Source organism: Octopus bimaculoides, chromosome 7, assembly GCF_046866305.1.
Source record: "Octopus bimaculoides isolate indiv1 chromosome 7, ASM4686630v1, whole genome shotgun sequence".
In the NCBI taxonomy this organism is placed as follows: domain Eukaryota; kingdom Metazoa; phylum Mollusca; class Cephalopoda; order Octopoda; family Octopodidae; genus Octopus; species Octopus bimaculoides.
The window spans coordinates 24,779,479-24,897,280 of NC_142934.1; the positions used below are offsets into that span (position 1 = coordinate 24,779,479).

General features: G+C 36.4%; 11 protein-coding genes across 23 annotated transcripts; 4 read left to right on the forward strand and 7 right to left on the reverse strand.

The window, feature by feature from the left end:
- Nucleotides 1-6,705: 6,705 nt before the first annotated feature.
- On the reverse strand, nucleotides 6,706-8,209 carry LOC106872808 (uncharacterized). The gene has a single exon (XM_089355866.1). It carries the CDS (start codon nucleotides 8,207-8,209, stop codon nucleotides 7,097-7,099), a length of 1,113 nt encoding a protein of 370 aa, XP_089211992.1. The 3' UTR covers nucleotides 6,706-7,096.
- On the reverse strand, nucleotides 6,706-25,606 carry LOC106872815 (uncharacterized). 3 transcript variants are annotated; one of them, XR_016242732.1, is made up of 3 exons: nucleotides 23,911-25,596; nucleotides 19,373-22,916; nucleotides 6,706-8,745 (listed from the first exon to the last, which is right to left on the reverse strand). XR_016242732.1 is itself a non-coding variant. In XM_089355843.1 (2 exons), exon 2 carries the CDS (start codon nucleotides 22,402-22,404, stop codon nucleotides 20,800-20,802), a length of 1,605 nt encoding a protein of 534 aa, XP_089211969.1. In that variant the 5' UTR covers nucleotides 22,405-22,916; nucleotides 23,703-25,606; the 3' UTR covers nucleotides 16,665-20,799. The 3 variants fall into 3 exon arrangements, 2 of the variants coding, with proteins under 2 accessions (XP_089211969.1, XP_089211970.1); XM_089355843.1 differs by lacking the exon at nucleotides 6,706-8,745 and having other exon boundaries at nucleotides 16,665-22,916; nucleotides 23,703-25,606; XM_089355844.1 differs by lacking the exons at nucleotides 6,706-8,745; nucleotides 23,911-25,596 and adding an exon at nucleotides 23,339-23,627 and having other exon boundaries at nucleotides 16,665-22,916.
- A 62-nt stretch (nucleotides 25,607-25,668) lies between these two features.
- On the forward strand, nucleotides 25,669-34,619 carry LOC106872818 (uncharacterized). 2 transcript variants are annotated; one of them, XM_089355858.1, is made up of 3 exons: nucleotides 25,669-25,779; nucleotides 30,498-30,647; nucleotides 31,325-34,619. In XM_089355858.1, the coding sequence occupies exons 2-3, from the start codon at nucleotides 30,645-30,647 to the stop codon at nucleotides 32,525-32,527; spliced, it is 1,206 nt and encodes a 401-aa protein (XP_089211984.1). In that variant the 5' UTR covers nucleotides 25,669-25,779; nucleotides 30,498-30,644; the 3' UTR covers nucleotides 32,528-34,619. The 2 variants fall into 2 exon arrangements, with proteins under 2 accessions (XP_089211984.1, XP_014775423.2); XM_014919937.3 differs by having other exon boundaries at nucleotides 25,713-26,783.
- A 4,027-nt stretch (nucleotides 34,620-38,646) lies between these two features.
- LOC106872817 (uncharacterized) lies at nucleotides 38,647-44,159 on the reverse strand. 2 transcript variants are annotated; one of them, XM_014919936.3, is made up of 2 exons: nucleotides 43,923-44,159; nucleotides 38,647-41,369 (listed from the first exon to the last, which is right to left on the reverse strand). In XM_014919936.3, exon 2 carries the CDS (start codon nucleotides 41,025-41,027, stop codon nucleotides 39,462-39,464), a length of 1,566 nt encoding a protein of 521 aa, XP_014775422.2. In that variant the 5' UTR covers nucleotides 41,028-41,369; nucleotides 43,923-44,159; the 3' UTR covers nucleotides 38,647-39,461. The 2 variants fall into 2 exon arrangements, with proteins under 2 accessions (XP_014775422.2, XP_089211971.1); XM_089355845.1 differs by having other exon boundaries at nucleotides 43,344-44,159.
- A 24-nt stretch (nucleotides 44,160-44,183) lies between these two features.
- Nucleotides 44,184-51,728, forward strand: LOC106872809 (uncharacterized). Of its 3 annotated transcripts, none has more exons than XM_014919927.3 (2): nucleotides 44,184-46,363; nucleotides 48,068-51,728. In XM_014919927.3, exon 2 carries the CDS (start codon nucleotides 48,347-48,349, stop codon nucleotides 49,715-49,717), a length of 1,371 nt encoding a protein of 456 aa, XP_014775413.1. In that variant the 5' UTR covers nucleotides 44,184-46,363; nucleotides 48,068-48,346; the 3' UTR covers nucleotides 49,718-51,728. The 3 variants fall into 3 exon arrangements, with proteins under 3 accessions (XP_014775413.1, XP_052825350.1, XP_052825349.1); XM_052969390.2 differs by having other exon boundaries at nucleotides 44,310-46,367; XM_052969389.2 differs by lacking the exon at nucleotides 44,184-46,363 and adding an exon at nucleotides 46,418-47,082.
- A 6,938-nt stretch (nucleotides 51,729-58,666) lies between these two features.
- LOC106872820 (uncharacterized) lies at nucleotides 58,667-64,005 on the reverse strand. Of its 2 annotated transcripts, none has more exons than XM_014919943.3 (2): nucleotides 63,221-64,005; nucleotides 58,667-60,468 (listed from the first exon to the last, which is right to left on the reverse strand). In XM_014919943.3, the coding sequence occupies exon 2, from the start codon at nucleotides 60,109-60,111 to the stop codon at nucleotides 59,506-59,508; it is 606 nt and encodes a 201-aa protein (XP_014775429.1). In that variant the 5' UTR covers nucleotides 60,112-60,468; nucleotides 63,221-64,005; the 3' UTR covers nucleotides 58,667-59,505. The 2 variants fall into 2 exon arrangements, with proteins under 2 accessions (XP_014775429.1, XP_014775430.1); XM_014919944.3 differs by having other exon boundaries at nucleotides 63,571-63,824.
- A 3,909-nt stretch (nucleotides 64,006-67,914) lies between these two features.
- Nucleotides 67,915-78,508, forward strand: LOC106872810 (uncharacterized). Of its 3 annotated transcripts, XM_052969391.2 has the most exons (3): nucleotides 67,930-68,213; nucleotides 74,137-74,283; nucleotides 76,701-78,508. In XM_052969391.2, exon 3 carries the CDS (start codon nucleotides 77,055-77,057, stop codon nucleotides 78,069-78,071), a length of 1,017 nt encoding a protein of 338 aa, XP_052825351.2. In that variant the 5' UTR covers nucleotides 67,930-68,213; nucleotides 74,137-74,283; nucleotides 76,701-77,054; the 3' UTR covers nucleotides 78,072-78,508. The 3 variants fall into 3 exon arrangements, with proteins under 3 accessions (XP_089211136.1, XP_052825351.2, XP_089211137.1); XM_089355010.1 differs by lacking the exon at nucleotides 74,137-74,283 and having other exon boundaries at nucleotides 67,915-68,213; XM_089355011.1 differs by lacking the exons at nucleotides 67,930-68,213; nucleotides 74,137-74,283 and adding an exon at nucleotides 70,187-71,161 and having other exon boundaries at nucleotides 77,398-78,214.
- Nucleotides 78,509-80,271: 1,763 nt separating this feature from the next.
- Nucleotides 80,272-92,120, reverse strand: LOC106872819 (uncharacterized). 2 transcript variants are annotated; one of them, XM_014919941.3, is made up of 2 exons: nucleotides 91,762-92,120; nucleotides 80,272-85,401 (listed from the first exon to the last, which is right to left on the reverse strand). In XM_014919941.3, the coding sequence occupies exon 2, from the start codon at nucleotides 85,107-85,109 to the stop codon at nucleotides 84,342-84,344; it is 768 nt and encodes a 255-aa protein (XP_014775427.1). In that variant the 5' UTR covers nucleotides 85,110-85,401; nucleotides 91,762-92,120; the 3' UTR covers nucleotides 80,272-84,341. The 2 variants fall into 2 exon arrangements, with proteins under 2 accessions (XP_014775427.1, XP_089211139.1); XM_089355013.1 differs by having other exon boundaries at nucleotides 91,466-91,767.
- Nucleotides 91,070-95,437, forward strand: LOC149134626 (uncharacterized). Of its 2 annotated transcripts, none has more exons than XM_089355008.1 (2): nucleotides 91,070-91,090; nucleotides 92,974-95,437. In XM_089355008.1, the coding sequence occupies exons 1-2, from the start codon at nucleotides 91,085-91,087 to the stop codon at nucleotides 93,988-93,990; spliced, it is 1,023 nt and encodes a 340-aa protein (XP_089211134.1). In that variant the 5' UTR covers nucleotides 91,070-91,084; the 3' UTR covers nucleotides 93,991-95,437. The 2 variants fall into 2 exon arrangements, with proteins under 2 accessions (XP_089211134.1, XP_089211135.1); XM_089355009.1 differs by lacking the exon at nucleotides 91,070-91,090 and adding an exon at nucleotides 92,408-92,776.
- On the reverse strand, nucleotides 94,473-95,102 carry LOC128248346 (SCAN domain-containing protein 3-like). Its single transcript, XM_052969393.2, has one exon. It carries the CDS (start codon nucleotides 95,100-95,102, stop codon nucleotides 94,473-94,475), a length of 630 nt encoding a protein of 209 aa, XP_052825353.1.
- Nucleotides 95,438-100,246: 4,809 nt separating the features above from the next.
- LOC106872823 (protein FAM32A-like) lies at nucleotides 100,247-112,309 on the reverse strand. Of its 2 annotated transcripts, none has more exons than XM_089355015.1 (4): nucleotides 112,106-112,309; nucleotides 108,543-108,690; nucleotides 104,466-104,519; nucleotides 100,247-100,381 (listed from the first exon to the last, which is right to left on the reverse strand). In XM_089355015.1, exons 1-4 carry the CDS (start codon nucleotides 112,168-112,170, stop codon nucleotides 100,313-100,315), a joined length of 336 nt encoding a protein of 111 aa, XP_089211141.1. In that variant the 5' UTR covers nucleotides 112,171-112,309; the 3' UTR covers nucleotides 100,247-100,312. The 2 variants fall into 2 exon arrangements, with proteins under 2 accessions (XP_089211141.1, XP_089211140.1); XM_089355014.1 differs by lacking the exon at nucleotides 112,106-112,309 and adding an exon at nucleotides 110,260-111,429.
- Nucleotides 112,310-117,802: the final 5,493 nt, after the last annotated feature.

The following is a 117,802-nucleotide window of genomic DNA, read 5'->3' on the forward strand; positions in this document are numbered from 1 at the left end:
TAGTAGAAGACACTTGCCCAAGGTGCCACGCAGTGGGAATGAATCCGGGACCATGTGGCTGGTAAGCAAGCTACTTACCACACAGCCACTCCTGCGCCTATTTGTGTAAATATTTTTTACTAAAAATTCATTCATTCTAACAGTAGCACACCAAATGCAATTTCTTGTCGGTATAATTTGCCGAATCCTTTTTTAAAATTCTTTTTTATTCAACTCTACATCCACTTACCTGTATTATATACGAGATCATCATTATTAGATGTGTCAGTGACAGGTATTTATAACAGTCCAAACAGTGAACAGAAAGTAACGGTGGTAAAAAAAAAAAAACACATCGGAATTTTGGTTTTGAAACAAAAATTACAGGATAAAAAGTATTCCGTTTATTTAAACACCGGCGAGCTTTCGTATTATGTACATATAGTAGCGGACAACAAAGTGAAAAAAATACACGCGCAAAAACTTTATACGATAAACTTATTTTCCTTTCACAGATTCCAACCAACGAACACAGAAAAATTATAGTTTCACGCTCTGTTAATTTTGATCCTTTCACCCGCAAGACTTTCACTAAAAAAAAAAAAAAAAAAAAACCTCGGATTTTTTGCGTGGAATCAAATACTCTGACATCCTAATATGTTGCAAACTCCTTATTTTTCGAGAAAAAAAAAAGGGTACCGACCCTCCCCTATCCCTACTTGATTCCATACAAAAAATCCGAGTTTTTTTTGTCTTAGTGAAAATCCTGTGGGTGAAACAATTAATGGGGTGGGGATGAAATTTCCAAGGTTTCCACCTCATCCCACCCCATTTTCCGGACCCCAAAAAGGGTTTTGTAGCAGAATTCATTCAACGAAAGAAAATTTCCAATGATTCCAGGATATGGGGTGGGGTCTGGTCCTCACCTTTTTTTTTCCGAACAAAAATAAGGAGTTTGCAGCATATTAGGAGGTCAGAGTACTTGATTCTACACAAAAAAATCCGAGTTTTGTTTCTTAGTGAAAATCGTGCGGGTGAAGGAATCAAATGATACCCTTCGCTTAAATGCCATAACAGTAATTAAACAATGTCGTTATCTATACATTTTGTGTACAATGACAACCGTTATACAGTGAATTGATTGGCCACTTTCTTTTTCCTATTTCCTTCCTCTGATATTTAACATAGCGGTAGAACAGAAAAGACTACCAGCTGCCAATGCTCCTTATGCAATTGAAATCATTTCATGTAGCCGGGTAGTTTGTCAGGGATCTCTCAGTGCCTCTGAGTTTTTCAGACCCAATACAGAGATGAAATTAACAAATGAAGGGACGGCAACTGCTACTAGCCTCAGAAGCCACCTTGTGAAATAATGCAATGACTATGATATATACAGGAATGCATTACCCCAGTTTGTGTGTCTACTGTACATTCATTGTCACAGGACGTGATGAAAGAATTGATGACTTTTGTGTCCCAAATAAATAGTCCGTAACAAAACCCCATGCATTGAAAAAATTAAAACAATTTGTTTAAAATTTCCAATAATTTTCTATTTTACTTTAAGAGTAGATCTCTTGTTTTGTTGAATCTATGTGTGTAAGAGAGAGATATCAGTTTTTATCCATCTTTATTGTTGCTGCCTATAATTTCTGCCTTCTATTTCATCAGTTGGGACGTCATCCTCCATACAGTAAGAGAAAATGCCCCACATCTTTCCATGACAATTCACTTCGGGTATCTTTGTGACAGTTGCTAAAATGGAAAAAGAAAGCTAATGGGTTGTGTGTGCATGCTTGTTCTTGTTCTTGTTCTTTAGCAACGGTGTAACTCCTGCATCGCTAGAAATGTTGATCCTTTCTATACACACATTTACTCCAACATCATGAACAAATCACAGCAGTGGGCAGGACACCGTGGTTCCGAAAGAATTCAATAGCTTTTCTGTCATCCCCCAAAAATTCACGGATGCAAGTATATTTAAATATGCAGCCTGCACAAGACATTACTTCATAGTGACAGCTCTGCAAATGCTGCTTTCTTATTTTTATGATTCTCATCTCTCTCTCTCTCGCACACACACATAGTATTGTGGAAGAGAAAACAAATTTGTTTTTCTTAAACACACAAGATATAGTCTGCAAATTAAGGATGTTTTTAAAAGATGCAATAATTTATCATGAGAATATATATATTTTCTCACACAACAATTAAGATATATTTTAAATCGCTTCTTTGTAGAGAGAAAACTTTTATTCTCTCTATCTCTCCCCATACACACAAAAATGAAACCCAATTAGAGTTTCAGCAGGAAATATGCAAAGCAAAAGTGATTTTTTATTCTAAAACACTGCCACACAGCCTGAAATGTATAGTCGAACAAATATTTATATTGATAAAATTTAGAAAAAAGTTTGTATTTTGTTGGGATTAATCCAATGATTTGACAGCAAGGTATGGGAATTAACTTGGTTTCTGTGTTGTCAGCAAATCCAACTATCCTGCAGCAACCCTGTTGCACAAATGCTACATATAAGCACTAAATATATTCTATCACTAAAGAAAGCTAAAGATTTAAAGTTGATATAGAGATGGAAGAACTGCCATGAATAAACATATAACAGAGATGTATAAGCAAAAATATATAAGATACAGATAAAAAGACAAGGTAGTCACAGGGAGTATATTTGATCATGTTTGTTGTATTCAGGTAGACCAAGGGCTAAACAAGAATGGAATCAATCTATCTACTCAGCATCTATAGAATACAGATGCCCAATTAACATAAAGTGTATACAATGAACATCCACAGGCTCTATACAGGGCTAAATTTGACAGTTTGCATAAAAAGGAAAGACAACATCCCATCTAAAAATATCAACTACATTATGGCTGGGAGATAACAGTTTACTCAAAGTAGCTGCTTTTAGTTTCACCATGGCTTCAAGACAGCTCTGGAACCTGATATATGCATTACTCACTGTATCCCTGGGAAGATCTCCAAACACCTCATTGATCTTGGTCTTACAAGCAGGGCATATGGTGTCTTTCTCAGTGGTACATCACATGTAGTAAACCATGGGATTACAATTCAGAGAATTAGGAGGCCAGAAATTGGGGCTGGTGAAGTTTTGGAAATTCTCTTCCGACTCTTTCTGGAGATATGACAAGGAGCTGAATACTGCTGCCACACGTATGGCCTTCCAGCAGCAACTGTCTCCAGCCAGGGTTTGATCACAGTCTCAAGCAGCTTCATATAGCCCTCTGAATTGAGGTTAAGGCTCTTTTCCAAGATGTGGAGTGACATGACATCACCCTCATTGGAGACACCCAAAAACCATCACAGTTTGGGGAAACTTGGTTTCCATGATGTCCATGCCGTATTTTACAACATTTACAGTGTTCAGAGCAGTCATGATGTTGGCATGAATCATCATTATACAGGTAACACTTTTCCAATATTCAAATGGCTTCCATTCCTCCATGTCAGTAAAATTCTAAACTACAACTTTAATCTTTTATGTTCTCAATGCCAGTGACTGTTCATTAATACATTAAGTTGTTCTTGCAAAAAGAAGGCATAAACAATTGTCAAAATTAGCCCAAATAGTGTATGTCCTGCCAACATATATGCCCAGTCAACAGCTAGACTGTGTGTGTGTGTGTGTGTGTATATATATATATATATATATATATATATATACGGAGGTGAAAGATTTGAGGTTGATGAGAAGGTGAAAGAAGTGCCACAAATAAACATATTACAGAGAGATTTATAAACAAAAAGATGAGGTAGTCAGAGAATGTACTAGACCATAAATCTGCTGTATTAAGGTAGTCCAGGGAATAAACAAGAACAAACTTAATCTATCCAGCCAGCATCTATAGCATAAACACACTCTATTAACATCAAGTGTATATAATGAACATCTACAATTAATGTCTGTTGTTCATGCTGTGAAGTTGCACCAGACTCCAGTCTGATTTGCCATGGCTTCTATGGCTGGATGCCCTTCCAAATGCCAACCACTTTATGGAGTGTGCTGGGTGCTTTTATGGGACACTGCACAGGCACTTTTACATGGCACCACATGGGTGCTTTTACGTGGCACTGCCATGAGTTCTTTTCATCACCAGTCTTAACACTTCTGGAGTAAGGTCTTCTTGAGTACAAGATTCAGTGTCCTGAGGTTGTTCTTCAGTACTTTATCCCATGTCTTCCTGGGTTTCCCACATCAAAGTGTTCTATCTACTTTAAGAGATCAGCACTTCTTTATGGAGCTGTTGTCATTCATCTGCATCACATGACCAAACCAGTGCAGTCTTTTCTCTTGCACACAGCAACTAATCCCTTTTATGCCTAACTTCTCTCTCAAAACACTAGCACTGTCAAACATATATACTTACATTACACATCTAGCAGAGCATACTAGCCCCATTCTTTTTTAACCTTAACATGTCCTTTGCATCCAGGACCCACATCCCGCTACCATGTAGAATTGTTGTCTGTATACATGCAGCATCATACAATCTTCCTTTCACTCGGAGAGAGAAACCTTTATACACACACACACACATATGTTTATAAAGGTTTCTCTCTCCGAGTAAAAAGAAGATTGTATGATGCTGCATATATATATGGTTAAAAAAAAAAAGGACAGAGACAAGTGAGGGAACAATAAACAAGGTGTATTAGTTTGATGTTCATGAAAAATGGAAGAGTCTTTAACGTTTTGAGCCTACATTCTTCTGTGGAAAGGAACAGAAGGAGAAAACAGACGGAGAGAGGAAAAAGAAATGGAGAAAAAATTTGACAGGATTAATGGTTGCATATGCTAAATTTGAATATATCTTGCCAATATATGTCCAGTCAAATTCTACAGACTATATATGTATATATATATCCATCCAGTCAACATCTACAAACTGTATATGTCCATTCAACATCTAAAGACTATATATATCCTGTCAATATCTACAGACTATATATCCTGTTGACATCTACAAACTGTATATATCCAGTCAATATCTACAGATCTGTAGATGTTTGGTCAACATCTAACATATCTATTTATGCAGACTGTGTATTAGAAATGTGTCGGCTGGTCAGGAAATTTCAGTTCCAATTTTACTTTTTGTTGATCTAAATTTAAAGTCAAATACATTTCATTAATATAAGCTATCCCAACATTATTTTTAAATGATTTGTTCAAATGCTTCAGCTGTTTTGTTGTCAGGCTCCAGAACATAGTGAAAAATACTGGATATAGGTGAGAGCTATAGAATAGATTTTGTATTGTAAAATTAGTAAAAGCTATTCTTTAACCATGATATTTTTTTAGGAGCATGTGTGCATGATATCATTTATGTATGCAACTGTTGGTATATTTTGTGGGATTGTAAGGAAGGTTATGTAGATGTAACTGAGTAAATGGCTGGATCTATGTGGTGCTTCCAGAAAATTTTAAGTTCTAAAAGTGATATGATCAGACAAGTTGTTTACTGCTCAGCATTTTATGTTGTTTTTTAAGGTGGTATTGTGTATTTTCGCAGATAGCAGAAAATTAAGTCAAAAGCTTTGATGAAATTTGTGGCAATTAGAATGGGTTTCATTGTTGGCTTCATTGTTGTGGTGGACATAAATTTTCTGTATTAGATTTATGTGTAGTGGTCTGAATCTGAATTGTGAATTGGAGGAGTTGTGTGGATTAGCTTTTCTGAGATAAGGATTAGCTTTTCTGAGATTTTTATAAATGTATATGCATCTACTAACAGCACTTGAAGACCAACAAAGTGTTAAACTTGATATTGTCAGCAATAGAAATAAGAACAGTTAAAAAGCTTCCACATAAAATCAGTCTATGGAATTTCATATAATTGGGAAGTATAGTTCTTAATCACACAGCCACATTGCAGTGCTATATATCATCATCAATGATCACTTTTCCATGCTTGCATGGGTCAGATAGAATTTGTTGAAGCAGAATTTCTAAAGCTTGATGCCCTCCTGCTGCCATCTCTTGCCTGTTTCCAAGCAAAATATTTCCTCATTGCCATTTTCATGGAGGATTGGTAATGAACAACATTGCTTGTTTGTTGGTGCTGTTACAAACACACACAGGTCTCTTTCAGTTTCCATCTATCAAATCCATACACAAGGCTTTTGTTGGCCTGAGGCTATAGTAAAAGACACTTGCATAAAGTATCATGTAGTGGAATGAACCTAAGACTGTATGGTTGGGAAGTAAGCTTTCCAACCACACAGCTATATATATATATATATATATATATATATATCACAATTAAGATGGTGTGGTATGGTTTGAAATAGAAATGACTGCTATTTCCATCAGATCGTGTGATCCACGAGTAAGTTTGACAGTAGTCCAGTTATGATTGATATTTACCACAAATATCACAATGGCATTGACTCACACCACTGAGACTGCATTTGTGAGCAGTAAAAATAGGTTTATGAGATAATGTTTTAGCCTAGACACTACAGTAGCTTGGTTTTTTACTTGTGTAACTATGTATATTTCTGAATTGCCAAGTCAATATCACAAGCGAAGGTTTTATCACAGATATTAGTGGTATGATTTCTAACTGATATGAGCATGCATATAATGAATTAAGTGAAAATTCTGACAGAGAATATTTTACTAGTTATCACAGTGGTATAGTTTCTCACCAGCATGAGTACATATGTGACAGATTGAGTGAGAATTCTGAGAAAGTATTTTATTACAAATATCACAGTGGTACAGCTCTTCACCTGTGTGAGTATGTGACGAATTAATTAAAAGCTCTGAGAGAATATTTTACCACAGATATTATAGTGTTATGATTTTTTTCATTTGTGTGAGCATATTTGTGAACAGTCAAGTTATCATTACATGTGAAACCTTTACCACATATATTTGTTTAACATCTATGTGAGTATGTATGGGAGGATTTAGACAAAAATTTTGAGAAAATGGTCAACCACAAACATCACAGTGGTAAGGTTTTTCATTTGTATGAGTATGTATATGAAGAGTTAAGTGAGAATTCTTAGAAAATGATTTACCACAGATATCACACTGGTTAATTCTTAGAAAATGATTTACCACAGATATCACACTGGTTTAGCATCTGTGTGAGTACGTATGTGACGAGTTAAACAAAAATTCTGAGAAAATGATTTACCACAAATGCCGCAGTGGTAAGGTTTTTCATTTGTATGAGTACGCATATGAAGTGTCAAGCGAGAGTTCTGAGAAAATGATTTACCACAGATATCACAGTGGAATAGACTCTTACTAGTATGAGTACATTTGTGAACAGTCAAGTCATCATTACACAAAAATGCTTCACCACAAATATCACACTGGTACTGTTTGTCAACAGTGTGAGTACGTATGTGATAATTTAAAAGTGAACTCTGTGAAAATGTTTCACCACAGACTTTACAGCGATATGGTTTTTCACCTGTGTGAGTACGCATGTGACTAATTAAGTGAGAATTCTGAGTAAATGTTTTATCACAGACATCACAGTGGTATGGTTTTTCACCTGTGTGGATACGAATGTGTCGAGTCAAATGTTCTTTCCGGGAAAATGTTTCTGCACAGATGTCACAATGGTACGGTTTTTCACCTGAATGAGTACGCTTATGACGTTGTAAGTAGTAATTTTCAGAAAATATTTTATCACAAATATCACAGTGGTGTGGTTTCTCACCTGTGTGAGTACGTATGTGACGAGTTAGGTGATAATTCTTAGAAAATGTTTTACCACAGGTGTCACATTGGTATGATTTTTCACCTGTGTGTGTACAATTGTGAACAGTCAAGTCATCTTTACAAGAGAATGTTACACCACAGTTATAACACTGGTATTGCTTCTCACCTTTGTGAGTACATATATGAAGAGTTAAATGAGAATTCTGAGAAAATGTTTTGCCACAGACATCACAGCAATATGGTTTTATAACTTTGTGAGTAAGTTTGTGAGATGAAAAGGAACTGTCTGTTGTGAAAACTTTGTCACAAATTTCACAATGATAAACATTTGAAATTGTGTGGAGTGATTTGTGTTCTCCAATATCTTTATATTTTGTCACTGTCTTCCCTTTGATATCACAGTGGTATGATTTCTTCCCTACATCTTCCTTACTTTGGTGAAGAAACTTGTTATTTTCACATTGAGTTTCATCATAGTCCTGATTCTCACATAGTCTCTCCTCCATAATGTCATTTGTTGCTCACAAGATATGATTTTGTCTTTTATCTCAGTTTTAAGTTAAGTTGTGTGTTTTATATACTAGGCTACTGAGCACAAGGTAATAAGATCAAAACTTACTGATGGTGAAACAGTATATTTTATCTAACAATAGAAATCAAAGTTTGAAAATTTCTGTGGTTATGCAGTGGATATAAATAAATATCTTTCAAACTTTTTAAAGGATACATTAGTTCTCCAAAATTTGAATTATTCTAAATACAACTAACCATCCCTCACATGATAGTATTCAATCTAGTTTTCAAAATATATTCATATCCATAAGGTATCACACACAAGGCTAGTAAAGTTTTCTACTTAAGTTCAACCATTAAACAAAATCATCCATGAAATGTATTTCAAATCAACTTCAAAAAATTTCTGTCAAGTTAGATAACCTCTTCACATGATATTTTCAGGGAGTAATTCTTCTGTGTTTCATATTTTTCCTCAATCCGTTGATGCCTTCTGTGAGAATTTGTCAAATCAATGTAACCAGATAACCTGAAATACAGAGATAGTATCATACATGAGACAATTTAATGTCAACAGAAAGGGTGGTAGAGATATATTTCACCAGAAATACTGAAAGATAGAATGAGAGAGAGAGAAAATTTCTACAAAGATCCATAGTAAGAAAAAAATCAAATGGAAGTTGAGTTGCTGCCAGGCATGAAGAAACAGGGCTTACACTTTGAATGTTTTCTCTCTCTCAATAACTAGTTGTACAACATCTTTAAAGCTAGTTTTGTTAGACAACCAATTTTGTTGGATATAGTGGCAAATTATGGGGATCTAGTTTATTTCTGTAATGTATGCTGAGGATCAATGATGGAAAGTAGAAACGTGAATGCTTCACATTTACTGTGGACAATATATCTAATTTAATAACTTCAATTTATAATATCAAGTAAAAAAAAAAAAACCAGCTGATATATGAGATATATGGTCATATTGTGGTATTTGAAAGAAAGCCCACCAGCTTTAAAAAAGGAAATATTTTTCCAATTTTCATTGAAAAATAAAGCACAAGATATGACCAGAGGGTTAAGAAAAGAACGTGTATAATATATTACTGAATTTTCGCTTCAGCCAAATGAGTTCAAGCTGTCTGCTACTCCATTTGATGTCGGATAGTGCCTTATAAAATTATCAAATGGAATTGATTATGCGGCAGTATTTCAACATACTGAGATTTTAATTTCACTCTGAAGATTTGTTAGTGCTTGACTTCTTTCCATAGAAAATTTATCTATCCAAGTGGAAAGTATCCTTAATTATTCGTACAAAAAAGCTAATATCGTTTGGCGGCACTTATAAGCAAATATTTCTAAAAATATACCACTTTAAGAACCATTTGAGAACCAATCGATGCCTATTTGAATAACGTCTTACTATTTGCAATACCCCGTCCGTTTACCTCAAATATCTTGGCTAATGTCTCCTTCCACTTTTTAGACTTAAGTAGGTCCTTATCGAACAAACATGATTAAAAGCATTCTAATGGGTTTTTTTCCCCCAGGCATAAGGACATTTATCATGAAAAGATCACGTAGAAGTTTCGTTTGCTCAGGCATAATAAAGATTGGATTGGAGTGTCGAAAAACGAAACTAAATACGTACTTTCGAAAATGTCTTATTTACTTTCTTCTATCTAAACACATAAATGCAAACAGATGTACGTAGACCGACACTTATATACAATATTATATTAATAATACTTACATATTAATAAAGCCCCAACGAGGGACATGTAATGTACACGCAAGAAATAAACACAGAGGAGGCATGGATAGCTTCAAGTGAACTTCAAGCTTTTACAGCGAACGTTAATTTTCATTTTAAGGTTCACATAATAACGAGTGCCGTCTGTATTTCATACAGAGTTCATTACCAATTAACTATAATGATCTCGGTCGTCAAAATATAAGTTATTAAGTGGAACTGAAAGTAATAATGATGTGAATCAAACAATAGCAGGAAGTGAAGTAAATTATGGAAGCAATCAGGGGACGTAACTCTATTATTAACATTACTAAATATAAATACTTGAAATGAAATAAAATTATTTTGCTGGGAGATCTATATATTCACCTCAGTTAGTAAAACCCTAAATGGCTAATGTTTTACAAGTACACCAGCACGAAAAAAATCAACTTTTGTATTTTTGAAATTTTTTCAGCGGATTCCTATGTTTTCGATTAAGGAGAGGCAAGACTTCCTTTTGTACCCCACCCCTTTATTATTATTTTTTTTATATATAAACTCCCGTTTCCCCGTTTTCGGCTACGGAGAATATGAATCTGCAAAAAAATTGGCAAAAATCGGTATTTAGAAATTTTCCGGAATCTCCGTATCCGAAAACGGGGGTTTTTGGCAACAAAAAAAAAAGAGGCGGGGATGGAGGGGGGAGACGGGAGGAAGTCTTTCCGAAGGAAATTCTGAATATGTCAAAAACCGTGTTTTCAAAATTTCCAATTCCCCCTCCTCACCCCAAATTTTAACTATTTTTTTTCACTATTCACATACACAAAGCATTGCATAAAAACGATCCAAACTTGAGTTGAAAAAAAAAAACCCTATGACTCAATGTTGCGAGAGAATATCTAGCACTAATTCACACTGCTAGCTTTTGGACATTGAATTTCCTCCTCTATTGTACCATTTCAGTCTTCCATGAAAATCTGTCTGGCCATGGGGAAAAAAATTATTTGGAAGCAGACGAGTGTCAGCAACAAGAAAGGCATCTGGCCATTGAGTATCTGCATCAATGGATTTCGTTTGATTCCAGCAATCATGAAAAAATGGATGTTCAAACGCTTATGATAACCATTATCATATACATGATGCACTTCTGCACAGTTTCTTTTTACTGAATTCCACTCATAAAGCATCGATCATGCTGAGGTTATAGTAGAAGACACACACTAAAGGTGCTGTGTAATGGGAATGAACCAGGGAATACATAGTTGCAATGCAAACTACTTAACCATACATCTATGCCAAGTATGACTATTAATTTTGGAATAAGGACATTAATTCCATTTTTATGGAAACTCAAATGAGTTTTAATAATTTTAAAATAAAAAATCTGGATGTTTATTTTAATCAAATCACAATAGTTCTCATGTATACCCTCCTCCATCCTCATCAATTGAACTAACCTTGTTTTTTATTTATCCCAATATACATGTCAATATCCACCAGCTCCTTCTTCTGCATTCCCTCACCTTGTATTTGTGTTCACCAGTTCAACTGATATAGATCCTGTGACTCATGTTAAATAGAACTTCTTCCCATGCCTTTACTTTTCTCATTTATATCCAAACTATTAAGTCATCAACTTTTTAGTGTTGCAGACCCACACTACATTGATTGGAATTAGCTGTGACCATTCCATTTCTTTCAGGTATAGTCTATTCATGACTACACTACACCTTTTAATATAATGTCTCATCACATATATCACTTGGTATGGTTTTTCCCCACCAGTGAGTACATTTGTGGAATTCAAACACAATTATGAATTTTCTCATAATTGTGTTTGAGTTTTTACTACAAATATCACAGTAGTATGGTTTCTTGGCTGTGAGAGTATTTATGTGATTGTCAAAAGTTTCAGTCTGAGATAAGAATTTACAAAATTTTATGTTTATGAACAGTTTAAAAAAGCTAACAAGAGAATTACAGATATCACAATTGTGTGGTCTCTTATCTGTGTCAGTACAATTGTGAAGAGACAGAATATGATTAGAAGACAAAGTTTCATCACAGATGTGGAAGGTGCACAGGTACAATAAATGCTGAAAATGCACAAAAAATAAACTCTATCAACTGCCAGGGGTGCAAGCTAGAGGTAGTAGATAGCTTCCATTATCTAGGTGACCAAGTTAGTAGTGGAGGTGAATGCTCTGAGAGTGTAGCTGTGAGAATAAGATTAGGCTGGGCAACAAAGGGCCTCTCTCTCAGAGTGAAAGACCAATTGTCTGATGCCTGTGTGCAAACAGCTATGCTGCATGGCAGTGAAACATGGGCTATGATAGCCAAAGACGTGCGTAGGCTTGAAAGAAATGAAGCCAGTATGCTTCCCTGGATGTGCAATGTCAGTGTGCATGTTTGACAGAGTGTAAGCATCTTGAGAGAAAAGTTAGGCATAAGAGAAATCAGATGTGGTGTGAAAGAGTGACGACTGCACTACTATGGTCATATGATGCAGATGGACGAGGACAGCTGTGTAAAGAAGTGCCAGTCTCTAACTGTGGAGGGAACATGTAGAGGTAGACCCAGGAATACATGGGACGAGGTGGTGAAGTATGATCTTTGAACTTTGAGCCTCACAGATGCAATGACTGGTGACCGAGACCTTTGGTGATGTGCTGTGCTTGAGAAGACCTGTCAAGCCAAGAGCACCCATGCTTTTGGCACATAAAGAGCATCTTCTGACGTTGGGCCTCATGGAGACAAAGTGGCTGAGCTCCTTTTGAGTGTTGGGCCTCACAGAGGCAATGACCATTATGTCATGTTTGAGAAGACCCATCAAGCCAAGTAAAATTGCAGTCATATTGTCTCTTATCTATGTGGATATGGATGTGACAAGTGAGTTTTCTGAGAAAATGTCTTACCACAGATACGACAGTAGTAAGGTTTCCCGCCCATGTGAACATGTATGTGACAAATTAATTCAGAATTCCTAGAAAAAATTTACCACAGATTTCACAGTTGTTTTCTTTTGTCAGTTTGTGACTGCGTCTGTGAAGTATCAATTAACCATTATGAGAGAATGTTTTATCACCAAAATCATAATGGTAAACTTTTGAATTTGTGTTTACTGAGGTCTTTACATTTCCTGAATGTCATCGTATGTCTCAGTTTGGTAAGGAAATTCATTATTTTTACATTGTGTTTCCTCAAACTTGATTCTCACACTGTCTGTCCTCCATAATGTTATTTGTTGCTCAGAAAATACAAATGTAATTCCTTATATACATTTTTTTTAAAAATCTAGAAGTGTTTCTGGCCGATCAACTGAGGTTAACATGCTAAACTACTAAGAGGCCATGAGATCAAAACTTTCTGGGAATGATACATTTTTTTTTAACTGACGATTGAAATTAAGATCTGAAATTTTTGTAGTAAGGTCTTGGATATGAATAAAATTTTTCAAATACTTTTTGGACACATTCATTTTCACATACAGGGGTTGGACAAAATAATAGAAACACCTAGCATCATAGCGTCATAATTTTGAAATATCTATAAAACCATCAAAAGCTTGTTTATTTTTATGTTTTTTGATTTATTAGTGTTGCTTAATATGTTTTGCTAAAATTGCTGTTTCTTTTCAGATATCATCAGAAAAAAGTAATTAAAATTCACTAAAATGACAGATCTATCGGACTTCCAAAGAGGTCAAATTGTTAGTGCTTGTATGGCAGGTGCTAGCATAACGAAAACAGCCGAAATATTTGGTGTATCAAGAAGTACTGTCTCGAAAGTAATGACAGCCTTTGAGAAAGAGGGAAAAACCTCCTCATCAAAACAAAACTCTGGAAGAAAACCAAAACTTTCAGATAGTGAACATCGAACTCTTACAAGAATTGTTAGAAAGGATCACTATGCCATATGCCCACGGGCATATGGCGTAGTGGTTAAGAGCGCGGATTACTAACCCCAAGATTCTGAGTTCGATTCCAGGCAGGGACCTGAATAATAATAATAATAACAACAACAACATCGAAAAATACCTTAGGAATGAGAACCCAAGTTCAAAATTTCCCCAAGACACCTGATGAAGGCTGGAGGGTATATCACCCAAAACGTTGTGTTAGCAACAAACAAGATGAGAACAAATGTAAATAATGTAAATAAGAGAGATGTTATTGTTTCACTTTTGACATGTAATACTGAAAAAGTGTAAGAGATTGCTCTGGGCTCACATTAGGCAAGAAGTTGAAAATTGTTTTGGCTCATGACACTCCATGGGCCCTAAGTAATGGATGTGTAAAATTTGAATGAAATCAGTTGGGGAGTTCTTGACTTTTAGTGATGCACACATACACAGACAGACAGACACTCTCATGGAATGTAACCAAACGAAGTTTATTTTTCAACATAGTCCCTCTTGTGGTTCACACACTTCTTCCATCAGTGTTGCAATGCTTGTATCCCATTGTTGAAGAAGCTGTAGGAAGCATGTTCTCTCTTTACCTTTATGTACCCACATTTTGGCTCATCACGTGATGGTTGAGTGTTAGCTATACATGGGCTGTCCAACACATCATGTGACAGCCTAGCCAAGCGCAACACTATCAGCTATGTAGGGGAAGCTTTTCCCACTAACTCCTCAGTGAAATGGTTCGTCACGATGGAGTTCAGATCTTCGGCATGAGAACAGTTTTATTCTACTATGCATTCGCAATGAAGAGAGATTCTTGTGGTTTTCCCACGTATATTTTCATCTTCAAGAAGTACGAGGAACACATGTATTTTAATTAACAGAATTATTCATGTATACCAGTTTGCTGTATTTTCTTTTACCAGGAAAATAGATGTGACACTCAACTTTAACTGGTCTTCGTATTTCTTGATGTTCTTTATCATGACTCTTATAAAGCCAGAAGATTATGTTACCAGAGCCTTGGCCACATGCATCTTTTCCACCTTGCTAAAAAGCTCTCATCATGCCGGTAAAAAAGTAATCAACAGCAGATATGACGTCGTCATCACTGCGATACTGGTTCACAGCCAAGTGTTTTTTTGTGTTGTTGCATATCGCTTTGATTAGCACAAGACAAACTTAACCATAAAACGAGCGTTGGATATTTCCTCGGTTCTGGTGTCGGTTGGGTTGTCCAGTAACGACAGAAAGAGGCCCACCCATTGCTCTTTGGGTCTTTTGGCAGCTGCTGTGTATAAAATAGTTTCGTACATTTTTATCAATATACACAATGGCAACAGTTGCAGAGTAATGCGAGAGCAGGTATACATACATTTATTTATATAGTAACTATGTAACTGTATCCTCTTAACACCGGCTCTCTCTCTGTCCACTTACTGCATTTCCCCCGCCCTTTTGTAAGCACATGAACTTATTTACCCACCCTCTCCGGTCCCCTGTCCACTTCACTATATACACCTCCCTTTAACTTGGGGGGGGGGGGTATGTCCCCCCCACCTCCCTCATTGTCACATCTTTACCATTCTCTCTTTCTCCACCTGAGGCAGCCATGATTCTTCTCTGCTGCAAGACACCTTTTTCTGTTCCTCAATACTACTCTCACTTCAGGGGAAGGTTCATGTCTTGCAAGTTACAAGGTGACCTCACTACTGCTGGCACCATGTAAAAAGCACCCAGTACATTTTATAAAGTGGTTGGTGTTAAGATATCCAGCTATAGAAACCATTCCAAAGCAAACAGGAGAGCTTGTTGCAGTCTTCTGACTTGCCAGCTTCTGTTGAAGCATCCAACCCATGCCAGCTTGGAAACAAGACATTAAATATGTTATTGATATATGAGAATGTTTCTCAGTTATTCACATAAAATATCAATCTAAAACAACATTACCATTTCTGTTGTAACATAGATTATGAGAATTTTAAATGAGTTTTTTTAATTAAAAATACCACTGTATTTCTTGATGGTTTTTTCCAGTCATTGATTTTGAAAGTCTTTCCACAATGGTGAGATTGTGATGTTCAGTTTGGAGATTAATGGGGGAAGAAACAGGAAGAGAGGTAACGCGAGAGGAAAGATGTTCTGAAGACAAAGGATTGGGTGAAATGTCTGGTATGTTCTTAAAGAGGAGAGATGGGTAAGCTTGACTGGAAAGGATTTTCAGATATTTCAGGAGAGATACCACTGTAGTAACAACATAAGTCGAAGAGAGAACAAAATGTGTCTCCATGAGATAGTGGTTGAAGCTTTGGTATTATTTGATACTTTACCCTGCACAATTTTCATTAAGAAAAAAAAAACACTTGGATTTTTTTGTGTGGAATCAAGTAGCCTGACCTTCTAATATACTGCAAACTCTTTATTTTTGTTCAGAAAAAAAGTGTGTATATATATATATATATATATATATACACTTTAGAATACACACAACATCTGTAACAGGATGTGTACAACTAGAGTGGGGTATATAGGGAAAAGAACCAAGGTTTAATTTAATTTTAATAAATTGATTTTAATCGAGTTTTTACCTGTAATTTTTGATTTTTATCCCTAATATTATTATTATTATATATATATATATATATATATATATATATATATAAATATATATATATATATATATATATATATATATAAATATATATATATATATATATAAATAATCATATGTAGTTTTAAGCTCCAAGGACCTAGGTGTAGGAAGTTAGTAGTAAGCTTTGAGCAGTCCATGGTAGGTATAAAAAACAACTTTCAGGAACAATAATAGTTTATTAGCATAGAAGGTTGTAGGTTTTTCCCATATCGAAGTTCGATAAGCTGAAAAAAGTTTTTTTATCGTTCATGGTTAGCAACTAAGATTGCTATGAATGCAAATAAAAATCCAAATTGAAGGAGTGGAGCTGGTAAAATCCAGGCTACATGTTTCCTAGCCAGCAGAACCTCAGAAGTAATAATTACTCAACGAGAGGTACTCCATTAACCACTCATCAGGTTGAAGATACCTCAGTTAAATGAAGGTTACATTGTCATTAAGGAATCCCAAGTTGTAATTTAAAATGAGTGGTGATGCCAGAACAGAGTGTAAAAATAAAATAATAAAACATATGTAGGAAGAAATAAAATGGTCAGTAATAGAAAAGGAGGTCAAAAATATGGGAGCGGGTAATTGTCTAAAGTTGTTAAGAATAAAGAAAAAGAGAGGGGGAATTTAGGTTAGATTGAAGTGGACTGAAGGGAAGGTTGTTGAGACAACTCCAGTTGTCTCAACATAAAATGCTGTTTATTGTCATCCAATCAAGGGATACGATTTTATCATGTGATGCCTTTCACGCCAACATTGTTTATTATTTAAACTTATGTCAATTTATCTGAGAGAATACTTTATTGACTATCAGGTGATGTTAGATATGCATTGACTCATTGTTGTAGATTTACTCTTTACGCCTTAGCACACTTGCTGTGGTACAGATGGTTCATTTGGCATTGTGGACAATTGAAGTTACAGTTCTCCACTTTGCACTTCGGTTTGGAATTATTGTTGTTTCCTTTGTTCATTAATAAAGTTATTATCAGAGCACAATATCATTATTCGTCTTACGTTATAACAGTTGTTGTGAATATTAAGCTGGAGTCATTTTACTATATCAACTATCGAACTGAAATTGTCAGGAATGAAAAGAAAAGGAAGACGTCAAATAGTTAAGAGTAAGAGTAAGGTGGGTTTATTAGAAGAGAAGAGGGAGAAGAAAGAGAGGAAGGTGAGAGATAAAGTTATTAGTCATTAGAGGAACATAATTGGAGGTAAATTGGTGGCTTACTACTTAACAGTAAAACTATATATTCAAATATCCTGCGTGCATGTTCTGTGTGCCTACAATATCCTATAGGTGTGCATACACCTGCATATTCTCATGTGCAGAGAGGAAGATATAGGGAGATCACAGAGTTAAGAAAATATAAAGGTAGCTAAAGAAGTTGTATTATAAATACATAGAAGAGCTTCAAGTTGGGGTGGGAATGCAGGAGGAATAGTTAGGGAATAATTGAGGTGGTTGCCATTATCTGTACCTTAAGAATGTGTTACATAACTTGTGTTTACAATTAAGAACTAGGTTGGTCCATTCATTCAGGCTATCGCTGCATTGCATAATAGATAAGACTTCTGTGATGCTGAGATCACGTTTGTTGTTATAGCTGTTATATGGTTTGGCAAGGGTAATGATGGACCATTTCAAATTGTATAGAACTGAGTTTTTTTTAAGCTATGAATGAGTCTAGATAAAGTTCTTGCTTGAGATTTAAAGCTAGAATAGTGGTTACCAACTCTGACCTTCAAGTTGGTGCTGCATGAGTCGATATATACATATTTGGTATCTTCTGTTGATACCATACATTTATATACAAAATTTTTTTGTGAGGCATCTAAGGGACAGGAAGTGGGACATCTACAGCTGCATAGGATTCTAGAAGGTACTAAAGTGGAGTTTGTGGGATTATGATTATCTGTGATTAACCTGGTGTTATAAGCATTATCTTCTGTGGTGTTAGGATTGGTATTAAGATTAGGGCTGGGGGTGCTAGCAGTGGTGTTGGTAAGGAGATTTAAGGATGTTCTAAGGTTACAGGCAGGGGGCTGGGAATTAGGGTGTGCTGTATTAGTGTGATTAAAGTTAACTAATTGCTGGTTACTAAGATTCTTATTGTTCAGACGTTGGATTATAACAGCAACGATAGTTGTGGGGGAGTAGGAAAGTTTAACTGATTGGGGGTTGAAGATTTTCAAAGAGAACTGGATTTAGGGAAATGTTTTTTAAGTAGAGCAAAGAAAAGTTTAGGCACTCTGGTCTGAACATTAAAGACAAAAGGAGTGGGTGTGGAACCAGATAACATTGTGTGTCCTGGTCCGTCTATTCCATTTTAGGGGGTTACCCGAGTATGGCTTGGGGTATGGAGGCGTGCGCTGGCATGGATTTCAATGGGCAGTGGTGGATTTGGGATCTAGAATCACAGGGTGAGAGAAGTACCTATTGGGTTTGCTACTACAGTAAAATTTGGAGGAATAGGGGGAGGGTAATATATGGGGGATAGCTTGGGTTCTATCTAAGGGGACAGATGTATCGGTGGTGTGAGGTTCAGTGGGGACAGGATCACTCCATATAGTGAGGTATCTAATTGAGTTTTTTTTATATCCAACATGGTGTAAGGTGCAGCAGTAATATTCAGCGTATTGCTCGAATATTGGCCCCATTAAAGTGTAGAAGTATTTAGAAGTATCCTTGTGGGCCCAAAGTTTTTCATTAAATTTTATAATAGTTCAATGAGCTGCCAGGATAATAATGATATCACGTCTAGTTAGGTCAGAATATTTTAGTACAAATATGAGGGCTGTGTTAAGTAGGATAGAGGATAAGCTGGAATAGTACTGGTCTATATCAACTTGAATGAATTAGTATTTACCTTTGGGGCTTAAGGATTTAAACCATTGGATGGCTTCAGTGGTGTTAGTCCAGAGGTCTAGTGTAATTTTAAAATGAAGTTTGGGTAGAATTCTACCAAATAGAACTTTTTTTAATCCTACTTATATCAGAGCTTGAGAGGCAGATGAGGCAAACGGAAGGATTCACAGCAAAATTTTCCTTCTGGTCCTTTCAGTAAATATGAGGTGACTGAAGTATGGAAGGTTCAGTTCTATCTTCTAAGCCAAGATCTCTTGAGGTTGATACCTGTCAGGACAGAGTCTGGTACAATACAGTAGTACTTGTGCAGCTGTTTAAGTATCAATTCCTGGTATGTTGTATAGGTTGCCAGTCTTGTCTGTATGGATGGATGAGGATTCTTGAATATTTAAAAAGTTTCCTGATGATATTGTTGATCATAGGTGAGGATTGGGAGCTCTTTTTTGGGGTTTAAATTTGATATTTTAAATCAGATTGGTTAGGTCCTGTTCAGAATTATCCAGATTTTAGTTAGGAATGGGATTTTTATGAAGGCTTGATGAGTCAAGTTTTTGGAGTTGGTCATGGAATTGTTAAGAGAGAAGGCCTTCCACCGCATTTGGTGAATCATGATATTGTTTTATTCGTTAGGAGAATATCTGTTAGTGACAGGTTTAGCTTCATTTTTTTCCCATTCCCATGTCTTCCACACTGTTAGTGTTCACAGAATAATGATATGTAATTGTAAGATCCAAGGATCAAGGTGTAGGAAGTTAGTAAGCTTTGAGCAGTCCGTGGTAGATATAAAAACAATAATAGTTTATTGATGTAGCAGGTTGTAGGTTTCTCTCATAGTTTGATAAGCTGGAAAATCTTGGGATTCCTTAATGACAAAGTAACCTTCATTTAACTAAAGTATCTTTGGCCTGATGAGTAGCTAGTGGAGTACCCCTCATTGAGTAATTATTACTTCCGAGGTTCTGCTAGCTAGGAAACATAAGTAGCCTGGATTTTACCAGCTCAATTCCTTCAATTCAGATATATATATATATATAAAAGATTTAATACATTTTAATACATATATCCTACAATGAAATGTTTTGTTATGGTTTGTGCATTATATTTCTAGCATAAAAAACTGTAATGTTAACCAGTGATATGTGAAAACATTTCTCAGTTATTTGCCCACAATTTCAAATAAATCAACAGTATCTTTTCTCCTTTGTAGATATTTCTTACTTTTAACTTTTTCAGTTCAGTCACATGAAAATAGGAAGATGTCCTCAGACCCAACACCAAACCTGAATGCTAACAGTGGACTTCACTAAAGAGAACTTCACAGAACACAACAACCAAATTGTGATGTTAAGTCCAGTAACAAATTAAATCTTCCACTCATATATAAATGTGATTCCAAATTGTTAAGTCACCACTTAATGAGAATTATTATTATTCATTATCTGATTTCTTTTCTATGTGAGCAAGCTTGTGAGTATTTAGATAACCACTTTGAGAGAATGATTTACCACAAATATCACAGTGATATGGTTTCTCTCCTGTATGAATGCGTTTGTGAGTTGTTAAGTGACTATCTATGGAGAATGATTTACCACAAATATCACAGTGATATGGTCTCTCTCCTGTATGGATACGTTTGTGTTTAGTTAAACTACATGGTACAGAGAATGATTTGCCACATACATCACAAAGATATGGCTTCTCTCCTGTATGAATACGTTTGTGAGTTGTTAAGATATTTGTTTGAGAGAATGATTTACCACAGATATCACAGTTATATGGTTTCTCTCCTGTATGAATATGTTTGTGGGTAGTTAAATAACCACTTTGAGAGAATGATTTACCACAGACATCACAGTGATATGGCTTCTCTCCTGTATGAATACGTTTGTGAATAGTTAATTCCCCATTTCGAGAGAAAGATTTACCACAGAAATCACAGACATATGACTTCTCTCCAGTATGAAGGTCTCTGTTAATAGTGTGATGATCTCTTCGAGAAAATGATTTACCAGAGATATCACAATATGTTTTCTCTCCTGTATGACAACGTTTATGAGTAGTTATTTCCCCATATCGAGAGAATTTTTTATCACAGATATCACAGTGATATGGCTTCACTCCTGTATGAATATGTTTATGAATAGTTAAAGAATCACTTCTAGCAAATGTTTTACCACAGATATCACAGTGATATGGCTTCTCCCCTGTATGAATACGCTTATGAGTAGTTAATTTTCCATTTCTAGAAAATGATTTACCACAAATGTCACAATGATATGGTTTCTCTCCTGTATGAATATGTTTGTGAGTGGTTAAGTAACTGCTTTGGGAAAATGATTTATCACAGATATCACAGTGATACGGTTTCTCCCCTGTGTGAATACGTATGTGAGTAGTTAAGTGAACAGTTGTAGAAAAGGATTTTCCACAAGTATGACAGTGATATGGCTTCTCCCCTGTATGAATACGTTCATGAGTAGTTAAATCACCACTTCGAGAGAATGATTTATCACAGATATTACAGTGATATGGCTTCTCTCCTGTATGAATACGTCTGTGGGTAGTTAATTCGCTACTGCGAGAGAATGATTTACCACAAGTATCACAGTGATATGGCTTCACTCCGGTATGAATACGTTTATGAGTAGTAAGGTAACTACTTTGAGAGAATGACTTACCACAAATATCACAGTGATATGGTTTTACTCCTGTATGAATGCGTATGTGAATAGCTAGGTGAACTTTTGTAGAGAATGATTTACTACAGATATCACAGTTATATGGCCTCTCTCCTGTATGAATACGATGGTGTGTAGTTAAGGAACCCTTCTGAGAAAATGCTTTACCACAGAAATCACAGTGATATGGTTTCTCTCCAGTATGTGAATGCAAGTATTTAATTGGGTTACTTTTTTTAGATATATCACTGTGGTTTGACGGTTTTTCTATATGTTTTAATATCTCATCAGGAAAATCAATTGTTTTTGATTGTATTTCATATTCATCCTGATTCTCACATAATTCATTTTCCATAATTCTCTTTTTCACCACAATATACAAATATTTTTCTTGTGTTGAGTTTTATATTTTATTCTCACAAATATTTCTTTAGTTTCCATCAACTCTGTTCTTTGTTGAGATCTAAAGATTCTGCAAATTTTTACTTACAAGGAGATTTATCACAAGGAAACATTTCTGAGAAAGTATTCCAAGATAGTTTATTACAAAAGAACTGTTATGTAATAAGAAATACGTATGGTAACGCTAAAATAGATCCATTTATCCAGACTTATTCATAAACGAAGTTTCTTTCAAGAAAAACCAGCTTTATCTTCTTAATAAATTTATCCAAGTTTAATTAAAGCTGTCTTGTACTTATTCCAGAGAGTGAAGTAGAGAAATGTAAATAATCTCATTTCAGATGAATTATTTCGCAGTAATTCAACCATAGATTTATATAAACAGGATTTTATCAGTTGTGTATAACATCTTTAAAAAGATGACGAACATTGAGTTATTTGCAGGTAATTATCTGTCATTATCATCTGAAATAATAAAAGAAACAATGTTAAAGACAAACTTGAACAATAGAGACTGAAAAGAAAACCTCATTTATAAAAATTACGTTATACAGCTTTGTAAACTCCAGATTGTGTACCATATCTTAAACTACACAATAGTAAGCCATAATTTTTTTCTTCTGCAAGCAATGTTATTTATTGTTGCTTAGTCCCAGGTCAGACATGATGAACAACATTACAACCATGACTATCCCGTCTTTTATTCAGACAATGTATCTAGGAAGCACCATTCTCCAATAAAGTTATTTGATAACAAGCTTATGAAAGTTAATGAACTTCTAGCGGCCGTTCTGTTTACATTCAGTACCACACCCGTCAACATCTATAATGACCAATGAAATTATATTTTTCATTGGTTAATTAATTGATCAAGTACATATTTATACCTCATCAGGACAAGTGTCTTCTACTAAAGCCTCGGACCGACCAAAACTTTGTCAGTGGATTTGGTAGACGGAAAATGAAAGAAGGCCGTCGTACGTGTGTGTGTGTGTATGTGTGTGTGTTTGTATCTGCCTTTGTCTCCCCCGTCCCCGCTTGACAACGGGTGTTGGTGTGTTTACGTCCCCATAACCTAGCGGTTCAACAAAAAAAAAACGATAGAATAAGTACCGGTTTACAAACAACAAACACTGGGGTCGTTTCGTTCGCCTAAAATTCTTCAAGGCGGTGCCCCATAATGCCGCAGTCCAATGACTGAAACAAGATTAAAAAAACAAACCTATCCAACTAATTCAATATAATACTTACATTTCAATGTAGACTGAATGGCTAAAAGGACAATTTCACCACAATCTCCAACTCTTGAGTTTATTTGTGAGACAATGTAAAACGCAGAAACACCGATGATTTTTGTTAGAGGAAACTTTACACAAATAGTCTAACGTCTTATTGGAAATGCGTGTGTGTGTGTGTGTAAATGGTGTGTATATGTGTGTATTTAAATATATTTCATTACCGGAGAAATCGTCTTTTACGCTGGTGATATTTTTCCCGGCCAGGATGAAATCAACATGTCATACACAAGTAGAATCAATGTACAAGTTAGAAAGCTCCATCGATGGACAATAAAATAGGATTACAAAACAATGGCGACCGACAATTTTGTACATCCACTTCCTGATTCAGAACGAGGCTTATTTCATTCTTATCCGCTACTGAAAGAGAAGGGAGGAGAATGTCTTGAGTGAATATTCTTTTCTACTTTAGGCACAAGGCCCGAAATTTTGGGGAGTGGGCCAGTCGATTAGACCGACCGTAGTACTCAACTGGTTCTTAATTTATCGACCTCTGCGGAATTTGAACTCAGAACGTAAAGACAGACGAAATATCGCTAAGCATTTCACCCTGCGTGCTAACGTTTCTTATTTTTTTATTGGCCACAAGGGGCTAGAATAGAGGGGACAAATAAGGACAGACAAAGGGATTAAGTCGATTACATCGACCCCAGTGTGTAACTGGTATTTAATATATCGACCCCGAAAGGATGAAAAGCAAAGTCGACCTCGGCGGAATTTGAACTCAGAACATAACAGCAGACGAAATACCGCTAAGCATTTCGCCTGGCGTGCTAACTTTTCTACCAGCTCTCCGCCTCTTGAGTGAATATTGCGATATAAAAGGTGCTGACTGCAATACAACATGTAGTAGCAGAGGTGTATTCAGGACTCGTGACCTTGATGTGGTCCGGCCCTTTAGTGTATAAGGAGTCAAGAGCCGAAACAACTGCATGAGGTGGGCTTCTCTGAAGATCTGCTGTTCTACTCTCCACTAAGTTTATTTTCTTTTTAATAGCAACAACACGGCGATCTTACTTATCGCCGAACAACACATTTTTGGATTAATCATAAATCGTTACTAATAATAAAAAAAGTGTGTTGCCCTCCCCACCCCAATACACACACACATATATATATATATTAAAAGCAATTTAGTCTATGTCCAGTCGTAGAATGACCAATGGTTTCGTAATGACAAGGCTTTAGCCTCGTGGATGTCTCGTCAGACTCTAAAGCCGGCTTTAGAACCTGACGAGACGTCCACGAGGCTAAAGCCTTAGTGGATGCAAAACCATTGGTCACTCTACGACTGGACATAAACTCGATTACTTTTAATACATTACTGTGGAGGCGCAATGGCTCAGTGCTTAGGGCAGCGGACTCGCGGTTTCGATCCCCAGACCGGGGGCGTTTTGAGTGCTTATTGAGCGAAAACACTTAAAGCTCCAGTAGATGGTGGTGGCGAACCCTGCTGTGCTCTTTCACCACAACTTTCTCTCACTCTTCCTGTTTCTGTTGTACCTGTATTTCAAAGGGCCAGCCTTGTCACACTGTGCCACGCTCAATCTCGCCCGACAACTACGTTAAGGGTACACGTGTCTGTGGAATGCTCAATTACTTGCACGTTAATTTCACGAGCAGGCTGTTCCGTTGATTGGATCAAGTGGAACCTTCGTCGTCGTAACCGGCATAGTGCCGTAGTAATACATTACTGCTCTATGCTTTAGAGTGTACTTATTTACGGATACATGATACATTCACGTTCGCAATTGGTATTAATCCATATGTAAGATAACAGCACGGTTAAGTAACACGGTGTGCTCAAGAGGGCTAGCGAGTACGCAAAAAATAGCATAGCGATTGCCCTCGTTATTGAAAGTAAAAAAAAAAAGAGAAAAAAACCTATCCGGTTCCTGGGTGCTGTGAAAAAAGACGAAGCGAACTAAACAAGGGTTTTATCAAGAGTTATGTCCCTTGGCCACGAATTCCTGGAGATGCTTTTCATCTGCAAAACTTTCCAGACAATGTGTATAGACGTTATGGGATCGGTATGAAATATAATTCTTGATATAACGCTTGTTCAGTTCGTTTCGTTTCTCTCTCTATATATATATATACACACACATACATATATAGAAATACTATTATATCTAAATCTCTCAAAGAGAGACATTCAGTCACAGTTCTTTAAAGTAAAGGCTATTTTCCAACATAATGTCGCTGTCTTGAAAGGGACGATGTTACTGTTGTTTTAGCCCCAAGAAACATAGTTTCTAGTTGGCTATATGATACACTGTCCTAATATTTTTGAATATTTATGAAATTGACTTTCTATCTGTTTGTTTGTCTGTCAAGATAAAAGTAGACAGCAAATCTGCAGTTGTCTCACCCTGGTTCAGATTCGAAACTGAATCCTTCAATTCTCCTTGGGAATACGACCTATTCAAGCGGCAAAAGAAACCATGACAAATGAGTATTCCACCCAAAGTTGGAAATCGTGGGAATCGCATGACCGTGATATGTAGAACACATTATCGAAAGCGAAAATCACCAAAATGAAAAAATAAAAAAGTTACAGCGGTTTTAGCTGTGTCTAATCGCAATGTGCACCGTTTATATTTATCATTCTCTGTGTTCGAATATTACTTTCATTCAAACTGTACGCTAAAATATGACTTAACAAGAAGGATATTATGTATAAACACAGAAATGAAAGACCTATGGACAAAGTAACAAGATTGTTTCTAGTGTATAAAACTCTCTGGTGATTAGAGGCGAATTCTTTCGATACCATTATTGACACTTCCGGTATGTCAACCCCATTCATCGCCAAATCAATAAACATTGCATCTGTGTTATTTCTGTTAATTATTTTAAACTGTGTTAGTAATACCCAATCACGTCCTGAACTCGTTTATTAACCAGAAGAAAATAGAGATATTCTATAAGAAGTAGATAAAAGTTCTGCTCAATCTATCAATGTCCTCATCAATTTCAACTTCCACTACTTTAGTACATCTCTCATTATCTCATCTTATAACTACATTGTTATGTAAGTATATATAATAATTTACACAAAGTCTCTCTTATGTTTACATTCCTACTTTATCTACACTATTCCTGCTCCTTGCAAGATCTTGTTTTCTTTTATTTCTTTATTTCTTTTCTTCATTCTCTCTTCATTCATACTCTTGAGTTAAGATAGTTTCCAGGAAATATATTTGAATTTGTGTTTTTTCATCTGTTTTCTTCAACGTCGTTATTTACTCTGTGTTTACCTACTTTCGAAAAGAATACAATATACAAAAGCAAACAGGAAAAAAAAAAAAAAAAGAATTGCGAAAGAAGTGGGGGGCTTCTGTTCCGCATTATAAGTAAAGTTACTTTGCACAAACTACTCTTATACAAGTAACGGCAAGGTGTGTATTATGTCTCATGCACATTCGTCCGTCTATACGATCTGAGTTCAAAATCTGCCGAGGTCAACTTTACCTTTCATCCTTTCGAGATAAAACACATACCAGTTACACACAGGGGTCGATGTAATCGACTTAACCTTCACCCCTGAAATTGCTGGTCTTGTTCCAAGATTTGAAACCATTATGTCTCATGCACACGCACACATATAACAACAATCATCACATACACGCACATACATAATAGTCGGCGTGCAAGTGGTAGCAGCAGAATCCATCCATCATTACATACTTATACGCACTGTACTGTACAGCCAGCAGCCGCTCGCTAGAGAGAATGGTTTGGAAGTATGTATGCTTTCGCTAGTTTTTTGACCTGCCACTTCCTTGGTAGCAGCATATTCGTTTGTTCATCCGTTAAATCTTACGAAGGGCTTGCAGATTTTTATTGTCTCAAATATGGTGATCATTTTTAGTGCCTGAATTAAGGAGTTATTTTCTGACTCAAAGAATCCAAGTTTTGCTCCAGACAAGTTGGTATGTAACCTATTGCTCCAATAGTAGGTATGAAGCTAAAAATGTATCTTGAGTACTGGATTTGCAAACTTTTTGCCAGTGGTCCCTAGATATCGTCTTTCTCTTGTATTTTCCTGTCCACACTGGTGTCGCAGAGGGCAGCTGATCTCCACAAGACAGTATATATTTTCCTCTTCATCCCACAAAATATCTGCCTAGTTGTGTTTTAACTTGGTGGTTGTTTTAATTTCAAATTCTCGCAATATTCTTTTGACCTATCAGTCTCAATATAGTCAGCTTCATCTGTTGGTGTTTCCTTTTTTGTTCCAGATAGTTCTGGGCATTGCATCATACATTATGGGAAGATAGGTAGAAGGCATTTTCTTGCAGTTGACAATAATATAGTTGATGTCTTCACTCTTGGTTTTGAATAGTCTATATTTGTTGTCTGTCAATGATTTCTGCCTTTTATGCTGCAGGTACTTGGTGGGGATCTCTTGTTCTTGAATTGCATAGAAGTAGCCTTCAAAGTGAGATGTCATAAACTTGGTACTCCATGCCAAACTTTTGATAGTGTCAGTTCCTTCTACAGTTTGTGTCTTTTGTGTCAAGTAATCACTATCTTCTCAGTGAACTGGTCTGTGTTTTTATTTTGTGTTGATAGATACATTTTTGGATGCTCATTTGAGAGAGATCTGTATCAGCTCTTATTTCATACCTATCCTCATGTTCATTAGCTATTCTAATTATGTTTTGGCTTCATAGTTGGGGCAAGATAGTCACTGATTTCCTTTTTTTTGCTGCAGATGTTTCAGTGTCACAATACATGCTTCGTATGACATCAATACAGATTTAAGACCATGGCAATCATCATTGTGTGGGATGTATAACCTGTCTACGTTTCTATTGATGTTGAAGTTTCCTATAACACTGAGCAGCTTTTGTATTTCATTGACTCCTAGGGACCAGTTTAGCTGGCCAAATGTAAGCATGAGGACAGGCACTGCAAAAGTGTTGTGAGCACTTTGAGTCATCAAAAAGTTCAGATGACCATATTTTTATGTATGTATATGTGTATCTGTCTATAACTAAAAACTAGAAGCCCTTAATTATTATTCTACCATAATAAGACTCTCAATGAAGACAATCATGCAATATCAATATATGTAATAATACAAACCCTTTAACAAGTTCATAGGAATGAAGGACAACTCAGAATAATGAGGCTCTAAGATATAAAAGATTCAGACAACAAGCATATCAAATATGTATTCTCATCATCGGTGACCTAATGGATATCACTATGGTTTTGACACTATGGTTATGTGTACTTGTCTTGTGAAATTTGAGAAAATTGAGAATTATGAATTTGTCTTTTTTTTTCTACTATGTTGGGAACTCAGGTGTCAGCTGACTTTATGTCCTCTTCTAAAAATGTTTTAGAGTGTTTGTGAGGTTGACATGCTAGAGTAGCCAAACTCCCCAGTGAATCCTTGTCTGATATTTTTATTTTATAAATTTACAGCAGCCATTTGTACATCAAATAGAAATCCAGTGATATTCTTCATGGTTCATCATATTTCCAGTGATAGGATGTGTTTGTGTACTCAACTTCTAAATGTAACTTACAACAAGTTTAGAAACTTATGTTCATGCTGAAATGTTAAGTAGAAGTGATGTCGACTCAAACTTGAATCCAACTGTAACCAACAATGTTTCTGATTCTGAAGCCAAACTTTTGCAACTCCTTAAACCTATGAAGTTGAAAATTACTTCAGAATCAGTCTAGTTGTAATAGAATGTGATAATTCTGGTTTATTGTGCAAGGCTCGACTAATGCATGAATATAGACCTGACCTGCTTCTCACCTTTGGTTTGGTTGAAAATTCAGATGAATTCAGACATTGGCAAAGTTCACATCTGATATTGATGTTCTCAGGAAGCATTTCTGATGGCTCCAAAATACAAGAATAGTAGGAAAATAAATGTTTTCATTCAGTATGAAATAATGACAAAAGCACAAGAATAAATCAAGATTGCTAAGCATAATTTTAACAAGAATTTCAAACTACAATCTATAATTGAAGAAATTGAGAAGAGTAATATATATTGTTTTTACTATAACATTCTGTTTATATATATTATACATTATAATATATTGTAATTAGCTTTAATTTAACGTAAACATTAAAATGTTAAAGCAAATTATCTGTTAAAAAAAAAACATTTATTTTTCACTGTGTCCATCTGATGTCACTTTTGATTTATAATTTTGAAGTTATACTTTTTTAAAAAAGACTCTATATTTAGTATTTTGTAGTTGCAGCATCTTTCATGTGGCTTTTTCAGAATGGAGATAGTATTTGTGGTTTAGTCTCTGCTGGACTTAGTCAGTATATGTCAGTTTTAATAGATGATAAATCTGATGTCATATTTCACAGTGATTATAGTAGGTATCTATATACAGCTGTGAATGTCACTATACAAGGTCATGATATTCTATGTAATTGGTCATATATAAAAATTGAAGCAGTTTTTGAGAAGTGATTGGAAGAGATCAATTGACTTGTTTTTTAATGTTTCAGTGGTTTAAGAAGCTACTGATAAAAAGAGGGAATTACAATTGTCAGCATTCCAAACTACAATAAAGTTGGCAGTTATCTTAATAAGTGGTAACAGATTACCTGGTTGTTACTTTGGTTGAAAGTCATATATGTGTTAATATAAGCCAATAATGTTTTATCTCCTGGAATCAATTGAAATATATCTGAAGAGAAAGACAACCAAAGTTTGGGCCAAATGAAGTAATCCATTTTGTATTTATTATGCTGTAGATACTATGGAAGACATGGGGAGAAGCAGTGTTGACCGATTTCAGGAGATTGAACCTCAAAGAAATGAGAAAAAAATAAAAAAGTGGCGAGACATTATGCTGCAGAAGACCCTTCCAAACTATGTAAGCATGGAGAAATGGATATAAAATGGTAAGTGTTTTTGTTTGCCTGGGTCAGATGGAATATGTAATAATTTTAAAATGTTCTACAAATGTCCTTTTGGGCTTCAAATAGTACCCGTTGGTCACATTTCAGTTTGTTCATTTTAAGATCTGTTTGGAATGAACACACACAATTCTCACAGCCTTTATCACTACATCTCTATATCTTTTCCTTGTAAATATTTTCTGACTCTTTCTTACTATTCTAACTTTTAATACCTGCGGTCAAGTATTTTCTCCAGTAATCTTCATATTAACGCTTCATTGTCCCTTATTTCTTACATTGTCTTTTTATTTCAGGTTATCTGATAACATTGAATTAAAAATATTTTATTGAAGATTATCAACATATTTATCAACTTTTGTAAACTGAAAATAACTTCATAAAGCCATCAATCTGTTTCTACAACTTTGATTTAGTAGATGTGAAATATTTGTTTGGAATTGAGATCATGAGAAATTTCTCATTATATTTACTGGAAATTTTTTTCTACAGATTGTAAACTTAAATTTGCCATGAAATTTTAATTTTGATATATATTAAAACTCTGATATTTGGGTATATCTTTATTAATTGGAGATAGTTTCATGACACTTTTGTTGATGGGTATTAATTACAAGATTATATCCTAATAAATCTACTTGAAGTTATTTTTGTTTTTGCAGTTAAGACATCATCACACAGATAAATTAAAAAAGAAAATTATGGATGAAAAAGCAGAGCCTGAGACTATTGAATCCTGTACTCAGACACCAGAAGATATAGAAGAGGATTCATTCACTTGCGATATATGTGGGAAGTTATTCACATCAAGAAAAAATTCAATACAGCATAAGTTAATCCACTCAGACTCCAAATCATACCAATGTGATGTTTGTGGTAAAAAATTTACTATGAGTAGTTTAACTCGCCACAAACGTATTCACACTAGGAAAAAACAAAATCACTGTGATATCTGTGGTGAAAACTTTTTCACAAATGCTAGTTTATCTTCACACAAGCGTATTCACACAGGAGAGAAACCATACCACTGTGAAATCTGTGACAAATATTTCTCTCGGAAAGGTAATTTATCTACACACAAACTTATTCATGCAGAAGAGAAACCATACCATTGTAATGTCTGTAGTAAATCATTCTTCAATAGTCGTAGCTTAATTGCCCACAAACGTATTCACACAGGAGAGAAACCATACCACTGTGACAGCTGTGATAAAAAATTTCCAACAAGAGGCCATTTGTCTTACCATATACGTAGTCACACAGGAGAAAGACCCTACCGTTGTGATATCTGTGGTAAAACATTTCCTGTAAGTGGTTCTTTGTCTTACCACAAATATATTCACACAGGAGAAAGACCACATCATTGTGATATCTGTGGTGAAAAATTCACCAGAAAAAGTTCATTAAATCGCCACAAACACATTCACACAGGAGTAAGACCTTATAAATGTGAAACCTGTGGTAAAGCATTTTCTAGAAATTCTGATTTATCATGCCACAAACTTGTTCACACAGGAAAGAAACCATACCACTGTGATATCTGTGGCAAAAAGTTTTCTCAAAATAGTAATTTAACTTCCCACAAACGTATCCATACAGGAGAAGAACCATATCAGTGTGACAAATGTGATGAAACATTTTCTAGTAGTGATGATTTATCTTCCCACAAACATTTCCACAAGAAAGAAAGACCATACCAGTGTGATATCTGTGGTGAAAGATTTTCTAAGTGTACTGAATTGTCTTCCCACAAACATATTCATTCAGGAGAAAGACCGTACCACTGTGATATTTGTGGTAAAACATTTTCTAAAAGGTGTCATTTGTCTTCCCACATACGTGTTCACACAGAAGAAAAGCTATAAAACTATAATAAAACATTCTCACTAAGTGGTACTTTATCACAACTGAAATATATTCATACAGAAAATGACCACACCACTGTGATATCTATTGTGAAACTTGTACTAAAAGTGATTATTTAATTCAACCCAGATGTATCCACACAAGAGGTAGACCATCACTAAGAATCTGCAGTAGTTAGTGAATCTGTTCATATTATATTAGTGTAATAGATTTCAGCACTCAGTATCATCATCATCAATGTTTTATTATTCTTTGTTCCATACTGGTAGTCTGTCTGAGGATACAATATATTTTTTATACACACTGAATATTTGTCCTGTTGAACATATAGCTGTTGTTGCTACTGTTAACTGCTCTTAAACTTCTTTAACATCTGAACTTCCAGTCATCTTTCAGCCTGACAAAATATCCCTATATCCCATATGCTTTTGTAAATAGTATTGAATTACACCATACATGTTTATCAAGCCACAAAGGACTGGGATATTGGACTATGTTTCAACTAGTATTTTGTATATTGACATGTTGATCTTTATACTCTTGACCATTCTTCCAAGTTAGGAATTTTTTGTGCAACACTATTCTGTTGTTACAGCCAAATCATCAGTGAATAAAAGTTTCCAAAAACAATAATCTTAAACTTTGTGTTGTAGACTCAAGAACTATAGTGAATAGAAAGTGAATGAGGAAAGAAACTTAGTGCATACACAACTACATGATTTACTCACCACCTAAACTTAATTGGCCAGAAATGACTCTCACAAATCATTTATCTGTATTTAATAACCTTACTACACACATCAAACTACATACCTCAAGAACCTGTGAAAAGTGTTCTGCAAGATGACAGATTTCGAATAGAGTGTTATATTTACTTGTGGTTCTACATTGTTATACAAACACAAACTACATCTTATCCCACTGACATTATCATGTACTGTCTTGGCTAAAAAATCGATCTGTTATTTTAGACTTGGTTTATCACACAGATCTCAATTCATTGGTCTGTAAGTTAGTAGGTATAGAGTGTTGCTGAGTAAATCATTGCCAATCAGTTTTCTATTTGATGTTGTCTAGGATGTTTGTATGTGTAGAAGCACCACTGTCCTATACATGTGAGCAGTATTACAATATAAATCTTACTTTAGAGGGTGAACATCTAACCAAGACTGAAGCATTTACTAATCTTTGAGAGGAACCCTAATATTTGTAGAGTCATTTTGGCAATGTTATATATGTGGGAGTCACCATGAGAAATAAGAGTGTGACCTTGGTGTTGTAGCAACTGAAAGGTTTTCATTGAGTGTTGTTTATGAATTGAAAGGCTGAGATACATGACTGTCTCCTTGATAATTGTAATGATTGTCTTTGTGTTGTTGAAAGACACTGGGATGTCTTATTAAAGAATACTGTTGATGTCATTGTTCATGGAAAAAGTATGTGAGTTGTATGTAGCCTCTTAGTCAAAACCACTAACCCTGTCCTTCATTCTTTCTTCTGCTGAGGAGAAAAACCAATCTGAACTTCACACTCACCTATGAAGTGGGTAACCAGCTGGTTGATATCTTTCTGAAGTATATTTTTCAAATGGTAAAATCCTTAGCATCACACAAATCCAAGGGTTTGGATCCTTCCTTATTTCTTGTACCATGTTTTCCATCTTGGTATTTCCTGAAAATGATCATTGAAATTGCTTGCTATGACAATAATATCAACAAAATTGATTTTTGTGACAGCTTAAACAAAGACCTCAGAGAACCTTTCACTGTCAGTTTATCCAACTTATGGGAAGTAAAAGATCAAGGGTTTCAATGTTGTAAAACTTGATATACTTCATTGTATAATTAAAATATATTTCTACATTGAAGAAATACCAGTGGGAATATTTTAGGATCACTACTGTGATGTTAATGTCATAAACAAATATTAAAATTATACAAAATAGTATTTTATCTAAACCTCAGGCTGGGTAACAATGTACCAACTAGAACATTCCAATAATGAACCCACTGTTTTTTGGGTAAACTACCATCAAAGATGAGAAAATATATAAAATAAATACCTCATTAAAATAAAATTTTGAAATATTAACTTGTTTTCTTTTCCATAAAATGTGTGTTTTCATTTACTCTTAATGTTCTATATCTGGGTTTACTCATTAAAATAATACATTATGCTCAGACATAACTGGGTGTTTGAGAAGTTTGTTTCACAAATGTGTGGAAGTATAGGTTTTGTATAGTTGCACAGCATCTTCGGTATCTCATTTTCTATTATAACCTCAAACTAACCAATCCCTTGTGAATGGAATTGGTTGTTGGAAACTATAGAAGCCTGTCAAAACTTCATATATATATATATATATATATATATATATATATATATATATATATATATATATATATATATATATACACACACATAAACCGTCAATGGCACCTGTGCCCAGCATCGCCTTCCTGGCACTTGTACCAGATGGCATGTGTAAAGACATTCGAGTGAGATCGTTGCCAGTACCGCTGGACTGGCTCCTGTGCAGGTGGCACGTAAAATACACCATTTTGAGCGTGGCCGTTGCCAGTACCGCCTGACTGGCCTTCGTGCCGGTGGCACGTAAAAGCACCCACTACACTCTCGGAGTGGTTGGCGTTAGGAAGGGCATCCAGCTGTAGAAACTCTGCCAAATCAGATTGGAGCCTGGTGTAGCCATCTGGTTCACCAGTCCTCAGTCAAATCGTCCAACCCATGCTAGCATGGAAAGCAGACGTTAAACGACGATGATGACATACATGCATACATATAGGGGAAAATTAAGATAAACATAAGTATAAATTATTAGTTTCTATGTATATATTTACATATATAATTTATTTATTTACTAGTATACTTTTACTTTTTATCCTTAATACTTTCTTGTTCAGTCTTTTCTTCCTTTTTTTCTCTCTCCACCTCTTGCTTTCTTTCCACTCACTTCTCTAAATACTTATAAATTACCACACCATGTGCCTGACTTTAGATATTAAATCTCTATAACAGAATGTAATACTGTTTCCCTGATGATCCATTGCGTTTAGGCATCCAAATCCATTTGGAGTTGAAATAACTGCATTGGTGAAATGTTCAAAGGAGCTAAATATTTATACTAGGATTAATTTTAATTTTTCCGTCCAAATGCTCTGTATATCATAACTAGTAACCCTACCAAGGACAGTGATAGGCTAATCACAATACTGGAAACTGACTGGATAATGATAAGCTATGTGGAGCTCTATTTCATACTGTAGTAGTCATACATTGAACTGAATACAATATAATGTTTGTGTGTAGTTGTGTCTCCTTGTCCTGATATCATGTGATAATTGTAAATGAGTGTCACCAGCATGCAAGTGATGTCATTCATTTTCAATCTTTTGTAAAAAGCATGTTTGACTATAGGAAAATATTACCTTTCTTAGAAACAGATGGGTGTTAGCAACAAAAAATGCATCCAGTCCTAGAAAATCTGCCTCATTGAAATCTGTTTGACCCATGCTAGCATGAAAAAATGGATGTTAAATATCAATGATAATGATTTATTGTCATGTTGCAACCATTCTTAATGTAAAACACCTTCCAGATGTATTGGAAAACATTTTCTTATATCTTTGTTTGAAGAGTCAATTGCTACTAGAAAGAATTAACTGTTTTACAATATATTCCATATACTTTTGGAATATGACACTAGAATATTTGCACATAGAGTTTTGCATTAGTTTTCTCACATGTTACACTTTCCCCCCTATCAATATATTTTACATGTTGCACATTTCTGTATCAATAAACCACAGCATATTTCACACATGCTTTTTACTATCAATAAATTTCAGTATATTCCCCACATGTTGCACTTTTCACTATCAATCAATCAGTTTATTTCCCTGTCAACCTTTACTCTTGTATCAACATTCTTTATGATTAATGATTCTTCACATGATGCACTTTATTCAATTCTACAACTACATTTTTGTCATCTTGAGTTGATTGAGCTAGGAAGGGAAATGATGGATGATGATGAACTGGTAAAAATAAGTGTTAATTTCTATCTGTGGTGCCATGTCATTCAGCTGCATTTTTTCCTTTACTGCCACTTTCCACATCATACTGGCATGGAGCACAAAATTATGAATGTTACCTACTCTTCTTTTAGCAATAAATCCAAATTCTTTGGCTCATTCATAGTTAAATGATCCCTTTCTGTTTTGATAGCTTAAAAAGGAACCAAAGAATCTACAACTCTACGCTGAAGTCTTGGGCACATTTCCCTCGCACATGTGTTAACAACATGACTTGCGTACAGTGAGCAGGTGGCAAATTGTAATTTAAAAACAAAAATTACTTCACAAAATTCTCAACTGCCTTTCTTCTGTCTCTTTACATTGTGACTTTAAATGCCACTGCAGTCATCTTTTCCTTTCATCCCTCAAGGTGTCAATAAAGTTATGTACCAATTAAGTATTAGACCTTCCCTCCAAACTGCTGTCCTTGTGTCCAGATTCGAGAGAATTATATATAAAAAAAGCAAAATTCTGATATTTGCATTTTTAAAGGGTTTTATGAACACAAAATTTTAGTGTATCTGACGTAATCTAAATAACTTTTTTTCAGTCATGTCTACAAAAACGAGTACAAATTAGCATCCAGTTTCGTTTAAAGCCAGATGTCTGACCACCCTGATCCAACTCCAGCAAAACTTAACCAAAAACATTCCTTCTCCATTCTACCAATCACATCATTACATGAACAGATCTGAAAATACTTCTGGTCACTCCAAACCAACATGATCACTGGTTCTGGCAATATCCCTTTTATAATGTGCTGTAAAGTCAGGTACCATTTTTGCCAAGTTTTTGTCAATCTCTCAAAAGTTATATGTGAATACATGTTATAGTCTTCCCCATCAGCTTAACTCTTTTACTTTGAACAACTAAATAGTAATGGAAACAACTGTTAATAACTGCCTTCTCTAATATCGACCACAAATATGACTCCTGTAGAGCCAGAGCTACTATGGATCTGCTCTTTCATGTCACTCTCTATTTCCTTTTCCATTGAGAAAAATGACAAAGAAAAATAATGGGAAGGTACTTAATTGTATCTTATCATCAAAAATCTATCTAATCTGCCTGCCTATAGGCTTCATCCAAATACTGTCTCTTGTGTTAGACAATTCTTATTAGATGTTTGGGCACTTTGTGGCTACATGACTCAAGTTATTTTGCCTACACTTTTCCTACTGTACATTAACGATCTACTTAGTCACTTCCGACAAAGCTCATTCTCATGCAAACAATATCCCTATTCACTTTCATAAGTGGCACGTAAAAAGCACCAACTGATCGTGGCCGTTGCCAACCTCCTCTGGCCCTTGTGCCGGTGGCATGTAAAAAGCACCCACTACACTCATAGAGTGGTTGGCGTTAGGAAGGGTATCCAGTTGTAGAAACACTGCCAGATCAGACTGGAGCCTGGTGCAGCCTCCTGTCTTCCCAGACCCCGGTCGAACCATCCAACCCATGTTAGCATGGAAAACGGACATTAAACAATGATGATGATGATAATGTTATAATTACTTTGCATTACAAATAGAATAATTATATCGACATAGTTCTTTTCAAAAATCCTGCTTACTGTCTCTGTGTGTTATAGATTATTCTTAGTAGCTTTTGCCTTGTGTGTGTGTACAGAATGTTTATATTGTTGTTGAATGTGTTGGCTGGTTGTATTTCAGCATCCTCTAGTGTTGTTGAATGAACTTTGTTGGTGTCTAAGATAATATTCTCAACAATACAGATCTATAGATATCACATTAAATATGTTGGATGTAACAGCAATAGTTTGACAGTTGTCTTCAGTATGTAATCCATCAGACATAAAGAAGTGACTCTCTCAATTGTCATGTGTAACCAGTTGTCAAGTATTTATAACCAGCTAAATTCAAATCTTCTGTAGTAGAACAAGCAATTTACACAACTTCCAAACAAAGTTTCAAACTACCTAACTTACAAACTACACAGTCTTACTTAAACTTTGCATAATCAAACATAGTTAATATTGGTCAAAGGATAATTAGTAACTATTCTTTATTGTTTCAGTAAATTTATTTCATTTATGAAAGGTTTGCAGTACAAAGATCAGGAAGAATAGTGTATAATCCGAAGGCAAAAATCGAAGTACAAGAAAAAAGAAAATCCCAGTGCCATAAGGGAAATTATGCTTACTGAATATATACGAATGGAGTTGTTAGAAATGTAGTATTCCTGACAACCTAGGAATAATGAAATGTAGGCATAAGGAATGAAGTAGAGTGAAATGTATGTACAAGTAGTAGGAATAAGAAAGGGATGGAAGAAGTTCAAGGAGCTATTACATCTTTTGATAATAAGGGATTTCCTTCTTTGTACAAAATACAGACTGTATGATGAATGTGTAAGAATTGTAAAGTATGGCAGTGAGACACAGGTTCTGAATGTAGAACTGAGGCACATTAAGAAAATCAGCTGAATACAATCTGTTGAATGTGTATGTTATCTTTCATGAGAGGCAGAGCACAAATGATCTGGAAAAGTGACTGTGTATTAAAGGTGTTTGGCAATGAATGCAAGAAAGATGACAACACTGGTTTAGACATTGTATATCATACCAGGATAACATCTGCTGGATAGAAAAGAGGGTTGAGCTGATGGTAGAAGGTACTCTTGACAAAATGAATTATTCAAGACAGTCAGTCAAGTATGATGATGCTTATAGTGTAAACCTATATCAGTATGGAAAAATACATATCTTATAATTTAAATAAGTGTTTTCTATTATTTATTTCAGTCACGAAAAAGTTATAAACGATAAGTCACTAGTTCACATTGCTGTTTTGCTTAATGACCATCATACATTAGCATTTTATGGTTCATTCTGATCACACTCATCTAGTTTCTCACCTGCATGGATATGTTTGTGGATAGTTAAATTATAATTCCTAGAGTATGTTTTACCACATACATCACAGTGATATGGTTTTTCTCCTGTATGGCTGCGTTTGTGAGCAGATAAATGAGCCTTTTGAGTGAATGTTTTACTACATATATCACAATGGTAGGGTTTCTCTGCTGTATGAATATGTTTATGAACAGATAAATTATCACTGTATGAAAATCTTTTACCACAGATATCACAGTGGTATGGTTTCTCTCCAGTATGAATACGTTTGTGGAGAGATAAATTACCATTTTTAGTGAACATTTTACCACAGATATCACAGTGATATGGTTTCTCTCCTGTATGGATACGCTTGTGGGAGGACAAACTACAACTTTGAGAAAATGTTTTACCACAAATATCACAGTGATATGGTTTCTCTCCTGCATGGCTACGTATGTGGGAAGACAAACAAGCACTAACAGAAAATGTTTTACCACAAATGTTGCAGTGGTGCGGTCTTTCTCCAGTGTGAATAGTTTGTTTATGGTAAAACAAACTACCCCTGTGACAGAACGTTATACCACAAATATCACATTGGTATGGCTTCTCTCCAGTGTGGATACGTTTGTGGACAGATAAGCTAAAATTTCTAGTGAAAGATTTACCACATATATCACAGTGATATGGTTTCTCTCCTGTATGGGTACGTTTGTGGGAAGACAAACAACTAGTTTGAGAGAATGTTTTACCACAGATATCACAGTGGTATGGTTTCTTTCCTGTGTGAATAGGTTTATGGTAAATTAAACTGCCTCTGTCAGAAAATGTCTTACCACAGACATCACAATGGTATGGTTTCTCTCCTGTATGAGTGCGTTTGTGAATAGATAAAGTTACATTTTTAGAGAATGCTTGACCACAGATATCACAGAGGTATGGTTTCTCTCCTGTGTGGGTACGTTTGTGGTAAGACAAGGTACCACTTTGTGAAAATCTTTTCCCACAGATGTCACAGTGGTATGGTTTCTCTCCTGTGTGGATGTAGTTGTGAGAAGACAAACTACCACTGTGTGAAAATTTTTTACCACAAACATAACAGTGGTATGATTTTACTCCTGTGTGGATACGTTTATGGGAAAATAAACCATAACTTTGAGAAAATGTTTTATCACAGATATTACAATGATATGGTTTCTCTCCTGTGTGGATTCGTTTGTGGGAAGATAAACCACCACTTTGAGAAAATGCTTTACCACAGATATCACAATGATATGGTTTCTCTCTTGTGTGAATATGCTTGTGGAGCGATAAAGAACTCCTTGTGGTAAATCTTTTACCACAATCTTCACAGTGAAAAAGTTTGGTGACTGAGTGACATAATTTATGTTGAATTAAATTCTTTCTAGTTGAGAATATCTTGCCATAAATATCAGGAGGTTGTGATTTCTTTTTCATATTTTTCTGTGGTTGAATTGATAAATCAATATTTTCAGACTGTTTTTTCTCATTCATAACTTTCTCTTTGAATCTATCAATCAATACACACATACATATATTATATGATAGTGAGAATAGGTTTGGTTAAGAAAAACCTTAAGTGATTGCTTCGATTAACAAACTGTCTCCAGATATTTAAATTCTTACACATAAAATACATAAAACACCAGGATAAAGATTCCCAGTTTAATCTAAATCTCTAAGAATACACTTCCAGCCAATAAAGGTATATTATAGTAAACCATTTCAATTCCAAGGAAATATTCCAAATTCATTCAACCAAAAGCTATAGAAACAATTTGACATCTGCTTGAAGTTCTTTTTAGTCTTCAAAAGTTGATAAGTATGTTGATCATCTTCAGTGAAATATTTATCTCAATGTCAACAGAAAACCTGAAATAAAAACACAACATGAGGGTCAGTGAAGTGCTAACATGAAGGTTATTGGAGAGATAATACTTCACTAAAAGTTAGAACGATAAGATATTTTTGAGATGCAACTTAGAACATAAGGTCCTAAGAAATATCTCTCTTTTTGATCAAACTGCTATGGTCGCTTAAGATTGAGAGGAAACAGAGGATTACTTGCTTAACATACCGTTTAGGAGTTTCCATAGTGAAACCATATTCAACACCGTATTCATGAATTTATTTCTCTCACATGATACATGGGATCTTTTTAAAAACCTTTTTCTATTAATCAAACAAAAAATAAATGACTCTAAAAAATTTAGGCATTCTTTTGATATAGATACTTTATCCGTCATTCATTCCCAGCTGTTTTGATGGCGTATTCGGTATAATCCATAAAAAGATTTTATGTATTTATTTTTTGTTTTGATATACCACACACGCTTTGATGTTCAAGACCGACTTTCATTCTCTTGACAGCTACTGTTACCGATGCACTCACACACATACAGTCAAACACACACAGACATATACATAAATCTATTTTATGCTTATGTATTTTTTACTGTTGTTATACTTAATTTTTATGTAATTATCGTTGCCAGTGCCGCCGAACTGGCTCCTGTGCAGGTGGCACGTAAAATACACCATTTTGAGCGTGGCCGTTGCCAGTACTGCCTAACTGGCCTTCGTGCCGGTGGCACGTAAAAGCACCCACTACACTCTCGGAGTGGTTGGCGTTAGGAAGGGCATCCAGCTGTAGAAACTATGCCAAATCAAATTGGAGCCTGGTGTCGCCATCTGGTTTCACCAGTCCTCAGTCAAATCGTCCAACCCATGCTAGCATGGAAAGCGGACGTTAAACGACGATGATGATGTATGTTATTTTTCAGATATATTTTTGTAATTTTTTTGTCTTGTTTCTTGAACCTTTCATACATACATACATACATGATGGTTTCTAGAAACACACACACATTGGATGGATCGTAAAAATAAATATATAAAAAAGATGAGTGATTTTCATTTAATGCAGAGAGAAAATTGCTGACATGAGAGAGGATTGAACCCCAGACGCTGTGTGCGTTTATGTATGTATTTCAACGGCACAGCCTTGTCATACAATGTTTCACGCTGATACTGTCTGAGAATTACATTAACGGTACATGGGTTTGTGGAATACTCAGCCACTTACACGTTAATTTCGTTGAGTAGGTAATTCATTTGATCGAACCACTGAATGCTCATCGTCGAAACCGACGGAGAAACCATCGTATATGTATGTATGAAAGATTCAAGAAAAAAGACAAAAAAATATCTAAAAAATAATATACGATTCATGAAAACAATTACAGAAAAATTAAGTATAACAATAGTAAAAAAATACATAAGCATAAAACAGATTTATGTCTGTGTATGTGTGTGGATAACTGTGTGAATCTGTCTGTGTATGTGTGTGAATGACTATGTGTGTGTGTGTGACTGTATGTGTACGAGTGTGTAGGTGACAGGAGCTGTCAAGAGAATGAAAGTCGGTTTTGAATATCAAAGCGTGTGGTATATCAAAACAAAAATACATACATAAAATCTTTTTACGGATTATACCGAATACGCCATCAAAACTGCTGGGAAGGAATGACAGATAAAATATCTATATCGAAAGAATGAAAATTTTATTTTCAAACTTTTTTCCTTTAACAAAAAATTATTTATGAATTTCTTCTTCTTCGAAAGTCCCCTCCCCACCACGTCGGAAAATTTCCCCACAAATTTCTTAAAAATCGGTTCGGCACTTTTTGTTTTCATATTCGTTTAATACACATTTTTTGGCACCTATTACACGTATTTTGTTTTTTTGTTTTGGTGACCGGATATTAAAGCAAACATTGACCGATTTTTGTACAAAAGAAATGTGTAAGTTATATATGAACGGTACTTATATAACAATGTACTTACTTGTAAAATGAAATAGAGATGTTGGGGGACTTGAAATTGATGAGAGCATTGATACATTGAGCAGAACTTTGGGTCCAGATGGACTATATGTAATCTGAACCTTTCCCCCCTTATTTATTATTTTTTTTTTTTACGGAATCCCACGTTTTAGGCTATGGAGATTCCGATTCTGAAAAAAAATTTTCAAAAATCTCAATTTCAAAATTTCGATTCCCCCCCCCACTCGTTTTTTATATAGATCCACAGGGTAAACCTAACCCTAACCCTAACCCTGACCCTAATACTAGTTTTGTGAGATTTGGCTGTTATTTCTAGCATGTAAATAGCCTGCTTGGGGGGGGGGGGTTGAAATTTTTCAAACAATTTTTTTTCAGAATCGGAATCTCCATAGCCTAAAACGTGGGATTCCGTAAAAAAAAATTAATAAATAAGGTGGGGAGGTTCAGATTACATATAGTCCGTCTCTACCTTTGGTTTTTTGTTTTGGTGACCGGATGTTAAAGCAAACATTGATCGATTTTTGTACAAAAGAAATGTGTAAGTTAAATATGAACGGTACTTATATAACAATGTACTTACTTGTAAAATGAAATAGAGATGTTGGGGGACTTGAAATTGATGAGAGCATTGATACATTGAGCAGAACTTTGAACTACTTATAAGATATCTCTATTCTGCTTAACGAACAATCTCTTAAATTAATTACTTATTATTAACACTGTGAATAAATGTAAACAAAGAAATAGTATATCTACAGTGTTTATAGATTTAGAGGAGTGTGAGGTTCACATATTGGAACTGTCAGTGGTTGTGTGCGAAGAAATTACCTCTAATCAATAGAGAGCGAAGCACTTTGTTTCTACGTGAAAACTTCAAATTCTTCAGTGTTTTTTATTTAAAAACGGGGATGCACTGTACGTAACATTTACTGCATTTTTGACTTCGAGGAAAATTTTTTTTTATATATGTTCACTACCTTACAACACCTATTAATCAGCTAAGCAAATGACCTTCTCTAAATGCATTAAAAAAAGCTATAACATATTCAGAACTCACTGTTTCAGAAAATTATCTCTGTTTTCTTTAAGTACATAAAAGACAAGTTTATCTCGGGAAAAATGAGGAAGACAAAATAATGTAAATTTGCCTCTTCAGAATTACATTTGTAAAAAAAGAGTCATACGCTTCAATATCCGGATCTTTCCTGTTTGACTTTCACTTTTACTAAATTCACTTTCACTAAATTCCTTTAATTTTGTTCCACTGTCATGAAAGTTCAGGGATCTCAACCCTGGTGCGGAAAGATGCTGACGACCTACCGCACTATATAGTCGAGATTGTTATCATGATTTCAAGCCTTACATTGCCAGATATCACATTGGAAGGTAAGACCCGCGTGCCTGAAGATGTGTCAAATGCCACTGCGGAAGAGGTTTATGCTTCTCCAAGTACATCTAGTCAATCAGGTGATGACGGAGGTGGGTTAAACCCAAGTACTGGACACCTTCCTCCCGACAGTCCTAGTGTGAAAAAGAGGGGTATTCACCTACATAAGGAGTAGATCATTGCCACATGGAATGTCAGAAGAGACTCATCACGGGGAAGCTAAATGTGATAACATCTGAGATGAAGGGATGCAGAGTGAGTGTCCTCGGGCTGTTGGAACACTGGCTGAACGGTCAGGGAAGATTCACAATACAGAGTGGAGACACGGTCTTCTTCTCAGGAAGGGAGACCGGTCGAGGTAATGGAGTGGGATTTGAATAATAGTAACTGGGTCTATTTTGTAATTTTTCAGACAGAAGTAAGGTATAAGAGGAGTTAGAACAAGAGAGAAGACAGCGCTAGTTTGGTCATGTGATGCAGATGGATGCCGACAGTTCCATAAAGAAGTGCTGATCTCTCAAAGTCGATGGAACATGTAAAAAAGGGGGGGGGGGGGGTCCAGAAAGATATGGGACAAAGTACTGAAGGACGACCTCAGGACGTTGAACCTTTCAGATGAGATAAAAAGTGACCGAGATACTTGGCACCTTGCTGTACTCAAAGACCCGTACTCCACAACAGAAATATTCAGGCTGTACCCCTGGTGAAGAACACTGGCTTGCAAGAGTCCTGTGCCAGTGCCATGCATAAGCGCTTGTATGGTGCCATGTAAAAGCACGCAGAACATTCTGTAAAGTGGTTAGTTTTAGAAAGGCATCTAGCCATAGAAACCATGCTAAATTAGACTGGAGTCACTTAGCTAGAGTATACCCAGAGCGGCTCTTCCTTTTGCCGCCCCTGGACCCCACAAAAAACTACATATTGCCTACAGCCGACCTAAAAGTACCACCCCTTTGAAATTATCGCCCGGGGTGGACCGCCCCTACAGTCCCACCCCACTAGCTATTGAGTCGTTGGCCAACACATCTCTACAAATAACACACTGCGGTTTTTGCACGCCCCAATCATTCATGGCTACGAAAGCGAATTGAATGTATGAGGAGTCATATTTCCGAGTGGAGCTAGTACGAATTCTTTTTGCCGGCAATACTTCGGTTTCATTTACATCGCTGTCATCTGATTCAAAATCGCGTTCAGCAACCGGATATCTCGGCTTGATAGATTTGTCTATAGGGCCTCGCTTCGCCATCTGTAAATTAGATATAAAAATAATCAATATTGTCGCAAATATTCGAGTGTTTCTATTATTCTAGTTAAGATAATTAGTTTTTTCTTAATTTTTTTTTGTAATGGAAGGAAATATTATCCATGCATAACAATTATAATTGAATTTTTTTCTTCATTTCAATGTGCGTTAAAAAGAAAATTATTATTCTGGTATAATCTTTGGAATCTGGTGAACGCGTTATTCTTAAATTGTATTTAAAAATTAAAGTTAAAATTTTTTTTTAATGTAGTAATAATAAAGAAGTCATTTGGGTATTATTAAAGGGACACAATCACAGTACACACACATACCCAATACACTTTTCCTGATTGATTTTTTTTTCCAGCCACTTGAGAAAACGGAACAGGTAGGTAAGGAATTTAGTTAATTAAGATTTTTTGTTCTCATAATTTTTCTTAAAATACCCTTTATGGTTAATGTACTATTTTTTCTGATTTTCGTTTTCGGGTCAAGTTGTAAACATTAATCGATCAGGTGGTTATGACAGGGCCCCAAATGACAAAAGCGTAGATATCCATATGATGCTCTCTGTTCAACTTCTTGATGGTAACTGCGGGTGATCAGCCTAGTTACAAGGTTGCCAGATATCACCACTCACCAGAGCTCCACTACCTCAATTCCCCCACCCTTTTGATCTCATCACATCGCTAGAAACAACTGCCTTTCTACAAGCGCAAACACTAATATAATCTTAATACTACACCAATAAGCTCTGATCAATAGAAAATATATTGTCACATCACAAATATACTACATTTAATTACACAATCTCTACCACGGTCAGTGAGTACCACACTCTACTGGCCAGCTGGTTAGTTGTTTACTACAGTGCATAAGGCGAATTGTGCTATTGTTTTTTTTCTTTTCTGGAAACTCGCCGCGTACCGGCACTGGTCCACGGACCACCACTTCGAGTAGACATAATGAGAGTTATGCTTCCTTACATAATTGACATACGCATGCGTAGTGGGTGTGTTATCCATTTCTGTCTCGAGTCCCAACTGTTTTTATTACTCATCACAATACAAACACATTAATAACAATGTCTTTTATAAAATCATTTCCGTAAGTATAAAAAAATCAGTATTAAATTTTGGAAGCACTATAGTCGTTAGTATTGTATGCATTCGTGGGCACTACTGACTTTTTGCTGACCCAATTTTTCTTTATCTCATGATTGAAATATAAAAAGTTATTGTTTCGTTAATTACTCATATTTTCAACTCCATTCAATTACAAAAACAAATTTTTTTAAAATTAAATATGTAGAATTCTTAAATACTGATGTAGTGTAAATGTTTTTGAATACATCAGATACAGTATTTCTAAATAACTCTTTACACAAATTCGCCTAAAATCGTTTGTGTCTATTCCTTTATAAACTTGTGCGAGGGACTTTATATATATGAGGTATAGTATTGTCTTATCGACAGTTTTGAAATAACTATCACTATTTTAAAGGGAAGGAAAAGGGCTAGAAATTGGGGGTGAGGAGAGGAAGCAAAATATTAAAAAAAAGAAACTGAATTTTTTTTTTAAAACAATTCCCTCAGAATTGTAATTCAAATTGTATGATGAAATGCAGGAAGTGGTGATGTGTGGAAATCCTACCTAGTTCCTTGCTCATCTGTCGGAGACATGTAATATTCTGGTATTCCTTTTCTTAAAAATTACTTTTAACTTTAAAATGTCTAGTAAATATAAATAGTTTTACTCACAAACCACTGAATTCAGTAGCATTATTGTGAATAATAGGAGAAAAAAAGATTGAGACCCTACATATTTCGTTGTTGCTACAAACGGTTTAATACATTATAACACTATATGATATTATAACTTAACCCAATTTTTATTTCGTTATATTTTGTAAAAGTAAATTTTCAATACATTTTAAAATTTCCATCCCATTCAGAGTTGAATCTTCAGTCAAAATAGATTTTGATAACAAATGGTTATTCAGTTGTTTATATCTACAGTTTAAGCCTATTTTTCTACTGTTAAATCTCTTTGTAAGTATCCTCTATATCATACTGTTTCTCTTTTATTTCAGAATATAAAATGATACTGGTTTAACATATTTACATCAAATGCAGAATCAATATCATCTTTTAAAGACTAAACAAACCTGTCATATTCAACATATAAACCTATTTGTATTGAGACTTGATTTACAGTCTCGAACATGCACAAGATCATCATCATTTAAAGTCCATTTTCCATGATGAATTTGCATTCTAATTAAACTTGGTCAAATTTACAAAGGAGTTTCGTGAATCTTCAGATATCAACAAGAACGAGAAAAATATAGTGTTGTGTGAGGAGAAAAATTATGGAAAATGAATTATATGAAAACAAATCTAAATTTAATTCACTGTCTAACAGTATTGATTTTCCTGATTTGATGCTGAAAAAGATAAGGAAATCATCATACCATTGCGATATCTGTAAAAAGTCATTCTCTAAGAAGGGTAATCTAACTACTCACAAGCGTATTCATACAGGCGAAAAGCCATATAATTGTGATATCTGTGGTAAATCATTCTCTGAAGGCAGTAATTTAACTAAGCACAAACGCATTCATACAGGAGAGAAACCATATCATTGTGATATCTGTGGTAAATCTTTCTTTCAAAGAGGTCACTTAAGTACTCACACACTCATTCATACAGGAGAGAAGCCATACCCCTGTGATATCTGTGGTAAGTCATTCTCTGGAAAAGGAGATTTAACTAAACACAAGCGCATCCATACAGGGGAAAAGCCATATCACTGTGATATCTGTGGCAAATCATTTACTGCAAGAAGTAACTTAAATACACACAAACATATTCATACTGGAGAAAAACCATATCACTGTGATATCTGTGATATATCTTTCTCTCGTGGAAGTACTTTAACTGTACACAACCGACATATTCATACAAGAGAGCAGCCATATTGCTGTGATATATGTGGTAAATCATTCTCTGAAACAAGTCACTTAACTAGACATATACGTATTCATACAGGAGAGAAACCGTATGACTGTGATATTTGTGGTAAATCATTTTCTGCAAGGAGTAACTTAACTACTCACAGACATATTCATACCGGAGAGAAACCATATCACTGTGATATCTGTGGTATATCTTTTTCTCAGACAAGTCATTTAAATACTCACAAACATACTCACACTGGAGAGAAACCATATCAATGTGATATTTGTGATAAGTCATTCTCTCAGACAAGTCATTTAACTATTCACAAACGTATTCATACAGGAGAGAAGCCATACCAGTGTAATATCTGTGGTAAATCATTCTCTCAAAATAGTGATGTAACTAAACACAAACGCATTCACACAGGAGAAACTCTTTATCATTGTAACATCTGTGGTATACCGTTCTCTCACACTGCTGAATTAACCAAACACAAACGCATTCACAGTGAAGAAAGACCATATTATAGTGATATCTGTGGTAAATTATTCACTGTAAGCAGTAAGCTGACTAAACACAGTCACAATCACACAGGAGAGAAGCCATATCACTGTGATATTTGTGGTAGATCATTCTCTCTAACAAGTCACTTAACTGCTCACAAGCGTATCCATACAGGAGAAAAACCATTTCAGTGTGATATCTGTGGTCGGTCATTTTCTCAGACTGGTAACTTAACTAGACACAAGTATACTCATACAACTGAAAAAACATATGACTGATGTCTGTAGTCAATCATTTCTTCTAAAATGCTGCTTAACTATATGTCTGTGTATTCATTTCCAAGAGTAACGGGATGAATGTCAAAGTTTATAAAAGGACATCTATAAAACTTTTACACAAAATACTGGAAAGACCTAACTGTGATAACAACATCCCAGCACTATTTATAACCACAATATCTACATTACTGACTTTGTATAATAGATAATTGAGAATTCTCAAAAACCTGTGATAATATTGTACAATTTATCTTACAAATAGAAACATAAACCATAAAGGATAATATTTTATTGCATTGTAAGAAGTTATATATATGATGCTTAATATATTCTGGATCTTGTATACATCCATTTTTGTAGCTTATATATATATATATATTTTGGTGCGAAATTTAATGGTCTCACATGAAGGGAATGATTTGTTTATCAGGAAGATTTATACAATTTTTTTTATTTTTTTTATTTATAACCTGATTTCTTCATGATTTGATGATTAAACTGAATGTTCATTTGCAAGTGACAGTGTAACTTCATTCAATTTAATGTAAATGCTATGTGTCATAATTTGCAAATTATTATTTAACATCCATGTTCCTTACTGACATGGATTGGATGATTTGGCAGCTTATGATGTGTTCAAGGACTGCATCATACTCTACTGTCTATTTTGGCATGGTTTTTATGTCCTTCCTAACACCAACTGTGAAGGCGCAATGGCCCACTGGTTAGGGCAGCGTACTCACGGTTGGAGGATTGCGGTTTCGATTCCCAGACCGGGCGTTGTGTGTGTTTATTGAGCGAAAACACCTAAAGCTCCACGAGGCTCCGGCAGGGGATGGTGGCGAACCCTGCTGTACTCTTTCACCACAATTTTCTTTCACTCTTACTTCCTGTTTCTGTTGTGCCTGTAATTCAAAGAGTCAGCCTTGTCACACTGTGTCACACTGAATATCCCCAAGAACTATGTTAAGGGTACACGTGTCTGTGGAGTGCTCAGCCACTTGCACGTCAATTTCATGAGCAGGCTGTTCCATTGATCGGATCAACTGGAACCTTCAACATCGTAAGCGACAGAGTGCCAACAACAACAACACCAACTACTTTACAGTGTGAAATTGGGTGGTTCGTGCTACCATCACTTGTGAGAATGCAGTTGTCAAGTTTTGTAATTTGCTTAGCACAGGTATAGGAACAAGGATCAAATAGCCATAAACTGCAAATTTCTATTTCGTTGTTGCAGAGGCATAACCAACAACAGAACATATGAGAAGGGGTAACAACATCAACTATAATCTTGTGTGTCTCTATTTAATTTAATCAACTGTATCTTCGTTTTTTTTAATTGCAATATATAGAAAAAAATGGACAAATTCACATTAAACTTGTGCATGTTATGTGACTGGCTGTTTTTAATTATCTAAGCAAATGCTATACATTTGTTATATATTGATTAGACGTTCAATACATAACACTCACCACCTCAATAAAAAAGTTGATTCGTTGGGTTGCAGCTGGTACACAATGGTTTTGTGAGGAAATCCACTTCTCTTTTTTATAATATTACTAGCAGATATACCTGGTATTGCTTGAGATTGAAATGGCACAGTTTTTTATTCTTTTACTTGTTTCCACTCATAAGGCTTTGGTCAGCCCGAGGCTATAGAGTACACTTGCCCAAGGTACCACACAGTGGGACTGAACCATGTGGTTGGTAGACAAGCTACTTACTACACAGCCACATATATATATATATACATACATATATACACACATATATACATACAGACTTAGTCTGCTGTGATCAATCTACAAACAAACATATATAACATGTAAGGGTATATTTTTTTACCCTCTAAAGAAATTATGCTCAGAAATATGAATTTAATCATCATCATCATCATTTAACTGGCATCAGCAACATTCGGATGGTGCTTTTTGTGTTTATAATTGAAACACCTGTAAGGGATAATGATAATTTATTGCTGATAATAAACACTTATTAACTTCCAAATCTCCATTATCTTCATTTTCCTTTGCATGAATATAAATTACAGTTTATATACAAAATTATTATTTTAAGGAAATTTATTTCCCCCCCCCCCCCCCCAAATATCAGGTATTGAACCAGTATTTCCTTGTATGACACCATCCCTTCATAACCTCTAACTGAATTCTATATATATATATATATATATATATATACACACACACATGATATATCATATATACATATATATATATGGATTATATATATCATATATATTACATCTAGTATATATTTTATATACTGTATATATATATAGAATATGGTTTATATTATATATACTAAATATATATAGTATAATAGATACTATATATCATCATCGTTTAACGTCCGTTTTCCATGCTAGCATGGGTTGGACAATTTGACTGAGGACTGGCAAGCCAGAAGGCTGCACCAGGCTCCAATCTGATCTGGCAGAGTTTCTACAGCTGGATGCCCTTCCTAACGCCAACCACTCCGAGAGTGTAGTGGGTGCTTTTACGTGCCACTAGCACAAGGGCCAGTCACACAGTACTGGCAACGACCACGCTCAAAAAGGTGTTTTGTATGTGCCACCTGCATGGTAGCCAGTCCAGCGGCACTGGCAACGACCTTGCTTGAATGATTTTCTAACGTGCCACCAGCACAAGTGCTAGAAGGCGATGCTAGTAACGATTACGCTCAAATTGTGCTATTTGCGGGCCACTAGCATGGAAGCCAGACAGCTGCTCTGGCAATGAACATGCTCAGACAGTGCTGTTAGTGCTCCACTGGCGCAGGTGCCAGTCATCGAATATGGTTCAATTATGATTTTGATTTCAGATTTCAAATTCACTTGCCTCAACAGGTCTTCGCAAGCAGAGTTTAGTGTCCAATGAAGTAAAGATACGAATAAGTGAGCTGGCTACACTTCTGGCAGAGGTCACAGATTATGCTCTCACTTGCCTTGCCGAGTCTTCTCACATACTGCATATTTCCAAAGGTCACGGTCACTTGTTATTGCCTCAGTGAGGCCTAAAGTTCGAAGGTCGTGCTTCACCACCTCTTCACTCAAGTCTTCCTGGGTCTATCTCTTCCACAGGTTTCCCCAACTGCTAGGGTGTGGCACTTTCACAGTTATCCTCATCCATTCTTGCCACATGTCCATACCAATGCAATCGTCTCTCTTGCACACCACAACTGATGCATCTTAGGTCTAACTTTTCTCTCAAGGTACTTACACTCTGCCGAGTATGCACACTGACATTACACATCCATCGGAGCATACTGGCTTTGTTTCTTGTGAGTTTACGCATGTCCTCAGCAGTCACAGCCCATGTTTCACTGTCATGTAGCATGGCTGTTCATACACATGCATCATACATTCTGCCTTTTACTCTGAGCGAGAGCCCTTTGTCACCAGCAGAGGTAAGAGCTCTCTGAACTTTGCCCAGGCTATTCTTATTCTAGCAGCTACACTTTCAGTGCACCCTCCCCCACTACTGACTTGGTCATCTAGGTAACAGAAGCTATCAACTAATTCTAGTTTTTCTCCCTGGAGTGTGGCAAAGGTTGTTTTCTGCACATTTTCAATGTTATTGCTCCTGAGCATCTGCCATATACAAAAACTAACTTGCTAGTTAGCCTTCCTTTGATATTGCTGCACCTCTTATGTGTCCATAGCTTACACTGGGTACATCTTATGGAGTTTCTACCTACGCCTTTTCTACAGATCGAGCATGTATATATTTCAATATGGAGCAAACAATTAACGTGAAAAACAATTCATGAAAAAATATAATTGACACTATTATTATCTAGTGTAACAATTTTAAAATGATAATAACAGAATCAATAATATAGGCGATTGCAGCCCCCCCCCCCCCAAAGCATTAAATAGCTGAAGGATTAAAATTAATCAATTAATCAAAGGACATGCTAAGTATGTCTACCTGCTGGAAATAACAGTCAAAACTCTTATTTAAATTGCCAAAATACACTGATAATAACTACAGAAATCAACTGTCCAAAGGCAAACAGGCCAAGACAATCTCTCAGCATACATTCAAGTATTTGGACTCATGTGGACCAGTTTCTGGACTGGCATAAAAGCCTAACCTTCCTCAGCATGCGTTACCATAATAGAGAGCCCCAACCTGTTGTGTTGAAGTCTGTGCTGCAACTGATTCATTTTGCATTGAAATCATGGCAGCCACCAGTGTGAAAATAATTTCAATATAGAGCAAACAATTCACAAGAAAATAATTTGCAAAGATATCATTGACTCTGTTATTATCTAGTGTAACAATTTAAAAATGATAATAACAGAATCAATAATATAGGTGATTGCAGGCCTCAAAAAAAAAAGCATTAAATAGCTGAAGGATTAAAATTAATTTTTATATGTATATATAAGAAATGGGACAAAAATGCAATAGAGGACAATAAAACATACGGACAGATAGATGATACAAAGGTGGACAGGAGAAACAAGAATTAGAAGGACAGGGAGAAAAAAAGGACGGGTCATTTGTGGCCTTCTTTCTTCAGTCAAGATACCAGATGTCCTTACCATTTCGGGCAGCTATACTTGAGACGGTTCGATCTGGTTGCCCCCAAAAAAGTATAAGCTAAGAGCATTAGATTTTAAGTAAGAAAGCTAGTGAATGTGAACAGCAACAAAGACAAAAAACGGAGAACATGGTATACAATTACAAATACAAACAACAAGAATATAACAACAGGCATCTTTCGACTGAGAATGAATCAAATTGAGCTGGCAAGTATAAAGTGAAAGCCTAAAAGCAGTATGTATATATATAAGAGTAATGGAAAATAGAGAGAAACGCACAAGATGTTATTTAAATCATTTATATCACTGTATCACCGACATATGTTTCAATTGATCAATTAAAATAAATCCGAGAAGAAGAAGAATGTACCAATCTCATCGTGGAGATTATAAACAGCAGTGCTCATTAATAAGCCATTTTTACAGATGTAAGAAACTATAATATATAATATATGAAAAACAAAGAGCAAAAAATCAAGTTCCTCAAAAGAAGAAAGTGTTTGGAGTGCTGTTTTGATATCATTCATGCTTCTGAATGTTTTCCCACTTATAAAGACTGAACAAGTGTAAAATCTGTGAGTTAGAGCTTCCCAACCTAATGAATTTATCTCTTCTTGGATTGTCTTTGCTGAATGTAGCATTGCGTTATCATGTTGCAAGTTTGACTGGAGGTGGCTGTTTTTTGAGTAAAACTTGATCGACACATTCATGTCGTTGACAAAGTTCTGTGAGGATACTTTTCCTTTGTTTCAATAATTCAAAGTGAACAATACCAACTGTATTCCACCAAATACAAGGCAAAATCTTAATTTCAGTGTAGATCTGGTTCAGGTGTTGGAACTGTATTTTCAATTGGTGATAGTCACTGCTTCTTACATTTATTGATGGCATAGATCCATTTCTCATCACCTGTTACATTTTGATTTAAAAAGGCATCTTTTTTTTCATTTTGATTTGCAAATTGCCAAAGCTCTGCTTTATTCTTGGGGAACAGCTCATGAGGTACCCAGCCCCCGTTTTTATACACGTTCCCAATCTGGAATAAGTTCCTATCACTTGACGCAGATCCTCTTTAATTGCTGTTTTGCTGCATTATTATTGAGAACAGTTGACGTTCTTGATTGATACCCAACCCCAAAAAATCAAAATCACCATTTTTTAATTTGTTATACTCCCTTTAGCATTTCTGAACCTTCACACCATACAATGTTTTCCCTTGTACATGTTGGATTTATGTGCATTTATATATACATACACAAATATATATGTATGAGTATATTTGTCAGATACTGGTAACAGGGAATCCAGCATACAATCTCTAATGGATATTTAATCATGATGTCTCTCCAACTCCACCACCTGAGAGACCAACCAGTCTACTTGTCACAATTTCTTTGTCTACCACCCTGACATTACACTCCACTTACCTTTACCTGGACAGTAAACTCTCTAGGCTTAAGCAGTCCATTTTCACCATCATGGACAGATATGCCAATTCCTCTACGCCATAAATTTTATACATCACAACTTATCACTGTAAGGAACCTCAGATATACCTCTCCTCTGACAAAGAATCTTGTGTTATTAAGCCAGACACTTACAGTAGCCTAGTGTACCAACACCTCAGTAACAGTTGGACTTACACCAAAGTCAATGGAGTAACTGAATCCTACTGGAAGACATCATCAATAACACCTTGGTCAACATCTGCAATCAGTGTAAACTTCCAGGAAGTGTTAAAAATAACTTCACTAAGTGTAACAACAGGTTGCCTACCTTGTACCACCTGCTCAAGACACTCAGAGACTTAATCTCCAAATCAAACCATAGTATCCAACATAAGAGGGCCATTTTACAAAATCTTGTGCCTCATCTCTAGAATCCTGAGACATATAATTAGCTCGATGTCATCCAACAACTACACCAACTTGAATTTGATACTCTCAGATGTAATAGATACATTTTCAGCCTGGACATAATCCCACTTCAGTTTCTGCTCTCCCTGCTGTTGACTTGCTAATGGAATACATTGCATCATTGGACCTATACTGCTTCAAACTTACCACCTTTGATATCCACACAGACTTATTGGTCATTGCCACCAACACACACTTTGACTTTCTCAAAAATTCATAGTGTTCAGATCTTCCAATGGGAGCTAGCCTTTCAGGCCCACTAGGTATTATTTACTTAGACTGGCTGGAGTGCAAAGTACTCAGTAACTACCACTCATGCACCTTCTTCACCAGATATGTAGATGACATCCTCATGTGTAACTGACATTTGCATTCAATCTGTACTTCTCTTTCTCATATTGATGTCTGTGTGATAAGGGACTGCATTGGGTCACATTCAACACACTTGTCATGACTCATCTGTACTGTTAGCCATCAATCCCTCTCTTTTTGTCCATCTCTGTTATTATCTCTCTCTCTCTCTCTTCCTTTATTCCTTCCTTTGGCCTCAATCAGTTTTCTCAATCTTATTCTATTTTCACACTTTCATCTTGGTTATTCTGTTCTGCTTTCTCATCCATTCACTCTGTTGCTCATGTGGCCTTGAATAAATGAAGGCATAAAATAATGAAGATTTTTTAATATTGCAGAATACAAAAGAATCTTAAGGCCAGTGTTACAATAAAATGCATCAACTACACTCTGAAAAGGACTGGCAAATGAACAGGGACAACATAGGGTCAGGAGGATACTTTAGTCTTGTTGTGGACACAACCTTTGATACTGATGCCAGAGAGGGTATTACATATAATCTGTTATGCGGTTGGTGTTAGGATGCATATATAGCTTTAGGAACTACATCAGAAATGGAGTGTATAAGCAAGATGTAGTCTCTTGATCTATCCAGGAGGGCAGAAATCTGAATAAGAACTGATTTGGATTGTGATGACTCATCCAACACGACAGCATGGAAGCCAGGAGTAACACACTGACGATATGTCCATATGTATATATCATCATACACACACATATTTATGTACACATGCTATATACACCAATCAAAAGTTACACATTCGAACTATAGAAGTATTCTTTCAGCGACTTAAGCCAATTTAAGCTGAAGAGAATTGAGAATTTATGTGAAAAATCTATGAGAAACATCATTGTGCATATAATTCTCCTCCCCTATAACGGTAACAATTGAGTTTAGAACAGTTGATAAATTCTTTAAAACTGAACAGTTCATTTTCAGCTATAATTCTTTTGATGCCTGAATATAAAACCTTACTAACCTTCCTTCCTCCAGCTTGTCTATCACATATGCAGACAAATGGTGACTAAGCGTCAGCATTCAAAACTGTCATACTAAATCTTGGCTTTGCCCAAGCTAGAACATTTCTCAAATTAACAACATTTTTGATTTCATAATCAACAGAAGTGAACTGGCCAGGGTTAGCACCCTATCTGTTATCGCCATAACTAGAGTTCTATGAGAGTAGACCATAGTGAATTCCACACAGGCGTAGGAGTGGCTGTGTGGTAACTAGCTTGCTTACCAACCACATGGTTCCGGGTTCAGTCCCACTGCGTGGCACCTTGGGTAAGTGTCTTCTACTATAGCCTTGGGTCGACCAAAGCCTTGTGAGTGGATTTGGTAGACGGAAACTGAAAGAAGCCTGTCGTATATATGTATATATATATATGTGTGTGTGTGTGTGTGTGTGTGTGTTTGTCCCCCCAACATTGCTTGACAACCGATGCTGGTGTGTTTATGTCCCCGTAACTTAGCGGTTCGGCAAGAGAGACCGATAGAATAAGTACTAGGCTTACAAAGAATAAGTCCTGGGGTCGATTTGCTCGACTAAAGGCGGTGCTCCAGCATGGCCGCAGTCAAATAACTGAAACAAATAAAAGAATAAAACAGGTGCAATTCTAAGAATAAAGGATTGATTAAAGTGTTTAATGCAATGGCTTAGTGGATTGCACAGCCATGGATGGAAGTGGCAAGTTACTATGTTACAAGAAAAGAAATTGTTAAATTAGAGCTGTATGGAATATCAACGAGAAATAGTATATCAGCAGCTAGTTTTTAGAGTGTCTTTCCAAATTACCTGGATATGGTCTAGCAGCAGTAGATTTTTAGTGATGAGAGCATAACAACAATAGGGGTGTAATTTAGATTTGTAGAGGTTCAGTGATAGGTCAGATATAGAGTATTTCCTGAACCTAAAATGGAAGTTTTGTCATTAGAATACATTTCTGGAAATAATAAATGGGAGGAAACCATAGGTTACCAAATTTGCAAAGGAGTTCTCATACGAGATACAATCAAAGTGAAAGCGACAACAAGTGAGAAAATGAAAGTGATGGTGATGGCTCAGCAGGATCAGAGAGATTGTCTTAATGGAAATGGTAAACACTTTTCAATTTTACCCAAACTGAAGTAGATTAAACTTTATTTAAATTTCTGGCTAATTTACAGAGAGTGATGAGGCCAGAACTCACGATTCTGACACCCAGGTTTAAAATGACAGAAGATTAAAAAAAAGTGATGTTGTCCTATATGTCAGACATGTCTATGTTACAGAATCATATGGAATGAGCATTGAAACATTGATGTGGATGGTGAAGATTCACAAATTATACCATTTGTATTAAAGTTACAGTTACATGGATATTTGGAAGTAAAATATTCAGTATAACTAAGTCATAACAGAATCAGGCTATGGCTAAAAGAAATCATAAAATTATATAACAACTGAATCATTCTCTAACTTGATACATACATAACAGATATTACATACAAACATGAAAACATGACTATAAAACCTAAATATTATATGTATATCCAATTATGGTATGATGAAATATTTCCTTTTACTGTTTGTGTACCTATTTGTAACATAAAACCAATACAGTGTTGTTTTCCATCTACAAAATACATTTCAGTTATTTACCTTCAAGGTTAAATAGATAAATTTTACAATTTCTCCCTTTCAGAAATGTTAGATGGAATATATGAGTATTTTAAAAGATTTTCATTTAAATATCACAGTAGTAAATTATGTAACCAGTCAAGATATAGTTGGGGTCATGTAAAACATGGTGCATGTGTTATCACACTTTTATATTTTTTGTTATGTGTGAATATATATATTACTATATAAGATATTTCTTTCATAAAATATACCTATTCTTCTGCATGAACCCATACATGTTTAATGAAGTGACAGTTTTTGATAGAATCATTTACCAGAGTTCATTTATATGGTTTCATTCCTGTATGAACATATATGTGAGTAGTTAAGTTACCAGACTTAGAGAATGATTTACCACAGATATCACAATGATATGGTTTCTCTCCTGTATGAATACGCTTATGACTAGTTAAGGCACTCCCATCAGAGAAAGATTTACCACAGATATCACAGTGATATGGTTTCTCTCCTGTATGAATACGTTTGTGAATAGTGAAGTGACTTCTTTGAGAGAATGATTTACCACAGTTATCACAGTGGTATGGTTTCTCTCCCGTATGAACACGTCTGTGAATAGTTAAGTGACTTTTCTGAGAGAATGATATATCACAGTCATCACAGTGAAATGGTTTCACTCCTGTATGAATGCGTTTGTGAATATCTAAGACACTTCCTCTAGAAAATGACTGACCACAGATATCACAGTGATATGGTTTCTCTCCTGTATGGATACGTTTATGAGTTGTAAGGTTACTTTTTTGGGAGAATGACTTTTTACAGATATCACAGTGATATGATGTTTTCCTTATCTCTTTCTGCATCTCCTCAGGAAAATCAATCCTTCTTTGAGTGACTTTTACAGTTATCTTAGTTGTCACATCATTCATTTTCCATATTTTCCTTCTTTTATTACAAAATACACCTTTTCATATTTTTACTTTATTTCTATCAAATATTTTTACTATTATATTTCCATCAATTGCGACCTTCATTACTATTTGAAGATATTGAGAACTACTTTGTAAATCTGTTCAAGTCTAAGGAAAATAAAATTCTCTTGTTCAAATTCTTCACAGTCAAGTAGAAAAATGTTACTAATAATGTCTCACAGACAAAATATTTCACTGTAATTCTCACAGCCTTATTTTCCACTCTGTTTAATATTCTTTGGTCTTTCAAAGATGATAAATATTGATGATGCAGCTGAAGTAAAAATTCTTTTACGCCAAATGTCATCCAATACTCTGAAATAATAAAGAAACAGTATAAGGTTCCAAAATTATAGATTCAACAATGGAAATTTTAATATATTTCTATACTGATAAACTATAGACATAAAACATATGTGAACAACTGAACTTAACTTTTTAATTAAAATTCCATCAAATAACTTTATGTGAAGTCTACATATTTACAGAGTACAGCTACTCCTTCAGGTTGTGTGATATTATATACATTAGGTAAATGGACTAACATTTTTCTCTCCTCAGAAATATCTGCTGTTGTTCAGTGATAGTTGAGCAAGTTTGGTGCTCGTTGACTAGACCTGTGATAAAAAAATATTCCATCCAATCTTAGTCATAAGCATTCAAAATCTAGCTTTACATTATCCAGTGTATACCTCTTTTTTCAAGACTGGCTTAATTTGAGAGATATTTGGCTGACATTTCTAGAATATAAATAAATGTGTGTGTGTGTGTGTGTGTGTGCATGTGTAGGATTGTTTATGCAAATGGCAGAAATAGAATTTAATACATACAATAGAAGGCTTTTTTGTTTAATCTGTGGGGAAAATCTTGAGGTGGGGAGAGGATTTTCGGAAAATTCTCAAGATCCAAGTTTTTCCTCCTTATATTCTGAAATCACATTCAACTTTCTACAGATACCCTAACGTAGTACCACTACACTACATAGTGTTTATTTCTACCCACTTTCAATAATTTTTAATGCTTTGGCTTCAATTTTGTTTCATTTTATCTTCAATTATTTTTATGCTTTTTTAACCCTTCCATCGTTATTCTCAATCACTCATTACTTTCTCTCTCTCTATATATATATATAAAGAGCTAGATACATATATACATACATATATATATACACACACACACATATATATATATATACACATACACACATACATATATATATATCCAGCTATGAGAGAAAAACTTGGATCTTGTGAATTTTCCGAAGTCCTCTCCCCACCCCTTGGAAAAGATTTTACCCACAAATTTCTTTATAATCGTAATGTTTGCTGTTTCAAAGGTATTTCTATAAAATTTCATTGAAAAAAACCCTATTCTCCTAAAAGTTATGAGGGAAAAACTCGGATCTTGTGAATTTTCCGAGGTCCTCTCCCCACCCTTCCGTTGCTTTGTGCGCATTTTTTTTCATATTCGTTTCCTACACATTTTTTTTTTTTTTACACCCATTGCACTATTTTTTCCTGATTTTCGTTGTAAACATTAACCGTATGAGATAGACTGTCTTTATTGGAATAAGAAACATTTATCATATTTGCTAGTTTGGAAAGAAATCAAGAGGGCAAAAACTGCACACTAAAAAAAAAATAATAATAGCTCGCAGCATGTCCGGCATAACTGCAGATTTCTTCCCCCCACCCCCGAATTTGGATGGTCGTAACTTTCAGAAAAATGCATATTTTTTAATGAAATTTTCTACGAATATGTGTTATATCATGTAGATTCCGAATATACAAAATTTGGAGGGAAAAGTGTTTTCGGAGTGGGTGGGGTGGGGGAATTTCGGAAAATTCATCGGAGTCCACTTCAATTCGTCTTAACTTTCAGGAAAATGTGGAAAGACTTCCGCCCACCCCCCATTTTCTCCCAAATTTGTTTATGTGGTTTTTTTGGGGGGACGGGCGGAAGTCTTGCCGAAATAATTCTAGTTGAACTTGCACAAAACGGAGAAAATGAAACAAATATGGACGACTTGATCCGAAAGACCCCTGAGTGGGGAAGTTCTCAAAAATAACCCCCAATTGTTTTCCCCCAAAATTCCTATGTCCTCGGAATCTACATAGTCCGAGTATATTTGTAGAGGATTTCATTAAAAAATATCCATTTTCTTGAAAGTTAAGACGAATTGAAATGGACTCCGGTGAATTTTCCGAAATTTCCCACCCCACCCCCTCCTAAAACATTTCCCCCAAAAATTTTGTATATTCGGAATCTACATGATATAACACATATTCGTAGAAAATTTCATTAAAAAAATATCCATTTTTCTGAAAGTTATGATCATCCAAATCGGGGTGAGGGAATCTGTAGTTATACCGCATGTCCGACGTCCCCTCCCGTACATACCGGAAAAAAGAAATTAATACCGTTCTTTGATATCATTTCTTAGGCAACATTAAAATTAACACTAACGAAATTGGAGAGATGCGTTTCTGAAGAAGCTCCATTTCTTATCTTTAAATAGGCTCAACTAATTAACATTAAAATGTGTTGTTTGTCACGGAGATGGAGTTTGAATTATTTTCATATACCCCAAGAAAAAATTATATTTTCCCACTTCAGTAAATGTATAATTGTATCAATATTTACTAACATCGCGCTTCATTCATCACTTCTTGTGGAAGTGTTGATTACATATTTCATATTAGACACACAAAGAGCATTAATAGTTTGTGTTTACTATCAACTAAAGATTAAACAAATTGTGTCAATACTCGTAAAATTTCGTTTGTCAGTCTACAACTGTATATTACACACACACACATATATATATAATCGGTCATCAAAGACATTTTATATCGAAAGTAACACCCAATACTGGGTTTTCAAACAACAGATCACTAATTGAGTTTAATTAGAAGTGTGGTCTCGTACATCAAAGTCAGAACGCAGAAATATTCTATATCTTTTTCAAATGGTGCTACGTACTTTCACTTCTATATTATTATTGTATGCTAGAAGTAAGACGTAATTCTATTATTTATAGCCTTAAGGCAAATCTTCGTAAACTTACCGTTGTTAGATATAAACAGTGAATCAGTGTGTTGTGCCAGTGTGTAAACCAAGGAAATTAAAGTGGTGCTTTGGTTGTAAAATTGCTGCTAGGTAAAGATTTCGATTTATTTAAGTGAATCTCCGCTACGTTAACGTCCATGTTACTTCTTCCGGTTTTAGCGATAAATTCGTAAGTTGTGAAAATTACGTAGTAAAGCTGGCATTATTTTGCTCACGTAAACACACATAGGTATGTTGATCCAGATAGAACTCAAAATATGAGTATACGTATATTTTTATTAATATTTTTCAGAAGTAACAAAGTGACTTAAGATCCGAGTGTATATATATTAAAGTTTATGGGATTACCTTAGGTTTCACGTCCATAAATGGCATAGCTTTATGGCGATACCTACATAAACAGGAACAAGCGCTGTAAATTAAGCATAGCGGAATGGGTGAGGATCCTAAAGGACTCCCTCGACTCAGGGAACATCCTTAACTCCAGAACGGAGATCTTCGGACCATGTTTACATTTCAAGAAATTCCTGCTGGCCCGTTTGAACATTAAGGATGGCAGGATCACCGGCATCTATAGCCAAAGGGAGACAATCCTCTTTGTTGACATTGAGTAGCAGGGTCCTTTTCTCCTTCTATATTCTAGAGAGGCCACTCCCTGAGCGACCTTACGCCAACATGTTTTGAGATCTTATGATACGCCATAAAGCTAAGCCCTTTATGGACGTGAAACCTAAGGTGATCCCATAAACCGGCCTTATCTAACTTTAATATATACTGCTCTGTAACTTAGAATGATTTTACAGACGATCCATACATACATATAGGGCTTTCCTATAAGGTGTTATCCACCCCTGATTGGAACTCTCCCGTATGACATGTACGCATGCTCAGTGACTTGCTTTAACAGTTGCAATCAGCTGAATGCACTTTGCCAGTGACATTTGACATAATTACCCACACTCTGTGGTCAGGTTTCTTTTTTTGGTTTGATGTCAGTATCGAAGGGATTACCAGACACCGGACAATACAGTGAGAGCAGCTTTCACTCACATCGTGGTATTCGATGCTGTGTACGTGTCTGTCGTGGTAAAATATGCCACTCCTTAACTGTTGCTTTGATTTCATCCGTAGCACGAGGTAATTATGTCATTATCTGTGAAATTCGGCAACTTACAAAGATCTTTAGATCAGGCAATACTTCACCGAGAGGAGATATAAGCTTCTGCTTATTCCTGTCTGAAGTATCGTCCGATACTTCAGACTTATCGTCCGATGAATTTACTTTGTTGACATTCTTCATCGACAGAATTTTTATTCCTTTCACCCTTTCAGTCAAGTCCGCCTTTCTTCCAGTAACATACTGTCCATATAATCTTAAATATTTCTTTAACTCAGGCACAGTAAGTACTTCGATAGCTGAATCATCAAGCTGCTTTATATCCATGATAAGACGTAAAACAATAACAATGGCGTGGGTAGCCTCCGGAAGTTTAATTATCTACATGGAGCGCCGCCTAGCCAAGGGAGATAACCTACTTATAGGTGAGTTAAGTTAGAGGTTTTAACAACCGTATGCCAGGAATGGCGCCAACAGAAACAGCTGTCAGATAATATTTTGTCTTTTTATAATCAATAAATAGCTGAGTTAAGTTAGAGGTTTTAACAACCGTATGCCAGGAATAGCGCCAACAGAAACAGCTGTCAGATAATATTTTGTCTTTTTATAATCAATAAATGATAATTGATGTTTATTAATTACCAATTCTATCTCCATTTTCTGTTTTGCTTATCTGTGTGTGTGTGTGTGTATGAGAACGATAATATTTATAAATACCATTGTTGGTAGCTGCGAGCATAAGCCGTACAGGCAAATTAATAAAATATATATGTGTGTGTGTATGTATATATATATATATATATATATATATATATATATATATATATATATATATACAAGGGTGCTACATGAGCACCTGCATCACTAAAAATAGAAATCAAAATACTTCTAAGCTACGGAAGAATCACAAAATTAATACAAAGCTCACATAACCCATGAATGGATGTCAGACAATTTTTACGATCACTAAACTTTGGACTCCAAACTCTCTAGAATTAAATACCATGGACTACTATATTTGACGCGTTATTGAAAGGGACTCGGCATCCTCATAATACCCTAGCTTCCTTGAGGGCTGCCATTGTCCAACCGAAATTAATAAGAACCATTTAGTGCAGTTGTAGTGAACACTTCTCTCACTAGTATATATATTCAAGTGCGGGCGTAGTAGAGAGCAGCTTGCTGTGTCATCACCTGACTGACTATTATTTACGCGGCAATTGTCTCCAGTTCATTTGCCGCCAGGACGCAAATCGACCAACCACAGCCATTAATAAGGTCACGTGAGAGAGTATTTTTCTGATGATTCTGGAGCCCCTATATAAATAGCCCTAATTATCCGCGTCAATTCGTCGCGGCTCAGATCTTCTAAGATCTGGTCGTTTGACCACACGCGTAACACAGCCAGCCAGTATAACACCAATTAGCCAGTCCAGCGACGACATCAACACCCTCGTTCAACTACGACTACTAGCATCGGGATCTATTTCGAAACGGGGGCACCAGTTTTCATTTATGTTTTATGTAGTGTTTTTGGTACCGAAAGACTTTCAAACTTCGTATACTTATCTATTTTGTGTTATAGAACAGAAAAAAATTTTTGTATTCGAATTTATTTCATGTAAAAAATTGTCTTATTTCGATAATTTCTACTAATCACTGATGTCTATTCAGTTGAAAACAGTTAGCGCTGTAACGGTGTATATTGTATTAATCCCCTAACCCTAACCCTAAAACTAACCCGAACTCTAGAATTGTTACACACATAGATACGCACAGCGTAATTTATTATATAAACAATATATGCGTATAAATTACGATTAAACCGGATGAAATATGTCACAGGGAATAGCATTTTTATGACCGCCCAGCAGTAACTCTATTCAGCTGAATAGACGTCAGTGATTGGTTGAAATTACAGAAATACGACAACTTTAACATGGAATAACTTGTGATGTACGTTTTTTTGTTAAGAAGACTAAGAGTAAAAGATGTTTTATATGACACATTCTACCAGTGTCCCAAGTTTCAAAGTGTTTCGTTAAGAAAATACTGGTGCCCCCCGTTTTGAAATAGATCCCCAGCATCGTCCCCACCAGCGTCAACATGATTTCTACACGTACACAAGCTACCAACAGCTAACCGCAGCTTCTCAATCCTGTTTGTGTGATTTGCTCACCACGAAAATAACAGCCAGAACTCAGCCTGCGAGAAATCATCTGTATCAAGAATCCGGCGCGGCATAGAAGCCCCAACATCACGACACGTGACTTAGCTCTGCCTTAACCTCTTACATACAGATTATCAATACTACGGTGTACCTTAACAGAATTGGTATATTCTTATACGTGTTACTGACTCTTTACTATGTATCTCTTACATTCACATACATGTATTACTTGCACACACGCTTTTGTTTACATGACTTTGTCTTATATTGTGTTTCATTATGTCGCATTCACATACACACAGACTTACAGTTTAATGCTCCAATAAATATTACTGTTATACATCTTTATCGGTTGCGTTCCTGTCGTCTTCCTTACTGGCATTTCTTAGTTCTCTATGTTATAGAATTATAACATATTATCATTCATATATTTTTGTGTTGACCGTGTGACGCGTTAAAAAGGAGCCTGTTTTCCATTCGTCACCATTTCTCCTTTGGTTCGCACGGTCGTTCTTACACAGTCATGTTTGTCAACGATTTCGGTACCACATTGAAGCAGTCATCAAAACTCAAGGCAGATTCGCAAAATAATCTTATAAGAAAGTTTATCGAAAATAAACAGACATTCTTATTTATATGCATTTTGTTTTTGAAAGATTATAATTGTTTTATTAAATTACCAGCTATGTCCTCGAGTACCTCTCACACCTGTGTGTGTGAGATTCTACATATCTTAATCATGTAGACATACTGTTGAAAGCCACAAAACTGCGGCATTTGTCTTGAGATAGCATCTCATATACATATAGTGCTAAAAAGCTCAGAAGTATATCAGTTGCAGAAGAAAAATGTCCAGCTTTCTTGTCTGATCAAAATAATTATAACACGCAAATGCAGTTTATATTACAGTATTTTTAAAAAACATTCCAGTGGCGCCTTTGCATTGGTGTGTATTATTTCTGTTGGAAGTGTAATTTTTTTTATTGCTTGCGAGTGAATATATCTTTTGCCCTTTTTATTGAAATTCAAATCTCCATTTGATTATGAAAAATAAATTAGTAGACATCAATAAAGAACTATCATAATTAATTATTATATCACTATATATTAGCCGAAGACTTTAGCATCACCACATTACTTACAAATGTTTCTGCGTCACAGAAATGTTTAGAATTTTAACTTTAACTCATTCTTACTTCTGGTTGCTCTGATTTTCTTATTGTTTTTTAAAATGCTTATTCGAAAAATTTTACAAAAATATTAACGCTACTGCAAAGGGTATATATATTTTTATGTCGTTGAATAAAAAGATTACCGTGTTGGTGATAATTATACAATATTTAGGGTAAAGCAATACGTATATTGGTTAGAAGACTATATTTAAAGGTATTTTTAAAATAGAGATATAGTTACTTCCCCTGATAGTTTCTTGTTAAAACTTCTCAAATATTCCTGTTCATTTCTTCTTATTGTTCGATAAACATCTTATTTACTCAAATCCAGTTTACAACTGACACTTAGGGAATCGAATTATATAAAGATGATCGATATTTACCTCTATAAAGAATACATGCAACATTCTTAAGTACATTGACTTGAAAATGGAAATTAATGCTTGAGGTAAAAATTTTCTTGACGCTGGCATTGTTCACTCTGTCTGTTTAAATACATTGTGACATCTTTCTCTTGGATCTATTTTAATATGTAAGTATAATTTATATAAACGGTCTTTGTTGTTTACATGTCATAATACGCACATCTCTGTTTTGACGTGTTCGATAAAAGTAAAAAGAAATGGAAATAAAGAAGAAATTTCACGAAGGTAAGGATGTAGTGAGACGCAAAAGTGGCTGTGTGGTAAGAAGCTTGCTTCCCAACCATATGGTTCCGGGTTCAGTCCCATTGCGTGGCACTTGTCTTCTATTGTAACCGCGAGTTGACCAAAGCCTTGTGAGTGGATTTGGTAAGCGGAAAATGAAAGAAGCTTATATATACATACACAGGTGTGTTTTTGTGTTTGTCTCCCACAACCCCTTGACAACCGGTGTTGGTGTGTTTACGTGCCCGTAACTTCGGCAAAAGAGACTAATATGATACGTACCAGGCTTGAAAATCTTCAAGGTTGTGCCCCAGCATGGCCGCAATCTAATGAGTGAAACAAAAGATAAAAGATGTTTTCCAATTGACACTCCATTCTGATATTCATTATTCCCCACATCTTTGAACAGAAAGATAATGTTTATCTTTAATCATATGAATTCATTCTCTTGTTTAAGTATATTTCACCTTTATTTGTACCATGAAAACTTGACTTATAGCTCCACACTGTATGCATTCATCAAAATATCTCTTTCACTGGCATATCTATACAAGTCTGCTCCCCAACTTTGTTTCCTTATAACTTTCAGATAATAGATGTTCTTTAATGAAAAATTTCAGAATCACTTTTCAGATGCTAAAGATTACAGTTACATAAATTTGTTGTGAAAAATTTTTTTGGGAGGTGGTGGATAATTCGCATGAGTTGACTTTGTGACATACCTACACAGTTGTGCAATGCCCTCATCCTTATTTACTCTCCTCTAACTCATGTACACAATCTTAGAACTATGTTCCTTCCATCACCTTTGAACAGTGTGTACTGGTGTTAGCTTTAATCCTTACCAGTTGTCATCAAGCTGTCCAAATGTCCCTGACCCAACAAACCAACTCACCATTTCTTGACCATTTTTGTATCTTTAGGAAATCTTTCAAATAACTTCCAGGTACTTTTCTTTCATTAAAATGAAATGAAATAAAGGCATTTTCATGATTATCTGACTTACACATCTTTTTATAGACAATTTATATATTCATACATTTTACTGGTTTCATTCACGGAACTTTAGCCATGCTGGGACATTGCTTTTAAAAGTTTAGTTGGCTTAAGCAGCTCCAGTAATAATTTCCGTCTGGTAATTATTTTATTGAGTCTATTTGTCAAACTGCTAACTGATGGGATATAAAGTGATGCAACATATATTAAATGTAGGCAGTCACACAATCAAACACACACACACATGCATGTACATTGTTCATAGACATTTGTTAGAGTTTTCTATCAACCAAATTCCATTAACAAAGTATTGGGTATAAGAAAAGGCACATGTTCAAGGTGCTATAGTGTGGGGTTAAACCCAGAACCAAATGGTCACACAGTGACATTAACAAACACAGGCATGCCTGTGACTATACATCTTTTCTCTGTGGATATTTTCTCTCTCTTCCTTGTTGTTCTATCTTTCAATATCTCTGGTTAAATGTCTTCTAACGTCCTTTGTATTGACTTTTAATTGTCTCATATTATACTGTCTCTATCTTTCAGTTATCTGGTATCATTGATGTGACAATTTCTCACACAACTAATTTGTGAAGAATATGAAAAACTGACCAGTGGCATTATAAAAAGACATGTGACAGAAGTGATATAATTTTAAAAGAGATTTTCTAAAGTTGATTGGAAATCTTTTTTGTGGATGATTTTATATGATGATGGATATCAAAAAATTTCACAACAATTTAATTAGAAAATAACAATCTTAACAAATGCATCCATCTTCACATACCATTGAAAAGTTGTTTTTAAAGCTAGGACACAATGGCAGATTTTTTTCAAATATTTGTTTTCTATTGTTGGTTAAGACTACCATCAGCATAATAATCATGTGTTCCATGGCCTAGTATGTTAATCTCACTGTCACTTTGCCTTATAAACAACTAGTTTGGCTTCACAATATAACAGAAAGATTGTGTTTTGTGAACAAATAACATTATGACAGAGAGACTGTGCGAGAATCTGGTTTATGAAGAAACACAAAATGAGAATAATGAATTTCCTCACCAAAGTGAAAATGTAGGGAAGAAATCATGCCACTGTGACATCAAAGTAAAAACCTTTACCAGAAGTGAAGATATCAATGAACATAAATTATTTCACACAAATTCAAATGTTTACCATTGTAAAAATTGTAGTAAAGGGTTCAGTACAGATGCTGCTTTGGCATCACACAAATGTACACCTACTGGTGGCAAACCATACCACTGCAACATCTGTGGTAAAACATTTTCTCGAACTGGACATTTGACTAGTCACAAACGTACACACACTGGAGAGAAGCCATTCCACTGTGAAATCTGTGGTAAAACTTTCTCTCATAACTGTGACTTGACTGTTCACAAACGTACTCATACAGGTGAGAAACCATACCACTGTAATATTTGTGGGAAAACATTCTCTCGCAATGATGTTTTAACAATTCACAAACGTACTCACACAGGTGAAAAACCATACCACTGTAATGTCTGTGGTAAAACGTTTTCTGTGAATGAACATTTGACTCGTCATATACGCACACACACAGGTGAGAGACCATACTACTGTGCATTGTGTGGTAAGACATTTTCTTCTAATAGTACTCTGACTGTTCATAAACGTACTCACACAGGTGAGAAACCATATCACTGCAATATCTGTGGTAAAACATTCTCTCATAACTGTGACTTAACTGTTCACAAACGTACTCACACAGGTGAAAAACCATACCACTGTGAATTGTGTGGAAGAACATTCTCTTTTAACTGTACATTAAATGTTCACAAACGTACTCACACAGGTGAGAAACTATACGGTTGTGATACCTGTGGTAAATCATTCTCTCGTAATGATATCTTGACAGTTCATAAACGAACACACACAGGTGAGAAACCATACAACTGTGAGTTGTGTGGTAAAACATTCTCTTCTAATAGTACATTGGCTGTTCACATACGTACTCACACACGTTAGAAACCATATCAAAGTGATATCTGTGATAAAATGTCCTTTCTTAACAATAACTTGACTGTTTGTAAACATACTGATGCTAGTGAGAAACCATACCACTGTGATATCTGTGATAAAGTATTATCTAAGATTACTGATCTAACTAGTTACAAATACACTTGAAAAACTAACTTATTTAAAAAAAATATTATTAGAATATATCCAAGCAGAGAGGTATGTACTAGACTGGAATTTAAGGTAAATCTTGGGAAAATTGTATAAAGATACTTTTAAACAGTTTTATTGTAAAATGCTTTGTTTTAGAATTTTTGCATATCAAGTTTGACAGAAAGTCATTTAATTGATATCTGTAATATTTAACAGTCTCAATTCTCTACAACTCTCTTTGCATGACACATTTTATTATTCAAAGGTGAAAAAGGAGTGTCCATTATCCTTGCAAGACCTCTGAAACATGGTGTGTAATGAAAATCACATGGGTCACTGCTTACTAGCAAAGAAAGTATAATCAGAAGATATTAATTATAGAGAGCATATTATGGATGCATCTAGTGGCAAGCTTCTGTTTGAGAACCATTTCCATCTTGAAACTGCCAATGGAGATACTACACAAGGAAGTAGCCTATCAAAATATCAAATTATCTTCAGACCAGGGATCTAGTTTCAATGCTTTTGATAGAATGGACTATTAAAAGTGCACAAAGGCTGGGTGGTGGTGTTAAACTGAGCAACAGATTAGCTCTGTCATCCAAAGTGTCTACATAAGTGTGTGTGTTTGTGTGTATATAAATGCAAGCATTGTTGTGTGGTAAGAAGTTTTCTTCCGAAACACATGGTTCCAGTTTCACTCCCACTGTGTGGCACCTTGGGCAAGTGTCTTCTGCTATAACCTTGGGCTGACCAAAGCCTTGTGAGTGGATTTGGTAGACAGAAACATATATGTACATATCTATGTGTGTGTCTTTATATTTCTGTTTGTTTCCCACCACCACTTGACAACCAGTGTTGGTTTGTTTATGTCCCTGTAACTTTGAGGTTCAACAAGAGACTGATAAAATAAGTACCAAGCTTCAGAAAAATAAGTACTGGGGTCAGTTTGTTCCACTAACCTCTTGAAGGTGGTGCCCCAACATGGTTGCAGTCCAAAGACTGAAACAAGTAAAACAGATAAAAAATTACACATATATCTTTTATCTTTTACTTGTTTCAGTCATTGGACTGCAACCATGTTGGGGCACTGCCTTGAAGGATTTTAATTGGCTCAGTCAACTCCACTACTTCTCTCTTAAGCCTGGAACCTATTCTATCGTTTCCTTTTTGTTGAACCACGAAGTTACAGGGATATAAACAAACCAACACCGGTTATCAGGTAGTAGTCGGGGACAAACTCAAAGATATATATATGTATCATCATCATTTAATGTCTGTCTTCTATGCTGGCATGGGTTGGGCTGTTTGACAGGAGCCAGCCAGGTAGAGGACTACAACAGACTACTTTGTCTGTTTTGGCATGGTTTTTTATGGTTGGATGCCCTTCCTGATATCAACTATCCCATAGAGTGGACTGAATGCTTTTTATGTGGCACCATCGCCGGCAAGTTCACCAAGTGACTTGCAAGACAAGGAATTTTGAGAGAGGAGGGGGCATATATTATATATATATATATATATATATATATATATATACATACACACATATAAATGCATACATATATATATATATATATATATATATGCATGATGGACTGCTTTCAGTTTCCCTCAATTCCACACAAGGCTTTGGATGGCTTGGGGTTATAGAAGACATTTGCCAGGGTGTCATGCAGTGGGACTGAACTCAGAACCATGCAGTTGGGAGGGGGCAGAATCACACCAGCCCTCGGCTAGTGTTTATTTTAGCTGAGTTGACTGAAGCAATGCATCTTGCTCAGAGACACAACATTCTGTGTGGGCTGTGATTCAAACCCATGACCTTTATTATCTGGATTCCAGTGCTCCTGACCACTAGACTACACGCCTTCTCAACACAGTTATAAATGCAGAACTGACAGTGCATGCTGTCTTGGGTACAGTTATGTCCCTTTATATGCTGTACGATTTGAAACCCCCCCAGTAAATTTATGGCCGTGTACCAATGCAAAAAATCTGTATAATACATTACCCACCATAACATAAATTATTCATACGTGTACAGATATCTGTGTGTGTGTATACTTATATGCTTACAACTTAATATGTGGTTGACATGATTACCTTAATAAGTCAGTACCAGTATTGTCTAACTAACACAGAAATACTTTAAAGCAAAACATGAATATCAAATGTAGAGTATATTGTGATTGTGAAGAAACCATGTTATTTTGACTCTGATAATATATACACTGGTAGATATAATAAAAATATTACTTTTGTGCTGTGGAATCTCCATGAGTACTAAGACAAAAGACTGGTGATACATGCCACAAATTGTGATAGGTATTACTGCTGCTATTATGTTTGACATTTCACACAATACAAATAAATAAAGTATATTAGGAAAATAACTCTTTTATATTTTCTTCACTAAGAAATAAAATGTGTACTTAATTAAAAAAAAATATTTCCAGAATCTTACATATCAACAAATACCAACATAAAATATATAACAATGTAGTGAGATTGATGATGTTAAGTATAACTAATATACGTCCTGTGATTTGAAACCTAGTCTAACAAGGAAGTGCAAAGAACACATTTCTTCAATTTTCTTCTAGACAATATAGGTGGTGCTCAATTTCTTGAACTTCTGCAAATTTATGCTTGTAGGGATAAAGTTGGCAGGAAGGTATTCTTGGAAGTTTGGAGTGAAGTGGCGATAGGATTGGATCGGTTGTTTTATATGATATCTGAAAGAGACAATAGAAGTGAGGATATTGGATGAGGGTGGAACACAACTGGTGGTTTAAAAAGAATGTGAGTAAAGTAGTTTCAATGGATCATGCTAAATGAAGATACAGCACGATAAATTTTACTGTCAATCAAGATGATTTTCTTTTGGATGTTTTCTGAAATGTTTATGCATCATTGCCATTGTACACATCTCAAAAAGTATAAATACAATAACAAAACATAGAAGACCCAGTGTGAATACAGTATGACAACTGGTGTTTTTAGTGGCAAGATACAACAATGTTTCAACACGAATTGACATCAAGAATCTTGCAAGATACATAAAAAGTATATGAAAGAGAGAGATGTGTGTGCATGTATATATAAATGAATACGTTCATTGTAAAATTTGTGTTGTCTTGGACATGGTTTCGCCCAATGTTTTCTTCAGCCAAATATTATCATCAATATTTTTATGTTCACTTTTCCATGTTGGCATGGATTGCACCAGACTTCTTAAGATAGTAAACTGGAATCAGATGCACTTTTTCTTTATGAACTTCAAAATAGACACACACATGCCCTTTTCTCTGGTGCATGGTAAAGTGAACAACTATGTGATTACATGAAAAGGCAATTCACACCAATATCAGTGAACTGACTCCTGTGCAGGTGGCATGTAAAAAAACACCATTTGAGCGTGGCCGTTGCTAGTAAAAAGCCATCTGGTTCGCCAGTCCCCAGTCAAATCGTCCAACCCATGCTAGCATGGAAAGCGGACGTTAAATGATGATGATCAGTCATTTTTTCAATCCACTGAGGAGTACTGCTGACTATGAATGTATATGTGTTTTTTTTTTTTTTAAATTTAATCTGTGGTACAGAAATACAAAAGTACTCCCTACAACCTTGTATTAGTAGTCTATCTGATCACCATCATCTTTTTATATCCATTTTTTTCTTTTGTATGCTTCCATTGGTTGGATGGTCTTTTCTGGCAGTCTCTCAAGTGTTTAAGAGATTCTGCTCCCTGAGGTTAGCCTTCACCAATTCTTTCCATGCCTTTTATAGTCATTCCTTTCACTTGGACCTTTTGATATTTCTTTGCCATCTCCCATATCACATGTATATCAGTCTTCTCTCTTGCACATTACATGTGAGTCATGTTGTTGGGTTGTATAGTATGATAATTATTGTGTCTGGTAATATACTCTGTGTTGTTCTCTAGTATGACCGGAGGTATTGTTGGGTGTTGTAAATTTAAGGATCAGGTGTAAGTGAGTGGTGGTAGTCAGTTGGTGTATTGGGTTTATATGTATGGAGCTGGGGGTTATGTTGAGTTAATTTGTTAGGATGGGGGTTAGCCTGTTGTAGATTTCGGAGTTTTTTGTTGTTAAAATGTTGACAACACAAATTTCTTTATAATCGTAATCTGTACTGTTTAAAAGGTGTTTCCATAAAATTTCATCAAAAGATATCCATTTTCCTGAAAGTTATGAATGGAAAAAAAATGGATCATGTAAATTTTCCGAAATCTTCTCCCCCACTCCTTCGGAAAACATTTTCCCCAGAAATTTCTTTATAATCGTAATTTGTGCCATTTGAACAGTATTTCTATAAAATTTCAGCAATATATATCCATTTTCCTGAAAGTTATGAGAGAAAAATTGGATCTTGTGAATTTTCTGAGAGTACCCCCACCGCCCGTTCGTTTGTGCAAATTTTTGCTTTCGTATTCGTTTTTTACGCATGTTTACATCAAGTAGGCTGGGTTTTTTTTCCTGGCGGGGGCTTAAAGCGTATTGTAAAAATTTTTTTTCACAAAGTAAAAGATGCAGTAAATATCTTCACCTGTTGACAAAAAAAAAAAAGACCCAACCTGCTGGGTGTTAACAACTGTGTTAGAGAACGAATATGACAAAAAAAAAATTTGCGCAAGCGAACCTGGTGGGTGGGGAGAGAACTTTTGGAAAATTCATAAGATCCAATTTTTCCGTCATAATTTTCGGGAAAATGGATATATATTGGTTATTTTTACGGAATCCCACGTTTTTGGTTATGGAGGACCCGATTCGGGAAAAAAAAAAAATTCAAAAATCGTATTTCAAAACTTCAATTCCCCCCGAATTTTTTTTTTTGCGAAATACGTAGAAAAATACGAAGATTAGGATTCTGAAAAAAATTGTTTGTAAAATTTGGCATAGCAATGTCATGGGTCAAATGGAGCGAGTGAGTGATTTCATATGTGTGTGTGTGTGTGTATAGTAGAAGTAAGGACCCAAACCCTTCAAAAGGATGTTTAGCATCTAAGTTCCTGAGGAAAAGCCTAATTTGTGATTTCAAAAGTATTATATTTTCCTCAAGGTTACGAGAGAAAAACTCGGATGCCCTGCATTAAGCATCAACTGAGCAGTGTTATGATTTTCTGGAGACAGAAAAACTTTATATATCTTGTACTCTATAGCTTATACTGTTTTTTTTTGTTTTTTTTTTAATTTCAGAATCAAACAACATCAACGTAAAAGAATCATTTACTTCATCAAAGGTGTATATCTTTTAAAGGCTGAATAGTAATGTTTTACAGAACAGATGTAACTCCTGCCTTTTCTTTGGCAGACTTACTGTCAAACATTTCCTCATGACATTTGCTACTAGCAAAATGTGTCCACTTCACTTTTCGGAACAAGATGATTTTGCATTCTAATTAAACTTGGACAAATATAACAAAGATGTTTGCAGTATATTGAAATACCAACAACAATAAGTTGATGGAAATATAGCAGTAGAGATATTTGTTTGGAATAAATTATAAAATAAAAAGGAAAATATACATATATTGTGTTTAGAGAAGAAAAATGATGGGAAATGATTTATGCAAGAACCAACTTAAATGTGAAAAACAGTTGAAAAGGGTTGATTTTCCTGATGAGATGCTGAAAGAGATAGGAAAATCATCATACCACTGTGATATCTGTCAAAAGTCATTCTCTCAAAAAAGTAATCTAACTACTCACAAACGTATTCATACAGGGGAAAAACCATACTGCTGTGATATTTGTGGTAAATCATTCTGTCAGAGATATAGCTTAACTAGTCACAGACATATTCATACTGGAGAGAAACTGCATCAATGTGATATCTGTGGTAGATCATTTGCTGAAGGAAGTGTCTTAACTAAACACAAACGCATTCATACAGGAGAAAAACCATACAACTGTAATATCTGTGGTAAATCATTCTCTGCAAGAAGTAGCTTAACTACTCACAAAAATATCCACACAGGAGAGAAGCCATATCACTGTGATCTGTGTAGTAAATCATTCTCTGCTAGAAGTAGCTTAATTAATCACAAATACATTCATACAGGAGAGAAGCCACATTGCTGTGATATCTGTGGTAAATCATTCTCTCGAAATGGTGACTTAATTATACACAAACGCATTCATACAGGAGAGAAGCCATATCAGTGTGATATCTGTGGTAAATCTTTCTCTGAAGGCAGTGTCTTAACTAAACACAGACGCATTCATACAGGTGAGAAACCTTATCATTGTGATATCTGTGGTAAATCATTCTCGCAGACAGGCCACTTAACAACTCACATACTTATTCATACAATAGAGAAGCCATATCATTGTAGTATCTGCAATAAATCATTCTCTGAAATGCGCAAATTAATTACTCATGAGCGAATTCATACAGGAGAGAAGCCATATCACTGTGATATTTGTGGTAAATCATTCTCTGAAGGAACCGTCTTAAATAAACACAAACATATTCATACAGGAGAAAAACCATATCACTGTAATACCTGTGGTAAATCATTCTCTCAGACAGGTCATTTAAAAACTCACAAACACATTCATACATGAGGGAAAGCATACTGTCGCAAATCATTCTCTCAAAAGTATCACTTGACTATGTGTGTAAAAATTTTGTTTCAATTTGATTAAAATACCAACAACTTCAGAACAAAACATCTCATTAAAGTTTACCTGCATTGAACATCTCTGTCACTCACTCCCACTCCATTTGTTGTTTTAGGTTCCTTCTGCCAGTGTAACCAATGTGAAACACGTATTTTGTTTATACATAAAATTAGATTAGTTAAGCATTTAGAATGAACTTTCAAATACTGAAGACAAACAGGACAACTAAGAGGAGACCTTGTTGTAGCAAGAGTGTAGAAACGCTATTGGATAATTTTTATGGACTTTTTCCTCAGTAACTTGATTTTTCATACTTTTAAATTTGTTTTCTCTTTTCCTTCTATAAAAATATGTTGTTAATAAAAATGTGTCCATCGGTGTTCCTTATTTAAAAATTTTTTTAGAAAACTATTTCATTAAGCAGTATGAGACAAATGCAAAAAATAAACAGAGTGACTCCAGCTCATGTTGAATGATTTAGAAAGTATGAATATTATAAAGAACAGATTCAACAGCTTCAAACTCCAAAGTGTTACTAAAAAAAAAAAAAAGAATATAGCTTATTATAGATATTGATTTGGTTTATTAACTCCAGGAAACCTGCCAGTCACCTGTTCACCTACCAGTCTGGTGGGCACACTAGTCAGATTGACTACATTCTCGCTAGGAAACTGGAAAGATGGCTACTTAGAAATGCCAAAACTTTCCCAGGTGAAGAATGTACCCCACAACATAGATTAGTAGTTAGTGACTTCAGGATTAGTGCTAAATGGCTGCCCAGAAGACGACCAGCATGGAAAAGATGGGTCTGGAAGCTTAAGAATCCTCTGAATGGACAGAGATTTAGAGATTTAGGGGCTAGCCAGATTGGAGCAATCTCGAATATAACCAGCTGAAATTGCAAAGATATCTGAAACTCAACTGAGGAAAGAAAACTCCGAATGACCCGTCCTTATTTTCTTTGTATCGTCTATCCGGATGTTTTGTTGTCCTTTTTTTGTATCACTTAATTGTCTGGATGTTTTGCGTGCTTGTCCCATTTTGTATTTTTTAAATATATATATATATATATATATATATATAGTGGCGTACGTACACTTTGGTCTCTTATATGTAAGTGTATATTTATCTAAATCTTGTACAACTCTATTCTTTTATTCTTTCTTTCTTTCTATCAGCCCTTTCACGCTTACTTCGTTCTTTCATTCCCCCTCTCTCACATTTCCTTGCCTTCTCATCATGCTCACTTTCCCTCCCCTTTTCACTTCACTGCGTCCCTGTCATTTTTTCTTGCCCTTCCTTATTTCTTCTGTCCTTCTGCCTCTACCTCTCTCTCTCCACGTGACCGTTGTTCGGTCAAGCCTGACCTTTCTTTCTTGGTTTGGCCGCCGTCCGTGCAACATCTATATTCCTTCCTGTGCCTGTGAAATCTTGTATCCCTGTCGTAAGGCTTTATCTCCACACACACCAGCTTAATTTAATTCGTCTTTAGTTGAAAGACACCTGTTATTAGTATTTGTGTAACAATCTGGTTTTTTTCCGTCCTTGTTTTTGTATACATTCGCTGCTTTCTTCCAAGGAATCTAATGCCCATAGCTTAGTTTTTCCTTGGGGCTGGCCAGATTGGAGCAATCTCGAGTATAACCAGCCGAAATTGCAAAGATAATCTGGAACTTGACTGAGGATAGAAAACTCTGAATGACCCGTACTTATTTTCTTTGTATCGTCTATCTGGATGTATTGTCGTCCCTTTTTTATATCACCTAACTGTCTGGATGTTTTGCATTCTTGTCCCATTCTATATATATATATATATATATATATATATATATAAACATATATAGATATATAATATATTACTTGTTTCAATCAGACTATGGCTATGCTTGGGCACCACCTTAAGTAATTTCCTTTTTAGTCGAATGAATCAACTTATTGTTTTGTTTTGTTTTTTTGTATCAATTCTGGCATTTATTCTAATTGGTCTCTTTTGTGAAACCACTAAGTTATGGGGACATAAACAGAATGACTCTGGTTGTTAAGAAGAGAGTAGAGGGAGAGAGAAAGAAACTCCAGACAATATAAAATCAATAGTAAGAACAAAAATAACAATAAAATAATATAAATAGTAATAGCAATAATATAAGGGAGAATACTAAATTTTATTAGAACATTTAATACAAAGAAACAGGAAAGAAGAGAGACAATAAAAATAAAAAGAAAAAAGATGGGGTGTAAAGCACCAGATGGGGCTATGAGCCACCACATACCCCATAAAAAATGGTGTGCTCAACCATGCTCCACAGTAATCACTGCCACAGAGAATGGCCAGCAACCTCACAGGGTGTATTTCTCCAACAAGCTGTCGTTATCCCTGTTTTGTACAGGAAATCAGTACAATGGGGTCCTAGAACATCTGACATCTCAAGCCGACCAGGCCCCTGTATTTATTAATTTGAACTATGTACTACTATTTGGCTGTGAGGCAGAACAGAGAAAGGCTAGGTGGTACTAGTCTAGTGATGTCTCTAGCTGCTTGAGGGTTGGACTTTTTTATTCTGGGGGATGGTAAGCCCATCAGTGGACCATCTGGCTAGAGCCAACTCTGGTTCCTGGGCCACATTAGGTTTGGCTATCCCATGGAGTATCTTGACAATGAAGGTGCAGCTGGAAGAGACCAAAGAAAGATAGGCTAGCAGAGCCAGTCCACTGCAGATCACAGACCAAGGCCACCAAATCTAATAAGCAGTTTGACCTGCTGCCTGCCAGCATTGTCAAAACAGACTTTGCAGTTCAGTTCAGCACAGCTCTAGATGGTGTTATCAAAATTACTGAGGCAGCCTCTGAGATACTGACCATGGCACACTGTGTAGTGCAAAAAGGGGCTTAGCCAGAGCAAAGCAATTCTTCAGGAGGAAGAGTACTGGGTGCATGTCAATGAGGCACAATCTCTTGGTCAACTTGGAAGTCTGCAAGGTATTCAGGAGGATTGGGGAGCTAAGGATGTAGACAGTGTCCTTTGGTGTCAGCCAAACCCCCTCCAAGACAGACTGGATATTGAGTTAGGCATCTCAAAATTCAACCTCACCATCACTCACATTAATCACTTCTGACTCGGATGGGTTGATCTCAAGCCCAATAAGCTTTAGGTAGGGAATAACCTGTTGAAGGTCCCTAACTACAGATTTAGCTGCACCACCTAGAGTTGCGTCATCTAGGTACAAGACACTGAAGGGTGAGCAGACTGATTAGGTAACGTCATTGACAACCAGCACAGAAAGGAGCAGACCAAGATAATCCTGCTGGACACCTGTGGAAAAAACGATCCTGTTGTCAGCAACCATAAGTGAGCTAGGTGTACCATAGAAGTATACGAGTGGGTGTAATGAGGGGGTATGCCTTAGACAGTGACCAAAATGTGGTCGCATCTAACGCTGTTGAAAGTTTTTGGAACAAGGCCAGCAATTTTAAGGAAGCGGGTAAGTCAATTACATTGAGGTGCTCAACTAGTACTCGCTTTTATTGATCCTGAAAGGAAGAATGTAAAATCAACCATAGCAAATTTGAACTGGGAATGTAAAGAGCCAAAAGAAAAGCTGCTACGCATTTTGCCCAATGCACTAACAATTCTGCCAATTTACCACCTTAATAATACTAAGAAATCAATAATAATTATAACAGCAAAATCACAACCAGATGAGGAACAACAGTTAGTGGCATACATCACAAGGAGACAGTAAAAGAAAATGACCATTGACAAATTTATGGCATTTAGCTGAGGAAAATGCTATTTGGCAGATATGGTAGGGGTTAGTACATTCAAAATAGTTACAAAACAAAGGCAAATGCAAACCACCAGTTAGGGGCTGCTGCACACGCACACAGAACCAAATACAAGTACACTCACACACTTGGCTTCAGCCACCTGTGTGCACACTTGTACATGCATACAAATACATAAGCTGTCATGTCACATAACCAAACAGCACCTCTTGATGCCATCAAACATGCACAACTAAAACCTTGTCATACTGCCATGCAAATAACCAGCATGTACAATAGTAAGTCCTCCCGAGTTGATTGCACAAGTCAGCAAAGGTGTAACAAACATTTAAACTCCATCCACTGTTAAGAATCATCAACAGTGTGTATATAATCATCAACAAAGGGTATATAATCACAAGTATCTGAAATTGCTATGGCAGGTATTGAAATCCATCGAGTCCAGGCTATTTGCAAAATACTTGATAATGGTGGTGGGATTATTTGGTACCTGCCAAGAAGTTCCAGAGACAATCATGGCCAACGGGTACATATAAACAGATAGGACGATAGAGATGCAAATGCAGGGAATAAACAAAAGAGGTGTTTTTGTATAGGATCTAGGACACAGTTCATTATTCTGCAAATGCAAAAATAGTAGGGCTTGGTGGCATAGATATCACTATTAACATGTTGAGAGCTGAAGACTAGCCTATCTCATTAGTTACAACCTACCCAGTAGTGTCGACAGATTTGAGACTTTTGGTGGGCACAAAACAACCCTATCTCATTGTGTTTATCAAATAAGGGTTACAACTAGCTAATATAATCTCTAACCCAGCTTTAATACAAAGACTGCAGGGATGCTTTCCTTTCTACAGGGCCAGGTACATCCCACTACCAACTGTAATTACTACTGGATAGTGATGTAGAGAACTAATCTTCAGGCTGAAAAAAGAATGTTTATGTAAGGCAATGCCCTGTTTCACAGGGCTCATAGTAGCCCCTATGTAAAACTTAGTACTACTACAAGTCCCTGTGATGTACTTATATACATTGGTCCAAACAGTGCTCACCCGGAGGGATTTTTCAAAGGAGTTCTGCAGTTTTCCCTGGCATGAGGTACCACAGAGTAAGGATCCATATATCACCTCACTTCTAGTAGAGTTGGGTGGGGAAGCAGTTTGGTAAGTACCTTATGTGACAGGTCCATTCTCTTTAATATAGTAATGTTTTCTGTATGTCCACCTTATGCTTCTAACTTCCCACCACCATGGGTTTTATCTGAAGAGGCTCCACATTGTACTTGTTTGCAGGTGCTACATAAGGTACTTACGAAACTGCTTCTACAATATTGGAGGCTTTCATACAATACTTTATCAAAAATTCTGTTTCCCATTTTTTTGATAACCTCTCTATTATTCACTGCACCACGTTGTCTCTGTAATGAGGGATAGCATTGGATCTTAATTGATCTCCATCTTGTTCTCTTCAAGACATCTGCATGTATAGGATAACATCAGATCTGTCATTCTTCCATTACTCCTTCCTCCAGAAACCCCTCATCCCATTTCTTCTGTCAGACACTTGTTCTTTTCCCCTCTCATCTTTCTGTCATTACACTTTCTTGTCTTTACTTCAATGGTTAGACTGACTGCCTCATGAAGGAGTGAAGACTTTTTATTTTATTATTTGTTGGAGCTGGAAGAAAGAGCAATGCCCATGACAAGCACAAGCCCTCCAAGACAAACGAGATAGATGACATCAATGTTGCTGTTGTCATCACGCACAGTAAAGTCATGAGCAGGAAGCAAATTCTAGACCAGCACTCTGGGAAGGAATGACAAGGTGCAGTGATAAGTGTGTGTGTGTGTGTGTGGGGGGGGGGCTAAGCAATTGAACCCAACAAGGGGAATGAGAAAAGAAGAGAGTTGGGACTGCCTGAGTGGGTGTGACATGAACCCAGCCAACTTCGAGGTGCAAACGCCACTATAGTAGCAATAGAAAAGGCACAAGATAATAGCATACCTATGCGCCAGAGGCTGAAGCATGTCTGTGCATGCAGCAGCATCATCCCCAACAAGGGAACAATACTTAATTTTGGTTCTCATCTGAGCTTTATAAAGTGTCAATAAGAAGTGTGTGTGTGTGGAGGAGGATGTTAAAGTATCTCCTGGCTCCTTACTGAAGGGTTACTAATTAGCATACAATCCTAACTATAAGGATAAGCATTTGCTAGGAGAGATTCTGAGTGATAGGTAGACTTAATAATTGGATCAGTTGTGACGGTTCTAGTTGCATGCTAATCATAATTAAATGCAGTGTGGTGCAATAATGATTTCTTGATATGAATATTATTTGAATTTCCTTGCTTTTGAAAGAGACAATATTAACATCTTGGAGGATGCTTTCAAGCTTTCTGTTCATGGAATCAGTTTAGCAGTTTAGATATCAGTTATATGGCTTTTCTCCTGTATGAATATATTTGTGTCTAGTTAAGTTACCAGTCTGAGAAAATGATTTACCACAAATATCACAATGATATGGTTTCTCTCCTGTATGAATGTGTTTGTGGTTTGTTAAGGTACGTCCATGAGAGAATGACTTACCACAGATATCACAGTGATATGGCTTCTCTCCCGTATGAATGCGCTTGTGAGTAGTTAAGTGACCAGTTACAGAGAATGATTTCCCACAGATATCACAGTGATATGGTCTCTCTCCTGTATGAATGCGTATGTGAGCAGTTAAATGACTGCTTAAAGAGAATGATTTACAGCAGATATCACACTGATATGTCTTTTCTCCTGTATGAATATATTTGTGTCTATTTAAAATATGTCTTTGAGAGAATGATTTATCACAGATATCACAATTATATGGCTTCTCACCTGTATGACTATATTTGTGAGTAATTAAGTGGCTTGTTACTGAAAATGATTTCCCACAGATATCACAGTGATATGGTTTCTCTCCTGTATGAATACGTCTGTGTTTATTTAAATCACCATTTCGAGAGAATGATTTACCACAGAAATCACAGTGATGAGGTTTTTCTCCTGTATGAATATGTTTATGAGCAGTTAGGTGACCTCTTTGAGAGAAAGACTTTTTACAGATATCACAATCGTATAAGGTTTTCTCTTCCTCTTTCAGCATCCCATGTGAAAAATCTATCCTTTCTTTTTCAATTTGGTTCTCACACAATTCATTTTCCATAATTTGTTTTTACTCACCACAGTATATTAATAATTTTGTGTTTAGATATTTCCATACATCAACTGTTATCTTTGCTGATATTGGAATGATGCTGCAAATTCCTTTGTACATTTGTCTAGTTAGTGAAGTAAAGAAGGGTTGCTAATAAACTCATTTGGAGGAAACACTTCATGAAAATTCTCTTGCAGATTTATATAAATGAGATTGTATCTATTCTGTATAACTTCTTCCTTTAGTCTGATATAAAGACAATAAATATTGATGATGCATCTGGATTTTAAAATTCTTCATTCTGAAATTAAAAAAAAAAGTAAAAAGTATAAAGTATAAAGGATACTTAAAATGTAGAGGTTCAACAGTGGAAATTTTACATTTCTATACCAACAAACTAGAATAACTTAATTTCAGTTTTAACTTATTTAAGTTACAACATATAGCTTTTTGTGAATCTACGACTACACATACAACCTCAGATTGTGTACCATTATATATATGTATATGTATAGGCATTAAGATAAACTTACTTGGAAATGGATGCATGGTGTTCAATCATATAATAGTATAAATAAAATAAATATATATGCATATATACATACATATATATATATATATATTATTTATATTATATATAGGCATGTTGATGCATGTTGCATTCAAGAGGTAAGGTGGCAGGGAGCTACAGCCAGTTTCCTCAAAGGCAGATACATGGGTATAAAATCTGGGAAGGTGACAATGACAGTGTAAGTAGTGTGGGCATACTTCTTGTCAAGGACATCCTAAGACCCAAAAGAAATGAAGCTAGTATACTCTGCTGGATATGCAATGTCAGTGTGCATGTACAACAGAAATAGATGGATAGGGTCATAGAGGTAGTCAGAGTGTGCAATAGAGTACTTAAGCTCAGGCTAGTTTTGCAGAATAGAACAGCAACAATTATCTCTGCTTATGCCCACCAAGCAGGTCTACCAAATGAACAAAAGGATTGCTTTTATGATATTCCTCTGCACACTACCTTAGAGACGAATGACAATGATCTCATTTGCATGACTGGGGATTTCAATGGGAATGTTTCATCCACGGTGTACATGGGGGCTATGAAATTGGCTCCTGAAACAAAGAGGGGACAAGGCTACTGGAGTTCTGTTATGTGAATAACCTATTGATCTGCAACACCAACTCCAAGAAGCCAGCCAGCACCTGATAACCTACCAGTCAATTAATCATGCTAGCCAGATTAATTACATTCTCATCAGAGAACTGGATACATGGTTGCTCCTAAATACAAAGACCTTCCCTGGTGAAGAATGTACCCCCTGGCATAGACTAGTCATTAATGACTTTAGACTCCAGGCCAGAAGGATGCCAAGAAATAGAGCAATCTGGAAAAGAAGGATTTGGAAGCTTAAGGATCCTTTATATCGTCAGAGATTTAGGGACAACCTAATTGAGGAATTTGATGAGAGGGAGGAGAAACTACAGACTTGTAACATAGAGGGCAACTGGGAATTCCTGTGGGACAACTTGCTGAGTGCCACAGACTAAATCTGCAGCCAGTGCAAAGTCCCATCCAGACCTAGCCTAATGGTGGTGGTGGTGGTGGTGGAACGATACTCGACAAGGCTATTAGAGCAAAGAAGCAGGTCCGGAAGGATTGGATGCATGGGGTAACAGATAGCCAGAAGAGAAGCTAGGGGACAGGTATATCTAGCCAGGGAAGAAGCAGAAAGAAGAAGTTTGCCTATGTTCAGCAACGTGAGAACCAGAGACTTGAAGTGTTTTGGATTGCAGGGCAGTCTGTGAGAGAAAATTGTGATGACATAGGAGAGAAATGTGTCCATATGGATGATGGTGCACTTGCATTTAATGATTCTGCAAAGAAAGCGGCTTAGAAATGCCATTATGAAAGGCTGCTAAATGTGGAGAATGAATGGGAAAAGAAGAATCTGCCAAATGTTGTCCCAACTGAGGGACCAGCTATCCTAATTGACAGTAGATTAATAGATAAAACAATTAAGGACATGAAGACAGGGAAAGCCCCTAGCTCATCAGGAATCTCCACTGAGATGCTGAAAACATCTGGCATAGTAGGGTATAGCCTACTCATCCATATAGTTAATCAGGTTGTCTATGAGGGAGTCATAGCCAATGATTCGTGTAGTAGCATCATAGTCAAATGCTACAAAAGTAAAGGTGATGTTTTAAACAGAAATAATTACAGAGGCATCAAACTACTGGACCAGGTGAAGAAAGTCACAGAGAGGGTCATAGTTCAATTAATTAGTGAGAGAATTAGGCTAGATGTGATGCAGTTTAGATTTGAGTTAGGCAGTAAGTGGTGTAGGTTATGGTCAAGTCACCTGTATTGTAAATCAGGTAGTTCACAAAGGAGTCAAACCCAATGACTGGAGTAGCAGCACCATAGTCAACTGCTAAAAAGGTAAAGGTGATGCTTTAGATAGAAATAACTACAGGGGGTATCAAACTGCTGGATCATGGAGAGGGTCATAGCCCAACTAATTAGGGAGAGAGTCTGTTTACATGAGATGCAGTTCAGTTTTGTGCCAGGTAGAAACACTACTGATGCTATATTTCTGGTAAGGCAACTGCAGGAGAAATGCCTACCCAAAGACAAACTTCTATACTTGGCTTTTGTTGACTTGGAGAAAGCCTTTGACAGGGTCCCCTGATCCCTTATCTGGTGGGCGATGTGGAAACTAGAGATAGACGAGTGGTTAATAAGAGCTGTACATGGATGTTGTCAGTAAGGTAAGGGTTGGCAATTAGTATAGTGATGAATTTCGGGTAGAAGTAGGGATTCACCAAGGATCAGTCCTCAGCTCCCACTTATTCATCATAGTTCACCAGGCAATAACAGAGGCTGCACTTGGGAGTTCCTCTATGCTGATGACCTTGCTCGCATAACTGAATCACCACCAGAAGGGCCTTAGAGTCAATGTTGCAAAAACCAAAGACCTAGTTAGTAGGAAGGTGAACAAATCACAAATCCCTTCAGGTAGATGGCCCTGCTCGATCTGTAGAAAAGGCATAGGTAGAAACTCCATAAGACGTACCCAATGTAAGCTATGGACAAATAAGAGGTGCAGCAACATCAAAGGAAGGTTAACTTGTATGATAGCTTTTGTGTGCGGCAGATGCACAGGTGCAATAAACACCAAAGATTCTATCACATGCCAAGGGGAGAAACTAGAAGTAGTTGATAGCTTCTGATACCTAAGTGACCAAGTCCGTAGTGGGGGTGGATACTTGGAGAGCGTTGCCGCTAGAATAAGAATAGCCTGGGCAAAGTTCAGAAAGCTCCTACCTTTACTGGTGACAAAGGGCCATGACTGTTAAGAACATACGCAGGCTTGAAAGAAATGAAGCTAGTATGATCCACTGGATGTGTAATGTCAGTGTGCACACACAACAGAGTGCAAGTGCCCTGAGAGAAATGTTGGACATAAGAAGCATCAGATGTTCAATGTTAGCAAAACAAAATCTTGAATATGATGTGTTTGCAAAGGCTTGATAGAAATGAAATGAGCATACACTATTCGATGTGTAATGTCAGTGTGTATGAATGACAGATTGAGTTACCATGCTTCTACAACATTCTACATCATCAAGGCACACAAAATCATGCCACTGGCATGTTTTCTAGAATCTACTGTTCAATCACGAATCTCCAGAATCTAATAGAAATCCCTGATGCTCTTTGTTACCCTGCCTTAAAGTGCATGATCCACTGTCTGCATACTAAAACCTTACCTGGCTGAACAGAGGAAATACAACTACAACTGTTGTTTGTCTTTAAATAAACCCCCAATTTCATTCAAACAATGAAAACCAAATAATGGCTGGCCACAGTTGTGAACGATTTCATGGTTCATTTGCCATCAACAAACAAAAATCATCCGATGATTCTCTTTTCCATTTTGTTGCAGAGACATTTTACCTAAAACCTACTGTTTTTACCAGTTGTTCTACATTTCCCAAACAATAAGTACATTCACTCAAATTGAGTGACAACACTCATGACCTATGAAGTATTCACTTTCTATATAAATATGGAATCACTGTTAGTCATACCAATCCTACAATACCTGAGTGATGACCAGTATTATATATATATATATATATATATATATATATATATATATATATATATATATATATACAACAGTATTATATGGACAACCAAACTAATTACGCTTCAGACATGCAAATTAAAATTTGACATGCAGTAGATGGTGCTGCAACTAGCTCCTCTGTACACTCAAACGAAATCCCTTGTGAATGGATGTTCCTTTGCCAACAAGGGCCTCAAAATATGGATGCTCACCCGATAATGCAGGCTAATTCCAGTGCACTCTGGAGAAGACCATACCAGGATGAAATTGAACCTTTAAAGGTCAATAATGAATATGTATACACGATTTCTGATTGATCAACAAATTATAGGAATTAACCTGTAGTGAAACTACCTCCCGCCATTAGATACAAAACTACTATCGCCATTACATACAATCTTCTCATTTAAATATAAGTAAATGCGAGCGTAGTAGAGAACCCATTCCTTGTCCATCACGTGACTGATCATTATTCGAATCGGCAACTTCTTCGAACCGTTCCCGCCAGAACGCAAACTGACCAATCACGGCTCCTAATAAGGTCACGTGATAGAGTGTATTTCTACCATCTGGTGAGCCAATAGTTTGTTATAAATAGCTTTAACTCGGCAACCAAATTTGTCTCGGTCCAGTTTCTCTTTGAGAACTGTTCGGTGTACCACACGACAGCAGCAGCAGTTCTAGCTACCACTTCAACAGCTTCGTCCAGCCACGATGACCTCCGCCGTCGCCACATCAGCAACAAGAGTCTACGACTACTATCCAGCATCATTGTCATGACCAACACGATTAATACCAAACAGCCTCTACACTACCAGCGTCAACACGAATTACTATGTACACCAAACCAAACCTCCGCGGCACATCTCTCTCTTCGATTCTGTCAGGTGACTCAGCTTCACCACAGTAAATAAACAGACAAGAGTTCTTAAACAGACAAGAAATTCTCAGCCAGCGACGAACATCTGTATAACAAGAATCACGGCACGGCATCGATGCCACGACATCACAACTAGTGATCAGCACTGCCACACTCAGCCTCTCCTCACTTTCACATACAGAACTTTTCCTATAGTGTACTAACGATCTGGTATAATTGTTCACGTGTTATTGACTCTCTTTCTATCTGCTGTAAACACTCACACACATGTATCACTCACATACACACTTTTCTTTGTATGACGGCCTGTCTTTGATTATGCTCTTATATGTCGCATTCACACTCTCACACAGACATACATCTTTAATGCCACAATAAATATCTCTGTTATTCATCTAATACGGCTGTGGTCTTTCATTACTGGTCATCTCTGTTATCGTCGCATAACATATCATGTATATCATCCTCGATATATAATTGTATGTTCGACCGTGTGACATGTTTAAATAAAAGGAGTCCTCCTGTTTTTCCATTCGTCACCATTTCTCCTTTTTGAGTTCGCACGGTCGTCCCTTACAAACTCATCAAGGTATATATTCAATTAACCAGACTGAATCGATAGACTATTCTTTTACTTGTTTTTGTGATTTGACTGCGGCCATGCTGGAGCACTGCCTTGGAAGGTTTTAGCCAAACAAATCGACCCCAGGACTTTTTTTAAAGCCCAGTACTTATTATATCGGTCTCTTTTGCCGAACCGCTAAGTTATGGAGGCGTAAACACACTAACACCGGTTGTCAAGCGGTGATGGGAGGGGGACAGACACAAATACACAATCATATAGATATATATATACGACAGGCTTCTTTCAATTTCCATCTACCAAATCCAAGCCCCAATATTTAAGCGATTGTTATGAATAGACAGTACTCGCATTCTTTTACGACTGTTAATTTCACATTCTGATGGAGGTAATTATGAAAATTATTTTGTGTTATGTGTCATTAATTCCGTGAAGTTCCTATCATTTACATAACCATTTACATAACCTCTACTATTTAGTCATGTAATGTAGTTCCCCGGGTTTTACATTACACTATATAACCTTAAGTTTACGCTGTCGCTTTTAATTAAATTAAACCTATCTTCATTTTTGCCTTCTTAAATCTGTTTCAAAATGAAATGTAAGAATTTCATTAAAAAAAAAAAGTGGTAAATTCAGACAATAAATTTTTGTTTATATATTATCTTTGATGTTTTGAATGAATCTGACCATTCGAAACCGTCGGAAATTACTCGTTCTTTCGGCAAACCTTAAAGTGAGATAGGCCTAATAGTAAACTTACCAAGAATTCCTTTAAAGTTCAAAATTTTGTGCAAATATTACATCCATCATAAGTATTAATATTGCAAAAAGAAAGAAACACGGTTGCTGATCTAACAAATAGCAGCCAAATCTCATACGAATAATTTTCTTTTTTTTTTAAAAAAGATATCATATAGCACTGAGGTTGATATGATGCCTTAGTATGGGCATCAGTGTAATGAAAAAAAAAAACGGTAAAAGAATAACAAAGAATATTTACATAACACTCTGATTGACAAGATTCATAAATACAAGATATCTCTACAAAATACTTACATATATAATTCGCGAGTGAACATAAAATGTGAAATGGAGACTATAATTCTAACGCTGAAATCTCACAGAAGACAAAATTGATGGTTTTGTGTTGGAACTTTACGTAAGTTTATAATCTCCTGATTAAGATAGATTAATCGATAGATTGTCGAGTTTCTAGACACGTGCAATGGATTACGAAACAAAAAAAGCTGAACGAATAAATTTACATATTTCTGGATTAAAGTACAGCGGAAGTCACGATACTAGGTTTCTCATTGGTCATTTGGTCAGATGATTAAGGCATACAGCAAAGTTATTGGCTTAGATCAACTCGAGCGGGTTTTCAATAATAATCGTCCTAGACATGACCAAATATTCATTTAGGACGGTACTACTAAAGAAGAGTGGTCCCCAACGTGCACCCGTGCAGTCGCGCGTCTGCGCTAGCTAGTTGTGAGTAGTCGAACCTACAAGTGCGCGTATGCAAATGAATACATATATATAAATAGTTATATAGATGGATTGGTAGATAAATAGAAAGGAAGATAGATAATTAGTAGAAGTTGCAAAGTGACTTAAGTACTGAAAGTTTCACACGCATGTACTAATTTGCATACGTGCGCACGCGCACATGTATTCATTTGCATACGCGCGCACTTGTTGTAGGATCGACTACTCACGACTAGCTAGCGCGGACGCGTGACTGCGCGTGTGCGGGTTGGGAACCACTCTTCTTTAGTAGTACCTTTAGGACTACAATATCTATTGTATCTATGTAGGGTGTTTCTCTGTTATTTCTAGAAAATCGAGCGATCAGACTAGAGACGTAGTAGTGGTAGTCAAAAATGTTGCTGTATACAGAACTTCTACATATATATTGGATCTCTCTGAATTGACGGGCACCACTTTTCATTTATTCCTTTTTCCTTGCGCTAGCTTATTATACTGTCTGATAGTCGAAAGACCCTATCTGTTTGTTATTTCCTTGTGTTTGTGTATCTGCGGGACTGATAATGAAACCATAACAGTCCAGGTAAAATACGAAAATAAAGTTGTGTATTCTGAGTAAATATGTAAATAGTTGGAAATATATAAATTCAATATTCTCCTCAGTTAAATATTTTCAAATTATTTTTGTAAATTCTTAAGAATGTTTCCAGTTTTTGTACATAGACTGAAACATCGCTTGTATTTTTATTTATTTATTTTTTTCTTCTTATATTTTGATAGAAAAATGTTTCCAAGTTAGTTTCTGAAATAATGGCGGATGTAAATATATTAAGCAAAGAAAAAGTAGATGAGTTACGTCGCAAGTTATGGGGAAATAATGAAAAAATGAAGAACTGTATCCCGAAGGAGAAACAGAATGCATACAACGGTTATTTCAACAACGCGGGTATAGAAAAAGTGTCTGAATTCGTAGAGGCATATATGGTCTTAAGAATCGGGGCTTCGTTGGATTTTGACATCAAAGAAATTGAAAACGCTTTGAAAGTGTATAATAAAGATACTCTCAGTAATATTTTGAAAGGGTTTTTGTCAGATAGTTTAATTAGTGATTGGGACTTTTACCAGAAATTGCGCAAGATTCTTCGAAGATATGAATTACAATATAACAGTGTGGAGCGTCTGAAAGGACACTATAATGAGTGGATTAAAAACAATATTCCTCCTATCGACAAAATCAGCAAAGAACTTGGCTGGAGAAATATGAACAACACACCCTATTCATATATTCTATGTGTGGACGATTTAGATAAACTTCCGTCTGAAACATCTCTTCATTCCGCTTATCTGCTGTTTAAAATATATTCTAATTTGATCGTTTGTTACGAATATTGCGAGGATGATGAAACTATGAAAACTATCATCGAAACTATCAAAAAATTCAAAGATGATCTGGAAAAACAATTGAATGATAAGTTCTATTTTTGTTTCTTCCCCCAGAAGAGGAAATATTCCATGAACACTGAAAAAGAAGAAGAATGCACATATTCAAACCAAACATTGATTTATATAGTCGATAACATATTTCCGAGTTGCTTTTATTCTGACCCTGTTTTTAAGCTATCTTGTAAAGATAACGAAAATCGCAATGAATTGTGGAATAAACATTTAATAGAATTAAAGGAGAAGGTAGAAGATAATACATTGGAGGAAACTCTCGAAAAGTATCGCGTGGATCCTCAAGAAAAAAAAAGATGTTACATTCGTAAAATTACAGGGAAACAAGAATCCGTGTGGTAGGGAACGAAATGATGCTTGCTTCTACATGTCGAAAAATATTTGGCTGCGATTCCTTTATCGATATGTAGGCAAAGGCACCTTCTTTTTCAACTCTTCTTCTCAGTTTCATATTCTTTTTGAAATCCAACAACATTTCAGCCAACTCAAAATTTTCATTTCCTGGTTCATAATTTTCTAGGTCTACAGACCAGAGTGGATAATCCATCTTTAATAAATGGCATAACTACAGAGTTCTACCCCCCAGACTTTGGAAGGTCATAGTTATGCCTAATAAATCATTGTATCTTCTCTCAAAGTCTACATGAAAACCTTCAAGATGGGCAATGCATTCTGATGTAGTAGCAGTGGTGTTAAAAGTTTGAAATGATGCCAAAATTTTAATTTCCCCATATACCCTTTTATCTTCTGAGAACAGGTGACCAAATCTGATTTTCTACCTTGCAGCTCTAAGTTAAGCAGATTCACTGTTTTAAAAATATCACTCAAGTAGAATATTTTTGATTTAAACTCAGTCTTTCCAAAATTTTCTGAGCTGTATCAGACAAACTTTTAATGGATAACATTTCTTCCCTTATTTCATCTTCATGGATGAATCTGACATGGACCAGAAAGATAGCTTGGTTAATAATTATGCTATCATCAATCTGGATAGAAAAATTTGTCTTTTGGAGAATTTCTACAATCTTTTCCTCAACAAAATTAGACATTTCATCCTGTCTTCTTGTAATTGTGTTATTTGAAAGTGGAATTGTACTCCGAGTAAATGCAGCATCTTTTCCCAGAACCTCATTTGCACATGCTATCATAGCAGGCTTGACAAGTTTCTCACCATAGAGCTGAGGTGCTGCAACCTTGGCAATAATTTCAGAGACCAAATAACTTGGTTTGAGTGTCTTTGCTTTTTCAGTATTTATCTTCTTTACAAAGTCAGGTAGTTTGATTGGCTGTATTTTCTTTTTATTCTCAAAATATTCCCTGCCTTTACGAACAGATGATGGCTGCCTTAATTTCTGGTGCTGTTCCAGCTTAACTTTTTTCATCGAATGATTTGTCATGATGGCATCACATTCAAGACACATAGGATTTGAGTCTACAGATACAAAACCAAACATGATAAAATCTTCTTTTAGTTCCTCAGTTTTACCTTCTTAGCAGTTGGTTCAGGCATTATTACAACCGATCTTAAAAAAAAAAAAAAAAAAAAAATAAGAGTAATAAATGCTTTATTTCTATAAAATAATAAATACTTTATTTCTATAAATTAAAAGTATCAAATTTATTATTAAACAATATTGTGTAGTGATTTATTAAAAATATCAAATTTATTATGAAACTGTTGTGATTGTAAAATTTAAATTATGTAATTCTTGATTGTAATATATTATTGATTATATATTATATATTGTTGATACTTATGGAATAATTATAAAATTTTCTTTTCTTATTATTCTATTATTCTGTCTTCATATAAATTATTATTAATTAACAGTGTCTTTATTATCGAACAATATTGTGTAGATCTGAAATGGCTTCAATATTTTTATGGCTACGAATTCTCTGGGAACCACTAGAAATTCTCTGGGGACCACTGGTGGGCCCCAGGGACCACGTTGGGAATCACTGATTTATAGGAGTGTAGTGAGACATGTTAGCACTATTTTGTTCTGGCTGCATAACAGTTATGCTATGCCCGGCAACTTCCACTCGGCAGTGAAGCACACGTTTTTCAAAAGCAAAAGCCAATTGCTGTTGGACTGTCGAGACGAACCTAGTTTCTTTTGGTACTTGACAAGATGCAGTCTCTGATTTTTCGGTGAGATTCTGACTTGCCTTGCATGTCACTCATTGGATTTATTGCTTACATCTTGAAACTGGGGCTAATGCAGTTCCGCACCTTTCCTTGAAAAATGCATGTTATTGAAAAGTTTTTTTTTTCAGATTCCTATGTTTTAGATGTCGGAGATTACAAATATGCAAAAAAAGAAATTGGTGTTCCTTCGATATAACTCTACAAGATCAAAACATCAATTCGACTCTTTCCGTGAAAAGCTCTGCTATAACACGGCAATTCACTTTGGATATCTTCATGACAGCAGCTGTCACAGAGATATCTGGAGCCAATTATCGAGTTATATCAAAGATATCTGAACTTAACTGTCAAAAGTTGTCGAGTTATATCGAAGGAATGCCAAGAAATTTTTTAACCACCATCACCACTCCCCCTCCCATTAAAAATTTTGAACTTTTTCAAAATTTTTTTCTCCGTATGTTTTAGATGACAGAGGTCCTGGATGTGCAAGAAACCACGTTTTCAAAATTTTAAATTCAATAAGCATATAGATAGGTGTATAAAGAGATAGATAGGAATGTCTTCCTGGGGCTAAAAACAACAGTAACACCGTCTTCTATAGGACTGCCACATTTAGTTTAGACAAATATACTTTATGAATAAACGAACAAGGATAAATAGATAAACAGATAAATAAAGAAATGGATGAAAACGTTCAAAATTTAAAATTGGAGAAGGGGTAAAATTTGAACCCCTTATTAAACTTTATAACATTAATTATTAAATATTAATATTTGTTTCTCATAAAATGGTGTATATTTAAAGTAGTTGTATGATGTCAACTTAATGTGACAGTCCCACGAAGGGAATAATACTACTGCCATTTAGCCCTAGGAAGCAGCACCACTTCCTGTCGGCCTTGACATAATTCCTGTGTCCTTATGTTTACAAGGGGGAGACAAGCACCCCCCACCCAGCTAAGCCTGCATCCTGAGACATGTTTCTGAGTCTTTGCTCGTCTGGAGATGTGAATGTGTTTCACTAGAATTATTATATGTTTACAAGAACTAGACGCATTGCCAACTAGCAGGCCATTGCTACTCCAGACTGATGACTAGCAAAGACTCAGAAACATGTCTCTGGATGCAGGCTTAGCTGGGTGGGGGTGCTTGTCTCTTGTAAACATAAGGACACAGGAAATGTGTCAAGGCCGACAGGAAGCGGTGCTGCTTCCTAGGGCTAAATGGCAGTAGTATTATTCCCTTTGTGGGACTGTCACATTAAGTTGACAGCATACAACTACTTTATCGCATCACTACTGCATAAATCTCTCTGCGAGATTTAGAAATGTATTATTTCTATTTTTGAAATCAGTGAATGTGTTTCGCTAGAATTATTATATGTTTACGAGAGCTAGACAGGCATCTCCAACTAGCAGGCCATTGTCTTTGGATACCATCTATGATTTTTTTTTTGACGTTTTTCCTTGCTGCCAGAGTGAGTTCGTGTTTTGCTTGTGTCAACTGTTTTTTTCTGTGAACTGTTTGTTGTTATTTTCACCCTTCGGGGCGGAAAATTTCTGTGGAATTGAAAATTGTTTTCTTGTCTAACGACAAGTATGGAGCTAAATATAGCATTGCAGAAGGAATTCTCCAGAGTGGGAGAGGTCAACCCAGTTGAAAAGTGAACAAAGGAAACCAAGTTTCTCCAAGGCAGTGAGCAGAGGCTCAATAGAATTGGAAGTAACAGTGGACAAGTTGTTTCAGTATAGACAACTGATACAGAAAGTGGGCGAAAAAACAAAACTAATACTGCCCCCAGAGTTGATAAACGCAATTAAAGAAAAAATTAGTTGTATATAAAGTATACAACTTAAAGGAGAAGAGGATAGCCGAAGTAAAGACGGATATTGTGGAGAGATGTTTGGCTCCAATTTAGCCAAAAGTTCGCTACGTTAGTCGAGGCACAAGAAGTGCAACTGTTGAAGTGCATTTCGACTCGGCTAACGTAGCAGAGGAGATTTCCACACAAACCTTAAAAAATGAAAGCATTATGCTGCTGCCCACTTACATGGGACGCAGAACGGCTCGAATCACAGTGGAAGACATACCGGTCGGGTATGATGTAATGTGGGTGGCAGCAGCGGTATCTTTTGACGCGGAATAAAATTTAAACATCCTGAGTATGAGGAAGGAGGAGGCAATCAACTGGAGAGGGCAGATGCTAGAAATAGTTGTTCAAGAAAGTTTGCCTGACAGTCCTGATCAGGAAGAGCTTGGACTTACAGATAAGTACTGTCTTTTTGGACCCAGAAGGTAGGCTGGTCGTCCTCGATGTAACAAGAGTAAGCAGCCCTTCAGGTTGGTAGCTGTCTATGCTCCAAATGAGCATGGGCAGTCTGGTTTTTTTCGGAACCTGGAGTACTTTCTACTGATGTCAAAAACAGTAGTTTTGTTAGGGGACTTCAACACTATCCTTGATGCATGCATCGATAGTGTAGGCTCCACCAATAGAAAAGGGAATCCATGCTTCAAGGGTCTACTAGACCGCTACCGACTGGATGAGCCAAGCATTCCACAGTGGATGTGGAGTACCAACGACGGCTCATGCAGATCGTATATAGACAGAATATTCGTCAAGGAAAGAGATAAACATAGCCTTAGTTGTCCACAATTTTGTATTGTGCTTTACATGGATCACAAGCTTGTGATGTGTAAGGTACAGGTAGATAAGTGTCATAGACAGGGACCAGGGTATTGGAAAATGAACAAGTCTATTTTGGCTTGTGAAGCTTTCCGTACCCTGATTAAGGAGTTAGTTCAGAGGGCGTTATGTGGCACCATCATTAATAATAGATGGTGGCACGCCCTCAAGAGAGCCATCCGTCTTGAGTCCATTAGATTTAGCAAGCAGCTAAGTGTAGATAGGACTAGAATAGAGGGTGACTTAGTTAAGAGCCTAGATGAGGCAATGGAATCTGGCTCCACACCTAGAGTGTTGGTGGCGAGAATGGTCTTGTACCGTCACCTCAATGCCAAACATGAAGGGTGCTGAGTTAGAGCTAATGTACGTGCTGGGAAACGAGAAGGTATTAATGTAGCCAGATGGGCTCATCACGTGGAGAGTCAGAAGGGCAAAAAGTCCTGTATTAAGTCTTTAACTGACGAACAGGGTTGCAAGATCTATGGACAGGAGGAGATGCGAAAGGCTTTTCACCAGCATTTTGTTCAGTTGTTCAGGGAGAGCGGTACGCTTGAGCGCGGGGAGCCCTTAAGGGACTTCCTAGCTGGCGGGCCTCGACTCTCGGCAAATGAAGCTGGATGCTGTGAAGGGCCGATCACTCCCACGGAGGTAAGAGAGGTGCTGGCCGAGTGCACTGGGGAAGAGTCTCCGGGACTGGATGGTCTGCCCTGTGAGTTTTACCGTTTAATGCCGGACTTGTTTGGGGATGTCCTGGCTGGCGTCTATGCAAACTGACAGCAGAATGGGAGTATTCCCAGTGCTGTAAGCCGTGGAGTAGTGACGCTGGTCCAGAAAGACCCAAGCAAGGGGGATAGCATTAGCAACTATCGGCCCATAACTCTACTTAATGTAGAGTTTAATTTCTGTGTAATTTTAAAATGATAACCAAAAAAAAAAAAACAGATTAGTTTAAGTTCTCTTAATTTTTTATCAAGTTCTCAATTTTAATTTCATTGATTAAATTGTACATAATCGTTAAAACCAAAAATTGTATATAAGCATGATCTCATTCATTTTGTGTAATTGTCTGTCTTGTGCCGTCCTCATCTATGTGTGATCTGTAGTGATCATAATAAAGATTTCAACTAGCAGGCCATTGCTACTCTAGACTGATGACTAGCAAAGATTCAGAAATATTTCTCTGGATGCAGGCTTAGCTGGGTGGGGGTGCTTGTTTCCCCCTTGTAAACAAAGGACACAGGAAATGTGTCAAGGCTGACCGGAAGTGGTGCTGGTTCCTAGGGCTAAATAGCAGTAGTATTATTCCCTCCGTGGGACTGTCACATTAAGTTGACAGCATAAAACTACTTTATTGTATCACTACTGCATAAATCTCTGAGAGATTTAGAAATGTATTATTTCTATTTTTGAAATCAGTGGGTGTATATTTAACTTACATTATATTATTAAAGCAAACACAAGTAAAACGCAAATTCTTTTCATTTTAATGTTTTTGTCTGTATTTAATTTCGATTTGTATATGTTTGTCAATTTGCTACGATCTCTTTAAAGTAAACAAAATCAAAAACTTAAAGGTAAACAAGTACCATAAATGGTGCAGGTAAAGATCATGGACCACACTCTCATGGCGATTTATTTTTTTTGTGTTCTTTTTTTTACAGGAACATACTATGTCAAAGGTGGAGATTCCGAATCTGCAAAAAAAAACCTGCATTTTAAAAATTCATCAGTTTGGATGAATTTCCCAGTGCAAAAACATTGAAATAGCTTAAAAAAATTTATTATCAGATGTTCTGTACAAAAAAAATGAGATGAAGCCTTGTGGATCTTTCATTTTGTCCAGCTGACTTTGGGAATATCAAAGTGTTCAGTGAGAGTGTCCAAGTGTCGGTTGAAATCCTGCAAAACAGAATGAAATAAAATCAAGAAATGCTTCAAATTTTACATATAAAGCCAGAGTGAGGAACCTTACTAATACAAGGGGCAAGCTGCAAGCACATTAGAATGAATCTATGGGGAGACATCGATGTTAAAAGAAATAATACATCTTATATTTTAAAAGTTTATAGATATTTAACTTATATTGAATTACACTAAGAGGTGTAGTTATGGCACTGTAGTTAAGAAGTTCACTCCCCAAATATGTGGTTTTGAGCCCAGTACGAAGTGTGGCAACTTGAGCAAGTGTCTCCTACTATAGCATAGACTAGTGAATGGATTTGGGAGGTGAAAACTAAAAGAAGCACACCATGTATGTGTGTGTGTGGGTGTGGTTAAGAAGCTTGCTTCATAATTATGTGTTCTTAGGTTCAGTCCCATAGTGTAGCATCTTGTGTAAGTGTTTTCTACCATAAACCTGGGCTAACCAAAGCCTTGTGAGTGGATTTGGTTGATAGAAACTGAAAGAAGTGTCACATACACATATACATATGTGTGTGTGTGTGTAGACAAGATTGTTTGTCTTCCATGAAAACATGCCAGCTATAGGGAAAATATATTGCTAGTAAACAATGGAGGTTAAGTAACAAGAGGGGTATTTGGCTGTAGAAAATCTACCTCCAGAAATTCTGTTTGACTAAGCAAAGCACGGAAAAGTGATGTATGTATGTGTGTGTGTATGTATGTATGTATATGTGTGTGTATGTATGTATGCATCTTGTAGGTATGTACACATACACACACACACACACTCTGAGTGTACCATATATTACCCATTATTTATTTTATAAAATAAAAAGTTTCACATTTTGGTTAATGAAAGTTTACAAGTTGATTGTTATATTTATTCACAATATTTTACACATATTTACAATTCAAAATGGCCAACCCTTGCTTTCACCATAACCCTTAATATCTATTCAACTGTTTTATCACCTCACAATTCTTTATACCAGCCATTTTCAATGCTACGATTTGTTCACATTTGTTTGAGCCATCATATTTAATTAGGGGTAAATAACAAGACAAAAGAATGTTAAGAAGCATTAAACAACATTTGCAACTATTTTTGGAAATAAGAATGTTTGAAATTATTGCCATTGAAAATTCCCACTTTCGGCAAAAGGTACACAGTCTGATAATAAGCAAGAAACTAGAAATGCATTCATTGCTTCTACAAGAAGGCATCTTGAAATGTGCATGCAGTAGTGTATACAATCCTAGTACAGATCATATATGTTTGGGACATACTTAACTCGCACAAAGGCTGTATTCACTAATACAATGTGTGTGTGTATGTATTCTGTTAGGTTGCTCTTCAGTGGCACTAGTAACATGTAACCCAGTACAACCTGTTGCATAGATGGACCATCAGTAACTAAACTGACAACATCAACAAGCCTGCTTTTTGAGTAGGCTGGCTTTTGGACATCCTACAGGATGAAAAATAAAGAAGACAAATCTGACAGTTTCTCTAAGGAATTTTTGATAAATATGAAATACAGTAGAATATCAGCCTGATTGTTTGCAGAGCTGCAACAACTCCAAACATGTTTCAGCTTTATTAGACCTTTCCAGTAAAGTACAATCTAGCAGCAACTGCAAGATCTTAGAATGACTAGGGAGAATATAGGAATTACAAGAATAAACACAAAACACTGAAATAACTTGAAAGAATGACTGGGAAAAATTGCCATGGATTGCCTGCTGCAAGAAAACTTTATTATATTAGTGGTTTTCAACTGAGCTCCATGTAAGACTTTTAGGGGTTCACACAAGCAAAATAGTAAATTGGGGATCCACAAGTAGTATTTTAAGGATCCATGGAAAAAATTTTGTTTTAGAAGTATTTATTGCAAGGAAACTAGTTCCACCAGAATAGAGTAACCAATGGGATCCATAAATAAAGAATGGTTGAGAACTACTAAGTGGGGGGGGGGGGGGGGCATTAGCATATGAGTGTAGTCAGCTAACCAACATTATTTCAGAAGAAACAAGTAAAATCGGATTGTGCTGACAAACCACAGATGATTTTACGTAAGTAAAAGAGTTAATGGGGAAACCAGTACACAATTAATCCTTTATTTTTTTATATATTTTTCATTTTGTCCTGCCCGCCTAAGCTCTGGTATTTTGCTGAATTTGTTCTGGAGAACACGATTTTTCTTTTGTGGTTGGGTTGTTGATGACCTCTTTCTAGCATATTGGATGTCCATCTAGTGGTCATCCCTTCTTATATGCATGTAATACAATTTTTCTGAATTATCAGATTTTTTATATGCTAGACCATCATCATCATCATCATCATCATCGTTTAACGTCTGCTTTCCATGCTAGCATGGGTTGGACGATTTGACTGAGGACTGGTGAAACCGGATGGCAACACCAGGCTCCAGTCTGATTTGGCAGAGTTTCTACAGCTGGATGCCCTTCCTAACGCCAACCACTCAGAGAGTGTAGTGGGTGCTTTTACGTGTCACCCGCACGAAAACGGCCACGCTCGAAATGGTGTCTTTTATGTGCCACCCGCACAAGCCAGTCCAGGGGCACTGGCAACGATCTCGCTTGAAAATCCTACAGGAGCCAGTCAGGCGGTACTGGCAACGGCCACGCTCAAAATGGTGCATCTCATGTGCCACCCGCACAAGAACCAGTCCAGGGGCACTGGCAACGATCTTACTTGGCTTGCCGGGTCTTCTCACGCACAGCACATTTCCAAAGGTCTCGGTCAGTAGTCATCGCCTCGGTGAGGCCCAATGTACGAAGGTCTTGCCTCACCACCTCAGCCTAGGTCTTCCTGGGCCTACCTCTTCCATGGGTTCCCTCAACTGTTAGGGTGTGGCACTTTTTCACGCAGCTATCCTCCTCCATTCTCACCACATGTCCATACCAGCGCAATCGTCTCTCTTGCACGCCACAACTGATGCTTCTAATGTTCAGCTTTTCTCTCAAGATACTTACACTCTGACGGGTATTCACATTGACATTACACATCCAACGGAGCATACTGGCTTCATTCCTTGCGAGCTTACGTATGTCCTCAGCAGTTACAGCCCATGTTTCACTGCCATGTAGCATGGTTGTTCGTACGCATGCGTCATACAGTCTGCCTTTTACTCTGAGTGAGAGTCCCTTTGTCGCCAGCAGGGGTAAGAGCTCTCTAAACTTTGCCCAGGCTACCACTGGTTTTAAATTGAAATTAATATTCAATTTTCACCCTCAGTATATATATATATATATATATAGGATAGACTTCTTTTAGTTTCAATTTAACTTGAAGCTATAGCAGTGCATATTAGTATAGTAAGAGTTGATGTAAAAAGACTGAACCCAAAACCATTTAGTTTGGATGGGAACTTTCTAACCACAAAGCCATGCCTGCATCTTATTGTAACAATAATAGTGATGTTAGTAGTAGTAGTAAAATGATACTGGTGATGGTAGAAATCACTCAATTTCCAGACAATACACCCAAAACTGCCATAGATATTGCCTTAAAACCATACCAAGACATTCTTGGTGCAATTACATCACAAATGAAAAAGTCATGGAAAGGTCTGGGTTGAATAACCTACAGATATCTTCACAGAGTCCAATGGGAATCTCTCATGAGTAGAAGCTATAGTGGAGGCATAGAAGGTAAGGCAGATCTAAAGCCTGAATGAGGACAGTGAAGGAAGTCTTCATAGACATGAGCCTGGCCAGGGAGCAGGCTCATGACAGGGCTCGCAACTGAGCTGGGTAGAGATTTCTCATCACTCAACACTCCATGAGGAACTAAGACTAAGACATTATTCAATGTGTCTTTACTGTTCTGATTTGCAGGAAAAGGGTGAGGGGGATTTTGCTGCTATTTCTAGCAAGTTGAATAGCATCAGAGAGACTTTCTCATTGGTTTCTTGATGTCCACATTTACATTAGTGATAATGAAAGATCATGCTGGTGATGATGACAACTATGACAAGTGGATAGACGATGAACACAATGACAGATGGTGATAATGATAATTATAATGAACTAGAGCTAGATTAAAGAAGAATGTTACCATAATTCGTTCCTTGTGTGACTTGGAGGCACGTTCCACAATCTGTTCAACTAACTATAAAAGCAAAAACAAAACAAAATAAATACAAAGAGCAGATAATGAAAAGAGCAGAAACATGGTTAACAAAGTTTGAATGTATGTGTACACACATAGGTTGTCAAGTATGAAATTTGAAGTAACATATATGGTAAACTTTGTCAGCTGCTCATTTTGCGCCATTATTATATTTTGACAATCTTTATTTTTTGTTAGAAAGCTGACACATCTATTTCTTTATTCTAACTCATTCTGCGCTTTATAAAGTATTTATAAATCATTTTTTGCTATTCTTGTTTAGAGATGGATAAGTTGGAAATTCGTAGTTTTGAAATATGAGCTTGTTTTGGAAATACAGTATCACAGACAGCTCGGAATATTAATGGAATATTTCATTCTAATGTTATTACACAGCAGACAATATCAAATTGGTTTGCAAAATTTCATTCTGGTAACTCTGACTTCACAAATGAGCAATGCAGTCGACCAGAAACAAAAGTGGATAATGATGAACTGAAAGCCACCGTCAAGTCAGATCCATTTCAAAGTGTCAGTGAATTATTGTTGTTTGGTGTTAGCAAGCAAACAATATTGGCTCACTTAGTTCGAATCGGTAAAGTAAAAAAGTTGGATAAGTGGGTTCCACATGAACCCAATGAAAATCAGAAACAACAATGTTTGGAAGCCTGCATTATGCTACTTTCTCATCACAAAAATGAGTCATTCTTGAATCAAATTCTAACATGTGATGAGAAACGGATCCAATACAATAACCATAAATGTTCAGCATAATGGCTGGACAATGACGAGCCACCGAAACACAGTCCAAAAAGCAAAATACATCAAAAGAAGCTGATGGTGTGTTTGGTGGTCTGGTGCAGGTGTAATCCATTATGATTTGACAGAGACTCCCGATCCCTTATCTGGTGGTCAATGAAGTAACTAGGGATAGATGAATGGTTAGTGAGAGCTGTGCGAGTCATGTACAGGGATGCTGTCAGTAAGGTGAGGGTTGGCTACGAGTACAGTGAAGAATTCCGGGTAGAGGTAGGGGTCCACCAAAGTTCAGTCCTTAGCCCCCCTCCTATTTATCATAGTTCTATAGGCAATAACACAGGAATTCAAGACAGGATGCCCCTAGGGGCTCCTCTATGCTGATGACCTTGCTCTAATTGCTGAGTCACTATCAGAATTAGAGAAGTTTCAGGTGTGGAAGCAAGGATTAGAATCGAGGGGCCTTAGAGTCAACCTAGATAAAACCAATGTCCTAATAAGTATGAAGGCAGACAAACCTCAAATCCCTTCAGGTAGATGGCCCTGCTCAATCTGTATTAAAGGCGTAGGTAGAAAGATGTACCCAGTGTAAGCTATGGACACATAAGAGGTGCAGCGATATCAAAGGAAGGCTAACTAGCAAGATAGTTTTTGTATGTGGCAGATGCTCAGGAGCAATATACACTGAAAATATGCAGAGAACAACTTCTGCCATGTTCGAGGGAGAAAAACTAGAAGTAGTTGATAGCTTCCGTTACCTAGGTGACCAAGGAGGGTGCGCTGAAAGTGTAGCTGCTAGAATAAGAATAGCTTGGGCAAAGTTCAGAGAGCTCCTACCTCTGCTGGTGACAAAGGGTCTCTCGCTCAGAGTAAAAGGTAGACTGTATGATGCATGTGTACAAACAGCCATGCTACATGGCAGTGAAACATGGGCCGTGACTGCTGAGGACATGCGTAAGCTCACAAGGAATGAAGCCAGTATGCTCCGATGGATGTGTAATGTCAGTGTGCATACTTGACAGAGTATAAGTACCTTGAGAGAAAAGTTGGACCTAAGAAGCATTAGTTGTGGTGTGCAAGAGAGATGATTGTGCTGGTAGGGTCATGTGACGAGAATGGATAGCTGTGTGAAAAAGTGCCACACCCTAGCGGTTGAGGGAACCTGTGGAAGAGATAGACCCAGGAAGACCTGGGATAAGGTGGTGAAGCATGACCTTCGAACATTAGGCCTCACCAAGGCACTGACTAGTGACCGAGACCTTTGGAAATATGCTGTGTGTGAGAAGACCCAGCAAGCCAAGTGAGACCAAAACTCTTGGCCTTTGCCAGGTGTTTTTTATGTGCTACCAGCCCACTTATGTGTACCTTTCCTTCATTGGACACTAAACTCTGCTTGCAAAGACCTGTTGAGGCAATTGAAATTGAACCAAATTCGATGACTGGCACCTGTGCCAGTGGAGTGCTGACAGCACCATCCGAGCATGATCATTACCAGAGCAGCTGTCTGGCTTCCGTGCTGGTGGCATGTAAAAAGCACCATTTGTTACCAGCGTCGTCTTACTGGCACTTGTGCAGGTGCCACATGAAAAAACATTTGAGCGAGGTCGTTGTCAGTGCCGCTAGACTGGCTCCTGTGCAGGTAGCACATAAAAAACACCATTTGCGCGTGGCTGTTGCCAGTACCACCTGACTAGCCCTCGTGCCAGTGGCACATAAAAGCATCCACTACACTCTCGGACTGGTTGGCGTTAGGAAGGGCATCCAGCTGTAGAAACTCTGCCAGGTCAAATTGGAACCTGGTGCAGCCATCTGGTTCGCCAGTCCTCAGTCAAATCGTCCAAACCATGCTAGCATAGAAAGCAGACATTAAACTATGATGATGATAATATATTCTCTGCCAGTTTGCCTATGAACCTGCTATACCTTGTGTCCATTGTATGGACTTTATACCACACAATGTGCATACCTAATGAGTTTATACCCATACGATATAGTTTATACCTATATCTTGTATCCATTGTATGGAATTTTTACCCACTCCTTTCTGCGTATTGAGCAAGACCATTTCTCTGAAGCATACCAGGGCCCTTTCTACTTTCCCAGTTACTAAAACCATTGTCTTTCTAATTCTTGAGAAGATCAGCACATGTCAGTGAAACTGAGTTCTAGAAGTGCTGTGTGCCCCACCCACACATAAGAAAATTTCTCACACACCCTATCACAACAAACCAAACCACATCTCTTCTCTTCTTCCCATTTCCAAATCATGCACTATGCTTACTGCCCACTCCCCAATCCTTGCTCTCTTGGCCCTGTCTCACTGTATTATTGCTATTTGCTAGCCCCGGACCTGTGTGTTCCACCCATATGTAATAAGAAAACTTTTCACACACATGTAACAAGAAAACTTTGCACACATCCTACCCCAACAAACCAATCTACATCTCTTCTGTTCCTCACATTTCCTCCTTCGTGCACTATGCCAACATCTCACTCCCCAATTCTGTCCTCATTGCCATTTCTTTGTTTCATTGCTATCTGGTGGCCCTATCACACACTATATATATATATATATATATATATACACGTAGATTTTCACCACTCACTTCTCCTCTCCACTCTTCTAATCACGCTTCTTTGGCAATATCCTGCAACTTACATTATGACTTTTGAACCTTAAGGGTATGCCCTGGCACTTGCCATTATCTATATCGCTCTCTGCCTTTACTTGACCATCTCATTTATATTCTGATCCCTTACTTTTGTGAGTATGCTCAACACTGCCACCATCTTTATCCTGCTGTCTCTCACATGCTCTCTCCTTCTCCTGCACTTCCCTCAGGTTGGGTAACCATGTATCTCCTTTGTAGCAGCACACCTGTTTCTGTCTACATTCCTGAAAGTTGTTGGCATTTGGAAGGGCATCCAGCTGTAAAAACCATGCCAAAACTGACCTTGACTGTGCTTGTGCCACGTAAAAAGTAAGTCCACTCTGCTGGGTGGTTGGTGTTAGGAAGGGCATCCAGCTGTACAAATACTGCCAAAACGGTCATAGAAGTCTGGTGCAAGCCTCTGCCTGGTCAGCTCCTGTTAAACTGTTCCACTCATGCCAGCATGGAAGGTGAATGTTAAACAATGATGATGATGATGAATTCCCCAACAGACTCCAACTGACATAAAAGTAAACATTATATATATGTGTGCATGTGTGTGTGAAAGAGAGAGACGATAAGCTGTAAATAGTATATTTAGAAATCATATACTTACCCTTTTGTCACGAGCTTTTTCAAAAGCTAATTCAGCTTTTGTCTGTTTTTCAACAACATTTCGAAGAGAAGGATCTAGAACTTCTGAGTCACTGGAAACTTTTTCCAGTGATTTCTTCAATTTTTTTGATTTGGATCCAGAACTTTTCCTATTAAAAACAAATAGTAATAATAATAATCCTTTCTACTGGAAGCACAAGGCCTCAAATTTGGGGGAAGGGATTAAGTTGATTACATCAACCCCAGTGTGTAACTGGTACTTATTTAAATCAACCCTGAAAGGATGAAAAGTAAAGTCGACCCCGTCAACTGCCTTTAAATAATAATAATAGTAATAATGGTTCCAAATTTTGCCACAAGGGCAGCAATTTTGGGGGAGGGGAAAAGTCGATTGCATCGACCCCAGTGCGTAACTGGTACTTATTTAATCGACACCGAAAGGATGAAAGGCAAAATCGACCTTGACAGAATTTGAACTCAGAACATAGCAAGAGGTGAAATACTGCTAAGCATTTCGTCCAGCGCGCTAACGATTCTGCTAGCTCGCCACCTTAATAATAATAACAATCCTTTCTACTATAGGCACAAGGCCCGAAATTTTTGAGGAGAGGGGCCAGTCTATTAGATCGATCCCAGTATGCAACTCGTATGTTTTAGATCGATGTATAGATGTATTTATATATGTAAGTATACTGTAAAGTGTTAATATGTATCATCATCATCGTTTAACGTCCGCTTTCCATGCTAGCATGGGTTGGATGATTTGACTGAGGACTGGTGAAACCGGATGGCAACACAAGGCTCCAGTCTGATTTGGCAGAGTTTCTACAGCTGGATACCCTTCCTAACGCCAACCACTCAGAGAGTGTAGTGGGTGCTTTTACGTGTCACCCGCACGAAAACGGCCACGCTCGAAATGGTGTCTTTTATGTGCCACCCGCACAAGCCAGTCCAGGGGCACTGGCAACGATCTCGCTCGAAAATCCTACAGGAGCCAGTCAGGCGGTACTGGCAACGGCCATGTATAATATATAAAATATATAATATAAAAATATGTTAGTGTTATTTAATTTCTGAACGGTTTTGCTGCCATTTGTTTATGTATTTTGATTTCTTTATCCATCAGTTTCTACTAAGATAGAGATACGAGCAAAATCAAAACTGAAGAAACAAAAATAAAACTTTGGAAACAGCCTAAAAGGAGATAATTGAGAATCACATGAAAGTTAACGTAAGCTGTAATCATGTAAAGTAAATATAACAAATAATCTAGGATCCTTGTCTAGTACCGGATCGATCCCAAAATCTAATCATTTCGTGCCAGTTACCCGAATCCATCCAGTGGTTCTTGAGATATCTTGTCCACGGACAAACAAAGAAACACAACTGAAAACTACCTCCACCTTAATGGTAACAACAACAACAATTGTCGATAATTTTTCAGATTGAAACCCGCACGATTTTCACTAGGGTGTTCGAGTTAGCGTTTTAGGGTCAGGGTTAGGGTAAGTGTTAGGGTTACGGTTTTAGGATCAGGGTTAGGGTTTTAGGGTTAGGGGTTAAGTTTAAGGTTAGGGTTAGGTAATCGTGCGGGTGTTAATCTGAAAAATTACCCAATTGTCTTTCCGAAGATGATAAAGCACAGCCAAGTTCTGGGTTCAATTTAACTGACTATACCCTCCATCCAAATGTGTGACATTTAAAAATTATTTTCTCACCCCCAAAGAGATTGAAAGAAACATTGTTGCTGTTGTTTAGCTCCTCTCCAACTCAAGTCCAATATGTTTTTTTCTTTTCCAGGAAGTAGGTTTGGCCAGCTATACAAGCTGGATTTGAATTCAGAGGAGACATTCAAAACATAACATACCAGCTGGTTTGACAGCAGCATTTGGTCATTGGATGCTTGTTGCAGAGTACACTGTGTTTTCTCTCCTTTTTCATTTGATATTCAAGTTGAGTATCAGTCACAACAATCTCAACAACCCTCTTTTCTCAAACTATGTAATTTCATATACCAGGGTTTTGTTACGAAGGTGTGAGGGCACACATTTATAATAGAGGGGAAGTGTTAGAATATATGCTAAGATGTAAACAAAAACAACAGAAAATACACAAAAGAAAATACAATTATTATAATTTACTGCATTATAATTGAAGTCAAAGGTTCATACCTTCCTTAATGATATTAGAGATGCAAAAGATGTGAAATGGCTATCCATGATTAGAAACCATGTACCACGTTTAGATATTTTAAAATCTGACAAAAATGTTAACAATAGAAACAAGACCACATAAATATTAGGAGTAGGGAAATGTCACTTATTTTACTTAACTGTTTTTTCTTTTTATCACCCAGGTAATGATGAAAAGTAATGTCGGCATAACTACAGGGTTTTACCCGCCAGAGTTATGCCGTAATGTCAACAATGAAGAGATTCAAATTCTGATTCTGCTAATTCACAACCTTACGTGGTAGCTCGACCTGTTAGAAATAGCAACCAAATCTCTCTCACGTCACAACCTTACTGTCTTAATTAATGAAAATTAAAAAAAATTACATAATGATACCCCTACAAACACGGCATAGTTAGGGATGAATTTAATCAAAAGCCAATTTTAACAAGGTTGATTTACGGCTAAACAAAAATAGACGCTCTTGGTATTCCAAAGAATACCCTTATTTTATGGACTCCGAAAGGATGAAAGACAAAGTCGACCTCGGCATAATAATAATTTCTTTACTAACCATAAAGGGTTGACAGAAACATTGGGAATGATAGAGGGCGATAGTGTGAGATTATGTAGAGGTGTGTGGGAAAAGGTAAACAATTAGGAAGCAAAAAAAAATTAAAAGAAGAAATAATTCCCCCAAAAGATGGAAGACCTTTGAAGACTATTCGTGGAAATCCCACAAAAGCACGGTCACCCAGAACAGTAAGGGAAGTGCCCTCTCTCTGTTACTGCTGGTTTGAGTTGATTCTTTGGCTACTGACAGCTAATACCATGACTGGCCGGAGCGAGCTATCTGTCTGTCTCTATCTATCTATCACTCGAAAGTTATTGGAACAAATTTGACACCTATATCCATGCGTTTGAAAACACACAGAGTATAAGGGTACTACTAAAGCAGAGTGGTCCCGAACGCGCAGTCGCGCGTCCGCGCTAGCTAGTCGTGAGTGGTCGATCCTATTATTTTTAAACTTCAAACTTCATTTGTTTTCTATTTTGATAAATTCTCTCTGTTGAAAATTATATTTTTATATTTTAAATAATTTGCAATTTCAGAAAATATATTTTTATATTAAATTTGCGTTTTCTAATTTGATAAATTCTACGGACACAAATAGAGGTGAACGAGTGATAGATAGATATATATATAGAGAGAGATAGTGAGATAGACAGACAGATAGATAGTTCCGGCTAGTCAGTAGCCAAAGAATCAACTCAAACCAGCAGTAACGTTCCTTGTCAGTTCTACTTTCAATTCTGACAGCTAATACCATGACAGTGCCAACATTCTTCTTCTTTCCACACAAGAAGAACGTATTCAAACAAAATACTTACTTATTTACTTTCGCATGCTTTTTCAATTTAAGAGATCCTCTGGCACATGAGTAAGCATCAGACATTTTAAATTCCTTATTAGTGTTTTTGTAGAGATTTTTTACTTTGAAGGGAAAGAATATTTAGGAGAGATTTCTAAAGATTAGTAGCTCCTAAGAAGAAACTATAATATTATGTATACTACGTTTTCGTGCTTTAACGATGACGTCATTAACTTATGTTGTAAATTTGTTCTAATAGAGTTAGCGTTCGTGATTGTGTGTGATATATTATCACACACACACATAATCACGAACGCTAACTCTATTAGAACAAATTTACAACATAAGTTGATGACGTCATCGTTAAAGCACGAAAACGTAGTATACATAATATTATAGTTTCTTCTTAGGAGCTACGGATCTTTAGAAATCTCTCCTAAATATTCTTTCCCTTCAAAGTAAAAAATCTCTACAGAAACAATAATAATAATAATAACACATTCTGGTTTTATTGGCCACGAGGGCAAATAGAAATCAAAAACATGTATAAACAAACACAGGACGAAAAATACAAAGGGTTTTGCGAAAAAGAAAGGTCCGTGTAAACAGAAAACAGCGAAAAATATAACAATTAGAAAGAACTCCCAATAGGGTGAGGCGCTTTGAAAGGTTACTCGTGGAAAAACACTTAAAAGCTACTGGAGCCTGGTCAAAAGGGGAGAGTGCCCCTTCTCATTTTATATTCTCTTTTTTTTTACAGGTGTAACCTCAGAATTGGTTCGTTCATACTGGCTATTTTACCGACATTCACCCACCTTTCAATAAATTTGCTACGAGACAGCACTTTCTCTAGCAGGTCATGCAACCACATACAGACTCCCGTCGTTTGTCTGTCTCAGTAATAATTTTGTTGTTGTTTAGCCTCAAATCAACCCTGATACAGCAAACCTATCATCAAAGACATTCCAGCCTTCTTTAGGGATAATCTAGGACATTACGTACAATAGGCGTGTGATTTAGGTAGGGGGATATTTTGGTTGCTATTTTGGTAAATTTTTTGTGTAGCACCTGTACGATTTTCACTAAGAAAAAAACAAAACTCGGATTTTTTTGCGTGGAATCAAGTACCGTGACCTAATATGCTGCAAATTCCTTATTTTGGTTCGGAAAAAAGGGGCGGGCGAAGGGGACACCCCCGTCCCAGATCATTGGAATTTTTTTTTTTTTTTTGGTTGAATGAAGTCCTGTGACTTAATATGCGGCAAAACCCTTTTGGGGTCCCAAAAACGGGGTGGGGTGAGGTGGGAGCCTCGGAAATTTCACCCCCATTGATCTTTTCACCAGCACGATTTTCACAAAGGAAAAAAAAATTCGGATTTTTTTTTGAGTGGAATGAAGTACCCTGACCTCTTAATATGCTGCAAATCCCTTATTTTGATTCGGAAAAAAAGGGGGATAGGGCGAGGGGTACTCACCCATCAGGAATCATTGGAATTTTTTTTTTTTCGTTGAATGAATTCCTGTGACCTAATATGCTACAAAACCCTTTTTGGGGTTCGAAAAACGGGGTAGGGTGAGGTGGAAGCCTCGGAAATTTTACCCACTCCCAATATTTTACAGAAATAAATTTTTCAGAGTGTGAATTTCATCCTTTCTGTTTTTCTATCCCACCCTTTCCCTATTCTTCTCTCCCTTTCACCGTTCCCTCTCTCTCTCTCTCTCACTCTTCCTCCTTGACCCTTTCGTCGCTAACTTGTGACGAAAGGGATTCTTTCTTTCTATCCGCTGGCTTCCTATGGAGAAGACGTGATTTTTCTGTCTCTTGTCTCTTCTCTCATTCCAGTATCTCTACTAAAGCCTCAGGCCGACCAAAGCCTTGTCAGTGAATTTGGTAGATGGAAACTGAAAGCTCACTGTGCATATGTATGTATGTATGCATACATTTGTGTGTCTGTGATTGTCCCCCAACCATCACTTGACAAACGATGTTGGTGTGTTTATGTCCTTGTAACTTCACAGTTTGGCAAAAGAGACTGATAGAAAAAGTACTAGGCATATAAAAAATAAGTCCTGGGGTCAATTTGTTTGACTAAAGGTGGTGCTCCAGCATGGCTGCAGTCAAATGAGTGATACAAGTAAAAGAGTAATGAGTAAATAATTAAAAATAAGATAAACCTGCATTAGACTCTACACTTTGGCAATTCTTCAAGTCTTTAACCTACAGATTTCTCTATCAGATGTAATGCTTATCTGTTCACATTGTTTGGAATTAATCATGCATTGTCTTGATAGCCACAAGATATTGATGGTGTGTATTTTTAGAGTAACATTATTGGGTAACTGTGACAAGCCAGATGTTGCTGGTTTGAACATAAAACAAGTATTGGGTTGTCTGGAAAGTTCATGCCGATATTTAAAGGAAAGAAAAAGGTCAATAAATACTTGTCATTACATTTTTAATCAACCAAATATGAACCATTTTGTTGCACAATGTGTCTCCATCTTTCCTTTAACTTGAAAATCCCCTCTTCCCAGAATTGAGGTGGTTTCATGGCAAAGAATTCATCAAGGTATCTTTTTACGTCTTCCAAGGAATTGAAATTTTTACCATTAAGACTATTCTGCAGAGACCTGAATAAGTGGAAATTCGAAGGAGCAATATCTGGTGAATATGGAGGGTGGGGTGACACATCCGAGCCGAGCTGCAGCAATTTTTGTCTGGTTCCCCAAAAAACATGTGGTCTTGCATTATCAGGTTGGAAAACAACACCCTTCCTGTTGGCCAATTCTAGACGTTTCTCTTGAGTTGCTGCGTTTAACTCGTCCAGTTGTGTGCAGTATTTCTCAGAATTAATTGTCTGGTTACTTGGGAGAAGCTCATAGTACAGAATTCCTTTCCAATCCCACCAAACACAAAGCAAGACTTTTTTAGGCTGAAGACCCACTTTGGGGTGGCTAAGAGTGGCTCATGTCGCTTACTCCAGGATCGCTTTCTCTGAACATTCCAGTAGATAATCCATTCCTCATCACCTGTCACAATTTGTTTTAAAAAAGGCATGTTTTCATTCCGTTTATAAAGCAAATCACAGATGGAAATGAGATCCAAAAGATTGTTCTCATGTGGTACTCAAACATCGTTGCGATTTGTGTACCCAAGCTTTACCAGGTGCTCATGAATGACGGATGAGGCTTTCTGCCAATTCTTGGGTTGTGCAATGTGGGTTATTCTCAATTAATGACTTGATTTGGTCATCATCTGTAGTGGATGGTCTGCCTGATTGCTCTTTATCAATAAGGCTACAATCTCCAGCTCGGAACCTTGTGAACCACTTCCATACAGTTCTTTCAGATAAAGGAACATCACCATAAACTACGCATATTTCTTTGGTTACTTGCGAGGCATTTTTCCCTTTATGGAAAAAGAAAAGCATCAAGTGCCAAAAATGAACTTTCTTATCTTCCATTTTAAAGGGTTACAGAATTAACACAGGTTATAGGAACATAAACCTTCTTCCATGAAAAGATAGCTTAAGCTGTGCTCTAAATGGAGGTGTAGTCAAATCCTATTTTATGGACTCAACCATGTTCTAAAATAAGTTGAAAAGTAAGCTACTATAAATCGGCACGAACTTTCCGGACAACCCAATAGAATATTTAGGCCAGTTATGACCAGTTTAAATGCTAAAGAGTTAATTCATAGAAATAGTTGAAATAACTTGAAAGCATTTAATTTTTTACATTAGATGTTTGTAAATATGAAGTGCTGACTTTTACCGTTTTAGCTTATTCATGGATACAGAAGATTCTCATCATCACCATCATCATGGTTTAATGTCCACCTTAAAACAATGATGATGATGATGATGACGATGATGATGACAATAATCTTCTGTATCTATGAATAAGCTAAAATGGTAGTGGTCAGCACTTCATATTTACAAACAACTAATATAAAGAATTAAATGCTTTCAAGTTATTTCAACTATTTCTTTGAATTAGACTCACTGAATTCATATCAAATCAAATAAACATTCATTTAATGCTACATTGCACCAATTTTTGAACCTTAAGCTTGGGGAGGAATTTTATGCAATTAACTGAAGTTTATTTTAATTTGTATTTGGTTAATTATATATTTGATACTAAGTTCTTTGGCATTATGAAAAATTATGCAATTAACTGAATTATTCAGTTAATCAGTATGTAATTATATACTGAATTATGTTTGAATAAACAAAGTACATAAAACAGTTAAAGTTTATATACAGGTGCAGGAGTGGCTGTGTGGTAAGTAGCTTGCTTACCAACCACATGGTTCCGGGTTCATTTCCACTGTGTGGCACCTTGGGTAAGTGTCTTCTACTATAGCCTCGGGCCGACCAAAGCCTTGTGAGTGGATTTGGTAGACGGAAACTGAAAGAAGCCTGTCATATATATGTATATATATATATATATATATATATGTATATGTGTGTTTGTCCCCCCAACATCGCTTGACAACCGATGGTGGTGTGTTTAGGTCCCTGTAACTTAGCGGTTCGGCAAAAGAACCGATAGAATAAGTACTAGGCATCCAAAGAATAAGTCCTGGGGTCGATTTGCTCAACTAAAGGCAGTGCTCCAGCATGGCCGCAGTCAAATGACTGAAACAAGTAAAAGAGTAAAAAGAGTAATATATATACACACATGTAAATAATAGTTACGCACAACACAGTGAGTATTTGAGAGCACACAGTAGTTTTAAAGTAGTTAAACTACAGTTTTTAAAGCCTTTCACCGGGGATTCTTAAACTAGTATGAATACATTTTGTTATTTTTGTTTTTTGTACATAGAAAAATAAAGAAGACTTCCTTGACACATTTCACAGTTTGTTAACCAGAGGATGTAGATTAGTCTAGCCATTAGAGTTAAATTCTTCTTTATGTTTGGTATAAAAGGGTAAAAGGGGTTACGTGGTTCCAAATATGTGGTATATCCAGGTTGTCGGCTGTCAGGAGCTTCAAATTTGCCAGCAGGGCAAATCTCTGGTGACAGAAGATAAATCATATTTCTTGTTGATGGATACTGTGGGTTGTTGGAGGATATGCAGTTTTTCGTGGAGGCAGAGCTGGCAGTTGGGGACATGGGGTGAATATGGTGACACTCTGTCAACAATAGTTCACTTGATGCTGGTTGTTTCGTCTCGGAGGTCATGGAGTCTCCAGAGAAAATGAGACAAGGAAGTAGAGTTCTCTCTGTCCCTAGATCTGAGTTAGTGCATATGCTGGAAGTATCATCCCTTGAAGTCAATAGCTGTCATACCTGTATAGTGCCTAGTAATGCTATCGGATGGTGTAAGGGTGGCTCTGTATACTATGATCCTTGAAAGGCAGGATCCTTCTAGAGGGCACATGGTGGGGTTTTGGGAGTTGCAGGTTGGGGTCGGGGCTGGTGCAGGTGCATTTTTATGTCTGTTGATGCATGTGATGTTAGATGCGATATTGTCATTAAAAAAAAAATACTGATGTCTTGCATTAAACAGTTTTGTATAAAACCATTATCGGCATAACTACAGATTCTTGCTCACCTCCCCCGACTTTGGATGATCATAACTTTCAGAAAAATGGATATTTCTTAATGAAATTTTCTACGAATATGTGTTATATCATGTAGATTCCGAATATACAAAACTTTTTGGGGAAAATGTTTTAGGAGGAGGTGAGGTGGAGAATTTGG

Coding starts and splice junctions, on each gene's coding strand:
- LOC106872808 (XM_089355866.1), bottom strand. CDS start 8,209: ATGGAGGAGAGACTATGTGAGAATCAGGACTATGATGAAACTCAATGT.
- LOC106872815 (XM_089355843.1), bottom strand. CDS start 22,404: ATGGAAAATGAATTATGTGAGAATCAGGATGAATATGAAATACAATCA.
- LOC106872817 (XM_014919936.3), bottom strand. CDS start 41,027: ATGTGTGTATTGATTGATAGATTCAAAGAGAAAGTTATGAATGAGAAA.
- LOC106872809 (XM_014919927.3), top strand. CDS start 48,347: ATGGAAAATGAATTATATGAAAACAAATCTAAATTTAATTCACTGTCT.
- LOC106872820 (XM_014919943.3), bottom strand. CDS start 60,111: ATGAATGATGTGACAACTAAGATAACTGTAAAAGTCACTCAAAGAAGG.
- LOC106872810 (XM_089355011.1), top strand. CDS start 70,321: ATGACAGAGAGACTGTGCGAGAATCTGGTTTATGAAGAAACACAAAAT. Junction 71,162..77,397: donor TCACAAACGTACTCACACAG/GTGAGAAACTAT, acceptor GCATTCATACAG/GAGAAAAACCATACAACTGT.
- LOC106872819 (XM_014919941.3), bottom strand. CDS start 85,109: ATGGAAAATGAATTGTGTGAGAACCAAATTGAAAAAGAAAGGATAGAT.
- LOC128248346 (XM_052969393.2), bottom strand. CDS start 95,102: ATGTTTGGTTTTGTATCTGTAGACTCAAATCCTATGTGTCTTGAATGT.
- LOC106872823 (XM_089355014.1), bottom strand. CDS start 110,429: ATGCTGCTGTCAAACCAGCTGGTATGTTATGTTTTGAATGTCTCCTCT. Junction 108,691..110,259: donor TTCTTTCAATCTCTTTGGGG/GTGAGAAAATAA, acceptor TGTTTTTAATAG/GAAAAGTTCTGGATCCAAAT. Junction 104,520..108,542: donor AAAAAGCTCGTGACAAAAGG/GTAAGTATATGA, acceptor TTGCTTTTATAG/TTAGTTGAACAGATTGTGGA.